Source organism: Synchiropus splendidus, chromosome 1 (genome assembly GCF_027744825.2).
Source record: "Synchiropus splendidus isolate RoL2022-P1 chromosome 1, RoL_Sspl_1.0, whole genome shotgun sequence".
NCBI classification, from domain to species: Eukaryota; Metazoa; Chordata; class Actinopteri; order Syngnathiformes; family Callionymidae; genus Synchiropus; species Synchiropus splendidus.
The window spans coordinates 10,792,770-10,936,948 of NC_071334.1; the positions used below are offsets into that span (position 1 = coordinate 10,792,770).

The 144,179-nt window shown below is 42.1% G+C and overlaps 6 protein-coding genes across 16 annotated transcripts; 1 reads left to right on the plus strand and 5 right to left on the minus strand.

Moving 5' to 3' along the window:
• Positions 1-3,309: 3,309 nt before the first annotated feature.
• xxylt1 (xyloside xylosyltransferase 1) lies at positions 3,310-26,445 on the minus strand. 3 transcript variants are annotated; one of them, XR_008413715.1, is made up of 10 exons: positions 26,275-26,445; positions 26,046-26,103; positions 24,938-25,539; positions 23,111-23,258; positions 19,245-19,377; positions 14,668-16,080; positions 14,295-14,367; positions 11,598-11,752; positions 6,421-6,529; positions 3,310-4,891 (listed from the first exon to the last, which is right to left on the minus strand). XR_008413715.1 is itself a non-coding variant. In XM_053854569.1 (6 exons), the coding sequence occupies exons 3-6, from the start codon at positions 25,451-25,453 to the stop codon at positions 15,684-15,686; spliced, it is 1,194 nt and encodes a 397-aa protein (XP_053710544.1). In that variant the 5' UTR covers positions 25,454-25,539; positions 26,046-26,103; positions 26,275-26,445; the 3' UTR covers positions 14,475-15,683. The 3 variants fall into 3 exon arrangements, 2 of the variants coding, with proteins under 2 accessions (XP_053710544.1, XP_053710545.1); XM_053854569.1 differs by lacking the exons at positions 3,310-4,891; positions 6,421-6,529; positions 11,598-11,752; positions 14,295-14,367 and having other exon boundaries at positions 14,475-16,080; XM_053854570.1 differs by lacking the exons at positions 3,310-4,891; positions 6,421-6,529; positions 11,598-11,752; positions 14,295-14,367 and having other exon boundaries at positions 14,475-16,080; positions 26,268-26,445.
• Positions 26,446-26,599: 154 nt separating this feature from the next.
• Positions 26,600-32,657, minus strand: srsf11 (serine and arginine rich splicing factor 11). Of its 7 annotated transcripts, none has more exons than XM_053853539.1 (13): positions 32,330-32,657; positions 31,492-31,625; positions 29,584-29,693; positions 29,395-29,484; positions 29,266-29,312; positions 29,060-29,193; positions 28,513-28,588; positions 28,326-28,442; positions 28,139-28,228; positions 27,477-27,548; positions 27,232-27,400; positions 27,133-27,164; positions 26,600-27,061 (listed from the first exon to the last, which is right to left on the minus strand). In XM_053853539.1, exons 1-13 carry the CDS (start codon positions 32,449-32,451, stop codon positions 27,055-27,057), a joined length of 1,200 nt encoding a protein of 399 aa, XP_053709514.1. In that variant the 5' UTR covers positions 32,452-32,657; the 3' UTR covers positions 26,600-27,054. The 7 variants fall into 7 exon arrangements, with proteins under 7 accessions (XP_053709514.1, XP_053709517.1, XP_053709513.1 ...); XM_053853542.1 differs by adding an exon at positions 29,936-30,056 and having other exon boundaries at positions 26,600-27,164; positions 30,177-31,625; positions 32,330-32,353; XM_053853538.1 differs by having other exon boundaries at positions 26,600-27,164; positions 28,326-28,430.
• Positions 32,658-33,056: 399 nt separating this feature from the next.
• LOC128747817 (ankyrin repeat domain-containing protein 13C-like) lies at positions 33,057-54,245 on the minus strand. Its single transcript, XM_053846009.1, has 13 exons — positions 53,562-54,245; positions 52,615-52,656; positions 46,836-46,940; positions 43,644-43,729; positions 42,979-43,024; positions 42,770-42,836; positions 41,639-41,783; positions 41,253-41,384; positions 40,246-40,407; positions 35,125-35,204; positions 34,873-34,971; positions 34,535-34,635; positions 33,057-34,466 (listed from the first exon to the last, which is right to left on the minus strand). Exons 1-13 carry the CDS (start codon positions 53,929-53,931, stop codon positions 34,336-34,338), a joined length of 1,566 nt encoding a protein of 521 aa, XP_053701984.1. The 5' UTR covers positions 53,932-54,245; the 3' UTR covers positions 33,057-34,335.
• A 1,327-nt stretch (positions 54,246-55,572) lies between these two features.
• cth (cystathionase (cystathionine gamma-lyase)) lies at positions 55,573-64,720 on the plus strand. The gene is made up of 12 exons (XM_053873331.1): positions 55,573-55,850; positions 57,014-57,095; positions 57,169-57,264; positions 57,442-57,551; positions 59,205-59,339; positions 59,437-59,494; positions 59,737-59,814; positions 61,585-61,737; positions 62,433-62,554; positions 62,791-62,843; positions 62,964-63,102; positions 64,273-64,720. Exons 1-12 carry the CDS (start codon positions 55,665-55,667, stop codon positions 64,285-64,287), a joined length of 1,227 nt encoding a protein of 408 aa, XP_053729306.1. The 5' UTR covers positions 55,573-55,664; the 3' UTR covers positions 64,288-64,720.
• Positions 64,721-113,225: 48,505 nt separating this feature from the next.
• ptger3 (prostaglandin E receptor 3 (subtype EP3)) lies at positions 113,226-121,414 on the minus strand. The gene is made up of 2 exons (XM_053879473.1): positions 120,512-121,414; positions 113,226-115,565 (listed from the first exon to the last, which is right to left on the minus strand). Exons 1-2 carry the CDS (start codon positions 121,361-121,363, stop codon positions 115,239-115,241), a joined length of 1,179 nt encoding a protein of 392 aa, XP_053735448.1. The 5' UTR covers positions 121,364-121,414; the 3' UTR covers positions 113,226-115,238.
• A 1,829-nt stretch (positions 121,415-123,243) lies between these two features.
• On the minus strand, positions 123,244-129,112 carry zranb2 (zinc finger, RAN-binding domain containing 2). 3 transcript variants are annotated; one of them, XM_053875619.1, is made up of 10 exons: positions 128,990-129,112; positions 128,430-128,482; positions 126,076-126,184; positions 125,480-125,562; positions 125,330-125,406; positions 125,110-125,262; positions 124,859-125,028; positions 124,535-124,594; positions 123,944-124,093; positions 123,244-123,764 (listed from the first exon to the last, which is right to left on the minus strand). In XM_053875619.1, exons 1-10 carry the CDS (start codon positions 129,043-129,045, stop codon positions 123,707-123,709), a joined length of 969 nt encoding a protein of 322 aa, XP_053731594.1. In that variant the 5' UTR covers positions 129,046-129,112; the 3' UTR covers positions 123,244-123,706. The 3 variants fall into 3 exon arrangements, with proteins under 3 accessions (XP_053731594.1, XP_053731577.1, XP_053731586.1); XM_053875602.1 differs by having other exon boundaries at positions 123,244-124,093; XM_053875611.1 differs by lacking the exon at positions 128,430-128,482 and having other exon boundaries at positions 123,244-124,093; positions 128,990-129,103.
• Positions 129,113-144,179: the final 15,067 nt, after the last annotated feature.

Sequence of the window (144,179 nt, forward strand, 5' to 3'; positions counted from 1 at the left end):
TCCTGGCGGAGGTCACGTATTAGCTCTCCGTCCGGCCATTTGTGAGCATAATAAGTGTTAAAGCTAAAAACCTTCAGGGTTGGTTGTAAAGGAGAAGGGATTTCATTGCAGCTTCTCGCTTCTCTTTGCTCCTGGTCAACACCACATACTGCTACATACTGTTCTGAAATGAAATGACGGTTGAAGATCCTATATGCTCGTACATCGACCGATACAAAGTTTACAATTCACAAGTTCACAATTCTGAATCTTCTTCTTTTCTCTTGCCTTCTGACACAACTATACGGGAGATGGGGGTGAACACTGTGGCCTGTCGGGAGCATATCACAGGAGAACACCTTGAAACAGAGCAAAATGTACTCATACTTTGTTGCATTCCTTTACTGGATTCTATTTCCCTTCCAGCACTTCAGCCAAATCCTGAACTGTCGCGTCACAGGTCTGATCACACTGCAGTCTTTCTTCATGATAGGAACTTGATCTTTACCCCACATCTATCTGGACTTCCTTCCAAGAAGCTCAAGGTTCTTAACTTTAATGCAGCTTTGCCCACTGAAACTGATACTGAAACACCCTGTGAGAAAGTACAGGAAGCTCAATACTCAACTTAACTTTGCTGGAAGGACTTGTCACAAGTTTTTTGACCAACTTTGGTAAAGTTTTTGAAACGTTGCCATTCATTTTCATTTGAACAACAGTGACAAATAACTAAATAAATAAAATTATATATTTATATATATATATACAGTATACAGAAATAAAACTGTATTTATTTATATTATTTTTGTGAGAGCCTGAAGAAATCCAAAAATTTTCTTTCAGTTCCTTCTCAGTCAACCTTGATGACCCTTGACCTCACTTCCCTCAACCTGAATAGCAGTCTTGCCGTCATCCTTCGATAGAAAACGAATGACTCACACAAGATGAAAAAGGTTCAGAGACATTTGTTCCGCGGCGTCGACCAACAATGTTTGTCAGCACGTGCCGCGTGAGCTGGAAATGTTCAGTGCGGCGGACTTCTACAGTCCGGCGCCTGTGCCTTTGTCCAGACTTGAAAATAACAAAGTGATGAGAGGGAAAAGAAGGAGTCCTGAAGTGGACAGTTGTGCACACAAGACAATCTGGATGGGAAATTCTGCTCCGTTGTCAGGGCAAACATGTACAATACAGCTATGGTGAATTCATACATTTCTAATGAATATACTTTCACAACAAACACTTTCTGTTTCCATAAGTTTCATAAGTAATTTAACTGAAGAAATGCAACAAGCCAAGTATCTTTTGCTAAAGTCGAAAAAAACAACACAGCAGAACCTCAACTGCCGGAGGCCAGAGGAGCAACACCTTTATCTTCATTTACATAGACTTGCACTGTCGTGCCCACTTCATAACACTGTATCTTCCAAAACCTTCAGATTTCACCAACTATACGGTTTTTAGATTGAGAGCGCCACCTTCTGAGCTCTACAAATATTGTCTCATGAAGCCTCATCAGGCCATCACGAGCACAGCCAGACTACGACTAGTGATGGGCTCGTGAGGCTTCGTGAAACAGTGTCTTCAAGTTCAGAGCTCAGCAGGAGGCGCTCCAGTTTTAAAAAAAGATGAAAGGTTTTATTGAAATTGTTCAGCAGAGAGTGCCATCTAGTGGGCCTCTGAAAATGAGGACACTGTTTCATGAAGCCTCGCCAGCCCATCACTGAGACCCACCAGTCAAATATGTCAAATATGGTGCCGTGAACATCTAAAGCTGGAGCACAGGAGAGTTGCAGCTGGCCTGTAGTCGAGACGATGGAGAGAGAAGAAAGCATTTCAAGAATTTAAGCGACTGCTCAGACCAAGAGGCTCTTGAGTTAGTTTGTTTACAGCCCCTTATCTCCCATTTCAGGATAAATGCGCGTCTTCATCTTCCCACACAATTAGACGTGATCCCACAATGACCAGAACAGACTATCTTTATCTTCGCAATGCTGCTTATTTACCTCCGACGCTGTTGACAAGTCACGTTTCATCTGCGACGCACTGATTTAAGAAGTCAATTTCCGACGGCTCTGGACCACACTGCCTCCATCATTACGTCCAGTTTGTTTTGTCCTCACAGTTGTTGCTTCTCTGATGCGGGAGGACGGTAATAACTCCAAGGTTAGAAGTCAGCACGTGAATAAACATTTATCAGACTTGCGCCGGCCTGAGAGGTGACACGTGCAGCCGTGACAAGTCTGTTTCTGCTTTCAGACGTTTGCTTCTGGAGATCTTGGCTTCGTGCCTCACTGGAACATGAATTACAATGAAACAATTAGCTTTGGTCTGAACAGCCTTGAAAAACCTTTGAGTCGATGATTTCGGGAAACCTTTACCGATTTGTTTTTCCTAAAAAAGCACTAGTATTGAATGCAATGTTATGTCCTAAATGGCACATCGGTATTGTACTAGAAGTCAGGACTTTTTGTGATGCTGGGACGTCTGTTGTGATTCATGTGCATTCATCCCTTGGCTTCCAATGACGCACTAGAAGAGAAAGAGGCCATCAGACGGGTGGCCATGAGACATGGATGACGCCAGAGGCTGCATGTTCATGTGACATCTCCGCACTGGTTCATTGTCTACAAACAAACGACACAGACGACGAATGAATTGCTGAATGAACTGAATTGAAAGGACAACATGGGAACCTGGGAATGCCTCGGGATCCCCCGGGAAGAGCTGGAGGAGGTTTGTGCGGATTGGGAAGTTTGGGCTTCCTTGCTCCAAATGCTGCCTCTGAGACCTGACCACGGATAAGCGACAGAAGAAGGTGTATATAATATAAAAACAGGCTTCATATAGCCAGTTAGTCGTCCATTTTTCATATATATATATATATATATATACCAACAATGAATGAGTTGCTGAATGAACTGAATTGAAAGGACATTTATATATATATATATATATATATATATATATATATATATATATATATATATATATATATATATATATATATATATATATATATATATATATATATATATATATATATATATTTATATATATATATATATATATATATATATATATATATATTTATATATATATATATTGGCTTCATATATTCGTCCTTTTTTCTTATTTCACGGGTTAAAATCAATGCTGATATTCACAAAAGAGCAAGGGATGTGGCTGTTCTCTCTGCAACTTACAATTTTCACTTTGTAATTCACTTGCCGTGGATCAGGATTTAGGCACCATCGACCAATTGCCAGCCAGTCTGTCTCTAAATTCAATAGCGTGAAAGGCCTTAACTGATTTGACTCATTAACATGAAAGCAGTCGAAGGACGGGTCAGAGGAAAAGAGGTTGCACGTGGAACTCCATTCACATCGCGTTAGGGTAGTGAAGCACAAACAAGGGACAGCTGCGGAGGCCTTCACAGAGTTTTTAGGGGAACCTGAATGGTGGGAATTACTCCTTACATCCTGATGGTCTCAACATGTTTTATGACATATGAATTGAGAAATATAGACCAAGACACAATACATTCATGTCATGTCAATCCCTGCTAGAATGGGAAGAAGGCCAAGAATATATGAACAGGAAACCACCGAATCAGTGGTCCATTTAATAGCTTCTCTTTGCCAGGTCTCATCCATCAAGTGCTGCATCCAAAATCATCTGGACCAATACATTTAATTTTACATGTATCAGCAGAGAAGTAAACTGTAATATAAGTATCAGAAAGTACTACAGATCAAATAGATCTGACTGATTCCCCTGGTGATATTTCAGTCAAGACATTCATGGTGCCATTGTCCCACTATATGGATTTGTGCTCTTTGGTTTGGAAGGTTCACTTTGTAAGTGCAAATTTGAAGTGAAATCTGTATTCAATTTTTTATATTTATACAATTTTTTCTTCAAAATAAAGAGAAAAAGTAGCTGACACAAATGTAATTCTCACTTGACTACAGGGATAATTGAATCAACACAGTTTAAGGAACAATCAGAATGCTAAACACAAGCTGAACTGTAGCTTGTAGTTGATATGCCTGGGCCTGTGAGAGTAGTTTTTCCCCTCCAGCTTCTTTTCTAATAAATCTCAGTGTTCAGAGGAAGACCATTTTGATTCTGCTATTCAGGCTATTTTTCTGAGGTAAAGCTGTTGTGCAAATAGCACAGCATGCACTGATGTCAGAAGAGAAGTATTTCTCAGCTTGGTGAGTAATAAATCATGCTCAAGATGTTTGCATGAGCCTTTTCAGACTGCGATGGGAACACAGTCATCTCTGGAGACTGCCAGGCCTGATGAAGTGGTGCAAAGTTTAGCAGAGGTTTTTATCTATACATATATTTAAATCTAATAAAAGGTTAATGTACCGTCAGGTCCAAAATATTATTCGTGATTTTCAGCACACGCATGAATAATAAGATCAGATATTGGTTTACCATGGAGATGGAGCTAAGTTGGAAAGGAGTAAATGAAAAATAATTGGCAAAAGTGGTTAATATTCCTCCCTAGGAGTCTGGAGAAAAACCCAAATAAACTCTTCAAAGTTTTCAAACCAGAACTCTTTGAGATGGGCAACAGGCTGCGGCTTCTTCTCCCTCTTCCTCTCTCGCTCAGCATGCTTTGGAATATTCATGCACTTGTATTTGTTTACCAAAGTTAAAAAAGACTCTCCTTCAACATACACTGAGCGTGTGAACACGGTCAAAATCCCACACTCAGATCAGCGTCAGGAGTTTGACCTACATTGTATAACAGTCGCAGCACTAATGCTGATCAAGAGAACAAGACAGATCCTCTTCAGTCGCTTGATTTGAGTATAAGTGATATAATATCTCATATAAGTATGAGATGAGATGATTTAATTCCTTCACACACACTGCCAGCGTGGTGTGGATGGAGGGTCTGGAATGACAAGAGACAGAGGGACTGGTTGGCCAGGTGACACGTTGTAACAAGCAAAACATTATTCAAGAACATATCCTTTTCTGTTGAACTGATTTTTTTTTTCACATCATTATCTGCTGCAGATTTATTCTGCTGTACGACATCTGTTAAAAGTGAGCTTTGAGAAGTGAACCTTCTGGTTCATTCCAGATTGCATTTCTGAGGTGGTTATTACACCCAATTTAGTATTTAAATAATAAAAAAAAAAGTGTGACAACTTTTCTAACTTGTTCTGAGACAACCCAAATCCTTGACTTGTGAAGAACATGGTGTGGTGAGGCAAGTTCCAAGTCGAGTCAGTTCCAAATGTTCCCACAAAAATGCAAGACAGAAGGAGCTATTTCTTTAAAAAGTCAGTAGTTGATATGTCAATGTTTTTGACAAACTTAGTGCAGCTTCATCCATCAAACACAAGCCATCGCAGTGACACCATCAGCCGACGGGGAGGTCGAATCTGTCCACTGACTGACACAGATTCCCTGAAGAAACTACTGCTGTAACAAAACCAGAAGCATCTGAGCAAACATTCCAGTCAAGATAGCATCTTCCAGTGCTTTCCCCATTCCACCTGAGCTCTGGTTTGCAAAGTCAGCATAAAAGTAAACTTCCTGTTGCAGCTTGCAGTCAGGAGCGTGTAGCTGTGACCGCAGCAAACTAAACCTGTCGAAGTGGTTCAGATACACGTATGTGAACCACATGGTAGTGAGAAGATCTCAAACAGTATGTGCAAATCAAGTGTCCCTTATTGAACTTTTACGGGACAAAATTGATCCATGGAGTCCAAAACACACCACAGCGCTGTCAAAGTCCTCCAGTGTAGCTCCCTGGCTATGCAGTTGTCAGGAGGAACCGCAGCTTCTAAAAGCCATGTTCACTCTGACCCAGCCTGATATAGAGATGAGTTCACAGTCTGTCAGTAAAAACAAGGAGTGGAACTGTTTTCTGAAGATTGTATGTACATTTCCTTCATTTACAATGAGAATCACATGATAAGTGGTCACATTCCTGCTGAAAACAGTCATCACTCCGACTTCATAATGGCGTCATATGACTTCACTACCAACCCTGCTCATTTGTGTTGGGACATGAGGTCAGTGTCACCAAAGATGTGTTAATGATCGGCTTTTGACCTAGCAGTTTGACTCTCTTTTTCTATTTCTTTGACCAGGTGCCCCTGGAAAGTGACATTTAATGGTTTATTTTTCCAAATTCTCTCCCTCCAGCATCATCACACAAGAAATCCTTTTTAACCCCAGCAAGTGAATCACTTCCTCCCTGGCTGAGCTCTGGATACGAACCCGAACCCCTCCTTTTTATTGTCATCGCCTCTTCTTTTTCTCTCCGTTAGAGGAAAGTGGAGGGTCGAAATGTTTCCAAACACGTATTTGGATGTGCTGGACCCAGTCTAATCGGGCAGGCTTTTATAGGACCGGAACAAAGATGACCAGCAGGCGAAACAGTCTAGATGTGTCTGATCATCAACCCACCTACTCGTGTCATGGCTGCTTCTGTGGCCTCCTGGTGGGACGATATGATATGGTCGGATGGATCACCTGCTGCACAAAGACACATCAATCCACCTCCGCGCAGCAGCCACTGTGAAAAAGAGAAGCAAAAATAAAAGTGAGGAAATGGTGGCAGATATGACAAAAAGAGACCCATTTAGATGAATCTATGTCGAGGCTGCAGCTCAAACAGATCTGGGGAGAAAAAAAAAAAACGTCTGAATGGACCACAGACTTTTTAGGTCTTAGCAACAATTAGATGAATTTCATTTCAAGCTTATTTTCTTTATTGTAGCGCCGCTTTCCCGTGCTGCGACTGAGACGTCATGAAGCTGTACACGTGCAACGGTACCATGCCTTATCAAGGTCACGGAAGATAATGTGGAGCATATGCGGGAGTCATTATCCACATCAACAGTAGCTTTCCTTTCACAGATCTACGAGCTGGAGACTCATTATGGAGGAGGAGGATGAGGAGGAGAGGAGGAAGAGGAAACGCTCAACATACTGGTCATACACAGCGAACGCCTGGTTCGCAGTGGATCAGCACCACCATGAGTCATCTGACAAATGTGAAGGAGAGAATGTGTTTCTTCTACTGACATTAAGGAGAACGTCTAATTTGAAAGTCACAAGAAGTTCTGAAAAAAAGAAAAAAAGGTGCTGAGGATAAAAAGGGAACACCAAGCCGCAGCGAGACAGCGGGGGACGTAAGACTGATGGAAGTGAGTAATGAAGGCGTGAGAATATAGGTCACTAATTTAGAGAATGTGTGTCAGTATAACGGATGCAAAATATACTTTTGCCTAACATGACACATGTTTAGCGCCATGTTTAAAGGTGCAGTTTATATAAGAAAATACATATATGAAAAATGGACCTGTGCCCTGATGAAAAGCATTCCAGGTGTGGAAACTGTGAGCCAATCACAAGCCTGCTCAGTGAGGGGGACGTGGCTTAGAGGCGTCCCAGAAGCACATTGGCATCACATCAACTGTGCATGTTGTTGAAAAATAAAAAAAATAAACCAGGGATTTCTGGGCCATTGTTCCAATGACAGCCATTGAGGGTGAGAATTGTTTTTCCAAAAAGCATTAGAGACACGTTTGGTGCAGTGTTTGTCAGAGATGTTTCTGAATGAGCCCTTCCTTCAATCGAGGATTGTTAATCTACAGTTTTGATTTGGAAGCATTAAAATAGATGAAGGACACAATGATTACTGTCGCCTTTACGGTTTCTTTTTATTTTGAGTGAACGTCAAAGAATTCATTATTACCTTGCAAGTGTGCGAACTTCATTGTTCATTCAGTTAGAATTAATCTCAAGCATGAATGTTGCAAATAATAATAATAAGACCATTGTACCCAAATATATCCATTAAAATTAAAAACTAATCTAATAAACCAAAAATCTATCCATATGTTTCTTACTTATTTATAATTCAATTGTTGTCTCTTTCCAAAGTCACTCCATTCTCCATACATTATGATTGGTTCTGCTAACTGCTCGACAAAGAGCACTGTCATCGGCAAACACAATGACTTCATTTACAGCCTGTTTGCTAACACTTTCATCCAAGAGCAGCAGATTTCTAGAGCATATAGAAGGAGGTATCATGAGTAAAATAGACACTCTGACTCGGACGACACTCCTCTCACGCATCAGTGGACAATGTTGCTTTGAAGGAAACCCCCATAAGGATTGTGAGAACTTATAGACAGTTATGAAGAGATGGATTCTCCTGAAACTGCGGCACATCCTGAACAACATCACCCACCCCCTCCATCAGCTCCTGGTCCAACACAGAAGCACACAGATCAATAGACTGAGGCTAACCATCTCAAAGACTGAGCACCACAGGAGGTCCTTTCTTCCTGTGGCAATAAAACTGTACAATTCATCCCTGTAAAATTGTGAAAGATTTTTTGCCATGTTTTTATTTTTTGCACATTAAACAGCCCGCTTCCATGTCCGTCTTTATGTTCTTTTCCTCTTTGCTTCACCGCCTGTTAAAAAGAGTATTTTGTATTCTGCATTTTATATTTTACATTTTATACTTATATTTTTGTTGTTTACGGAGCATGTTAAGTTACAGACAAAATTTCCTCCGGGATTAATAAAGTTTTTCTGATTAAACACCTCACAGAAACACTCCACGTTTCCACACACTGGGACTGAACTTGTGACCTTGCTGTCAGAGCACCCCACATATATGAGCATTCTTTGTTTTTGTCTAATAGACATCCAATGGTCCATAGACCTCTAGGCTAAAATCGGTCTACCACTGGTGTAAAAATGAAAGTTTTCTTTTTACCTGTCTCATTTTGAACTGTCCGTATTTTAAACTGTTCATTGATCATTGGCTGCTAAAAATGTTTTATTGCAACATTTGGCCATCATTTATACAACTTAAAGTTGTTTTTATTCAATATTTAATAATGAATGGATTAGGTTCTATACTCCAGATATAGGCAAAACCAGTGAAAACTACATGTGAATTTTGTCTAATGTTGTCTAAGGCTCAGGGGCGACATTTGTACCAGATGAATCTAAAACAATCCCTTAAGTCGATGTAAAAAAAATGAGAAGATTTTAAGGTGTCGAGGCAAACGTCTTGTCTTACATGTGATCTGGCGCATCTTTGGGACACAGGTGTGAGCCTTGGCTCTAAAATCCAATATCAGTCTTGAAGGTGCAGCAGCAGCTGCAGGTACAAAGAAACTCTTGAGAGTCAAACGTGAAAACTGGCACATGACAGGCTGACACCAAATTAGCCTGACATGAGCACAGACGTCATCACTCTCATCAAAATTCAGCTGGCAAACGTGAGCAGCTTTTCATTAGTCGCACAAGGGCAGCGTCTGTTGTCAAAATGTGAAAGTGGTCAGGGACTGGTCTGAGTCACTCCAGTCCTACTGACCCACTTAAATCATCTGTGTGAGGAAGCTGCTGCTGCGGCTGCAACATCACACTGACTGATCAGTTTGGCAAAACAACATTCCTGCGCCACCAGCGCCACCAGGCCCAGGCACATTTGGGTTCATTCCAATGTACTGCCACAGGTACTGGATGTACCGCTGTTGAAATGGCAGAACTTTTAAAGCCATTAAATTCGTGTTGCTGTCACACTGTTCTCCAAAGTGCTTTGCTGTAATTTTCATTAACCTCCCTCTTTTCACGTCGCAGGCCGCTTGAAAGAGAATGAACTGGAAGCGAGAGGGAGAAGAGAGATTGGAACAGTGGGGGCACTGGCACATTGCTTGGGAACGTATGTGGGTCAAAAAATAATTCTCCTTTTTTTGCTGCCCAAAAAAATGAAAAAAACCACCTTTTCCACGTGAGGATGAGGTTTATTTTGAGGTTTTTCCATTAGTGTGAGTGCACTGGGCTGATGGAGACAATTTGTGTTTCCAACCAAGAACAATTCATGAAGCAGCTTTTGGTGATTATGAAATTGTCGTACCTCATGTATAAGCACTAAATTTGTGACTGAGATTAGTGTTCATTTTAGAGGCTGCAAAAAATAGTGTGAGAGTCAAGGTGGAAGAAGTGTTGACCATCTACCCGTGGACCAGTCAAGATCAAAGAGGGCAGAGACCAAGTCCTCGACCAAAGTGAGATAGGCAGACAGACGGACGGACAGACAGAGAGACAGACAGGCAGACAGATAGACAGACAGATAGATAGACAGACAGAGAGACAGACAGACAGACAGACAGATAGATAGATAGATAGATAGACAGACAGGCAGACAGACAGACAGAGAGATAGATAGATAGATAGATAGATAGATAGATAGATAGATAGACAGACAGACAGACAGGTAGATAGATAGACAGATAGACAGACAGATAGATAGATAGATAGATAGATAGACAGACAGACAGACATAGTGAGAGAGACAGACAGACAGACAGACAGACAGATAGATAGATAGATAGATAGATAGATAGATAGATAGATAGATCGACGAAGGTGACGGTGATCATGGTACATACACTCATATGACAACAACATGCACAATAATAAATGAGCATGATACCGTCATGATAACGTAACCTCCAGCACAACAGCCCATGAAACATTCAGACACACCATGGGTAGGCAAACTACTGTACAGAGCAGGAGATAGACTCCAACAGACCGGACCATAAAATGACTCACACACACGCCTGAATCTCAGTCCTCGTGGAGACCTTTCATTGCTGTGACGCTTCCCACAGCCTCTCACCATAACCATCCAAAATAAATATCTAACATTGACCGGGGCTCTATACCATTTATAATGGCTGTGTTATATTGACGTTTTCATCCTCAAATTGAGACCTGTGAGAACCCACAATGAAATTGTCCTTACAAGTAGGTGTGTTTCCAAGAATTAGTCCCCACAAGGATAGCTATACAAGCACATACACACATATTCAACAATTTTCTGTCCCTAACAACATGAACAGCAACTTGGGTTCAACTGTCCAAAACAATCGACAGAGATCTCGGGAGGTGAAGAAGAGAGTGCAGACAAGGTGGAACAGAATGTGGGAAGTGGAGACTTTCTGGGACAGTTGTGAGACCTGCCATGATGCATGGTTTAGACTAGACACAAGACAAGATGCAGAGTTAGAAGTGGCGTAGAAGATCCTCCGAATTTCAAAAGATGTCACTAGGAAGGGTAAGATGAGTCATTTCTGAATCAGAGAGGTCGTGCGGAGAAGTTTGGTGATGAGCAGGATAAGTTAAAATAAACCCATCTGACGGACTAGTAGGATTGAACAGTTTAAAATGGACTTCATACTTGGCAGACACCAGTACCAGTGTACCAGTCGTACAGGTTCTTTGTGTTCTGGGCCGCAGCACACGGCTGTGAATAAATGCAGGTGAAATCCAGCAGCACAGCAGCTGCTGTCAGCCATGACGTTGGAAAAGGTCTCCACTTGCACCACTCTGCAGCCTCCAGTGAATAATTCGTTGATTTTAAATGAGGGAATGGTTCCGCTTTCATCTGTCAGTAAACGTATGCTTCTGTGGAAGATCCCCGAGAAGCGCCCATGGAGGGGTCTCCAGCATGTGACCTCTGAGCTTCAGGTCATGAAGTGTGTCAGCGTTTTAGTGACACAGCTGCCGCGTCAGCTCTGCTATCCTGTTGCATGTAGCACACTGACCTACTTGTGCGCTCCGCTGTCTGTCAGGATGGTCTGATATAACGGCTCATCCTCACTTCAGCCCTTCATCACACGCCGGGATATTTCCGTCTCTTGTCTTGAGCGCGCTCAGATCTGATCATGCTGAGTCCGTCTGTGTTCTGAGGGGAGTTTAGCTGAGTAAGAAAAAAATAGGGAGACATTTATATTTAGAGCAGACCGGCTGGTAACTCCACACAATAATGAAGTACGATCTCAGAAACAAGCAGCCAGGGTTCAGCCTTCAGTCAGCACTTGTGAATACAGACCCCAGGTGTTTGAAGGGAACCCAAGGCACCTAGATGTAGTTCTCCTCCACCACCAGTTAAGCTCACAACCAGGCAATGCATTCTATCAGATGGAAAATGAAATAAACTCTTGTCAAGTGGCTTATTTCAGTACGAGTATGAATGATAGCAGATCGAGAGAAATGTGAATTGCCAGACAATCACTTGGAATATTTCCATTGAAATGTTAACGTTAATGACTCAGAGCTATGGCTATGCATCTACGCATAAATATGCAGTATGAAATTACCATATGCTGTCTGAGAAGCTGAGGACTAGATAAGTGTGAAATTGAATTCAAATGAATTGGAGACATGCCTCGATGGCGTCACAAGAGAAAGCTCCTGTAGATACAGCTCAAGATCTTCAGCATCAATTTCAGAGAAGAAGGTAAAGCATCCACCACAATGAGTGGCTGGCGTGTTACTTTCAGATGCACAACTCGATTAAAAAAAAAAAAAAAACTACTTTTTTTCTGCACCTCCTCTTTGGTCCACATTTTCCAAAAAAATGGCTTCAAAAAGGCTACTGTTGGACTCATATTGTCACTCCTTATAAGGGTAACTACCAGAGACAGACCAGTGGAAACACACCAATTCCCCAGGAGGGTATTGGGGAGACAAAGCCTGGGCCTCCTTACTGAGGTTGTACGGAGGTGGATGAAAACAGAAGCCAGGAGGGAACCACTTATTTTGTCTGGATAAGTAGGTTAAACATTTTCTGGTGTCAAATAACCTACCAACAGTTCAGAGTAGGTGCCACAACACAGTTGAAGGAAGTTCACTGTCTGACATGTAAACATTGAATTTATGTCACATCTTGGCAGATACATTTCTCCCTGTCGACTTTGAAATAGGATCTCACAGAGACCCAAATCCACTGAGAGGGTACTTTAGATAATGTGGGTCAGCTTGTCTCTATGAAGGTTTTGTTATTACATATCCCGCATATGAATGACAGCAATATGCTCTTGAGACAGTCAATCTCGTCTGGTCATATATCTGGCTGCCTGCTCTCTGTTGGGCGACGCCACCCCTGCGGTTCATGACGCATCCGCTGTACCCAGCTGATCTCATACTTACTTTGTACCACTCCAAAGTGACAGCAGCAACATGGTATCAGTGCTCACTGTAGATGTTATATAAAAGCTAGCATTTTGTGTGAACTGTAGTGAAAAATCGATTGTCTACTCCAATTATTTTCTTTTCATTTTCTTTCGTAATCTGAATGGGCAGTTACAGAATAATAAGGTCAAAGTGAACACAAAAATCTGACAAGATGTGAACTGTGAACGGTCATGGGCAATTATAGGGTTGAACAGGGAAATATTTGACAAAAAAAATTATTACTTACTAAGAGGTCTTTATGACTACTGACTCATGCCGGTCCAGATTAGATATGCAGTGATTCAGCTACCTTCAGTGCTAAGTTGCACTGAAAATAAGAACATTGCTTCTTGTGAAGGACAAACATTTCAGAAGGAACTGCCATGTTGACACTATGATGGTGTATTTTTGCTTCTCTCAAGTGAAGGGGAAACAGTTCATGGCATGTTAGTTGTTCTCTCAGCATCATTACAACTAAAAAGATGAATCATTTTAGTATTCAAGATGTGCTCTCCCTCAAAATTGAATTATCTTGCAACAATTGGTATCACTGAGCTTGAAGAGACAAGGGGCCTCTTGGGTAAAAAAATGGGTATGAATCAAAAGGAGTATCCCAAGAAGAGCGATTTGTTGAAACAACCTGAGCCTACCACGACAGAGACAACTCACTTCCACTGGAAGGATTCCATCTCTCATCAGCTTGGACAACAGCTTTACATTTATGTTGGTGTGTTTCATGGACTCTTCACATGGTGACGTATGCACACTGTGATGGAAGATTAATATTTTTTGCAAATATAATTTTCTTTTCTCATTTTAGATTCACTTCATCAAGCTGGCCAACACGACTGAATGACATAATCATAAATCATATTTTTTTATTTTATTTATTTATTTTTTTGTTTTATCTATAACTACATGTGACAACATTTATTCTGCATCTATTTATCCGATTACAAGCCAGACTAATATTCATGAGTCCAACTGGAGACACATTTGCATACAGTGGGACTTTGAAGAGGGAGTGGGACGTCAATTTTGACTTGGCAAAAACAAATAATACACCAACACCACAGCACATTTGTCATCATAGCCAGAGACTAAAGCAGCTCAGCTACAAATCAATTAGAGTCCCGGTGAACTTCATCTCCCTGCAGATCATGCATCTTTGAATGTCAAGACATTTAGGTTTGAAAGCAGAGTGATGCTCCATTCTTCCCAGCGAGGTGTGTTTGCGTGTTTGAGAGGCAGATCTGGGTTACATCAGCAAAATATTCTGTCACTACCTGATAAATCCATCAGATCACTGAAGTAGACAGTTTCTGGGAAAAAAACCTCTTTCCTTCTCTTCCAGTTCACCTAAAAACAGATTTTTACAGAAAACCACAAGTGTTAAAATGAAGAAAAAAAACACAGATGTTAAGAAAGCATTTATTAAACTCATTTTGATGAATCCACTCTTCACAGAAAGTGACAGTAACATGAAGAATGTTTGCTCTGCAGTGGTTTAAATACAGCCGTAAAAAGTTAAAAAGCACATGACATCCATAGTGGTTTAAAAAAAAACAAATCAGTCTGTGAAGATCATAGTTAAATTCATCAGAAATAAGATCCTTCGATATTTCAAATGTAATCTAGACACAAGTGCACAGAACCCACCTTTCCTAACCTCAGATCAAGCCTTTCAAGTTTCCGTCAGAACTGCATCCTCGACAGCATGGATGTCCCTCTGCTTTGGAAACAAACTCATCATTCATGTGATGCCTCTCTACTGACAAATAAACACAGATGAAAAACAAAGGTCCATATTTGGTTTAAATAAAGTGCCACCGTGGTTTTTAAACAGACATTCTGGAGCGAACCCCGTCACTGACATGGCTCATCAAAATTGTTTTGTATTTTATCCGCACTTCCACTCGAGCAGCATTGTTATGACTGCATGGATTGTTCTGGCCCTTGGGTTGCTGCTTTGGCGCTTCCTGGCTGATAAATATTGAGTGTTGATTTTTCTCTGCGTCTGTCAGTCCACAGAGCCAGAGAGAGCAAAAGTAGGTCAGTTGGTCAACGTCACGCTAATGGAAAGTCATCGCTTCAAAAAAGGCTGCTTGACATCAGACGATCGACGGACAGAGGGAAAGCAACAAGTGGCAAATAGGTTGATCTAATCTGGGAGAAAATGGAAATGTGGATTTAATTTTAGGAAGCAGGAACCAAAATATCGGCAGTTTGATAAGCAGTGTGTGGGATGATGACAGACAAAAACAGCCTTAAACCATTCCGAGTGTGTCACACTACTGACTCAAGCACCTGACGGCACACGTTTTTGTAAACAGTATATAAACGTATACAAACTTCTTCCCTTCTAGTAGCAATAAACACTGAAAGAATGGTAACTTAAATCTTCTTAGTCCATCATCATAAAGCCCTCCTGAACATCAGGCGGAGCCACAACACAAGAATATCCTTCCGCTTCTTTTTGAGTAGCAGCCATGGAAAAGCATCATCCAGCAAAACTCTAAACGCACTACAAAGTGCAAAACATGATCCGCAAATCAAACAATTTGATCAATCCAAAGCTTGGTTCTCTCTTTTGGAAATGTGAAATACAATTATTCACTTTTTAGGCCACTGGAAGATGCAAAAGTAGCCATTATTAATTTATTTGGTTGTGTCCATCAATCGTCCGGTATCTGGCTGTTACAGTTCCCGTGGTAGACGTAAACAGGTCCGTCACACCTGTAATACAACTGGAAAACGTCCCCGTAGCCGTGGTCCCTCCACCAGGTGCAAAGCTGTCGGTTCCACCCGCACGCAAGAGAGTAAAACAACTCGGGGTGCTCCATGCCAATCATGGTGAAGAAGTCCTGGTCCCCAAGGTGGCCCCGGAAGCGGTACTGGTCGGCCAGTTTGGCCACGTTGCTCGGCTTGAGAAGCTCATTGTAGAGAGCCGATGCCCTCATTGCACCCAAGTCCAGCAACATAACCCCACTGTTGAAGCCGGGCTGGCCCTCAGGAGGAGGGTCCCCCACTTTGCTCTGAGGGTTTTCCTTACGGTACTGCCAGAATGTGTGTCTGTGTGTGAGGAAGAGAATACATTAACAAACAAAGTTGAACGAATTTGTAAACTTCTCCTTCCTTGTCTTTCGGTCATGCAAGTCAGTCTCCTCCACCATTATCTGTTATTTGCATCCTACTGCTACTTACTCGCCCTGTATTTCCACTCCTAACATCTCCTCCCCTCGTGTCTAAACCATCTCAGTCTGGCCTCCCTAAGTGTGTCTCCAAACCTTTCTAAACTGTTTCCAACGTGTTTTAAACCACCATCGAGCTTCCCTTTCACCCTCGCAGCCACTCTCCAGTCACAGATCACACCTGACAGTCGTCTCCATCCGTCTCCTCCCCGCCTCTTTTAATCATTATCCATCCCTCTGTATGACCCCAAATACAACCTCTACTCCCTGCAACTTCACAATTGGTAAAACAGAGCTAGCAAGTGCTAAACTGCAGTGCTTCAGGGACAGGTTTGGTGCAAAATATAATTAAAAGTCCCAGGCCTGTGTGGCCCCACAGCCCTGACGTTGCCTCTTGGGCTGCGTTACACAAACACTTGAATTTAAGAAAACAACTCCATCATCAGCCCTCCTACTTAGAGGGAATGTCAAACACTGGATGCAGTTGGTCTGTTGCATGTTTTGAATACAAAGCAGAACCTCTTGTCTAACTGAAAATAAGTGAAAACAGTGGCTGACAGGAAAATAGTGGACCATTTGTTTTAAGAAAGAAGCTTTGCCAGAGGTTAGCGCCAACTCAGCAGGCTGTTGGTGAATCTTGGTGAAAGACAGAGAAAGCAGCCATCAGATTGTATTAGAGTGTTTTAAGGCTGAACAAAAAGGGGAAAAAATGGTGGAAAGTAAATGCTGCAAATTTAAAGACACCTATGAAAATGAAGCATCTTTATCAAAGTAAATATGAATAAGTAAAAAATATAGTAATGTTTTGCTCGATTTATTCAAATGACTATTTTGAAACAGTGAGGGACTGGAAATGTACTTGTTGTTTTTTCAGTGGAAATGAAACAAATCCACCGGGAGCATGTTTGTTTCTCATGGAAGCTTTGATATCACGTTCAGCACTCAGCAGCTGGAGCTCATCCGGAACCATTTCAATCCGCTGGCTTGGGATTTGGAAAACCGCAGGAGCAGCGGAGCACTTGTCGATTTTAAAAGACTCTGGGTCTTCGTGCTCTGAGTCACGTTGGCAAAGATCAGGGCCATTGAAAGAACACGGAAAATAAATAGGAGCCTGAGTGGAGCAAACTGCCCTAATCACGACAATGGACATGAAGACATCTGAAAAAGGACAACGTTGCAGGTGAAGGAGCCCCTGCCCATTTGAAAGGATAAAAAAAAAAAATCAACAGGTGACCAGAACATTTTGAACCAAGAGATCAAACAACAGTGTCCTGGTTTTATTGGCTGCATAACACAGCAGCACAGGGCAGTCTGGAGTCACGGAACACTGAGAATAGTGTGAAAGCTCTGGTTCATTACCACCAGGGCGACAAAAACAAGTAAACACACCCTTGAGAATACGATGATGACGGCTCGACAAATTCTCCCAACTTTAATTACAGCTTATTAGCCATTATTCTAACATGGTTGTCGCATGATTAAAAATATTATTCAATCCATCACCCCTTGTTTCAATCCATTATTCAATTATCCTCATTCCATCACCAGCCATGGTTTGCCTCTCACTGCCGAGAGTAACAACCCAACTATGTAACTATGAATCACACAGTTGTACAATCATTTTTAAAGCGTTCAAGTTGGGTCACACAACTGTGACACTCTGACTAAGGACAGCCTTTTATCGATGTAAATATGCAGGACCTTCCTCTTTTCTTCCAGATCAGTCACTTGCAGGAATGTAAAAATTCATTGGATTTGGAAGAGTGAATTACGGGCATTTTGTAAATCCAAACTTTGGAATGGTTTTTCAAGAACAAAGATTTTAGGGCAGAGGGCTTCTCTCTTACGCCGTAGAGCATCAAGGGATCCGAGACCTTAGAGACCACCATCCAAAAGCTCCAACACTGGATGCTTGAGATGGTTGTCGTAGTTGTAAAAATTCACCTGCTGAGATCCAGTTTGAAGCAAATATCAATGTCGATATTCTTAAATAACAGCAGGAGAACAGGAGAAACCCTCTCGACTCTGCCTGATCACAAGTTGGAGTGACGCAAAAAAAAACGCTGTCAGCACTTTCAAATTTCCTTTATAGAGCAAAGGGGAAAACAAATCTGTTTCAGGAATGTGGCTAAAACTCCTGGGCTGATGAAGTAAAATAAGTACCCAAGAACAAGAGACAATACTTTTACTCTAACAATTTCGACCAACAGGTTTATTTCACTGCGCTGATGGTTCCGATTACAAAGGGACTGTTTTTGAGATCTCTTCCTGTCCAGTGCTGACCAGAGAAACACTGAGAATCGGTGACGACAGATTTGATTCGACACACCGGTGCCAGCAGTGAAAACCAAGTGTCAGGAAGCCAGAACAACAACAAGCACCAGAGTGGCCAGCAGCATTACAATGACACAGAGGAGACATTACACAGTATTTTTAAAACAAATGCAGCCCTCCTCCTTCAAAACACAACAAGGAATACCAAGTCCTTGCAATTTAACAAGACAGGCACAGTTGGCTTTCCGTTTCTGACTGAAATAAACGTGAATCTATGACAAAATTATTGAAAGAATATCACATTTGGTGCCGCTGAAAGAAACCACCTGACTACGTGCTCACTCCAGAATAGCCAGCAGGGGACATTTTAGCACTATAATGATACTACTTTTCTTCAATACTCTTTGCAGACTTGCCAGCATAGATTTTCTGCATGTGACCTGAATCTTTGACAAATAACAGTGGAGATGCATCATAATTATGTTGGGAACACGATGCACTCTGGTGAGAGAAATGCGCTGCTACCGCCAGGAGGTCAAGAGAGCTGTCTGCCTTCAACAAGTGTGACTGTTTTAAATGTCAACATTTAACAGAAAGAATAGATCAAACTAGTCTGTTCATTCATTTCCAATGTATATCAAAGAAGTTTATTTTTACCCCTTCATCTTTTCTCCCCTCCAATCTGTTCTCTGAAGCGCTTAAAAGTTATTTTATGACATATTTCTATCATCCTCAAATAACAACTAGAGACAATGCTACAACTCAGCTCACCTGTAAACAGGCTGCATCTCTCTGGCAATGCCGATGACAGCGCCTGGAGTGAAGTGGTCAAATTCTTGGAAGAGGTGTTTGATGTTGGTCCTGTATTTCAGGTCTAAATCCACCTGCACGATCCGAGTTATACCTGAGAGGAAACACAAGACAATGAAATTTGAATACAAGTCAGAACAGGGATTTTTCAAAACCCTAAAAGCGACAATTAAGAGGAATTAATTCATCCACTCAAAAAGGTTCAATGAGTTCCTGAGAAACATTTCTGACAGCAACAGAGCGATCAGGCCGATTCTCAGAATATTTCTAATTCATATCTGACAGCATAATGACTTTTGAGTCCTTAAAGACTATGTGTCCAACAAGACCTGCAGAGCACATGCACAAAAATAGCGAATCAAAATGGGAATCAATCAGAAACAAGCAAAAGAAAAACCACACGCCTTTAGGGATATTGGGAAACAGATTTAATTCATCCGCTAAGATTAAAAACCTCAATGTGGATTTGCAACTATCTATGTAGTTGTCCAACTTCCATGCTCTGCAGGGGATTCAATGCAAAACAAGCTTGTTGAAATGTGGAATGGGAGAGAACATTGATCTGAAGAGCAACAACCTGTTTCTGTGCCGCTTCAACAAGCGGACTTCCTGCAACAATTCACAAGCTCTCCAGCAAAGAGGGGCTCAGTAGCACAATTGAAGTGGACTGTTGGGTATGTTCTGAGCCAACAGGGAGAGGATGAGTCACAGGAAGAGAAGCTCTAATTGTTACACCAAAGTGTACCCACAAGTGAAAAGATGTTCTGAGCACCAAAAACATGAATGAACCAAGCAGAAGTTCAACCATAAAAAATCAAGACTGTCAATAATCATGATGAAGGAATGAAGATTACTCCCGTATTTGCCTCGTACTGTTAAGTCATTTAGTTGGCTCAAAATTACAATGAAATACATCAATAAGTTCAGTCAGTTGAAAATCCCGACCTCAGACGTGTGGATGTGACGCGATTAAGGGTTTTCTCAGAGCAAAGAACACAATAGCAGCCATGAAACAGTCAGAGTATAGAATGTTTAGGGGAAAATAATATCATTACACCGGCAGGGAGCTCCCCCAGGAGGACAGGGTCACCTTGACTGCACATATATATATTGTGAGGAAGAAACAGAATACATGCTTTTTTTTCTGGAGGAAAGTAGGTCAATCTTATTACGACCCTCATATATGCCCTGATGGGATCACTTATAACCAATTTGTTTGTGCCGTAGCTGCCGGCTCACACATGAGGGGCTCATTTTTTTAGGTGAAGAGATGCGCAACAAGCCGATTTCACGTCTGCTACTTGTAAACAACCACTAGCACAAGAAATAGAATATTAAAGCTCTACAACTCTCACTGAAAAACAAAAAACAAAATCACATTCTACATCTGTTTATAAAGTCTGGGGAATTTTATGACTATTTTGTAATAGATCTCAAAGCTGAAGTATCAAAGTTTCATTACATAATACTAGGCAATGTCAGGCTTGAAATAAAGTCTGCCTTTACAGCTGTAGCATCATTTGTTTTAAGAATGTTTGCTTTGCCTCAGCGAGCAGATTTTGGCATGACTCCATTATAACCTACTGGGACGCAATCCACCTCTAATTTTGTTTTAAAAAAAATAAAGCTCTTGAAAAGCTGAAGCTTGTCCCACCATTTCAAGTGTCACGTTGTCCATCAATATACTAAGGGACCGGAGGGAAAATAAATAAATAAGTAAACCAGCTGTGCCAAACATGAGTAATCTCAGAAGGATACAATGAGTTTGTGTGGAAAATTAAAGTGCAGCCTGCATAACAGAAACTCTAGCCTCATCATGTTTAATCCTCAGCGGACGACGGAAACATGGAACAACTTGTGTTCAAGGACAGCGACGACGACAACATCATCATCATGAATTGGGTACTTTTGTATTCCCATCAGTGCAAAAATGTATTATCTAATAATAATAAGTGACCAAACCCACATAGCTCCTACCAGAACGCCGATATAGGAAGTCAGAAACGGGGGGACAAAATAGACTGAGAAGAAAACAGTCGGTAGAACTGTGAAAGAAAGAGTCTTCCATCTCAATTATGCAACATCAGCAACACAACCGTTGTGAGGAACAAAAATGGGGGCGTTGCCAAGTAAATGAATACAAATTCTGAACGTGGCCATCACTTTTAGGAAGAACGGTGGAAATGTGAATGGATGAAGGTGTTGCTATGGCACTCCCCCCCTTCGCATTGATGACAGTGCAGTGCCCTTTGTAAATAAATGCCATCTTTATATAGAAATGTGTCATCCCTTGCACCCCGGCAGACCGTTGGCACATGTGAGTGATCGATGAGCATTTCATGTGCACAACATGACACACACCGGAGATAGACACACATGCTCAGATAAGAAGCTGTGGTGAGAATTTCTTTATAAAAATATTAAAAACTATTCAAAATATAAAACCACAACACCATACACTTAGCTTTCTTTTTTTTAGCCTTTTAATTTGGGAGGGATGGGCTGAGATCTTTAGTTTCTTTTAAGCCATGAGGATTTGTACTTTAACGGGAGCTAGTTCAAGCATGACACTTCATGAAGTACGTCCACCCAACTGGACTGAATCAACACCAACACATAGAATACTGACGTGGGCAAAAGAGCTTCCTTCCTTTTCTAAATCCGGGACCTCACGTGTCGGTACCTGCTGCTGATTCCAGCTGTGCACTGGCTTTGCAAAGAGGTGGATCTGAATAACTTATAATAGAGCTTGACCACGGGTTTGTACAGAAACACAGAATATCTGTGTCAAGTTTGAATGAGTTAAATCAGGAGACTATAACGTACACTAAGTATAAAATATAGAGGGAGTTTATTGAAGTCTCCATTTGCTTAAGCAAAACCAATTCTAAATATTCAAGTGAGGTACACTTTTGGGATTCGAAAAATAGGTTACACTTTATGAATAGTTCTCATATACAATGGATTATTACTACATTCCAAAGATGTCATAGCATGTATAAGAAGATGTCATGAATGCATGACAACTGATAACAAGGTTTACCCATTATAAGGTGCAAAATTTTAAAGAACAGTGTTGTCTTATTTCTCATAATATTATACTGGTTGATTAGATTCAGGTTTAGGGTTAAGGGCTCTTGAGTCTTTATGACTATATTAAGTTAAATCCACTACTTATGATATTTCAGAAGCCTTGTCATAAGTGACCAGACATGACTATGAACATTCATAACAAACTCCATAAAACCATGTAAATGCATTACAGTGTCTTATGAACGTACTGATAATGCATGACAGATGAGACCTCTAAGTAAATATTCGTTTTTAAAAAGACCATAATATAATGCTTTTAATGTATGCAATTTCAGTGTTTCTTATTCCTGGACTAAATCAACCTGATGTAGTGTTCAATACTAAGTCCGTTTCTGGTCTTCACTAGTTACAAATCATGATCACTTTGAGTCCATTTGGGCAGTTTCTCAACTGAAATACACACAAGACAAAATGGAAATGAATTCATTACCTTGCTTTCATATCAACGGGTGGGAGTCATTTCTAATCTGCATCAGATCAGTTGAACATGGTTTTCTTCAGTTCTTATCAAAACTTATTACTTAGGCAGAAGCCTGTTGTTGATAACTGGTTGCGCAACAACCTTAAATAAAATAGTGAGGTGGCAACGCAGCTGCTCTAAAATGGCTGTTTAAGCATTCACCCTTAAATGTGATTAAATCTGACGCTCCCGACAGTCGAAGCGATTTTAAACCGGCCTCGATCATTATTTAAATAAGCCTCAGACAAATGTGCAAAAAGCAAGCTGTTCTCACTTTTCGGCATGATGTGATGCATGGCCACCGACAGGAAGAAGATGGAGTCGCTGTAATAAGCTCCGGATCCAGCACTGAAGTGTTTCTGCATAGCCTCCACGATGGGGAAGAGCTTCTGCGTCAGCGTGGCCACATCATGGAACAAGACCTGCACGGAGATGACGATGAGGAGAATGGTCAGAGGGACATGTTGCACAACCTCTCTTGTGGCTGCAAGAGCATCCTTGGCTACGTGCTACGCCTTGCTTTCATCCTCGGGTAACCTTTAAGTTAGCTAGCTCAACCACAAAGATCACTGCATGTGTGAAGAGGCTGTTCTCATTCGGACTTCATGTGTAGCTGTGCCACTCCATCCTCTTTATGTGCTCAACACTTAATGGAAGGAGAGTGCCAGGGGGGGAAAGGCAATGGAGTCAACAAGATAATAGTGTGCATGACGAGCCCCGCTCCATTTGGGAGTCAAGGCAGTAGAGTCTTTGGGCCAAACTGAAAAAAACAGAACACTAATTCAGTGGGGCTGAGAATAATAGCACATTAAATGACATGTTCCGTAAACAACCTTTCAATGTCTTCTGCACAGGGGTGTTTTCAATGAAATCTTAACACGTGGTGCCTCGAAAATATGCTTTTGCTGATCGCACATTTCAAACCACAATTAAAGCAAATAAAATGTTAAATTTCAATACAACATTCAACAGTATTCTAGTGTTTACACTGTAAATTACTGTTCACAAGACAACGATCAGACATGTCGCCGTGTTGGTCAACCCATTGGTTAACTAACCGTTATGGATGACCATTCGACTATGTAAAGTTGAATGACTAAATCACCTGTGGACGTGTTAATGGTCATGTTAACTGTTTATCAATGACAATAAACTTGGAATGTGTTTATCGAATGTGCCTCAAGTCCAGAATTCACAGACTGGTTGTATGAATGTAACCCAAAGACTCATCTCTGCAACTACAGCTCGACATCACATGAAACTCAGCTGTATATTTCTATATGCATTCAAACATTCAGGGCATCAGAAGTCTTGATGCCAAGAACCAAAAATATACGTTTGTTATGTGGTTCTGTTGACTTGATCTTCCTGTTTGATTTATACATCATTGGATGACTTCAGACCACCATATGGAGCTTCTCTCATGTGTGCTGGTTTGGTGCTGGAATTGTTTTGGTCAGTCAAAGAAAGAAAGTCATTGATGCTTGTGAAGACAAGCGTCATTTATCAGGAACCAAACCAGCAAGAACTCTGACACCTGACAGCCCTTTAGCAACATGGCAGATAACCAAAAACTGCCCCAAAACAAAACCCAGAAACGCACACGCAAACGTATGAACTCACTCACCAAAATACAGATATGACAAGCCACGAGCAAAGTTGCTGATGAATCAAATAAAACTGCCCACCAATGGAATCAGGATAAGAAAAATGATGAGTGATGTTTTTGGGTAATGCAGCACCAGGACATTTAGCCATAACAGCCTTCAAAAACAAGTTAACATTTATGCATCGGGACCATTTGGATCTTAACATTTAGTTCAATATAAATACATCTTCATTGACTGTCAGTTAAAGTGACCGGAACTAACTTGAGAGCACAGAACTATGCGTATGAAATACCACCACTGCCCCCTTGTGGTGTAATGGTATTACCTAACAAATTTATAACAGACTGAATGCCTCCTCTTTTGCCTTAAATCCAAGTTCTATTGTGACCTCCGAGTTGAAGACCTACAGGGGTCTTCAACTCGGAGGTCACATCAAACGTCTACAGCTTGATAATAGTTGTGTTCATGATTGAAACGGTGACCTCTCATACCTCATACTTGAAAGTTGCATCTACCAGCAATTCCTGCAGCATCTTCTCTCCCATTTCTTTGCTGGCAGGGTCACTCACAAAATGAAGGGCCAGGACTTCTCCATGCAGAAAGCGTCCGTGCTTCACCAAGGACAACATGGCCACCCTGAACTTGTCCTGCAGACTCCGATTTTTGTCGACTTTGGTGAACATCATAAGTAGATGATATCGTTGGTCAACTGCCTCATCATTTTGTTTTCTAGTCACCAATCCGTCCTGTTCTCCAGCACCACCTCTCTCTTCCTCCAGGTGGGAAAACACTGTGTCTATAGTCAAATCAGCATCATTTCTGTTGGTGTTGTGGTTCGCTTGTGTCTGCTTGATCCTCTTTGTGGTACTGGAGAAGTTATGCTTTTCCGATCCAAAGTAGTAAAACGCTACAACGGCAAGCGCCGCTGCGAGGAGGAGAACAAACTGATAGGATCGGAAAGTACTGATCCGGCCCATCATTCTATAGACCAGCCTCAGGACATCCATGTCTGCATTTTCATGTCAAAAAAGTGGAGGCGCCATCAGATTCTGGGGTCACTTCATCCTGCAGCTCACTGGATACCAAAGTAGATCTGTAGAAAAGAAGAACCCATCAGCCATTACTCATTTCTATTTCTGAATTTATTTATAATTCATAATTCACTAAAACATATTTTTGTTTTTCAATAAATTTGTTGGAAGGAATAGTTTCATATGGAAAATAAAAGTTTATTTTTCAAATGTCTGTCAAGCTTCTTTTTTTTCGTAACTTGAAAATACAGTACTCACATTTAACTTTATAAACAAAATGTCTGCTCACTTATGACAAAAAGAAAAAAATCGAATAAATATTATATTTACAAAGATGAGGTTCCTAATGTGTCTTTTCCTATATATTACACAGCCATTACAAAAAAATATAAAGTCAAAATATAACAATGCTACATTGATTCTTACGCCACCGATGTTAATTTATAATTCATAGCTCCGACAATTACAGTGAATGTTGAAAAATATCAGGACCAATTCAAGTGGTAAGTCCAGATTAAAACGCCACTATGAAAGTACTTTAAGATCTTTGGACAGACAGCAGACTCACGTGATTGATTTCAGGTTGCATCCCCCTGCGGCTTCATCCGAACAAACTGGTTCTGCAGCTGCAAAGTCGAAACATGCGCCGTTAAAGCAGAGACGGCTTCAACAGTTGCAACACGTTGTATTGCATTCGAAAAAAGGGCAATAGTAGATGGAATATTCTTTATAAAACCCGTTAAAGCCAACGAGCTGCCAACAGGATGCTATTAGGTTAGCATTAAATCACCTCTCACCTCCTCCATGACGGGTATAAGTCCATACACGACGCAGTTAAATTATGAAGTGATTACAGTCGGTTGTGTTCACGTGTATCTAATTGAAGTTCCATTAAGTGTGAAGTTATTATACTTGGTTGACAAGAAAAATGAGAAAGTCGAAGCTAGCGACCGAGCTACAGAAAGGCCACGCCCTCTCCACTGCCACGTCAGGGTGCGTTTAAGGTCTGTTGGAAATCCGATTACCAACGAAAGGACACATCTATCTAACTATACATAAAAACGTATATGTATACGTGTGTGTGTAAAAAAAATATAAATTAATTCACTCAGAGTGAGAGTTTGGCCCAATTTTATTTGAAACTTGGGAAAACCAACAACCATTTCAATGCATTACAAACAAGGCATCAGTCTACAGTGTCACATACAGGAGTCTACGCAGGACGGCGGCCGCTCAAACAAATGAGGCTGGAAGTTGAGCTTCATGTGATGCGGTTAAATATTTACACATCATTGGAAACTATGAATCTACAGTTCAGAAGGCAGGGTCATTTAAAAAGTACAGCGATGAACATTTGAAACCTCATTTGAGGTTCGTTTGAACAAATACAAATGTGTTTTCTTCTCCCAAGAGTATACAGCTAAGACAAGTTGTTTTCTGTCAGGCACAGACACGTGGTCAGAAAAGAGAGTTGACACGAGCGGATCGTCGATGTCTCTCAATCGCTCATCTCCATGTCTTCCTGATGGTGGTCATCTCCGTTCAGCTTGGACTTTTTGGGGACTTTCTCCGTGACCTCACAACCTTTGGAGGAAGAGACGGAGTCAGAGTCGCTTTTTCTCTCGTCCTCTTCCTCACCCTTCTCACTGTCATACCCTTGTTCTTCCTCGTCGTAATCCCTGGTCACCTGCCGGCGAGAGATTTTGGGGGATCAGCGACTTTCACCAGAAAAGTTCATGCTTAAAACTGCAAACCTTCACATCTCCTTTCTCGCTGTCAGATTTTCTGTCCCGCTCTTTGTCTCTGACCTTCTTCTTACTCGTAGATCGCTCTCTTTCTTCTCTGTTCCGGTCCCTTTCTTCCCTCCGCTCTCTGTCTCGCTCCTTCTCACGCTCCTTATCCTTCTTTTTCTCTTTCTTGTGGCTGCAGATGGAGAAAACATTTGACCAAATCGTAAAACAACATGATGACCTGCTACTCGCTGACCATGGAGACTCACCGCCTGGCAGATGGAGACCTGGAGAGCCGTCTTTTTGGAGATCGAGACGCGCTCCGGCTGCGCCTGTGCCTCCTGTGCCACAAAGAAAAAAAAATAAATTTATATATATACATATATATAAATATCAATGTTATCAATGTGAAAAAGGAAGATACATTGGCCGATGCTTAACTAAAAAATTAAGACATAACAGAAATCAGAGGGTTTTTTTTTTAATATCCTGGTGCATCTTTACACTGTAGACAAATCTGACTCTAAAATAAATTGTTGGTGCAACTTCCTGTCTCTGAAAAATCCCAGAGCTCAGCTTCTCTCTGAAGCAAACAAAGCTAACTTCAGTCAGTTGTAGTCTTAATATTGAGCTTCCAGTTATATATAGTCATAGTTGTAAGGAGAAATGAAATGAATACAGCTTGGAAGATTGAAGTTATACTCAGTCATACAAAAACCATGAGCACCTGAAGGTCCCCATATGTCTTTGTCTCAACAAGATCAACTGTTGTCTCTTTTCACTTCAACTAATTTTTCAACAGGAAAGCTTCAACTTCCAAATCTGGACTATGAAAGGACTTGCTGCATGTTTGCATGGTTCATTTGGTGATGGCATCACACCATCTTCAGCACTCAATATGGCTCCCCTTTTTTTTTTTAAGTAAAATTACCTGGCAGGACTGCGAGACCTTCTAGTACTGCTGTAGCTTTTTGGGGGTGTCTTTGACCTTTTTTTAGATTTCTCCTCCTTCTTTCGGTCCCTGTAAGAACATAAGCCACACAAATGAGTCGGCAGAAGCACAACACATAGCAGCACAACTGCAACAACATCCTGATACCAGTGGAAAATGTACCAACCTTGACCTGCTGCGGCGACGGCTTCTATCGTGAGAGTGGGACCTTCGCCTGCGTGGGCTTTTGGACCTCCTCCTGGGCCTCGAGTGAGACCTCCTTCTAGACCGGCTTTTCGATCGCCTGCAAACATGAAGGGTCATTGCTCCCATTTAGAAATACTGTCTTGGAGAAGAGGAAACCAGCTGCTTACCTGTGTCGTGACCGAGATCTGGTTCGCCTGCGCCTGGAGCGTGACCGCGAGCGTTTTCGCTTGTCATCTTTCTTACCTGAAAACACAAATTGACACATTGCTGAAAATGAACTCGATGATGCATTGACATAAACAAAGATGGGAGCAACAGCATAATTAACAACTTTTTAAAAAATAAATAAACTGACCTACAAAGCATCATGTTTGAAAAATATCAATTTGTCTGCTCTTAAGCAGCAACTCCTGTATAAGAAATGTTATAAATGGTTTTGAGACTTGTGGAACTTCTTAAAAGTTGGTGAAAAACTGCCTCCTTACATAATGCAGAAATACGAGGCGCTTTTGGTCCTCAAAAAAAAAAAGATCAGTGAGCGTCTCTTGACAAAAGGACCACCTCTTATATTCAGCAGGGTTTGGTCGCTTTTTGCCAATATAAATAACAGATTTTTCCCCCTACTTTTTCCTCCTCTCCACTTGAACTTTTGTGTCGTCTATTGAACAGTATAACAGAAAATACAGGCTTGAAAACCAAGCAGAGCAGACTTACTTCCTGGTTCGATGGCTGCAGATATGAGGGACTGCGCCTCTCTGACCCGCTTCATGGCTTCTTCAATTTCTTTGTTGGACGAGTCATTCTTCAGCGCCGGGTTTAAGCCCAGGCCTGCTGCTAACGGATTCAATCTGCAAATTGCATTAATAATTCAGATTATTCAGCAACCAGTCAGAGTCCATCGCTTCCGTTGGAAATCTTACTTGGGGTCTATAGACTGCATGAGCTTCAGGAAGTCTGCAGAAAGTGCCTGAAGGACAGGCAGAGCAGAGCAGAGAAATCATGAGAAAGATTGACTTATAAAGAGGGCTTTTGTGAGATGGAGTCCTTACTTGTGGGTTCATGTTCGGTCCTGGCATTCCCAAAGCAGCCATCTGCTCCAGGTTGGGAGCCCCGAGTCCTCCAAATGGGGCTCCTCCAATCTGCATGTTAAAAAGCGGAAGAGAAAAACAAAGCAGTGATTCACACACTTTGATCAACCTCTTTTTACGTGCATGTTTGAGGAGCCTGGCACAACTCACCGAAGCCAATGGGTTGGGTGTTGGAAGGAGTCCGCCCCCTGGCATCATTCCTGCCACGGCATTGGCTGGAGCCAGCAGCGACATGGCTTTAGATTCATCAGGAATGACTCCTGGAGGAAAACGATATTTCAGAACCGGAATGGCAAGATGACACGGACAACATTCAGACAAGACCTGAAGACAAGTCTTCTCTGGCTAACTACTCTAGCAACAACCAAAATAATCCACTTTCCTTGTCTATAAATCTTAATCCCTGAATTTCATCTGTGAATGTCATGAATTTAGGATTAGCAGCTATGAGTTTGAAAAGTCACAATACACACTGTGTTCAACACTGCCAAGATTTTATCACCTGTACTTGATTTTTAAGTCATGAACCAAACGTAAGCAAGCACAGCCATGTTGTCCCGTGGGATGTGCTCTCAACTTTCATTAGACGTTTTATGAACAAGCGACTCGCGCCGGCTGCTTCGCTATAAAGCACACAAGAACATCGAGATACAGAAAACAAGTTCATGATTTGGGTGTGACAGAAAGGAACATTACAACAAGGCTAACCATCACCATTAACAGAAAAGGCTCAGTCATATTACCTTTTCTGGGCTTTTTGATGGGGAGTACACTACCACCACATGAAAATAAATCAAACTTACTTTGCAAGCAAATAAATGCTGCTACAGTTTAGCAAACAATTAGTCAACATGTAAAAGTTAAAAACAGTAAAATATATGTCCAGCAAAAGCATTTATAACATGAAAAATGCCCAGTGCTGAAGAAAAACACAGCAAACACATTTGAGGAAGAGCATCCATGGTAGAGCAATCTGAAAACAGGCTATTTTTAAATATGACATTTGTATACATAGAGAGAGGGAGAGAGAGAGAGAGACACTCGCGCACACACACATCCACACAAAACAGAAAAGACACTTGAGAAACAGGATAAGGCTGCAGAAGACAAAACTGTTGGTGGCATTTTCAGCAGGGCCTGGTTTATAGGGGGCTGGCTGAACCAGGAAAAAGAACTGTAAAACACAACAACAAAAGAAAACACCACTGTTAAATGCGAGATTCACTCAACTCTTTCGTGGATTTGAGAGTCAATCAGAAAAATCACGGCAACATCTTCTACCTCGTATGCGTGTGTTGTTGTTGCTGAAATATTGTGTTTTGGAAATACACATTATAATAGCGAGTGAAGATAAATGTTCACCAAAATAAACAAATTAGAAATTGAGATTTGGGCACAAGACAATCTGATCATGCAAAGCTGAGAACATAAGCGATGCTGCATGCTTGAGTTAAATGCAGGGATCATCAGGGTGGGTTGGTAGAATCAACCCTTGGTCTGATCCAACGCCCAACTTTAGAGCAGATCTTCATGACAGATTGGTCAGATTACGATATGATTTATTAAATTATTTATGGTCGACTACGTCAGACATCCCAATTGTAAAAGTCATTATCATCAATAGATATCAAATACACAGTCGCATCAAAACACACACAATTTCTGCTTACATATGTGCACAACTGTATTTACACCCCTTCACCTTTAGTTGTTTGTGCGATAAAAGAGTTGCCTTGAATAGAGTCAAATATCGAGTTAATGTTTTACTGAAGATTGAGAGAAGGGGCTTGCGATTCTGGTGCCATTTTATTTTCTAATCTCCTGTTGGCAGCAGAGGACCTCTTTCAGCCAGCAAGGAAGGGGCTCTCTGCAAATGACTTGTTCACTATGAAAACCACAACACAAATAACAGAGAGAGAAGTTTACAGCTGAATTGTCAGACATGGACACAAATGCAAATATTCCCTTTAACTTAAAGCAATGCTCGGATTAGCTACATCTTATATAGCAATCACTAATCTGAAAGTCCAATGAAATGAGAACAAAAAAGGCACCCACCCTCAGCAAAAGGGACCACAATCAAGGCTCGATCCACAAAGACGGTGTTGGTCAGGTGTTGGGAAACTCCCACTGATTCAGACTCATGGAACTTTACAAAACAGACACGTGAGGTCACAGGCAAGGGAGAGTCACTGGAAGGAAACACAAACATGTTGTGCAAAGAAAAAAAAGAACGGTGCACTAGTACATAAGGGCAGCATCATCAAGTCACACTGTGGTCACAGCTTCTCCATACAGTCAGGAAAATGATGCGTGAAAGTCATATTGGAAACAAAATAGTTTATTTCATCCTCATTTTGTGGAGTGGAGGAAGAAACTACAGACCTCTGACGATATACTTGAACTTCTGGAAAATCTAGAGCACTGTATCTCAAACAAACAAAGACAAAGTTCTCAAGTTCTCGCCCACCATTTGTTATTGGCGTTAAGTATTTTGAAACTATTAACTGCTAACGATTAATGATGGCATATTACTGACATTGCTGAGGAATATTAGAATGGGAATTTTAACCTTCTGTTGTTTAGGGCCACCTTTTGATTTTGTAGTGGGTGGTGAACACAATGACAAAAAAGCGAAGTTGCATCTCAATTGCAACGCAATGCGCAGACTTGCTCCTTCATTGAAGGGGTTTTGCGAGACATTCCCGCACTTTATTTTATCGCGTTTACACAGTTCGATAACAGAATTGCAGAGCCGCCATTTAAACTGATCGCCTATGGTTCGGCTTGAATGGACTACCCGGCTAAGTGTTAGCATTAGCGCTCACCGAGGCCCGCGCCACAGGCCTCAGCTGAATACCACCAAAACTATCACATCGTTGGATGATGTACTCACTCGGGTGGAAACAGTTTCAGCTCCTGAATGTTTCCGAGGAACCCAAACAGAGTCCGCATCTGCTCGGATGTTGTGCTCGGGGAGACGTTCGTCACCTGGATGACGTGCGTTCCGGAGCTCATTCTGCCGAGTCCAGTTAGCTAGCAAAGCCTGCGAATGCCTAGATTACAAACGATAAAAAAAGACAGCCTATGTAATGTTTAAGGAGAAATGAAATCAGGTGAACACAACAGCCAGCATTGTGAGACGGATCTGGTGAATCAGGACGAACTGCTGCAGAGCAACAACAACAACGCTGAAAATCGAATAAGTGGAGGTCAGGCTGCTTCTCAGACCGTTACTGCCACCTACTGGATTGGATGTTATCCGTGGACGACAAAGACTTCTTTTACAGGGAAAATGGGGTCGAGTATTTTGAGTTTCTTCTGAGGATCAGCTGATCATCTTCTCCTTGCGTTTTTTGTGTCGAACGACATTAATGTTCTCGCTTTCAGAGCTCAGTAGGCGGCTCTCTCAGTGTAAAAGAGGTTTCAATAAAATAGTCGCAGCAGCAAATTGAGCTCAATCCACATATCTTCGTTGATTGCAATATTTAAAAAGTTTTGAGTCAAGTTCAAGTGCACCACCATAATGTTATGACCACCATTTTTCCTCACATGTCACTATGGATGCCATAAACAGGTTGAATAAATGGAAAGACAAGAAACTTTTCTTCTTCAATCATTCATTTCAGAACAACACACTTATGTACAAAAATAGCAACAACCGACGTCATCCAACAGACCGACAAACCTCCGCCACATAAAAAATGAGCTGTTGTTTGAAACAGAAAGTTAAAAAAGCAGAAGCGAGCGGTAAAAGACAAGGATTATAAAACAGGTTTGTGCAGAGAAGTCCCTCATTGCATGGATTTGTTTCCCTTTTCACTGGAGTCTTGACCCAACACCATGAGATCAGGACTGTACCTTTCAATAGGACATTGGTACCACCACCTCTGTGTGTGTGTGTGTGGGTGTGTGTGTGTGTGTGTGTGTCAGCCAGAGACTGACCTACTGTATATTAGCATTGCACATATCACCGTTCATGCATCCATGGATCATGTTTGTGTTTCATCTTGGAGGTCTGGTGTGTATGAATTTGAAGGGTGTGATGTTTATTACTTTTTTGTGCATCTCTTGTATGGGTGGATGGATTTGTGTTCAACATATTGTGAGATAAATCTGTGTAACTGCACATTTCCACTAGACTGTCATGTCTTCTGCATTTATTTTTCATCACTTGTGAAGTGTGAACTTTTGTAATGCATTTTGCCTTGTTTATTGTGTTGTCACTTGTACATACTTGTATGTCGAGGGTTATGTGTCTTGAGTTTTGTGTGAATGTGACTTGGCCAGGGCCTGTTGTACCCCAACGTTTTAGTGTGAATAAGTTGAGTTGGTGAGTCTCTGTGCATGTGTATAGTTTTCTACATGTCCACTGTGGCACCTTAGATACCTGCCTCACACTGTTTACAAGTTTGTTGTAGTGTTTCGCCATCAAGTCTGAAAGTTAAGTGACACAAATAAATTAAAGTATAAAAAACAGTCAAAAGGTTAATTAGTTCATCGAACGATTGTCAGTTAATGTCCTTTTTTAAAAACATGTTTAACGATAAAAGTGATGATAAACTGAACAAAAGATAAAAGGAACTCACTAAGGAATGGTGTTTGTTCGGTGGGGATAAATTAGAGATGAAAGTTCCACATCTACACACGTCAGTGCTTCACTACATGTCAGTTACACAACGTCCCTTTATAAACATTAATTACAAAGCAGCCAAACAGGTTTTTGATTCTCTGAAGGACAATCTGATCACGGGTGGGACCTTCAGTGGTCTCCAGTACAAAAGGATTTGATTGACCGACAGAGATATTTCTGGCCTCTCGTCCTCGGTTCGAATAAAAAAAGTTCATTTGTCACAGGAGTATTTCTTGTTCCCACTCTGGTGAGAGTGTCAGTAGTCGGGGTTAAAGGTCAGGGAATCGGCTGGGATCCTCTTTGTAGTCGCTGGGAATGGTAAAAATGGCGGCATCAAACTGGTCGTAGCGGAACTCCTGAAACGTGACGGTGGCTGTGATGGTGGGGAAGACAGGGATGTCTGTGGGAGAAACAGAGCGTTGAACAGAGGTCTGCGATGACGGCAGACGGAAGAGTTCGGAATCTCACCCAGCTTCACAGGAAAGCCAGGCGGCAGCTTCATCTGCACAAACTCCCTGAGCTTGTTAAAGTGCTTGAAGGGGGCGATCACCTCCAGAACGTTCAACAACCTGAGGCCAGAACAAAACCGGCTTTATACATGACATGACATGAAACATGAGCTGCACTTCTACATTCATTTGCAGAAAAACTCAAACCATCCAATGATTCCAACCTTGTTATTATGCAGTGCAAACTACAAAGCAGCATTATCAGCGACTAACTGGGTAACAGCATTAACAATCTCAATATTTTGTGTCAATGATCACACACATTCACTCTCATGAAGAAGACAAGTTTTTACATACGATTCAATTCCAAGAGGGAATTCTTGACTCATCGCTATTGTCGCTTTGAAATTCTTCTTGCTCTCTTTGCAGACCAAGTCTCTCCCAAGATGAGGAGCTCTGAAGCAAGAGACACACAAGTCAGCGTGATTATAGAGTCAACTGGAGCACAGTGCAGCAGACAAACTGGAACACATTTAAGATAACATACCAGATGCATGAATTATCATCTGGATGCTACACATTGTGTTGAAGCAAAAGACGGGCACTCACTTTCCACTGTCAGCGTTGATATAGTCCTCCCAGGAGACATTATTGGGTGAAGGCGGTGCGAGGGATTGTCGGCGTACTGGCTGAAGAGCACAAAGAGGGAAACAGACTTTGAGCTGAATGTCAAAAAAGCTGCAAAACAAACATAAACCCACTCATCAATAATACATGCAAGAAATATGAGTGCAACTCACTCCACCAGCCACTGGAGGGATGTAATGTGTCACTATTTTACACGACTCGCCGACGTGCAAGACCTTTTACTTCACCACAGGGCCAATGGCTTTTCAAAATATCTTTTTAATATACAAGTTATTACTCTGCATGGACGTTAAATATCAAAATAAAATAACCATAGACAACATACAAACATCGAGTTTTTGTATCACCCCTCACCATTTTTAACCAAACACGAAAAACAATGTAAAAATAAATTCACAAATGGTTGTGACTTAAAAACATTTTAAGTCGTCAGAACAGGGCAGCAACAAACAACTATTTTTATAGTGGACAAGTCACTGTCTAACTTTACAACTAGTCAACTGGTCAGCAATTGACAGGTAAAAGAACAGTTCAGCAGGGGAGGCCACAGACTGTGACATTGTCACTGTAAAGGCAAACTTTAGACCATTTGCTCGGGTGGTCAGCCATCACTGATCCTCAGGACCATCGTCAGACTACATGCGGTGGGTTCTGGGTTCCTTCAATGCACAGCCTCATGCGGCTGGAGTGTGTCTGCAGTTCCACCATGATGAAGGTATCGATGGACTGGCCCATCCTTTTTTTCCCCAATCCAGCATATGTGGCATACATATTTCAGTTAGGACATGAATCTAAACCACTTTGCAGGTGTGTTATTCCGGATCACAAGATACTACATGATTTAAATAAATATAAACTCTGTATGACTCTGATGAGAAAAAGACAGGCCACATATGGATCTCATACATAAAACATCTGTTTTACATGTTCTCTCGCACAGCTTCAGCGATTTCCCAAACCATATGATTCACTCACATTTATTACCCAACACAAAACAGGACAGTCAGCATTCTGCAGGTGGTTCCACCCGTGCCCTTATAGTGACGGACTACAGAAGTGCTGCCACAGCCCCAGTGACTCAGCAAATACTGTACATGACGCGACATACCACTTGCTTTCTCTCAGTCAGAGTGACAACTATACTTTTCCACAAATCATTGAAATGGGTGGGTAGAAGAGCTAAGATCCAAATCGTGTGTGTGTGTGTTTGATTGGTGTGATAGTGAACATGCTGCATGGTAGTGAGACATTTCTCTGCTACTCCAGTCAGAAAACTGCCAATAATTATAGTAGTAGTATTAGCAGCTTATTTCAATCCCACAACAAGGAGCAGAGAGAAGTTTGTGACTGTGTATCTTCAGAAGGCCTCTCATCTCAACTCTCAGTTGTTACTCCTCACTCTTGCACTCACAAGCTGCTTCTGGGTTTTGGCATTTCCACTTTACTATCTTTGAGCTCAAGTCTCAGCGTCATTTCCAGGAAGTCCTGGAGATGGGTAGACGAGGTATCATGAAACAGTATTGCAGAGCTGATGAAACAAGGTCCTGATTTTCAGGGGCGACTAGCTGGCGCTCTTGGTTTAGAAATGATGTGAGGTTCCGTTGAATTAGTTGTTCAAGTCCCAACATTTTACAGCAGACAGCGCCATCTGCTAGCCTCTGAAAATCAGGACACTGTTTCATGAAACCTCATCTACCCATCACTAGATACAGGCCCAGCCTATGAGCCAAGCACTATTACATTATATGCATTTTAATAAAAAAAAAATCAGAATATCTTTTATTTTTTAAGTGGTGGATGCAAAACTATGGATAAAACGCCTAAGTAAGATAAAAAAAGGTGTTTATCTCAATAAAATTTCATTGTCGGGAGGACAAGAATTACTTCAAAACTGGGCATCAGTCATAAAATAATCTATAAAGACATGAAAAATACTAATGAGATAGTTCAAATGGTAATGAATGCATATAAAAAGTTACATTTTACAGCATTGCTCCGACTTTCAGAAGCAAAAGAGCCATACGTCTGGTTTATTGCCATGAATCATGTGACCAACTGCGTCTGACTCTGGAAATGTTTAGGAGGATCCAAACTCCAGTCTCAAATGAAAGACGATTCAAGATGAAGTACGACGGACAGATGAATTCCAAACCCGGTGTCCTGCTGCGAGTACCTGCCAGAGGCCTCAGTCCCCTGCCTCCAGAGGCTGCGTCAGCCGCCAACCCAGCGTGATAGCGGGGATGTTCCTGACTCAGACTGATGGTTTAAAGCGCAGTTTGCGAGTCCACACGCTGCCCTGGCTGTGCTAAACACAGCCTTGTCCCAGCCACAATTTATTTTTGTCCTTTCCACGTGTCATTATCAAACAGGGTGTGAATTAAATCCAAAATAGCTTTTCATCAACCGTGAGCTGGTGTCTGCTCCAATTGAAAGCACATAGGGACACTAAAACAGTGCATAGGGGCAGGGAGAGTGGAAAAAACAACAGGCGTGATCATTGGGAAATTGTTTTAAACAAACAGCAGGGGAGACGGTTGAACACACATTGATGGTTGATTTTTATTATTATTAATATTAATTTTATCTTTACTGTTACTGGGTTAGAGCCTCTCACTGAACGCTCTGGGATATCTACTATTCCTCTACCAGTCACACCCAACGTTTTGACTTCAGTTAAGCTCTGCAACACACTAAGTACACAAACGCAATGTGCCACTAATAGCTGCATAACTGGTTGTGTGACTCATTTAATACAGGTTTAAGTATTTTCAGCTGGAAGGCGTGATAAGCTTAAATTTCCGTTGGGGAGACAATATTTGCTTCTGATCTGAGAACTGTTCTATACTGCCATGCTGCCTAAACAGCAGGCCTGGGGGCAAAGCGTGGCCCTTTCATTGTTTGTATGGACCCCTAGAGGTCACAATAAAACTAGACAATAAAACACCTAACAATTTGATATTGTACTACTCATAAAAACCTAAACTCTTAATATAATTCTCTTTTCTTTTTTTATATATATTTTTAGAAGTACATGGCAAAATGGAACTTTTGGATATCCTCAAATACAATGCTCAATCTTTTAGTTTGAAGTTTTCCAATCAGGTTTAGGCTTTTTGTCAGTCCTCTCTCCCTTTTGGCTCGATGGCCACAATTCTACGGATATTGACCTCTTCAATGATGAGGTTCCCATATGTTTTGGCACCTAGTATTGCGGAGTACAGTTGTTAGTCAAGCTACGTGAGGGGGTCACCTACAAAGGATCACAAAATTTTTCTGCAAACTCACAATGATGGATGAAAAAAAACAAAAGACAGACATCAGTGAGTGACCCCATGGGATTCAGTGTGAACTTTAGTCTATGGTTCTGACCACGAGACATATTTAGCACTGAAAAATTGTATTTATACGAATGAATGAACGTTACTTACATGTCAATGTCTGCTGAACGAAACTATAAAGTTGTACACTGGTACGTCGGTTGTCGAACGTCCCGGAATTCAAACAAATCGGAGTTCGAACAAAAATATAATAATTTCAAGATTTTTTTGCTTTGGATTTCAAACGAAAATACAGAACTCGAACGCCCCTGAAAATAATGTGCACAATCAGCTGACCCACGACGCACTTTGTTATTGTGTATAACGCAGCCTCTGTATGCAGACATGTCCCATTAGCTACATTTACTGACTGTTTTTTCTTCATATTGAGGTGTAAAACCTTTCCTGTCTCCGCACTGGACCGTGGTAGAGTGTCACAGGGGAGGTGCTCGCTCTCCACACCTCCGAGGCTGGAGCGCTCACTCCAGGGTTTGATCGGACAGGGATGAGGCGAGTCTGGGACAGAGCGTGACTTGGTTTATGACTTTGACACAGCCAAACTGCACAGAAGCGCACATTCAGAGCTGGACACGCACCGGGCACCTCTTCACTTCTGGAGAGACGTCACTCACTCGGCAACCCCTCCCACATGCAGCGGCCACACACATAGAGGAACAGCGCACCTGCAGCAGACACTCTACATTCTCTCGTACAAAAGCCTATTTTAAGGCTTGGAACGCATCATTTCTTTTTCCATTCATTGCAATGGGAAAAATCGATTCAGATTTCGAACAAATCGCTTCTGGAACGGCCGTCTGGGACGGATTGTGGTTGAGAACCGAGGTACCACTGTATTTCTCTCTTTGTTTCACGTTTAGCCCAGGGAGATTATTATTTACCAGACACTTTTTATGGACCAAGTCTTTTTAGAAAGTTTTGTCTTGGTCCTCTGAGATCGCAATTCGCCATTATTTTGAGTAAATCTGAAGGTCAACTACGCCCATGTCTTCCGAACCCCAAGCAGTTGGACCATGTTGTGACCACTCCTTATACTGGGGACAATAACAAGCTGTTGCATAAGCGTGCATTTGTCCAGCCAACACACCACTAACAGAGTCTCTTTTGCACATGTTACACAGTGTATTGTTTGCATTTTACCCATGTTTCATTTAGACTTGGGATCAGTGCATTTGGAACTAAGTGGCACTTTTGTAGCCAAAATGCACCCACATATTTTTATGATGTTGACAGCAAATGGGTTTATAATCATGCATCACAGGATACCTGCTTTAATAAACATTAAACATGAGATAGGTTAATGGTATAGATTAGTTTGTCAGAAATTAAACATTGCTGTGGGAGGGTTCGGGTCTCTTTTTACTTGAGGTGCATTTGACTAGTTTTTCCACTGCAGCTTGGAGGAGTGTTTGTCACACGAGTGTTGCCTAGCAACCTGAGAAGGACGTCTTGGCAGTGTGCATGGGCAGATCGATACAGCTCAGGTGTTAGCACGCAGCCCAATGTCATCTTCAAAAGACTGAAAAGGAGGAATTGTTCGGCAAAGTGAAGGTGAGTTGGTTTTCCATCAAGAGTACGAGTCAAGGAATCAAAAATCTAAACTGTTCACAGCTGGCAATAAAACTGATGAGCAAAATGAAAGAAATTTGTGGGAGAGGTTTGGTCAAAGAATGTGTGCGTCATCTTTCAGACAGGGCTGCAGCTTCTGGAAAAGAGTGGAGGAGATTTATCACGAGCTAACACTCACCTCGAAGTTTTGCTCGATGAGGTTCCCTCCTTTACTCAGACTCTCCATGATGGCCTTGTTCCTCAATATATCCTCCTCACTCAGGTGCTCTCTTCTCTTTCTGGACTCGAGCACCAGTCCGTTTACTGAGTAGAAGTCGGCAACAAAGTTTCCAACACGCTCCTGTCGATTAAAAAAAACATATTTTACCACCTCATCCAACAAATGTCCATAATAGGAGCGACTCTGAATCAGTCTGCATGTTTCAGGCAGCTCACAATCTGTATAAATACTACGTCAACACCGACGTGCAAATCGCTTACTCACTCACTGGAAATACATTAAAATGAATGTTCCATCCAGAAATGATTTCATATCCATTGATTAATATTTATAAGGGGCATAATTGAGTGATGCGCCTTGTAGAAGGAATAAATCAGTCACCACAGGAGATTGGAAATGGCAGCAAGAATTGTGACACATAATACTTCAAAAGTTCATTTTAATAATGAAAACTTCGTAATGAAAAAAAAAGATCATAGTCAATCAAAAAAAGTGACATATTTGTGTTGATTTACTGGAATTTCATTTACACTTGATACATTTATGTTCAGTACAACTCCCAGAGTTAGATAACTAAACTTAATGGTACCTCTGGGACATTTAAACATAATCTCAGTTGGGTTAATGGTACTACGATTTTTGATTTGAAATACAAAAGTTAGTGATTGGAAACTGCTGTCACTACTGATCCACATCAATCTGTTGATGAGCCGTTTCTGCAAAACAAAGGTAAAATGTAAATCCTGACGCGATACTTGATTACTTTGAGAAGTTCTTCAGGAACTTGTGACATTCAAGAGTTTTTATATTCAGTGTTTTCATTCATTCATTCAGACAAGAACCAATTACCAGTACACAGTGTTTAAAATATCAAAACTTGCTGAACCAGTTTACTCCCACACCCGCACCATAACGTAATTGGAAACTCTACAGGAGCGGAACAACAGGGAAACATCAACACCAACCGTTTTGTCTTCTCGGAACAACCAGCCTGTCTGTGCCCGAGAGAATGTGATGGACTTGGTGGAGAGCGTGGCGGAGTAAACGTCGCTGCTCATCAGAATGTCCACTTCCTCTTCTGTCTCCATCTCTGACTCCTACAAACATGTCACAGGGCAGAAGTCAGAGCAGTGGGCAGAACTCGGATGGTTTGCTGATGTTTTCTGATATGGCTATATTATATGATTAGCATACATATCAAAGGACCATATCAAAATACTAGTGTCCAAACAGACTCATCAGGAATGAACAGTCTCCAAGCACATAACGATACCATAAGTGCATCCCAAGTCACTTCAACACTCTTGCAAAACAACTTCTCAGGCTTTGTGCTGTGTATGGTCACGTATACCTCATGGTGGATCCGCTGGTACACTTTCTGTTCATTGTCCAGAACAACAAATGACTCGGAGGGAACTGCGTTTCCGTTGAAGATAAAACTGAGGTCGCCGCGCTGACACTTCATATCCGAGAAATCGATCAAGGTCGTGTCCAATCTGAGGACGAAGACACACATACACACACACACACACAGACGCAAATGGTTCATTCCAAATGTCCAACAGACAGATGTTTAAAGTTGTAAAATTGATGTGGAAAAAATTACCAAATGCCAAGTCCACCAAAGAGGTGTGTCTCAAGACAATAAACAAGATGTGGTGACTCTAAAAACTGGAGTATTTTCACTGCAACTTAGAGATAACAGGATGTTTTGAATACCAAATGAGATAGCCAGGAGCTGTGTCAGAGCGAATTGTCTAGCAAAGCTGAGCTAGAGTGAAACAAGCCAGGCCACAGATGAACTCTCAGAACCAAAGAATTGTTGTCCTTAATGGGGTAAACTTGTCTGGAATTGATTGGAATAAAAAAAAAAACAAGTGTTTCCTCGTCTTGCCATGTATAGCGCCAAATGGAAGTCTGCAAAGCTGTGAAGCTCAGCAAAGTGAATTCCAGATGTAGATTGACTGCCTGTCAACGTGTGCCAGAGTGACGCTCATTTCTGCTGACGACGGCAGTAAGTGAGCTCTGCTTGACTTTGGAATCCAAAGTGGCAGCCAGAGTCACGGCGTGCATTCCTTCTTGCTTTAACATTTTACTGAACGAAGCATTGCATACATGTGGCTCTCACATTAACAGCAGCTTTCATTTCAGTCACATTTTAATGTCAGCTCAACTTTTGTTGAAACAAACTCATTATGTAGATGATAACCTGCTGTATCTTGTCCATGTTTTCACTCCCTCTTGTGACGTAAGATAGAATACGCAGCAGATATTTCTTTCACCAGCATTTAGGTTTTAACTTAAGCTCTTGCTCATCCACAATAAGCCTGTTTCTGTCAGCACTTTTTAATTAGTGCCAATAAAGCATTACACAGAGCTCTTCTACAAACTCACCCATATCTGAAAAAATAATTATCACTTTGCAATGAGTCACACAGAATTCCAAATACAATAATGGCAGTTCAGCTGCTAATGCGCTCACCTGATGTTGAGGCCTTGCTTGTAGATCTTACAAGCATCTGAAGGTAGGATTCGGGACAGCAGCGGCACTGGAGCATGTCAAAGAAATAAAACATTTAGAGATCAAACTTATCAAGACAAGACCACCAAGAAGCCAAAACAAATCATTGCATCTTGAGTATATTTGACACTAGGGAACAGTCTCATATATTCTGTGACAGAGTTACTCACCCCAGCTTTGAAAGTCCCAATGAAGCTCCAGGTAAAAGTCTCCGAGCTTTGATGGAGCAAAACAATGGAAAGAAAAATAACATGATTTGTTCCATGTTCAGTTGTAGCACTGTGTATGTTTGAGAGAACAAGACGTCACCGAACAAACCTCCTCCAGATCATCATTTACCGATGTCTATTTAGATAAAGCATCGTAAATAAAGGGCAAGTTCAAACAATGTCCAGGTTGCACCAGACAGTTGACAGAGTCGAGTTAAAGAGAGACACAAAGGTCTAGCTTTGGCCCTGTGTTTGCACATCTACACCCTTTGTTGTGTGTCCGGAAAGGGCTTGTTCACAACAGCTCTGGGAACAGCAGTCTATCAAGCATAAATAACAGCAGGGCCGGGAGTGGATATCAAGTTCGTCCATCCTGATGAAACTCAAGCCCCACCAAAGATTTGGAAACAATCCAACGGATCCTATGAAATGTTGACCTAGAATGTATATGTAGGACTTTTAATAAACAACTCTTTTTCAAGTGTCACCACTGAGATGGTTCCAAAGGTTCCTTCAGCTCTGGTTCACAACACTGCTCAAAACACTCAGTTCTCTATAAGATGTTCTCTTATTCGTGATAGACATGTTGATCATAGACAGACGTTCTGGCCAAGAAACTTACTCACCTCTTTCAGGGCGTTCAGCAGCTTCGGCCGTTTGTCCTCAACACTCTCTCTGGACTGGACCTTCAGATTCCTCAGCAGCACTGTGACTGAGAAATACAGAAAAAAATCCATTAATAACTCTCAGTGGGAAAACGCTGATTGATCTGACACCACAAACACACAGAGTTGCATTACATTTTCAGGTTTAGTAACTTTGCCCTGTTTTTATAACCATCAGGATGAGATGAATGACGATGCCCCGCAGTGAGTTTGGACCAGCCACAGCATGCTGCATGGAAGCATCAAACAGAATCAAAGCAGTTGCTCATTTTGAGCAGAATCTTGAAGCCCTCCAATGGGTAAAACACATTCTTGATTAGAGCACTCCGAATTACAGGCCAGCAAAGAGTGCGACCTGCGTGGAGTTTCTTCTACGTGCTGTAGCACATATTACATACAATCCGTCCGGATTAGGATTTGAAATATATGGCATGGATACATTTTTCTCATTATACACATTTGTTTTTCAAGAATTTGGCAATTTCCTGTCGTTTTCTATGAAAAGCGTTTTTGCGATTTTCATTTATTGTATTACATTCTTTGGACAATCCCACTTAGTGTATTGTCGATTTACAGAATTTCATTTTTCAATTCGTGACTTTAAAGGATGTTTTTAATGATTTTCAACATGGAATTCTGAAATGAATTCATTAGTGTCTTAAATATTCTAACTTTATCCTGGAATTTAAACAATTATTTTACAGGAAGTTAAAGACAATGTAAACAAACTGGAAAATGAAGGAGGAATGTACTACACACCAAATTCAGAAAAATATTTTTGCTGGCTGCAAGGAAACAACTTCCCGTAATTCTGTTTTATAACAGAAGACAGTGTAACGGAGCCAACAAGCATGCTGTTGATTTAGTTTTTTTTTACATACTTCAGTCAAGAAGCACAATGAGGTTCCAAACCATTTAGGCCAGTTGAGAGCAAGACTGAGCACATGACACACGACAGTATAATTAAACCCCACACTACAGCAAGACTAATGAGTGTGTACAATCTCAGGACGATGTTTGTTCTGATCTTCATTGCCGCTCAGTGGTGAGTGGGACATGAAAAGAACTTCAAACTGACCATCTGCTCATGGACCACCCAGCCATCACAGACAGACAGGACACTGACCGTTCTCATTCTGACTGGCTCTCACTCGGCTATAGGCCTAATGGCCATTATATGAGCAACTCTGGTAATGTCATCCCTTTAACTGATGACATAATTACTTCCCAACTCCCCAGATGCACAGCACACAGTGGTCTTTACGGACTGGGAAGCTTTATAGGACAGTAGTGAGTCCTGCCATGATGCACAGTTTAGAGGAAGTAGCACTGACACAAAGATAAGAAGCAGAGTTCGAAGTGGTAGTGCTGCAGATAGTCAGCCTTTTCACTGGAGTGACAAGAATGGAGATTAGACGTGAGAACATCAGAGGGACATGTAGATAAGTGTGGAGAAAGTTAGGGAGGCCAGACAGTTTTCACATGTTAGAACAAAGATTGTTGAAAATGGAAGTACCCATGCCAGGAAAATCAAAAGGAGGAGAGCAAACAGTGAGGTTCATGGATGTGATAAAGGACTCCATGAACAGGACCGAAGTAGGGCAGTGTACTTAGCACACTTAAAATATTGATACAGTGTTGCACCATCAAGAATTACAATATTTTCTCACACCTCTTGCTATGTGTCATTTGAGAGCATGACTTGCCAGCACATTCTCACTTCTAAGGCCATCTGTGTTGCACTGCTGATGCATTAGGCTTTCAGCTGAATCATGCTTCCCCTGCTGTATAGTTTGATGCTGAAGGCAGCATCACGTGAAAATAATAAAGAAATTTGATTTCCTGTCACTTGGTACCTCATTTAACCGGTTGTTAGCACTATGCATTACTTTCTCCTGGTTAATATCTAAACAACCTCAGTGTTGACGCTAACATTTTCGTTAACACGACCGCTGTCGTCAAGGCAGAGACCATTCTAACAATGATCCAATGAAGTCTTACTCTTACATAAGCACATTTGTGATCCTGCTCATGAGATCAAATTACCTTTTACAGATGGGAATTTAACGGTCAAAGCACGGGCTGAAAAAGTGTCTTTAGAACCACAGTGCAAAGAAATAGTTTAAATGAGCGGCAGGTAGCAGTAGATGGTCTAGACATTTCAGATTTTAATTTTGAATGTAATGTCTTCTTCTTGATACGTATCGCCAAACAACCCTATGACCATAGAAATCCTTTACACAGGATAAATATGACACCAGTGTCACAACAATGCCAGAAGGGAACCATAAAAAACACAGCTCTCTAGTTTCTAAATCGGCACAACACGCTCCTGGGAAATGGCCAGCAAAACAAACAGACCTCTGTTTTCTGCTTCTCTCACCGACTCCTGAGAAATGCAGACTCAGCTCAAGCAGAAAAATGTTAACCCTGTAAATAGACTTCACGTTTATTGCGGCGTACAGATCCCAACTGTCAGCTTTCAGGTGACTGTGGACGTCCGTAAACAAAAAGCGTGATTGTGACACAGCTGCAAATATTGTCTGGAAAGCAATAGCTAAACACACAGACAAGCAATGAGTCCTTGTGTTGGAAATATATAATGTAATCTTTGACAAATGTACATAATTTCCCCACTGTGGGACAACGGAAGGACATCTAACCTAATTAAAGTATCGTTTTTTGCTGTGGAATGCTATCAAATTTCATTAAGTAGCCTTCTTCATACATTAAATTTCAGCTACTTTTTTCACAAAAGTGGCAAACAAATCCGATTAGATGTCAATGCAGCGAATATTTAGTTCGCTTTCCTCTTTAATTGTAAAGTAAATGAAAGCACACCCTTTCAAAATGTCTGTTTCAATTCCAGAGGTTGCAGCTTTGAACCACCCTTTAGGGCTTCAAAGAGGCCTCAACATATAAGTGAGAAAAAAACCCAATTGTTGCTTTTATTAGGGAACAAAAGGAAGAGGGTCCTGAGGAATGTCCCCTCTGAAAGGGTGGAGCAGTGTTTAAACATGGAAACAGCTGTGTGGAATAGAAGCTTGAGAGAGTTGCTGATTTTCATTTTTCACTCTGTTGTCACCCAGATAGCAGAGCATGCTGTTTTTAAAAGCATTGTGTCGGTGGATTTCAAAATAGCCTTGCACTTACTCATCTGTCTGTCGCCATAGCTGATCGCTTCAGCGAGGGGGCTCCATCCTTGAGCGTTCTTCACTTTCACTGGAGCGTTGTGGGCCAGCAGCAAATGGGCACACTCTGTGAGAAGAACAAATACACAAGTCGTCTGATGGTGGAAAACGCATGGAAGAATTCGAGAGCATTTATTTATGAGGGTTTTAGGGCAAAGTAGTCAGTGAAAAGAATTTACTCAAAATATTACATTACAATGGTTCCAAATGAAATTCAAAACAGAAATGTAAAATAAAAACACTTCTGTTGACCCTTTGATCATCCTATCCTACACCAGAAGCTGCAACATTCATAGTTAACCGTACTGAGATAAAATGGGAAGGCAAAAACAGGAGTGTATTTAAAAAAATAATAATAATCTGCCAGCCTTAATCATGATGTTGAATATAAAGAATATAAAGCAACAGTCAAGCTTTCAAGTGCGCAAATGGATATGAATATTGTCTTTGATTGACACGATTACAGCAAAACTCATGCTCTTTTGTAGCTAGTTGTAGCAGGAATATCTATACACACAAGTTCAAATGATGTCAGTTGGAATGCTGCTTTCCTTCTTTTAACAAAGTCTATAGAAATGTCACGCAAAAACAAAACTGAGCAAGTTAAGAGAATTACATTCACGTCTGAATAGACTGCAACCAACATGGTGCTGTACAGACAGTCACACTGTGGCTGCAGCTTGAAATATGGAACAGTTTTTATCCGCTGTTATCTGCTGTATCGCCAATGAAAGATTTGAAACTAATCCAGACCAAAGGACAGATTGTGTAGGAATGTGATGACAGCTGAGCCATTAACCAAAGAGCCATATGGGGCCTTCGGTTACGCAACATTTTACATCCATACAGCCATCACATAGAAACGGATTAACAAGGCTCAAACACTGAAAGAGGAAATCCTCCAGGTAATGTGTCATAGCCTTCTGAATGCTGAACAAGTAGGGACAGTACAGTGGCATAAGCGTCCTCTCCCAGGGCAGCGTGTCAACACGGCTAGGTGCCAAAAGTGAAGCCTGTTGTTCTGGCTCGGCTGCTCGTTCATTATAACGTTGGCAGCTGTGTGTATCAGTCTTGGTCACAGACCAACAGGGAGGAATCAACCCAAACACCACATATTAGTTCAGACGGAAGTCAAACTCCTGACGGTGAGAGAAGTGAGAGGCTTACATTAACGTTTCTTCAATCGATAATTGTTGTCAAAATAATCCTCAGTGCAATTCTTGTGTTGCTTTCTCTGCTCAAAGGTAGTTGCTGTGAAAAAACTGGGAAATAGGTTCATTTGCAACAGTGTCTCACTGGGTGTCTAGCTCGACTTCTGTTATTCTGAGCTCCGTTTGCTCTCAAGTTTTCGATCAAGATGATTTCTTCAGGCGCAATAGAACAAGCAGATTTTAGATTACCCAATATCCAGACTGCAGTATTTGATACGATCAATCAAAAATTGAATAGGTTGACAGAGACTGCCACACAAAAAGGCTTGCACCAACAGACAAACCAGCAGACCTCTTAGTCGGTACATTAGTCAAACCGCTGCTTCTGCTGCAGGATGTGGATGGTGACTGCTACAGTCAGAGGATAGAAAAAATCACAACGGCCAGCAGCGGGGTGTTCAATGATGCAGTGTTGGGCTCTGTGTTTTAGAGAGCTTTAATCTTAAGCTTCTGAAGACCATACCAAGAATAGATAACTGCAGATAATTGCAGAAGCAAAGGTTCAATGTAAGACCTATTCCAGGGTCATTGAATTAACTTGTTTAAATAGTTTACAACACACTTTGTCTCACGACAAAAATCCGCAGTGTGAAAAGCCCAGAGGAGACACCACAGTCCTTTGCTATAAAGTGAAAAGGTGAGTGAAACAACAGTTATAGTTGTTCAAGTCCTGCGCAAGAGCAAGGTTGTTCAGAGTGTGGGGTGCACGTGGCCGGTAGTTTGTCATGACCTTGAGCCCTCTCCACACTGCAGCCGAATCATTGGCCGAGAACTGCTGCCTAAGTTGATCTGAATATGCGGCCTTAGCTTTCTTCAGGGCCCATCAAAACGATACTTCAGCTCTTTGTAACAGTTCCTGCCTCCACTCTTGTGAGCCGCCTCTTTTCCGCGTCTAAAATGGCTGAGTTTCACCGAGAACCAAGGTCTGTCATTTGCATAACTCACCTTTGTGTGCATTGGAACAATGTCAACATCCCATTCTTCACGATTAATGAAGACAGTATTCTTGTTTTAGATTAGACTGTATTTGAGAACATATCTCTCTATCCACAACAAACAGGAAATGACTCAAAGAATCAATAGATAACACTGACTACAGAACCGAAGATAGTGGACTGGAGCGTTGAGTATCCGAGTCGGGGGATTATAACCTGGATGAGGTTTTCTGTAAAACCACCGCCCAGAACATCAACAGTCTACACAGAGCTAGAACTTGGTTGATCTGCTATACAGTCCAACAGAACCACTGTGGTGTTGGTATATATGAAGACCCAGTGCAACCATGCTGTTTTCCTTCTTTTTGCAAGACAACAGTGATTGTTGCATTTCTTAAAACTGACAAATGGATGGATGGATGGATGGATGGATGGATGGATAGATAGATAGATAGATGGACGGACAGACGGACGGACGGACCCATGAGAACAGCCACAACATCAGGTCCAGCTGCCAAGCAGTACATCCCATTGCTCCATTTACTTCACACATTCAATGGTTAGCAATCAAACCACTGAGATAAAAATCACAACAGCAACAGAAAAAAAGTCCCAGTAAATTAACATCTATTATATAACTCATTAAGCCAACTCGTGTTCGACCCAATGTGCTGTGGGGAAAGTATTGATGAAAGGAAGTCCGTCCATGGGGCCCAGGGCGACGGCAGTAGCACAAAGCTTTCATTAAAGTCAAGAGCAATTCTGGTGGATTAAAGCTGACATTTAAATTCCTGATCTGGCTCACTCTTGCCCTTGTTGAAGGCCTCTGAACAGTGAAGGCTCTGCTCTACTCACCAACTCTCACTTCTTTTACACGCAGCAGCAAAACTCAATAATTAAAAATAAAAAATGAACAGCGAACGATAGTCTACTCACCCTGAAAATAATAGTCTTGACCAACTACATAGAGCAGAAATAGTATAGTGTAAGGATGTCACAGTTAAGTGCCAGTATAACCAGCATAAGTGCTAAACCGTGGTGACTGTTATTATTACAGCCTCCTTTTAAAAAAAAAGTTGAACCCTGTTTATCATGGAAATACTTCTCAATGCCTTAAAAAATGTGGATATGTTATATTTTGTGAATAAATATTGACACGTTTCAGCCTTGAGATTCTATTGGAAAAGTGAATTTTCAAAGATCGCTGTTTTGTACATGAGTTTTGCCAGGACAGTTTTAAATATTTAAATTGTTGGAAAAAAGTTGCACTACTTGTTTAACAGGAAAGTTGTTCTCCCCGAAAAGGACGCAATGTAGCTCAGTGCTCCAATTATTTGTCCTTTAGTGGCGGCTGATCTTCCAGGAGTGGATAACAAAGGCAGTCCTGGCTTGAATTTCTCCTAAATTGCTGTGGTTTTCAGACTGTGTGTACATAGGACAATTAAACTGAACCTTTAATCATTTCAGTAACACGGTTTCAAAAATCCTGGCAGAAACCCTGAGTGACCTGGTCTCCCCCATCAACCCACCCATGACAAAAAGCAAAGACAAAAGCCAGGCTGTATTCCACAACCCCCGCCACCACAAAAAGCAAGGGATTTGATTTTTTCTGGGGGAAGAGTTTCCCCAGATGCAAACACAAAAAATTAAATGTGCAACTGTACTATATTACACAACTTTTTTATAGCCAACTAGAAAAAAAATGTTTGGAAGAAAAGGAGAACATATGCATCATGTGCATATGTCCATCATATTGTTTCGAAACCAGACAAATAGAATTATGGTCAGATAAGTGCAATGATACTCTAACTGTAGCTAAAGCAAAACAGTTTGGCAAATAAATCCAGTAATATAAATCGCATGATATTGTCCAGGTTTTTGTAGCTATAGTACAGTTGGACATTCTTTATTTCACATCACAAACATAGGTTCAACATGGTAAATCTGCAGCTCCAACAGATGCAAAAAAATGTTTACACCCACCTCTCATTGTTATAACAGTGGCTATTTGACTGAGAACTGTATAGCCATTCGCCTTCAAAACAGTGACCATGAGGTGTTATGAAAATAGTTTTGAAACACATCAATCAAAATAAGATTTAAATATTATGCCACGGACCAGTGCTACTCCTTTTTCCTATCCCGACAATGTGTCTATGGAACAAAGAGCAACAGAAATTGCATGGTGTCTTCCTTAGCATTACTAACAACAGGGATTTGTGACAACTGAGACATTTGGTTTCCACCTTACAGAGCACTAACATGAGTCACCACCAGCTCCATCAATCATAAACAAGTGCACAAGGCTAAACAGGGAAACAAAGCCTCTGGTCATTTCCAGTGGCACAGCCACACCCAGACTATGATCTCATCCTGAAGCCTTCGGTCTGTCTAGTAGCTGCATCCCTGGAGGACAGGAAGCAGATCAGGCCACAGATAAGTCAACCTCATTAGCACAGTCGATGTCCCACCTAAGCACCTCACTCCAACTCTGTATCCTGTCTAAACACAACAGGCTAGTCCTCACGTAACAACAGTAACCAGACCAGTCACTCAATGCCTGCATTGTCTACGCTGTACGCAAAAGGGGGTGATACATTTTTCAGTATCATCTTCATGGTACGTAGAGTCAGGAACGCCACCGAATAAATATTTGATGCACATGCTTTTAGCCCAGCCACTGTAACTCAACTGAAAACAAACATGGAACTAAATTCCCTTTTCATGAAAACATCAGAAATGAAAGTGTTAATTCAAAGGCGGCTGTGCTGTTCAGGGGTCACATCTCCATCCCCCACCTACCCAAGTTGTAAACATTTAACTAAGCCGAGATGGAATTGTTGCAACTGTTACAAAAAAAGCAATGTCACGTATTGCAGTTAAACATGTTGCCTCTTTTAAATTCTGAGCAAAGTGCCCTTACCGGGGACTGTTGTTTTAGTCTCTTAAAAAAAAACAAAGCCGCAGCACAGCTGTCTACGCAAAAAACTTACAGGCTCTGTGTGTCTGAGAAGCACAGCAGTGCGTGGCTGACTGCTCCCTGACACTCCCGTCTCCTCTCACAAAAACATACAGAGGTAAACTGGTGACTCCAAATTGTTCATAGGGGTGTGTGAATGAGTCTTCATTTACAACTGTTGCCTGCGACCACATAACTCCAGCAGGGAATAAGTAGGAGAGAAAGAGATGACACAACTTTTGCATCAAATATGTATGTTCTTTCTTTTATTATTTACTGTTCGGGTGTCTATTTCCAAGTCCATCAAAGAGACCAGTTACAGTGGACTCTCTGGCTGTTGGTCAGACCTCATGTTAAATATGACCCAATAATTACTGAGCTACAGTTTTCCTTTGGAACAGTGTGTAAATATAATGCTCTAAAGGACAGACCGTCATAGATACATCCACAAGAAACAGTTCTTCACCTGTAGACATCATTTAATTGTATTCTTAAACAGTTTTGTTTGTTTGTTTTTCCGAGCAGTAAGAAAAAAGGCAAGTATTTCACAGGAAACGAAACAATTATTTCGGTGAATTCTAACAAACAAGGATGCTGATACCACAGGAAGTAAACATTTCTTGAATGGTTACTCACCCTTGTGCCCCATCATGACAGCGAGATGCAGCGGAGTGTTTCCTGCCGAGGACAGACAAACACAAATTAAAGACATGGTTTTGTTGAACATGGTATGATTGGAAATGGCACGTGTGATTATCCCGTGCTCTTCAACAATAAAACGGGGAATAAATCAGCAAAACTGGACTCGTTTCCTCTCATTTTCAGGGTCTCTTTCTAGGAAAACAACTAGTGTAGGCAATTTTTTCCCCGAGATCTGAAATGTGTCTCATAAGCACTGGAGAATCATTCAAGAGGAAGCTGAACTGCCAGGTCAGCTACTGCCTTTTTTCCAAGTGAGGAGAGATGTGTTTCCAGAGTGGAGACTGGGCTCTGCTTTTCACAGTGTAGAGGTGAAAAAATATTCTACGGATGCTACTGTCCCCTGGATGTTATTATATACTGAAAACAAACAGAATGGAGGGCGACAATAAATTACGTCACTTCAAATTGAGTTTGAATTCATTGAACTATGCAACTTTTGACCATGTTTCCTAGGGAAAATAAACAAAAAAATTAATTTATATTGAAGTATTTCTTATCTTATCTGGTTTATTATGTTAGTAAAACAACATTTCTGACTACGATGCACAGTAAAACCAACACAACAATGCAGTTCTAAAAGTGCATTCAGGACATTTTCGACTGACAGGCTAAAATGTTTCACCGCTTCTGAATATTAAATAGCAGACAACATTCAAACAACAGTCCTGAGGTGTACAGTGTTTTTGTTTTAGCTCACGACCAATGTTCTGGGAAATAGTCTCCACGGTGTGAACTCGCAAATGAGATAAAATGAGTATTGTTGGGTATGTGGAGGAAATAAAAGGATATCTTGGATGGGAAGTAGATACAATGTTGGGATTTCGATATTCAGACAAAATGGAGTGGCGAAACCCACATTTCTCTTCCACTATTGTACTTACCATGGACATCCTTCTGCGCAATATTGTGAGTCCGTATGAGCGACGACAACCGCCGCACGTCTCCTTTAAAAACACATTCGTGTATAGGGAAGTCCAGCTCGGTTCGAATAACTGGGTTTTTGTTGTTGTCATCGATGACGTCCGATGCCGAGAGTGTGTTTGTGTTGGCATTTATCAGAGACTGCTGGTTCTGCGAGGACGGCGACTTGCTCAACTTGTGATTGCTAAAGATTTTACTCGCCCTGCTCTTGCTGTTGGTCTTGGAGGCTGCGAAGGTCCCGGTGGCGGCTTCTTCGTCCGGTTCCAGTAAATCCTCGTCCTTGCTCGTCCTGTGGTCCTTCCGCAGTGAGCGGATCTTCTCCCCGGTCATTTTCGACACGGCTAAAGCTCACGGAGCAGAGGGTGTCGTCGCCGACGAAGACCCTCCGGGCGAGCTGCTGCCTTTCGCCAGTTGAAAGAGTTCTCTCAACATGAACACAACGTCGGACCCCTTACAGCTCTGAGCAAACCGACCGCCAAGTTGAACACTTGCAATTCCAGTTGGGCGCGTTTGTTATGAACAAACAGTTCACTTTGGTTCAAAGTGTCGCTGGTTGCTGCACAACAAGAGAGCAGCTCTCGCGGACTGGAGGATTCCGCTGATAGCTTCCGCTTTGTGATATCGCGAGAGTTTCACAGAGGTTATTAACGCGCTCTCACTCGGGTCGTGTGCGAAATGGCATAGTGTGACATCCTTCATACAAATACTGACTGCGCTACCTCCGCAGTTGCGGCCAGAGTTCACTCAGTTCATTCGCAAAACTAGTCCCAATACTAGAAAAGTGATCACAAAGAATGACGTCACAAAAAGAAGGCCTAGGGCAGTAAAAAATTTAACTGCCGGTTAAGACACGCAAGGCTATTCACAAATTTGACTCAATAAAGACAAAAACCCTCTTTATAATGAGGATTTTAAGACCAGTAGAATACACGTTTTACATGGAGGTACAGTATATTGAACACTTTAAAGTGACTCAACATGCCGAATGCACCTGCCATGTTTATTTAGACAAGTGATCTGTCAATGAACCAACAATGTCTCTCTATCAAAGCTGAAACACAAAGAGTCAGTCTAGATGACAACTACACCTCTAATCCTCAGCAGCAACTTCGTTCATCCATCAATGAAGACAAATGAGACAATGGTGGTGACATTCAAAGGTGTCATCGGTGATACACCTGTGACACCCAGTGACCTCTGAGACATAAAAACATGATTGTTGGTGAGACTTTGGAATATATTTACAAGCAAAAATCTTTAAAAGCAAGATCTGAATTTGATAAAAGTGCACTTACAAAAAGATGGTCATTTGTAACATGTGTCCGTTGAACAGTGGGAACACAAGCCATTTTAATGTTGGCATCATAAATCTTAATATCATGTGAACAGATCTTAAATTAATAAAGAAATGTATAAACATAAGGATCTGTTTGTTTCATGTTGAAATTACTGTCAAAGAGTCCCATTCGGCCCACAGGCTTCATTTTGCCCACATTTTCCTCAAAGTAGGTGTTCCTCTTGTTTTTTTTTCAATGTAGATGTTTTTATGCTGTAATCCACTATGGAAGTTGTTGATTTACTGTTAGTTAATGATTTAATTTTGTTTTATTTTGCTTCAGCATCTTGTTCTTCCTCTGCACACTGTGGTGTGTATTGTGTCTTAAGAGTTGTATTCCTGAAATTGAAGAGCTTTTTTTGTATGACACAATGAGGAATAGAACGCAACATCTATTGTTCTTCCCCCTTTCGTTGAATGCTTTAGTTTAAGTGAGAACAAATTTTAGACTTAATTACACGACACTCATCTGAACATTTCCGGCCCCTAGTTTGGTCATGAGTTGCATCAGCGTTTACACAGGCACAAATGCACAACGTGTATGGTCACATGACTCGTACGCCCCCAGCCAAGACGCCAATCAGAGCGCTGGCTTCATTGTTGATGCGCTCTGATTGGCTTGCGTGTACGAGCGCAGCACCATCGCCATGAGCGGAACCAGAGTGCTATAATAAACGCTCACAGTCTTCTCCGCTTCTTGGGCCACACGTGCATCAACAGCATTGCGATGGAGCACAAACAAAGCAATGGCGAGGATTGCGATCTGTTTTCTGGCTTCTGCCAGAACTTCAAGTCTTTCGCCACGGATGCCATCCATGTGGGCCAGGAGCCGGAGCAATGGAAGTCGATGGCTGTAGTGCCACCGATCTCTCTCTCGACAACATTCAAACAACAAGCGCCCGGAAAACACGCGGTAGGTAATAGTGTGCCACACGATGGTAATGTCCTCCTTCACGCTTTACCTGAGCATGCGAGCCACGGATGCTGCTGCCGTCATTACACTGCTATTACCGCTATTATCTCGCGCTAACGGTGGAAGAAAGAACACTGTTGATACAACATTGCATTATGTAGTACATTGTGTTACCATGCAACCGTTTATTGATTCAAACATCTTGTGAAACACTGTACAGTTGAGTGGGATTGGTGAATATGTTGATCACTATTTGATCTGGTCGTGTGTTTACTGTGCTCTCTCTTAAAGTTCAGGCAAACAGATGTGTGAAATTGTGAGTCATTTTGTACAAGTGGGTGAGTGATGACTTTGGCTGTAGTGCTTCCTGTTATCATTTATCTAAACGCAGGGTTGTTAACTAAATCTATTGCAAAGTTCAGCCTCCTGCTCCAGTAATTCTGTGTTGGCTGCAGGTCAACAGAGTTTCAGTTTGCATTTGTCAATTTGTACTTAAACTGAGTGATCTCAAGGCTGATGGTGCAAAGGACGGCGAGACTGGTTCCTGCTTTCTAAGCACTGAAATCACATCTGGAACATTATGTTGACGTCTGTGGTAATCCATGGCTAAACTAGTCTCCAAAAGTAAATGATTTTAAAGCATCTGTCTCAACCAAATTTTTAAACCAAACGGACCAGTTACAATTAAAAAGGCCCATCCCCGCCAGGCTGATCGGGTGACCTTTGATCCTGGTGTGCGAGGCCTCCACGGGTGGGGCATTTTTCAGCTCAACCTCACATGACTCCTATTATTCTTTCACTATTTCTGCTGGCGTAAAAGGTAGAATCAGATGATGCAAGCTCGAGCATCAAAAGAAAATCTTCTTTCTATCTTATCTTTCTTTTGACAGATGTCCTTTTTCTCATGGTGGGATCCAAGAGCATTTTTTTCAAGGCTCTTTGAACCTTTTTTCCTCCGCCCCACATGCTCTGTCATGCCACTCAACATTTGTGGTGAAGCCGATTTCTTCTGAGAGTTAACTTGAGGGTTAATTCTTTGATCTGCCCACTGAGTTATTCTAGGCATGTGTCAGCTTAGTTTTCTATGGGCTACACACTTTTAATATTGTTCATTTTGTGTGAAGATTTAAGTTATATTCACCTTGTCTTATTTCGTCCTGCAGGGATTTGAATACAGCAGAAGTGGGAACCCCACTAGAAACTGCCTGGAGAAAGCAGTTGCAGCTCTGGATGGAGCTAAACATTGTAAGATAATCTATTAGCTGCCAACTGAATTCAATTTTGATTTTAAGATTCCTCTCTTCTGTGGCCTCCACAGGCTTGGCTGTGGCCTCCGGGCTGGCGGCGACGGTGACCATCACTCACATGCTGAAGTGCGGTGACGGAATTGTGTGCATGGATGACGTGTACGGAGGTGAGCATTTGTTTGGCCAAATAATGAATTTAACAACACCCAGAACAATTTTGAATCCTCAACCGGGTCTGCGAAGCACAGATATATCGGCAGCGGTGCTTGTCTAATTTTGCGTTTGAGACAATAAATAAATGCCATAGATGTCAAAAATATTTTTCTCTTTTCAAACTTGGCCAGGCACAAACCGCTACTTCCAGAAAATTGCCGTCACAATGGGTCTCGAGCTGGCGCTTGTTGATTGTACCAAACCAGAGTTGCTGAAGGCTGCGCTCAAAGACAACACCAAGGTAGGTTGTCGATATCCGTTCCTCAGAACAAATAATTTATCCACGAATAAATCTAGCTAGCAGACAGATAGATGTATTGAAGTGGAACTTTCTGGGCAGATTGCAACGGGTTAAGAAGTGGTGTGATCTCGGTGGTGGTATGTATGTTTGTTAGGATTTACAAATGTTAACAAAATTAAAGTTTCCCCCTTTGTTTAGCTGGGCTAGCATGTGACTAGCACTGACTAGCTAAACCTGGCAGAAATCACTAAAATAAATCAACTTTGAATGTGCCCAACCTTTGGAAGGGTTGCTCTTACACCTCCTGCTGCTGGCTTCTTCTTCACCGTTCCCATGTGCCCCATATAGGAGCGCCCTGACGCTACTGCCACCTGTTTCCATTTAAGCTCATTGTGTGTGTAATATTACTGGAATAGGTGTGATATGAGAGGCTATCAAACCAGAAGAAAGAAGATGCGAAATGTAGGGTAAAAAATTTAAAGGATATTAGAAAAAGTAAATAAGTCCATAGATAAATAAGATTTACAGAATGATACAGATTTCAAAACATCTTGTTACTCATTGGGTTATGTGACTATATATATAAATATACAGTCTCTCTCTCTCTCTCTCTCTCTCTATATATATATATATATATATATATATATATATATATATATATATATATATATATATACAATACAATGCAAGATTAGGTCAATAAATATGCGAACCTAAATAGGTATTTAGGTAGGTAATTCAAAGATTACCTATTTATGTAGCCAGAACCAGTTCAGAAGATATGAAAATATGATGGCAAGGCGCATAATTGCAAAATAATTGTATTTTTGTCATTTATTTTGAGGGCCAATATTTTATTTTTTTTTTTACAAAATGGCCATGATTTTTGGTCAAATGAATCTATTGTGATCAGGCAACATCAAGTAAAAAAGTGATAAGAAAAGTAAGTCCTGAAACCTCACCTAAAGTTTTTAGAATTAAGTGTGTAATAATGTCACTTACCAGGGCCACATAAAAACAGGCAAGGGCCTCCATGTGGACCCTTTGAAAAAGTGTTACACTATCAAAAATAATTTTAAGAGGGTCATTGTTTCACATGATCAAGGGTTGTATATGAGTAATCCACAGGTTCTACTAACTAAGAGCATGGAGGCTAAAGAGCGTTCAGAAGTGTTGAGAAGCATCGCGTTACTCTTCCACTTGAAAAGAAGAGCATTGATCAGCCAGTCAACAAGAGTGAAGTGAAAGGAAGTGAAAGTGTGACCACCAGGAGCTTAGCAGCGCACCAACCTGCCAATAACAACAGCACTTGCTGGGTAAAAACAAGGAATCGCATTTGGACTTTACCCAAGACAGTCTGGAGGACCTGAAGTGAATTATTCAATTCATCATGTGATCTTTGCGGCTTATTGCATAGGTTGTGACTGCAGAGGGGAATTTATCTTACTTCCTGGTGCGTTTATTAACAACAGTGAATGTTGGTTTCCTGCCACCCTTTGAGTTTCTCCAGCATGAGATTGTTGCGTAATACTGTCTGTATCATTTGGCTGACTGAGAACTTGGATGCTGCTTCCAAAGTCAATAATTTATAGTTGTAGCTGTTGGTGTTTTATGCAGCCACGATCTGAGACTTTTTGTTTGTTTGTGCTGCAGATGGTGTGGATAGAAACTCCTACCAACCCAACAATGAAAGTGGTGGACATCAAGGCCTGCTCCAAGTTGGTCCATGATCACAACAAGGACATTGTGGTTGTGGTCGACAACACCTTCATGTCGGCCTATTTCCAGGTGAGGAAACAGACGTCGGCTGTTGTACATTTGTTTCCTGTAGTTCCCAGAAACGCCTTATGTGAGTAACTAATGGACTCTTCTTTGGTTTCTCTAGCGCCCCCTGGCTCTGGGAGCAGATATCTGTATGTACTCTGCAACAAAGTACATGAACGGTAGGCAAGTTTTTAGAATCCTCTCTTGTTTAGGTCTGCTGTGCAAGTGTGCGCCGGAATACTATTGCTGAATTTGACTGAATTTGAAGATGTGGAACTGTGAACAAATAAACTGAATTGAAATTAGACTTCTATACAGTAGTATTGTATGAAAATGTGGGAGGAATTGAGCTGCTCGGCAGGTGCTCTTCTAGTTTCCTGTGCCAAGGATGCCCAGTTCACAGAGGATGTTTTTTGTGCAGGTCACAGTGATGTGGTGATGGGACTGATCTCAGTGAACAGAGAGGATCTCAACGAACGGCTGAGGTTTTTGCAGAATGGTGAGTAAAGCCCTAGTCTGAGTGGACGAGTTTCACCCAGGCTGGTCGGGTAAATGAACGAAATGACATTTTAGGCCACTTCTGATGGGCCATGTCAGTCGTCTTAACCCCACGATGTCTGTGAAGACTGTCTGGACTTTCGTCATTGGTAATACGGTAAATGACTATAGGGAACTCTAGGTGCAGGTGTCACCAGGTCAGTCACGACACAATACAATCACAACATTTTGACGATAATATCATGATAATGCAAATATCGTTATACTGCTAAAAATTGAATCCACGAAACATCATGTCACTGTGTCACCCAGCAGTAGCATCTGCAACACAGGCTAATCACATGTTTTAAGTGATAATATAATATTAAAATATAACTATAAAACTATAAAATATAAATATATTATTATATTATATATAATATTTTTGTCCACTTTGGATCGTAGATCAAGCCACTTGAGCTTGATCAGGCTAAACTAATGGTGCAGTTTTATTTTCGTTTCTTTCTCTCTCTCGGGTGAAAAGCTTAAATCATCTATCTCAGACGTGTGCGGATGGTGCGTTCGTGAGTGTCTGAATTTTTTGTACTACTGGAAATAACTGGGGTTATGAGGACTTACAGGATCAGGAATCGCTTTATTGTCATCGTATACCACAAGTAGTTACAATGAAATCTCATCACTTCAGTCCAGGTAGACGTACATGACATACAGGGGGGACGGAAGCCGCGTTCATAGATAAGATGAAAAGGAAAACATGAGGCAGGAGGAGGGGGAAAAAAGGCTACTCCCAAACTAGGCTCCTGTGAGGGGGACACAGTGTGGGATTTGGAAGAAACACCTCATCACATGAGCAACACCGAAGTTATAACAACATAACTCAAGGGCTGCGCATATGTGAGACGGGGAATGTTGTTGGGATGGGAGTGCTCCCAGTGCAGATATTGGTGGGGGAGCTGCTGCCACACTGGGCGCCTGCTATTCCGCCCTGAGAGGGAGGGAGGCACGATAGGGGCCAAAGAAGGCGTTGAAAACAAGGATGAAGAGTCAGTGATGGGAAGGGAGGAGGGGCCGAACGTCTTGTCTGCAAAACTTTCAGGAAAGTTACAGGATTTGTGTGTGGAGGGCACAAAATGACCCTTGGCATAAACTGACGCCAATGACCCCGGGATGATAATCCAATGTGAATAGACCAGCGTGTGTGTAGATTTCATGCATCTCTTACCCACAAACCAAAGACACAGCAGTTGTCCTCCCTGCGCACGGGGGAGTGAATAAAACGATGACTGTGGTTTGTGATACAGATGCAGACAGGGATGCGAAAGCACGACAAAGTGAGCTCTGCTTCCAGCGATCACTGACACTGAAGCTCTGTTTAAACATCCTGAGAGCTGAAGTTGAGCGGCTCCTTTTGGCAAACATATCTGTCTGTATCTGGAAAGGAGCGATGGCTCCAGGGACCTCGTGATGTATTTGGCCTGGCACGAAGCACAATGTTTAATCATCAAGGTTGCATCATACCTTCGCTGATACTTGCTTGGACAGGGTGAATCAAAAGTCAACATTTGGGGAAGAAACTGAAGTGAACTTTCTCAACAACTGGGCAGAAGCCGGAGCTGGTCCAAGGTCACTGCTGTAATCCGTCTGACTTTGTCTGGCTACACATTAGAGAAGTTCACAGTGTTCATGGCACCTTCACTGGGAAATGTTTGTCTCCATTTTAGGTCTTGTCATTGACTGCATCATGTCATTTGTGTGATCTGTTCCGGTTAAGCTCTCGGGGGTGTACCTTCGCCATTCGACTGCTTCCTCTGCAACAGAGGGCTCAAGACTCTGCACCTTCGAATGGAACAACACTTCAAGAATGCCATGGCAGCTGCCAAATTCCTGGAGGCGGATCCCAGAGTGGAGCGTGTCATTTACCCAGGTGCGACAGAAACACGTTGTCTTCGGTGGCAGATGTCATTTCAACATTTTTTTGACAGGAACAGCAACTGATCTGAGTTGGTCAAACCAGTTTCTGGACCCGATGAACCCCATGTTGATATTTGATTCGTGTCCCTGCAATGAGCAAAGAGCCTGGAGAGCAAAACTCTGCCAAGTCAAATGATCAAATATTTTTTTACAAGCTCATATTATGTAATCATGGTTGTGGGTGTTATCTTAGAGTAGGCTGCCTTTATTGCCTTCATTCTTCCCACAATGGGGAAAGGTGTTAATCAGTAATAAAGTTGATAATAACACACATCTATCTTTAGTTTATGGATCCACAAACCATGACGATTGAGGATCAACCTTAGGTCCTGCTGCCATCATGTGGTGGCTCTTGATGGCTGCCGCTTGGATTTATTTATTTTTCAAAGGGAATAAAAAGTAAAAGAGTTGTGAAGTGGTGATTTCCAACAGAAAGATGTTGCTAAATAAATAAATATTAATGTAAATTCTGGAAAATATAAAAGCATGAAACCATTTAATGCCTTTTAATTTTATATTTATTATATTTTTCCTCATTTAGATTTTATTCAAGAATAGCTTATGTCATTGTATGAGGTGTATTTCATTGTAATGTTGTAACAATCACCAAGTTACCATTGACTGAGCTACTGTGGGCCTCTGTTCCAGGCCTGCCCTCACACCCGCAGTACGACGTGGTGAAGAGACAAAGCACAGGGTGTCCTGGGATGATCACCTTCTACATCAAGGGGCAGCTGGAACACGCCTCCACCTTCCTCAGTAACCTCAAAGTATGTCTCTGGGTTCAATGTGTTGAAGTGATTATCAAAATGCAGTACTAGTCAGTCAGTCACCCATTATTCACTTCCACGTCGTATTACAGTAGGTGGTGCTAAATATGCATGAAAATTGATAGATAAATGTTGAAAGTTTATTTATCTCTTGCCGTCATCTTATCTTCATCCTTATTTATTTTCTGACTCACCATTAAAATTAAGCAAAATGTTTTGTTCCTTTCCTCGTCCAGCTGTTTGCCATTGCGGAAAGTCTTGGAGGATACGAAAGTTTAGCGGAACATCCGTAAGTGCACTATTTTCTCCCGTTTTGAACGTGCACTTCAGTTTCTAACCACTAGGAGGAGACAAATGATTAATATGCTCATTTTGCGAACTTGTAATCGACTTGCTCCCAATAATACAGGGCGATTATGACCCATGCATCGGTGCCTGAGAAAGAGAGAGCCGTCTTGGGGATCAGTGACACTCTGATCAGACTCTCCGTGGGACTGGAGGATGAAGAAGACATCATCCAGGACCTGAAACAGGCTTTGGATGCAGCTGTGGGTATCAAACTTTGAACATGAATTTTCACCTCATCTTATTTTCCACAATACATTTATTAGTCAGTGTACTGCTGTGTTCGATTCAACTGGAGAGAAAGTCCAAGGTCAGACGGTGCCCTGAAACAGGACGCATTTGAGAGGACAGGAATCGTTCCTTTGATGACTGTCCGCTCCTCAATAATGCAGCTTTGGATGAGACCGGCACCTGAAGTGAATCCGAGAGAAGTGCATCAAGGATTCTTGTGGCTCGTGCACTCGCAATATCATGTATAATTCACCAGGAAAATCCACAGGGGCAAATTAGTTCAAAGTTCTCTTGCCTTCAGGCTCACCACAGTGTTTCTACGTCTCCGTAAAAAGTGTTATTATGATGCAGACTGGCTTGAATTCAAGTTCTACCTCAGTAGCTCAAGAGTCTGGTCGATCACTCCTATGCAATAAATTATTGGTTTCACGTTTATATTTGACACCAGAATGGTCGAATTTAAGTTGGATTTGTGCACATAGGTGCTATCTCATTTAGTCTCCTTCATCAAGGATGTTTTGTTTAATAAGGTCTCATCTATTATGCATTGTCGTAAGTTACTGCACATGAACACTAACATTCAGAACATCTACTACAAACCACTATAAATGCATTGTGATGTCTGGCGAACCAACAAATAACGTGTTACAGATGGAAGTGATGTATTACCATGGAGTGACAGGCAGTCTATACAACATTGATCTGTTGTTTGGATCTATTGACTCAAAGTAATTTAAGCCCAAATATGCTCCCGAACCAAAGTCGGAATCTTGAGCCATATGAACCTGCCCACAGAAGGTTCTATGTTGAAACTATGGTTATATAAAGTTTAGACCAGTATTGAAGGTGACATTCTGCCATTCCCCCACTAGAGGGAGAACATTTTTTTCTCTGTCTGTGCTGCACTTTGAATAGCTGTTGGTTTGACCTTTGTGACCTAAGTTTAGTAAACATCTTCATGTTTCATCCCCTTGCAAATGTTTTGCATGTTAAAAAAATTGCATCCCGCTGGGTTGACCGCCCCCCTTCTTCATCTCTAACTTTCTTTATTCATATTTGTAAAGCAACCATCTGCTCTCTTATGATAGATTCTAGACAGTAAGGCATGAACTCATCATTTCCTTTGTGTCTTCCTCCACTAGCATCCAAAGAAGTGAGGAGCATCTCCAGTCCATCCTGAATCGGCTCAATACCCAAAGAGCAGGAGAGTAGAAGGTTTATGTCTGAAGATCAAGGACATGACCTCAAGCTTACTAACGCAGCAATGGTTGAAGGGACACGCTTTCTTTGATTTTGATTTATATTTTTTTTTCCATTTTTCTTTAAGCTGGACTTAATGTAATCAGTGAAAACCAGTATGCAAATGTACTCCTCTAGTTATGCGTTGACTAACATCTTGAATGTTTACAAAGTATGACCATCAAGTTGCGTCCACTACTGTCCAAAAATGTGATCAAAACGATTTTAATAATCCATGTCCAGGTGCTGACACGAGCAGGTAACGTGATGTGTTTCGGGGAAGATGGGATGGATCCCACCTGTGTGAAACCAATGGAAATATGTAACATAAACATTGAAAGTGTTTCACAACTGGTCTCTCTTTTTTTCTGCCTACTGCATCCAACTTCAGTTCATTTTGTTGACATTGTTTGTCTGTGCATGTTGGGGGCCAGTCGATTCGTTCAGTTTGGATCTGAGCCTCTGGACTTTGAATTGACAGAAACATCAATATCGTTTGCAAAAGAAACAGTTTCAGTTGCTTGTGATGGTGTAATGATGCCTTTTTAACTACTGCACAACGCAGCACTTCAGCCAGCCTTGGATCCTTTTGACTCAGACATTGAGGGAGTTTGAGATGGGGCTTTGTCATAACAAGGTCACTCTGACACGGTGAAAACAAGGTACGAGCTGCTCGCTAGTGACAGTTAATGGAGGCATTGGTCCAGTAGGTTTCTGCTCTCCATTGTACCTGGTCTGCCTGCCATCAGTGGGTGAGGAGAGATGACTCACTGCTATTACAGTCCTTAATACTACATGTACTTCCTAACACACTTGAACCAGGAGCTGCTGTTAGTCTACTGTGTGGTCTGGAGCTGCAAACAAACAGGAGAGAATCAGACAGCAGTGATGATGGGTTGGTGAGGCTTCATGAAACAGTTCAGAGATTCATGGTTCACCTGCATATATGTAGATATAATGTATAGGAACGTCAGCTTTTGTCCTAAAAAGTACAATACATTTCCCTGACATTTGACTAGTGAGACAACATCTGCTGCTCCACAGTTCCATACACCTGTGTTCTCACATGCCAAATCAGATTTTGGTTTAAAGAAATACTTATTACGTTTAATGTTCTAGTATTTTGAAATAAGTAATTTTTTAAACTTTTACAAGTTTAAAATGTTGCATAGTCATGTTTTTATCAGGGGAAAATTCAACATCACTTTTTGAATGCTATTCAAAGTTTACTGTATTTTTGAAAAACTTTTTTTTCAATATTAAAAAATATAGCAAAAATATCGCTTTGTCATGCCACTCTGGATTTTCACTATTTTGCTTGAATTTCATTCATTTGCTTAAACATGAACTTAAATTAACAGAAATAGTGTCCCCTTTTCACATTTCTGCATCACAAAATTATTTTCTATTACATTTTATATTTTCTTAGTCCTACTGTTTTATTTTTAAACGACATGCAGTATCTTTAAATACAGGTTCCAAAACATGATTTTTTCATTTATAATTTGGTATTAATTCTTTCATATAAAGTTTTCTAGTGACATTCTACTTTTGACGAAGAGCCTTTTGTATTTCCCCTATAGTCCTTCATTCCCACTGAATGTTTAAAACTTTCATTCAAAAATAGATTTAAAAAATAACTTTAATCTTGGTTTGCGCACCACTATTAGAATTCCAGTAGAAAGAAGAAATAAATTGCTTGATGGATTTTTCTTTTGTGTATTGAAACAGCTGAGTGAATTTTTGGTGGCTATAATTAATAAATAAATTAATGGTCATTTTTTGCATGTGTTACAAAACAATCTTGTATGTTCTCTCTGAAGGTTCTCAGGAGACTGTTTGACGTGTGTTTAATCTGCTACTTATCTGTCACTTCAAGATTATATTTTGTTATTATTAAGACTATTACAAATGCAGTCAGATAACACAATATTGTTTCACGTGCCTTCTTATCACTGAGGTCTCCCACAGCAACAAGGCCAAGTGTGTACATACATTTAGTTTGTGAGCAAAAGTCACCAGATGTGATCTGTTGGCGTGGCAACAGAACTGAGTACTCAATAGGTACTTTATTATACAATGCGTTTTGAGCTTAACCCATTGCTATGGCAACACCAGTTCACCAGGACTGGAGAGGAAGCCATGAGATATATATGAAATAGGAGCTCTTGAGCAGCTGTGGAGGTCCACTGAGAACGCTTCAGTAATATCTGCAATAATACCAGGATGGGAAGGATTGATTTTAGATGTTCAAGTATTGACAAGGAGCAGCCTCATCTGCTGCCCAATTAGAGAGGTGCCACAATAGCAGAAGCTCCAAGGACCTGTGAGCTGCGGCCATGGCCTTCACCTTGTGGTGCCCTGATGATCCCTCTCACAAAACCCTCTCGAGAATCAACCAACACCAGTGACCAAGGCATATTCTCGTACCTTCCCTCTGTGAAAATGTGTTGTCTTCGCACGCCAGCTTTAGTTATCCTTCATGAGAACACAACAAACTGGTGCTCAAAAGTAAAGTATTGGCTCAGTCAATTGAGAAATTCAAGACAAGCGGATGCCCTGTCTGCAAAGGGACCGTCACAGTTTGGGCACGACCATTGAGATGTGGCACTTAGAGTGATGCTCCCAAACAAGTGCCAATCACCAATGAAAAAAAACGTCAAAAAAAAAACATGTCACCTATTACATCCTTGACACATCAAAGGTGGATTTGTGGAACTCCAAACAAAGTCCGGGCACACTTCTCCTCAGGGGGAACACCGTTATGCTGCCAGAACAAAGGCGTTTACTCAGGAGAGGTTGGTACTTTGGGTGAGTCCCCAAAGCCCATGACCCCAGGTGAGGACTGCAGATCCACCATTAAGGAAGGAGAAGAGCAGGACTTTCAGATTGGCTCTGATTTTGGGCAGAGGTAAAGGCTTTGTTATTTTGTCGGGGACCCACTGTGGCCACGTTTCGTAGTGTTCAGTGTGTTGCTCCACCCTAACAAGGTTCCCAGTCTCCGTGAATGGGATGAAGAATGTGCAGAACAGGCATTTTGGTTGTCGATTCAATGGTCAGGGATGAAGGTGAAGCTCTTCAAACGCAGGGATGCTGCTTTCATTTGACGAAAGAAGGAGGAAGCTTTCAAGGCAAAGATGGTCGAGCACGGAAGGGGATTGTGTAGTTTTTAAGTGAGTAGGATCAGGACACTTCACACTCTGCTGCGAAATGACTTCGGATGTTGTACAAATACTGACCCCAGACATGCTGCTAAAATAATGAAGAAATGGTTTGAGGATTATACAGGCGAGGCTTTGATCTTAAGGCAAAGGTCAGGGAAAGAAAACCAATTTGAAAGACCAGCGATGAGGAGCGGGCCATAATCCCCAAGGGAAACATGCTGGAACCTACAATTTTCAATTGCAAATGAAGGCGATGCCACGTCATGATATAAGTGGGCTGTGAATACTTGTGAGCACTGTATTTATAATCATAAAAAAAATAAAAATTAGAAAAAGAAAACATCTGTCACATCAAGTCATTGACTTTTTCCTGCAAATTGGTTTGTATTTATCCAAACTGTTAGTTAGTTACAGAGGACACAGTGTTTCCTTCAGTAAATGAACTCCAGTCAATGTCCGGTCCAATGAAGAGTGAAAAACTCTGTGTGTGTGATTTTATTGTCTGTGTAAATTACAGTGTTTAAACAGAAGAGCACATAAACCCGACTGACGCTCCATCTGTGTCGAGAAGCAGCCATGCGTTTAAGTTAAAAACAACTACTGTCACGATGTGTTGCAGCCTCTTGGGTGTTTGCTCTCATCAGCGGATGGATGGAAACCTCTGGATGTGAGGAGATGACATGTGTCGTTCAATACAGACGTCATAATATTATGGCGTGACCAAATACTTTGTGCAAGCTCTGATGGTGAGGTGGTGTTGGACAGAGAGGAGGAAACATGGACCTGTCACTAACTCTTGGGTCGTTACGTGACTAAACCACGACTCGTCATTGCTATTTTTAGGCCATTCTGAGGTTCATTTGCCGATGCGAGGCAAACAGAAAACGATAATTACATCTGTGATAGGTTTGAATCACCATCCCTCTTCCAGCCACTTTGTGTTTTTCGGGGAAGGGAAAGAGCATAATTAGACCCGCATTGATTTTAAATAATGTCAATTTTGCAGCTCTTCTGGGGAAAGTACAGCAGCAGGCCACGTGGATGATGTAGCAACCGTTTGTTTAAACTGAGTCAACACAAAAAAAAAACAAAAAAAAAAAACAATTGGTCGGAAAAAGGTAACGGATGTAAAAGGGTAAATTGGTTCATAAAATGGACACCGGGCGACAATTTTAGCGAGTAAGTGCAGCTATTAAGTATAATTTAGCAGGAAGAAGCGACCCATTTGGATCCATCTGTACAGTACATTAGTGCTGTTTGAACAACAGTGACCAAATTTTGAGAAGAAAAAGAACAGATAAGTGGATTCCAGTTTCCAGACTATGGTTAGCTCGGCTCATGTCCTCGACGAACCCTCTTGCATTATTTATGAATTTATTTTATTATTATTTTTTTTTAATTGATCTCTTGGACTAGACCAGATAACTGTATTACTAACATTGAGATTTTTAACCCCTGAAATGCCAGTGAGATTGAGCTGCAGTCAGACTTTGTCCAAAATAGTGTCTGCAGTTTTTTACAATGTTTTTTTGGGCCAAATTTACTACGTACTATGTATAATTTACTACACAACTTAAAGATAATATGAGAGTTCAATGGCGAAAAGCCAGCTGTGAAAGTTAAGTTGTCATTTTATCTTGTCTCACCAATAATCTTCATGACATCATTTTCTGCAACAAAAACAAAACAAAACAAAACAAAAAACTTCCATTTCACCCAACTACGGTGGCCTCAGGAGGACATAAGGTGAATCTTGCATCACCTATAAATATCAATACACTGGTCTCTATCTCCTTTTCCCTCACCTATTTTTTTGTTCAACACATTCAATCTCCAAACGTTCTGGCCTCCCTTGCTTTATCTTCAAGCTTCTTCATATGTTGTTCTGATAAACTCTTTTATGATCTTGTCCTTTGTTGTCACTCACAATGAAAATGTGTCAGAGCTCTCTCAAGCCCCACTCTGAGAAACTCTGGTCGAAGGAGTTACTGCGCTGCTTTTCAGGTTGTGTCTAACCTCATTTAGGAGGTTGAAAGAGCGACATAATAAAAAGGCCACATGAACTTCTGACAAGCTGAGAAGCTACAGATGAGACTCAACCACTGCAAAGATTTCAGAGGATGATCCTGGCGTTTCTTACTGCACACTCTAGTAAGACTTAGAATCACTGTGTTTATTATTATTAATTCTATTTCTCCTCTCATCTCTTTCTAATGCTTCATCTATATCTAGTCCTTCACAACCATATGACTAGGTAAGAGACCCTTGAAATCCCACTTCAATGCGTCACTGCTTTATAAGAACTGAACCTCTCACCTATGTGTCTTACCTCATCGCCATAGCTACTTTGTCAAACACAATGCTCATTAGCCAAATTAACCTGCGTTAAAATGAATCGCACTTGAAGGAGAAATACATCTTTGCATGAGAACAAACCAACAATAAAGTAATTGAGGGTGTGTGCATTATTTATTATTCATGACTGCACATTCATTGCCAGGAACTCCTGATGGTGTGTTGGAAAAACAATCTGGCAGATGTAAGTTGGAGAAGACGTTAGTGATCTGACGGTACTTTACATGTCACTACTATTTTGGGCTGGAGTGGATCCAAGAACGTCATGTGATGGAGGGATACAGACCCTCCAACAGTCAATAAAATTGAAGGTTTCTCGCACTGGAGGCTGAAACCTTCAGTAACACAACATGACATGCTTCATCTGAAGCTAGTTGGGAGTAAATCATGCATCAAATTGCCTCTTGTTTCTCAGTATTAGGCCCCGGGTCATCAATATGTCTCATGCCACTACGATCGGACGACACCATCAGATTATGGAGCAGGATAAAGTGACTCCCCCACTTGGAAGTAAGTTGTCAGGATTAATACGGAGAAGATGGATACGGCGGTGGTTGGAGCTGGAGGGAATAGTTTGCCTGTTTGTGACCCTGTCGAGCTGAAGAATCGCATCAATTATTCACACGCCTGGGTGTCGAGCGTTGTCCGTCGGCCAGACACAGAGAACAGATTTCCCTCGCAGTCGGGAATCCGTCTCAGTGTGGTGTTTCATTTGTTTCCGCCACGTTCCTATGTCCTTGCAAAGTTCAGCTTGTCTGATTCAAAAGTGACTCCAAGATTTGCCAGCCAAAATAAAAGCAGGACGGAGTGAAAACAACATTAAAAGTTTGCATTTACCATGTTCACAAAATGGCTGTGCAGCGTTAGAAAAAGAAGTGAATAGAACTACAAAAATGGCCGATGGTCTGTTCCACCGGTTTCAACTGATCAAGAATACCCAGCACCAAAACATTAGCCGCTTAAATGAACCTTACTAATAAAACAAAAAGACTTCAGTGTCGTCTTGGTAAAACACATTGCTGCGTATCCTACGCCACGTCCAGACTGAGATGCTAATTTGAAAAGCATTGTGTTTGTCTAACTTAGTTTAAAAATGAAAAAAAAAAAAACAAGTTCAACATCATGCAAGGTCAGAATAACACGAGCAGTTGCCAAACTAATTATATTCCGGCATGAGAACGTTCCACTTGTTTCCATGCGGAGCACCTTCACTCTTCGCTGATGGGGAGAAAACAATGTGTTGCTGACGCACAGCGTCTCTGCCGAGGCTGCGAGAGGCGCCGCACGTGTCGCCCCGCTGATGGCTGACGGTGCGAAGAGGCACGAGGCCTGTGCGCTCGCAGAGTGCGCGGGACAAAACCACTTTTTGTGACTCAAGCTCATTACTGGTCGGGTTCCTGAGGGAGCCCATCAGCGTGAGGAATGATGCTCCGGATGAAAGCTTTTAGGAGATGAGTGTGTGTTTGTGTGTGCTCGTGAGCGTGCAGGGCGAAATGTTTGAAGCTGTTTTTCAGATACATCTACCTGCTAAGGAACTAATTACGACCGCATGTGGGCAACTGGCTCAGCGGCTGTTGAAGATGATATTCTACAAACTTAGAATAAAATCTCAGTTGTATGTCAATATATCCAGATTCAGAAGCCAAGTTGGGATGAGCGACTGAAAGAAGTGTGTGTTGTATTGAGAATATTTCAACTAAATGTGTACAATAGCAATATTCTAAAATGTGGATTCAATTAAATTAAAAAATTTCAAAAAATTGAAGATTCTCCATATAAACCATAAAGATCTATAGCAATGAAGTAATACAATGAAGTAATGAATGACAGAATTTTGTGAAAAAACATGATACAAAAGGTCATTTTATTTTCCCTTTGTAGAAATTGTTATAATATAAGCATCACTTTTGAAAGTCAACAGAATGAAAACAATGGAAAATCAAAATAAAGGCATAAAAACAAATCCCTAAATGTATTTACCATTGGTAAAGTTCTCCAGCTTTGGACCTTTCTGGGTGGAGTTTACATGTTCTCCCTGTGCCTGCGTGGGTTTTTCTCCGGGTACTCCGGTTTCCTCCCACAGTCCAATGAAATGCCCACAAGGTTATTCTCTGACATGGTCCCTAGGTGTAGGTGTGTGCGCCCTACAATGGAGTGGCAACCCGTATAGGGTGTATTCCTCACCCACTGATAGGCTCCAGCACTCCGTGATCAGTAGTGATCAATGAAGGAAAAGTGAAATTTCTTTAAGTAATTTCATTGTTTTGAACTCCAGAGGGCGTATGTCATCCTGGGCCTTTGAGTCACTTATCAACCTCAGTAGGTTTTGAACTGTGGGAGGAATCCAGAGTGTCGGGAAGAAACCAATGCATGCGGACTCCACACATAAAGGTCTCAAATTGGAACTGCAAACCTTTTAAAGCCATATTATTTTACCGAAAAGGTGCGAATTAGAAGAAATTGTACTGCTTTTTGATGATTCTGTGCATCTTCATGGGTTCTAAACAGGTGAAATGCTGACTGATCTACAACCTGGCAACAGATTTCTGAAGGAAATCTTCATGTGGCTCTGTAGTACATACTGTGCGGTGCTCACAGGTTGAAACCCACATTGGGTTGACAATGCAATATATTAGCGCGCCCTCACTGCTCAGCACGTCCTTGTGTTGGCATCAGTATTCTCTTGGCGGGTTACACACAGTTGTGCTCAGTGAGGGTGTTGTGATGGAGGTCTGGCCTTCAGTCCGGCGTACAGGGACATGCATCTGACACATCAAATCATCCAAGACAATAAATAGCTTTCTCCCACATATTGATGGGTATTTTTTGAGATGTTATGAATGGCTTTAGCATGGTGGTGATTCAGTGCGTGCCTCCTGCCGCAGACCAACTGTTGTACTATTCTGCAGGTGACAGTTTCTGATGGATTTTTCAGCCACTCGTGTTTTGAAAAGGCTGTGGAGATCAGCTTTTTAAAAGACTGTGCCAATCATGTTTGCTTCGCTGCCGACATTTTATTCCCTTCACAGTTCCTCCATGTTTTTAGCTTGTCATTTATTTCTGATAGAATTCTGACGGACGGTGATGGAATGTTTGTGTAAAAATGGATTGAAAAGCACTTGACCATGACATTAGCTGGGTGATGATGTCATAACCTGCAGTTACGATCACAATTTTGAAAGCTTTTTACTTCAAATGATGGATTTGATGGTACTTTCTGTCACACACAAAATATTTATTTCAAGAAATAGCAGGTTGTTTGTGTCTATTCTACTTCCTGGTATGATGATGAACACATCGTGATTGGTTGACATGTACAGTGTATGGTAAGACCAGGAAGTACTATGTACACATTCTGCAAAGGCGAAAAGCTTGTTCATTTGAGCATTTTTAGCCATAAATAAATAAACGTATCTTTTGTAAGGCATTAGTGTATAATATAAAGTAGATTCTGATTTTTGTGCGATAGCAAATCACTGCTATAACCCGCACATGTTAACCAATCACAACGCACTCGTTGTCAGAAAATCCAAATTAATATTTTGCAAATAAAAAGTGCCATCAGATCCTACATTTGAAGTTTCATTTAATCATTACAATTTTTTTCCAAAAGTCCATTTGCAACTGCCGGGTCTGATGTCATCACTCCGCGGCACATTCCGCAGGCGGAAACATTTGGTACCTGCACCGGATTTTGATCCAGGGAACAACTTTACTCATTGGAATCTTTGGAATCAATTTCAGAACAAAAGGTATCATCAGGGAGGTCAGTTTGTTACTGAATTATGGGGCAGGAATTTCCACAATATTATGAGAAAGAAGATTATTTCACAGCACATCGGCTGAAGGGGTAATATTTTTGAGGTTCAACTTCCAAAGTAACATGCTACAACATGAAGGATGGGATATATAGAAGGATACCACAGTTTTGAGAGCTTAGTGACACCAGTCCAGATCCAAGCCGAACACAATTCCTGTGACAGGCAATCCTACCTTCACTTTCATCCCTGTCAAATTAAATATCCTGGTGTTGGCCTCTGTTTTGAGGAGGTTCCCGGATTGACATTTACAATGTCCACACAGCATGAACATTATATTTGACAGACCTTTAAAATATTAAACAAGCCACCGACGCAGAAAGCTCTCTGGAGGCCACGTAAAGTGACTTGGCGCACCATATTCGCTCACCAAACCATGAGTTTGACTCGTGTGGTCTGAACAGTCACTTGCATACTTCATGGGATCAAATTCCTGGCACAAAATGGCTGGGACATCTGCGTGCAGCCACATTTCAATTAGGAGAGAGAATTCAGTCTGGTCTACATGGCCACCACATCAGGAAAGTGGTGTTCCTTAATGGAAGTGAACACTTGAAGCCGGATCATGTGTTGGGCTGATTGGCCAAAAATGATGCTGATGCTGTTGCCTTCACTTTCATATTTGAATCCATTTCATCCTCTTTGGAGTGGAGTGGCCACTCAAGCCTGTACTATTTTAAAAGTGACGTTGTAAAAGTGACACAAAGGGATATACAGTTTTTAATGACTGAAATAAGGACAGAGTCAATTCAAATAAACTGTTGAACATAATGAGAGTGTGAGTTACAGCGCAAAAAGAACCTCCTTTATCTTCAATATGCAGGGTGCTATCTGACACTGTTTGAACAAAACAGAGGCCGCTGGATGTTGAAACTAGATTGATTATGTTAATGGATCTGCGGTGAAACTCACTCGATCGATCCACACTAAATCGATCGGCAATGATCTGTTGAGCTGAGTCATGAAGAGCATCATAGTTCACGTGACCAACCCAGAAACAACTTCAAACTATGACACATATTGCTCAGTTCATTGCTCAGACATGAGGCACACGCCATTCAAAGGTTTGCTCACCAGCTGGTGTTTGTTGAGTGTTGGATGAAAAGAGGTGAAGGTGGAACGTTTCAATAAACAGCACTGGTTACAGGTGTCTTTTTGTTCAGGTGACTGAGCTTGAGCCTATACCTGCTCCACACGGTGTGAGGTGTTGGACCACCCACCCAAAGTTCATCCACACAAGCCTTCTGATGACAAGTACTCTTCCATGACTTTTCTTCACAAACTGACATCAAGCATCAACATCCCAACAACTTAAGTGGTAATTTCATCAACAGAATATTATTGCTTCACATTTTTGCTGAGCCAAGCATGAGTAGGAAAGACAACGACTTGGACCAGCAACTGGATCAGAGAGAAGATTCAGGGTTTCATATGAGCTTAAATTTAAGGAACAACAGTGACATAGTGAATTTAAATGCATAGGGATGGACTTGTTGGTGAATCGTTTTTATTTTCAGTGATCTATACATATAAAGACACTGGTAGGCCTGGTAGGGTTCAGGTTAAGTTATGGTTGATGAGGCTTTATGAAACAGTGTCCTCATTTCCGGAGCACAGTAGATGGCGCTCTCACTTGACGTAAGTCATGTGAGGCTCAATTGAAATGGTTGTTCAAATCCAAAGATTTCAGTGTAGAGAGTGCCATCTAGTGCAGTAATTCTTAACCATACGGCCAAGGCCCATGGTGGGGCCGCGAGCGCCCCCTAGAGGGCCGCTGGAGGTTTTTTGGTTTCACACCTCTGGGCTGTGAGGGCCGTGAGACACTCAGTTTTAGTACACTTGCCACACACGGTGGCAGTAGTGTGTCATTGAATTGACTTGACAGCTGCAAATTTGTAATAGTTATCAACTATGGAAAAGTTCTTGAAAAGAAAAAAATGATTAATAAAGGCAACGGCAACAGTAAAAACTGTTCACCTGTTGGAGTGTTTTTTTAAATTAATTAGAACATTTTATGGTGATATTTTCATTTGCACTTTACATATCTTCTTTAGAGTTCATTTATGAAAATATTTTATGTTATTTAGACGTTTTATAATATTTGTATTATTGAGTATTTTATTTATAACTTACATTTTTTCCAATTTTCTCAACAGTTTGCATCGAGGATATTTTTTTCTTCTTTTTTTCTTTAGTAAATTTGATGAATTTGACTTGCACCTGGTTCTGCTGCTGACTGGACTTTTCCATGACAATTATCTTTGCCATTTTGCCATTTGTCATTTCACAAGGTTTTGGTTTGTTTACATGTTTGGTTATTGAACACAAATGAAATCAGTAATTCTGATATCAGAAATCAGTGGTCACAGTAGTGAATCAGTTCTATTCCTTGAATGGGCCCTGGACCCATTTGTCCTGGAAAAGGTGAGTCCAGATATCATAAAAGGTGAAGAACCATTGATCTAGTGGGCACTGTTTCATGAAGCCTCATGAAACATGGAGGGGAATCCATTCATGCGGGACATAGAGTAGAACTACTGCTGCTACTCCATAGCAGGAGAAGCCAGTTGATATGACTGAGGAACAGTGTTTTTGTCTGACTTCTGGATGCCTTCCAGGTGAGGTTTTCGGCGCATGTCCAACTGGGACACAGCTATCCAACTTTGGATTAGAGGTGGAAGATGGATGGATGGATGTTAACTTTCTCAACAACACATTTGATAGACACATTACAACATGAAAATAAATATCAGCTTTCATTGCAAAACAGTCTTAAACTGACATCAAGCATGCAGGAGGCTAGTCTGTTTGAACTGCTGAATGATGAATGAATGAATCTCCCATTGATGTTTGAACGTTACTCAGTTTCAGAGCTGCGGCTGCTCATTAACCCGGCCTCTCTTTAATGACAAATTGGTTCTCCTCATTGACCTGCTGACTGTTTTAAGACCTCCATTGACTCCTGCAGCACAATATGCAATTCATCATGTGAGAATAAACAGAGACGTTTACAAAGATGGAAGACAAGGCCCATTGATGCTGACTTGCCTTCTTAATAGTTGACGCCACCGATTTACAACACCATTAAGAACGGCACTCTGTTGACACGACATTGGAGCAAAGAACCTTTCTGTAAGCTATGGAAGTGTATTAATACATAGTGTACATTCTCAGGACGCGGTGTGATACACTGGTGACTACTTTCTTGAAACGCTCTGCTGTGGGTCTTTATGTCGTCCTGGAACATAAAATTCCGGGTGCATTAAGTGAAAGTGTGTCGTAAATACTTGCTTTGCGAGAGGCCGAGCGATTTCTTTCTGCTGCGCAACTCAGTCGATCTCAATAAATCCTGGTTATATTTGGCCTCTGATCGGGGTCATTTGTTTTGTAGTTTCTTCGTGGTGACCTTTTACAGGTGGTGTAACTCCTTCGGGTCGGTTGACCTGAATTTTATTTGACCTATTGTGTAATTTAACTATGCAACTGAGCTGATATGAGATGATTTTTTTTCAAAGCAACATCGTGCTCATATGACACGCTCTTCAAGCAGAGCTCCATCAAAGCCACTGCCAGGTGACTGAGTTTCCAAGCATCATGTCTAAATGCAAAGACACACCTGCTCTGCCTTGTCATTTTATACAACACATACAAAACTATAAACCACGCTATGGATTTACATTTGTACACTCAAGGTATTTCCACATCAACAGTTTCCCAAGTCGCATACTTATTCGAAGATATGTTGCTACGTCTTTCACCAGAGAAAATCAATTTATTCATCGAGTGGTTTTAACTCCACCGCTGTCATGAACCTGCTTTCAATTCCGGAGACGCACCCTGTCATCATGCTGAACATACGAGAAACATGTTTGAGTGGAGCAGCGAATCCGAACGACCGCCAGACCTTCCATTATTTCAGCGTAATGACATTTTCACAGCGCTCAGATTTCATGTAAAACGGCAGCGTGGGTGAGCGTGCCATGCGTTTGATGATGCTCTGGTGGTTCTGCTGGTGGACTAAGTGAATCAGTGGTTTTCTATATTCAGATCCGTGAGGTTACAATGCAAAGCCTACGTCTTTCATGTAGAGATCAGGAGGAGGAGGACGTATAAGTCCCTCCAGAACGGTGTATTCCCTTTGAAAGACCCACTCGTGTTTGCTCCTTTACATCAAAGTGGAGTCAAGCATCTGTTTCAAAATGATCAACAGTAATTCTCATAAGCACCGGCTGGCATTTTTTATTTTCTTCTTCTCCATCTTCACCGAAAAAGCGTCGTAATTATCATAATCTGAAACTATTTTGCCTCTTGGAAAGCGCACTGGAAATGATGATTTAACACTGCATTCGCTGCACTGCAGTTTTCATGCTTACTTCATGACTAGTTTAATGATTTACCACTCAGAAATGTCAAGAGCTGTAATAAAAATGATGCAACCGCTGCAGATCCGGTTACTAACTTGATCAACATTCAACCTTCACGGTGTTATGTTATGTTATTCCGTCATGTTAAGCCTTTTTCGGCCTCAGGCCTCTGTGGAATATGACTCTTCTGTTGTTCAATCATTTCAGCTCATTTACCCAACAATGGCTTCCGGTAACACACGATCTGGCAAACACTTGTTCAGAATGGGCAGAGGTGCCATAAGGACAGCGGTTTGTTTCTGGGAAATGTTTTGGCCGCTTTGGGGTATCACAACAACTTAGCAGGAGTCTCTGCGTGTTGTCTTCTTCCAAAGTCTTTTGGGAAAAACTGCCGGGATGATGAAGAAAACATTTTTTTCAAATGTTTTTATTAAGGTAAATCAAATCATCTCAAACAAAAAACAAATTTCCAACTCTAAAAGAAGGGTGCATGGGTCACACTCATATGACAAGAGAAAAAAAATATTAACTTAAACCTGCTTCTCATCAAATTAAAGCGGCAAGAATGGGTAAAAATTATGTCTGTGTTCTGCTCTCGCTTGTGTTGGTTTCAATTCAAGTCAATTTTCCTGTAAATAAATTGGAGTTTCTGCCCTCTTATTGAAGACAAATCCTTTCTCTTGACTTGTAAAGGCTATGAGCAGCAAAGGTAAGGCCATGTCATGACCCCCGCTGGTGGTGGGAGAATTACAGCGGAACTGGATGAGCCAGCCAAAATGAGAGTGGACCTGGAGTCGCTTGTGAAGCGGTGTCAAGGCTCAGGTGTTAGTGGTACAACATATAAACAAAATTTTAAATGCCTTCCATTTTAACCAATGACAACTCTTTGGCAAGTGACATCTGTTTTAGTTGCCTGTTCTCCATTGCATATTTACATTACATAACAGTGAAGCTGAATTCACGTTATTGTCGTTCTGCTCTGTTGTAACTGGAAATTGTAAAACACACTATTAAAGATGTGAAGTCATTAAGTAAAGATTTACATTCATTATGACTAATGATGTTTATCTGGATGCACCTGGGTGGAGAAAGCAAACACTCAAATATCAGGCATTAATGTGCGGGAACATTAATGAAAATCGTTTGGAGGAAATGAATGGAGACTGTGGGTAGTGTGCTAACAGACGGGTGTTAAATCGTGATAAGGCCGTCTCTTTAGTGATAGCGGGTCCACAAGGAAGTAAAAATAACAGTGAAGTGAATCAGCAGTTAAATCTAACGGCTGCTCTTGAAGAACATAAAAGACCTTTCAACCACTTTCATGCTTGGAAAGTCACACTCCAACACCATGGCCTTCCTCTTCCACAGGTCTGTTGTGGGGACACAGTCAAATCTTCATCATACAATATGCAAAACAATTCTATCTTGTTTTAAGGTTCTGCTCAGTATCGGCCGGCCGATAGGGGTCACTGGGGTCTTGCCTTGTACTATTTTTAAAGTAATATTTTATTCATATTTTCTGTCAATAATCATTACTGTTTTGAGTAACCAAGTGTGCAAAGGACACCACAACCAACCCATTCTCACTCACTTTTTCAAGTGCACCTTCCTCATTGTACGTTGGAGTCAAAGGAGACACCCCCTTACTGACATGAATTCAGAGTAATGTGAAACTTTGAAGAAGAATGCTGCACTGTTCAGTGCCCAATTGCTACTCTGTAGTTAAAGTATATGTAAAGAGAATGTGAAACTGGCACAGTACCCTGTAGATTTTTTTCCCCCACCAGCTGCCAATGGCTCTGATTCTTCCAGCAACAATAGAACCAGTGAAATCTGCTTCTCTTGTGGGCTTCAGATCCGTGCAGATGCTTGGATGAGAGAGCAGCAAGCGGTGGAACATTCAGGTTTTTCCCGGCGGCTAATTTGTTTAAACAGAGGCCCTGTGCTACAGTCGCTCCATCTGTCGCGGGAGAAGGTGATGTTTGGCGGAGAAAACTAATCACCAGCACGGTTGTTAGAGGTAGGATTGATAATGGAGCGGCAGCACGTGCCGCAGGCCACTGTGGCCTAAACAGAGGAACAGGGGCAGAGGAAGAAACGGACTAAGAAACTGGCATCGACGTCCACGAGCACAAGGACGTTGAACTAAGGGTGCTGTTAAATGCTTAAGACAATGAGAACACAAGATGCTTCGCTCACTCTCTTAGAGCCACTGGCCTTTAATCTCCCACTATTTGCCCCATAAATCTTATTTGTCGAACTCCTCATTAGTCCACAGCCTTTGTTTAAACTGATTTAAGGCTTGTTCTTTAATGAGATCTGTCTTCAGTTAGTGAACTGAATCCTGCCTTCAGAACCTGGTCCTCCTCCCATTGGACACAACACATGATTTTTTTAGGACAGAAAATGAATGCCAATTTCTCTGCTGCTTCCTTTTAGTTGTTGGGATATATCACAGTTCAAAGTGTTGGGAAAGGTTGTACGTAGGGAAATCAACATTTGAACTACAGAATAATCGATGTAAACTGATACAATGTAATTCCATAAATTCATTTAAAAAAAACAAGCATTTACACTTCCCCCTGAGGTCCACTTCATCGGCGTACTGTAGGAGCAAGGATGATCTGTCGAGGGGAACAGAAGAGGGAAGAAACAAGGAAGTAACATAACAAAATAAATTAATAATCATAAAAGAGTTAAGAAGGTAATAATAATCAGAAAATCAGGCGTTGGCCTTATTGTTGCTCTGGAAGGGGCAATAAGGGGAGTAAGACCCCCTATTCAGTCTGTGACCGGTCATGTCTGCGGAAGCTCTGAGAGGCTTTTCATCCACACAAATCCCAGGCTCAGAGTAGACCAGCCTGAAAACACTGGTTCCACATCTCACTCTTTGCTGCTGAACTTTTTTGAAAACAGTGATGTCATCGCCCCTTCTCCCCACAAGATGTTACTTAACAGTGGAACTGTCTGGACACCTTAAACCATTTTCATTTCTGCAGATCACGTTTGAAAAACTGGCTGGGAGAAAGAATGGAATCAGGCCTGAAACTATAATTCCCAGGGTTTTCCGTGGCCAGAGTTTTGCCATGAGAACCTTGTATGACACAGACAAACACAAGCTCCGAAGAACAAAATGTTGGACGCTTCTTTGGATCATGACTTGCATCAGTGGAGGAAGTCGCCACTAACTAATGGCCGAAACAGAAGCGTTGCCTTCACCTCCAACACAGGTCACAGTCGTAACAGGTTCTCAGCAGGACACTCGCCAAGTCCACGCCTCTGGTGGAGCAGTGAGTTGATCATGTGCTCTCCATAAGCTCGGTGATTTGAGTCTTAATGACTTCACTCTCCTGCGACACACGAAGAAAGGACAGGGTTCAAGGATGTTTGTTCCAAACCTCAGCTTATGTAACAGCCTATGACTCATGACCAGAGAAAACAGGGTGCAAAAGAAGGGCTTCGGCTGATGTTTTTTAAAATAGCTATTCGAAGCACCTTCCATTAAAGCGGGCGTCGACTGGATGTTTCAAAAGGGAATATTTCGAGAATCTTCGGCCCGGAGAAGTGGAAATCCATTACCCATGAAAGTGATGATTCAATAAAGTTGTGGACAAAATCGGTCTTTTTGGTGCCCAGAGAGAAGAAAACCCTCAGTGACATCAAATTATCAATTTCTTCCGATGGGCTCAGGAGAGCTTGTGCTGCAGCGTCTAGTTATAGAAGATTTGATCCATACTGTCCAATCAAAGCTGCCTGTTATCATTCTCCGCTCCGTGAATCGGACTGGAACGGCACGAGCGCGCTGATGCAATTACCTTCCATTTGGTCCGGTATGGACTCATTGGAATTCAGTTCAGTCCGGGGTCAGGAGCATGAGCCCTCTTACTGAGTTACAGTAAGCGTGACGTCCGATGAATAGCAAGTGCTGTTTGCGCAGCAACTTCTGTTCTGAAACAATGGTGCCTTTCTCCATGTTGCCAAGTCGACGCTCCCCGAGCGCTAAATAAAAAATGAAAGAACAATCATTCTCATCTTCAGTTCCATGTTATATTTACAAGTTCAATATGGACTGCTGGGTAAAGCTACAGTAACTGACTTAGCGCTAATGGGATTTCTATAATAGAACAATAGCTGTAGCCTACGACCTTTAACTGCCCTACTGCCAGCACTGATGTAATGGGTCGATGATTGACTGAAATCCACCAACGTCAAAATGAGCTTGCGCCATCTCATAATAAAATCCCTGCACTTCAATCAGAAGGAGCGAGAACTTCACATGATTTCCCATCATTTAAAATGACCTGGAAAGTGGTGCAACTGTTGACTGTACGTCAGGACGCCTGAAAAAAAAAAAAAAAAAAAAAAAAAAAAATATATATATATATATATATATATATAGAGAGAGAGAGAGAGAGAGAGACATTGACGTTTGCACAATTTACGGTCGTTTTTTGGGTTTAAAAAAAAAAAAAAAAAAATTAAGTTTGGCACAAACGTATGGTTAAATGTATTATCAAGATGAGAAAAAAAAAATCATAAATGGGTAGCACTTGTGGGTACTTCATTCCCTCGAATTAGTATTTCGTGCGCACTATATTTTGTGGCCAATTATTGTTCATTATTATTATTATTTTTTTTTTTGGCATGACAGATCTGGGGCCGAGTATACTGGACTATAAGCCCCATTTTCAGGGGTCATTTATTTTACAAAATCTGTCGCATGATGCGCTAACACTGCACAGGTCCTCCCAGAAAGTAATTCTTTCTGACAAGAGAGATTTTATTGCATGGATGACAGCAAAAATACTAGCTTTTAATCATGAGTAGTAAATAAATGTCCCTCATCTGCAGCCACTCTCTACTGGACCAACTCTTCAGAAGTCCAGGCTTAGAGAGCAACATTCTCGATAGGTGGTGGAACAGCTTATTGAGGCGCATCACAAACATATATGTCGTGTTTTCTTAAATAAAATGTTGGTAATGTACAGCAAATCTTGACCACATAATTGCACTTCACAGTGTTCTATTTCATTCATAATGAAAACCAAAGCCAAAAAAAAAGTCTGGGAGCCCACACTCTCACATCTCAAGCTAATAACGTGTCACTTGTTCTCGGAGGTCAGAGTGTGGGCAAATGCTTTGACATATAATATCGTATATTTTTCCATTTACTTTGAAAGTTCAGTGTGAATATACCAGTGCGTTAATTGTATATTAAATTATTATATAAGCCTATACTTTAACATGTTTACCTCTCTGTTTACACTGAAACATTTTTCAATGTTAATTGTGATTTTGAGAAACGTCCCCTTACTTTAATAATTTTGTCCTGGATGACTCATTTCCTCCAAGCGCTAGTATCCAGGGCGAACAGTGACAGACTGGCAATGTCAACTTAGCACAGTCCATTACACCCAAACAAGTCGAGCCACGGAGAGGCGTGAATGATGGAACTGATAAAGTCGGGGAAAGTACATCGGTAATGATTTTACTGCAATAAATGGAACCCTGAAAGGCGGTTTATGGCAGGATTTCCAGGCCGAAACAGGATTTCCAGGTCTCCTCTCTATAGGAGTGCAGTTCTGTTTCCCGCACAACAGTCCTTTCAGTTGCAGAATGGAACATGACATCATGCAGGTATGGAAGCTGTGCCAAGCAGAAAATTGCCTGGAAGTATGAAGCCACAGCTGGAGGAGGGGGGATATGAGATATTGATGCAGGAATAGAAAGAATACTGTTCTGAGATGATTTGAACAACATGCAGTTATTGTTGCTGCTTTGCTTGACCTTCAGGCTTGACAGCTCAAAAGTCAAAGCCAAGCTTTTGCATCTATTTCTTTCTGACTTGGGAAAACTTGAAAGTACAAATATTATATACTGAAACATAAAGTATAATTTTTGTCTGTTTTATAAGGATGGATTTACTTCCCTCTATTTATTTATTCATGAATCCCACCGCAGTCATAGTAGCTATTGTTATTGGCTTTGTTCTGTTTATGGTATTGAGGTTGTGCATGTCTAATTTTGTTCACTTATTTTCATGATTTTGATCAGATATTCCATTTTTGTCATGTCTTTGCCGACTTCATAACTGTACCTGAGCATCTGGAGGGCTTAGTGGTGCCCATGTTTTGTGTGACTTTTAAAAAGTTTATAGAAACACACCACACTTTGACTATGGTTACAAGTTTTCTATAAAGTAAGTGAGTCACAGATTCTTTCTGTAAATGCTGGTGGACAAAACAGTCAATTTGGACAAGAAGCTCTTTGGATACACAGCCCTTTGCTCGACGGTGTCCTAGCCAAAATGAATGACTTTTATTATCCAAGGTTAATGAGTGGAACAGCAGCTCGCTTGTCTTTCTTTCTCCTTTATCTACAGTTAGTGTCAGTAACCCTGGAGAGGCTGGCGAGTGTTTACAGCAACATGAAAGCCTTGTGCTGCTCAACCTCCCAGTCAGATCAGATGATGTAATAAACAGTATTGTAGCATACATTCAGATGCTTTTGGTTAAATAACTCTCAGCTTGACACTTGTCGCAGTTGACACAAGTGAATGCATGAATGAAAAACAAAAGTTTTCAAATACCTCTGGCAGAAGTGACATTTCTAACTGCGGACTAATTTGATTTGATGGAACTCTCATTGATCCGGTCTGGAATGGTCTGTTCATCCATCAGTGTGAGTTCTTGCAGATAGCATTTGTCATGTTTTGTGGGGAGCCCTTTCATTTAGCTTGACAAACACATGCGCCTTATTCCCATTGTCAAAATGCACGAGCAATCTATTGATATTTCATCATTTATTCCAAACTCTGAATGGGTTTGTAAAAGCAATAACAACTGTCAGTGGTCCGATTCATCCCGAATGGAATAGAAGGTGTGTACTGCACAGATGGTGATCTCAGGACAACCCCACTGTCACACCATTTTAAGAATACATGATTTGGTCTTCCACTATCTTAGAAAGAAAAAGTCATCAGACAGGCAAGGTAAAGGGGACGAGATGGGCTTCTGAGGCTTCATGAAACAGTGCCCCCTTCAAGGTTCAGTAGGTGGCGCTCTCGGATTAAACATGATGAGGGGTTTCATTCAAAAGGTTTGTCAAATTGGAAGACTTTAGAGCAGAGAGTGCCATCTGGTGGGCTCAGAAGATGAGGAGAGTTTCATGAAGCCTCATGATCCCATCACTAGAAAGGGGCCGTGACCAGCAGTGGTAATCTTTTGCTTTGGGTTTGGAAATACCTGGGTATGAATGACTTGAAAACATCAGGTCAAAAGTTCAATCCTACAAAATGTAGCATCTCACCTTTGTGGACCCAAGAAAAACCCGTTTCGACCAAAAAACGATTTTCTCAAGCATAAATTAAAGATCATTCAAGTAAATAAATAAAAAATGTGATATAGAGACTTGATGTACAAAGAGCAGACTGGTGAGATATAGTGAATGCAAGGATAAAAACCAGAGTGTCAGGGAAGGGGAACAAGTCACTGTATCCATCGTGACTCCAAACTTTTAGCCTCCCAGAATAAACACATAAAAAAACAATCTGCCTTTTTTTGAGGGTGATTACTTGACTTTCCCTGCCAACCATACCATCAGAGAGTAAAAACACCACCTTCCAGACATCCACCTTGTTGTTGAAATATATTCAACACGATGCAAACAATGACGCATTTGGCATTCCCAGGATGTCCGGCGTCTTTGACTGCTGAGCACATGTGCAGAATCAGAGATGAGTTGCTCTTGTCATATTTACCCAGCTGTTCTCTCCAACTGCTTATTTTTTCTCCCGCCACCGATCAATTATCTCACCCCGCTATGCTGTTTTAAAATTGTCATCCTTTGTTTGCCTCCATCTGGCCCCGCAGTTAAGTGGCAATTAGTTCAAATTAGATATTTCTCCTTAATCTCTGTAATGTCTGTGTTCAAAGTGGACCAGATGAGCTGCGCTTTCTGATCCAGAGCCAAGAACACAACACAGCAGATGGAGAATGTTAAATGACAAACAACAGCCCACAAGAAATTGGAAGTTGTCATTGTTTATGTGTGACAGAAAATCATTGCGAGTACTTTGGGCTCTTAAAATACACTTGTGTGAAGTCAAACGTAGGACTGTCACGATAGCACATTTTGCTGGCCCATAAATTGTCCCACAAATTATTACATTATTATTGCCAACATTATTTTCAGACCATTAATCATATGTATAAAAAAATAAATAAACAGTACACCATTTAAAATGTAATTGTTTTTAAATATCTGATCAGCATTTTACCATGGTAGAAGACAGGTTTTTTACGGAACTTTAACATATCTTAAATTAAAACAAAGATGCAGTATCTTGTCTTGCTCTTTATGGGTCTCACTAACTTGCTAAACTGAGCTTGTGTTTGCTACACCAGGGGTTCTACATCTTGGGGTCCACCCTTCCCAGAACAAATGACCCGGGGCCCATTCAATAGAACTGATTAATTACTCTGGATTTCTTTGATTCATCTTGATTTCAACAACCGTATTTAATCTACTTACACGTAAACAAACCAAAACCTTGTGAAATGACATGAAGCATGTGATCATCGCAATATTTATTTGTCATCGAAAGGTCCAACCAGCAGCAGAACCAGCTGCAAGTCATGTTCATCAAACTTACTAAAGAAAATAAAAAAAGAAAAACTGAATGAAATTCTGAATAAAATAAATGTAATAAAACCAATTGTAAATATCCTAAAATAAAAATAATATTTTTAATTTATATTCAAAGAAGTAAAGTATAAATGAAAGTATCACGTTTCTTTTCAAGAACTTCTCCATAGCTGTTAACTATCACAGATTTGCATCTGTCAAGTCAATTCAGTGACACACTACTGCCACCATACGTGGCTAATGTATTAAACACAGCCCAAAGGTGTAAAACAAAGACATGGAAGTGGCCCTCTAGGAGGCACTCACGGTCCAATCATGGGCCCCAGACCTATGGTTGAGAATCAAGAGGGATCGCCCTGTTCATTCCACTGTAGCGTAGAAGTGACTGGAGCGCTGGCTGATATTGTCGACAGGGTGATCTCTCCTGCCGAAGACGGACTGCGGTAGCTGGGAGAGAAGAGGAAGTCAAACAAGTGTACATACACCTCAAACATGTCGAACACTCACGTCTCGGTCATTTTGGGTTAGAAGCTCAATCCAGAAAAAAAGGACACCTGTTGCATTTCTGTTGCTATTGCTGCTGTTGTTGGATAAGTGTGTTTGGATTTCCAAATGTTCTAAAGAGTTCCTCATTCATTTCTTTTCTTTTTGGTCAAGTGACTGGATGTGGCTCAAGTTTTTCGTAAAACACCACATTCAGTGAAATTGCTAAAACAACCCTACACCTCTGATGCACAGTGGCAGGAGCTTGGCAGTATGGGACTTCAGATTGCTGGTTACATTCAGTGTCTTTTACTGTGAGATGTAATATAGTGATCAATCAAAAAATACATCCCGACACACAGACAAAAGCCGCGTCCGGTGCCACCAGTCACAGGAGTCATTTGTCTGTTGCTCTGTGAGTTATGAAGAGTCGAAGGGGCACTTGTGAGTGGTGCAGGTTCGGGAATGATTCTCACAATAACACAAATAAATGACCCAGCAGATGCCAAAATATATTTGACTTTGCTCCGACAGAAAAGGGGACGGTGCTCGAGCACCTCTATGTATCGCATGCCTGGTGTTGACTCACTCGGGAATCACATTTTTGGGTCGGAAGACGACTAACTTGATGTGCTAAAGAAAGTTCCAGGTGTTACTGCAGTGTCTCTATGTAACACTAGAACACTGCTCACAGCCATGCTGTAAACGTCCCATTCTGTCTCCAGCAGAAACACGCTGTTAAAGAAGCTCATGCTGCCTGGCAAATGGAGAGTCATGAGAAACCAGAAGGAAAGAGGAGAAACTGACCTTGGTGGAGCTCTGCTCTATGATGGATTAAGTACAACAAAAAATAATGTTAATTAACCACCGTAATTAATCAATTGAAGCAGTGAAATCAATCCATCCGGACTTTTGGTGAGAGAAGGAGCCGCTCCACCATTACCATGACAACAACAGTCTGTTGGTCTATTATTAGCTTGAGCACTTAATGTATTATTTAATCAGAGTGCAGGGTTAAGGTGTGGATTTATTAGATCAAAAATCTCTCTGGATATATATTCATCATTCCATCTGACTGATTAAATATGTGGGGGAAAAAAGCGTGGCCTTGGCAGGGATCCTTGAGAAGCCTCTCAGTGAATGACACGGCTGTCAGAAGGATCCATACGTGTGACCTTCTGTGGTCACCAGCCAGCCAGCTATTCTGCAGGCTGCGCCACAGGAAGACAGACAAAGCTGCCTGATGACAGATCTGCACTGAGATCCTCGTGTGTTGGAGAGTGTAGCCCTTCATCTTGAGCATCTCCATCCTAAATGTCTGGTGTAAATCCCACTTTAACTTTGAAAAAGGAGTTTGTTCTGTCAACTGAACTTAAAATCAATCGTTGGTCCAAAGTTCTGAGAAGTTCTCCACAACTTTTTACTTTAAAGAAATGTAATTAAGACGTTGATCTTTGCAGCAGCTCATTTATTTTAAATGGCAAAAGCACAGCCAAGGGATTCTGTGGCCGTACTTCACTTTTATCAGCTTCACGGCACCAAACGTGGCTCAGTAAGAATGAATATGAGGCCGACATTGAGACACTATTAAACGTGTTTTGGAGGATAAGTGGGGAGAGGTCCAATCACTGATGTGTGGCTACTGAGACGTTTACACTGGCATTTTATCATCTGTAATACACTGATGATTTTCCAAAGTCTACAGAAACACTTCAAGAACGAGGATGATAAAAGAGCAGGAGCACTATAGAAACTTAAAATGGCTGAGTGCCATTTGGATCCTTCCACCTGATGGTGATGGGGGTGACAGTCTCTAAAATGGATGGTTGTTCCTGAAAGAACAACTTGGAGAAAAGTTTCTTCAAATAAAACTTTATATACAGCATCCAAATAGAGTACATATATGATACATAGTTTAAGATTGTTCCCACAGCAGGTTCCTCCTGACACCGTTTACTTATTCGCTGGATGAGTTCACAATGAATTCACGGAGGAGGAAACTGGAGTGTTACGCCTACAATTACACTGCCTCTTTATGCATTTTCTGTATTGACCCAATGACTATAAACAATGGACTATTTAAGCATTTTTAGAAAACAGTTTGGCAAGTGAGAGTTTTATTTATTTATTCATTTATTTTCAATCTTCCAGCTCTGGCTGTGATTTTGACGTTGAAGCTGGATCTCTTCCAATAAGTAAGTTATCCAGCCAAGCTCTGAAAACATGACGTGAAGTTATTTAGCTTGCAGCCAGGCTTCTGCCCACAGTTTGGTGATGTAACCACATTCATGTTTATTTTTGCCAGTTTAGATTAACCAAAAGGTTTTTCACATCACACCCATAACCAAGCATGAATTCATATAGGTCTGTCACAATAAACAATAAATAAGCACAAACCATTTTTCCTGGTTGAATGTACATGATCCAGGCAGCGAGGTATCGTGCGGTCCGATCAGACTGTCATAACTGATGAGGCTCTTGGTTTAGGAATTATGTTGGGTTTCATTGAAATGCCAGAGCGGAGAGTGCCTTCTACTGAGCTCTGAAAATGAGGACACTGTTTCACGAAGCCTCATCAGCCCATCACTAACCAAAACTGTACGACATCCTAGATTATGGACTACCTGACGGGTAGACCACAGTACGTGTGCTTGAAGGGCTGTGTGTTGGACACAGTAGTTAGTAATGCCGGGGCACCACAGGGAACTATTCTCTGTCTGTTCCTCTTCACTATTTACACCATGGACTTGCCACCTTCAGAAGTTCTCTGACAACTCTGCCATAGTTGGATGTATCAGCAAGAGTGAGGAGACTGAGGCCTTGACTTTGGTGAAGGACTTGGTGTGAGCTGAACCATCTGCAGCTCAATGTGGCAAAGTCCAAATAACTGGTGGAGGACCAAGTCTCCTGTGACCCCCGGTGGTCGATGTGGATACGGTCAAGGACTATAAATATCTTGGGACAGAGTCGTCTCTACTTCTTTAGCAGGCTCAGGCCCTTCAATGTCTGCAGGACAATGCTGAGGATGTTTTATGAGTCAGTGGTGTCCAGCGCAATTCTGTTCGCTGTGGTTTGCTGGGGCAGCAAATTAATGGTGGCGGACACTAACAGACTCAACAGACTCATCCGCAAAGCTGGTGATGTGGTGGGGGTGAAACTGGACTCCTTGGAGACGGTTATGTAGAGGAGGACGCTCCTGAAACTAAGAAGCATCCTGGACAACATCACCCACCCCCTCCATCAGCCCCTGGTCCAATGCAGTAGCACACGGACCAAAAGACTGAGACCACCCATCTCAAAGACTGAGCACCACAGGAGGTCCATTCTTCCTGTGGCAATAAAACTGTACAATTCATCCCTTAAAATATTACAATGAAGGATTCCTTGGCACAATGTTCTGTTCATTCTGTTCTTGTATCTGCATTTTCTTGCACATTGTTGATAAGATCTTTTGTATAGCCTTTCGCACTTTATATTTCTATTTCTTTTTCATTTTATAGTTATATGTTGTGTATAGAGAATGTTAAGAACAGAATTTCCCTCAGGATTAATAAAGTTTTCTGATTCTGATTCAATACGTCTTTCACTATGCAACACATTCTCACTCCAATGGCAGGCAGTGTTTCCCCTGCTGTGGCGCAGTATGCCGAAAATGTGGCACCATGAGTCAAGCTCATGAAGCTCGGATTCCAATAGTGGCTTTCATGAAGGAAATGTCAGGGGAAGGGAAACATCTAATTGAAAGGTAAGAGTTAGGTTCACCTTATGTTGGATGTTTTTTGTGACATCGCGTCCAGATGTTTATTAACATCCCGCCACAGAAAACTGTCCCATCAGCCCTGCTACATATCCCACGATGTCGAGTTCAAGTCCCAAAAACTGCAAATATTGGTGGAACCAATAGAGTTTGACATGGCTTGTTGAAACTAATGGTAAAAACAGAAAATATGACCAGATTTGTGTCTGGCAGGTCATCACATAAAATATTAACAAAGGATATGAACAAAGGCGCCAATGTTTTACTATTCGACTCACAAGTCGTTCTTCCTTCTACAGCCTTCAGAAGGTGTTTTTTTTTGTTTTTTTTAAAACCTTGAGCTGCATACACCTTTTTTTTTTCAAGGACTGGATGAATGAATCAGTGTGAACTGGAAGCAGCTGGACGTCTGTGCTGGATTTTATAATCCAATGAGTGATGAGGTGCACGACTGTTAAAACCAGCTTCTGTAGTTTCTTGACACTTTGCTTCACATAAAAACGGCCATAGAAAATGTGGAATGAGAAGTGGCGGCCAAATGTTTTAGTGGGCTGTAAAAAGCTGTCCAGTTTCTCCTCTTATATTATGACTATGGTGAAAAATATTAAATCTGAGATTGATTCTTTTTAAATTGAATTTGCTCCAATGCTGGTCCTGCTTCCTCTTATCACCTTAAAATCTTTTTTGCTCTGAGTGTTAGAACCCTGGCTCTGACATTGTGGGGTTACAATTCAAATCTGTGCGGAAATGTGTGAAGAAAAGGTCACTATGGGAGAAGAAATATGAAATTGACGCATGAAGAATGATAGTGACAATTCAAAACACATCTGGCAGCGTAGACAACATGAAAAAAAAAACAAAAAAAAAACAGTTTGAGATTAGATAAGCGTGGGAAGGTTTTTCATTCTTCACGTAAAACCGCGTCCTGTCGTTTAAGTCACAGTGACTGACACAGTCAGTGAAGAGAGTTTGTGAATGTCATTATTAACTGAAATGTGAAAGACCTCTCACACAGACTTACATTCCTTACATGTTATATCATTTTCAGAGCTCAGTAGGTGGCACTCTCAATTTTAAAATGATGCAAAGTGTCACTGAAATGGCTGTTGAATCCAAAGATATTAGAGCAGAGAGTGCCCTCTAGAGGGCTCTGAAAATGAGGACACTGTTTCATGACGCCTCTTCAGCCTGTCACTGATGCTGAGAGCTCCATTCTCTTCACTTTATTCTCCATGCTCACCTGGAGACAACCATTGAGGTGTGTGCGAGTTACGAAGCGCTGAGAACCCAGTTAAAATGCAAGGCTTCAGTACGGAGACATGATAGAGAGTCATATTTCAATTTACCAGAAAGAAATAACTGGAGAGGTGAATTAATTTGAAACATTTATTTCCAATGTACGGAACAAACTATACATGAAGAAGTTGGTGTGGACCCTCGACTTCACTTCCATCGCCCTCACTTCCATCGCCCTCATTTCCTTCGCCCTCACTTCCATCGCCCTCACTTCCATCGCCCTCATTTCCTTCGCCCTCACTTCCATCGCCCTCATTTCCATCGCCTTCACTTCCATCGCCCTCATTTCCTTCGTCCTCACTTCCATCGCCCTCACTTCCATCGCCCTCACTTCCATCGCCCTCACTTCCATCGCCCTCATTTCCTTCGCCCTCACTTCCATCGCCCTCACTTCCATCGCCCTCACTTCCATCGCCCTCACTTCCATCGCCCTCACTTCCATCGCCCTCACTTCCATCGCCCTCATTTCCTTCGCCCTCACTTCCATCGCCCTCACTTCCATCGCCCTCACTTCCATCGCCCTCATTTCCTTCGCCCTCACTTCCATCGCCCTCAATTCCTTCGCCCTCACTTCCATCGCCCTCACTTCCATCGCCCTCATTTCCTTCGCCCTCACTTCCATCGCCCTCACTTCCATCGCCCTCACTTCCATCGCCCTCATTTCCTTCGCCCTCACTTCCATCGCCCTCACTTCCATCGCCCTCATTTCCTTCGCCCTCACTTCCATCGCCCTCACTTCCATCGCCCTCACTTCCATCGCCCTCATTTCCTTCGTCCTCACTTCCATCACCCTCACTTCCATCGCCCTCACTTCCATCGCCCTCATTTCCTTCGCCCTCACTTCCATCGCCCTCATTTCCTTCGCCCTCACTTCCATCGCCCTCACTTTCATCGCCCTCATTTCCTTCACCCTCACTTCCATCGCCCTCACTTCCATCGCCCTCACTTCCATCGCCCTCATTTCCTTCGCCCTCACTTCCATCGCCCTCATTTCCATCGCCCTCACTTCCATCGCCCTCATTTCCTTTGCCCTCACTTCCATCTCCCTCACTTCCATCTACCTCACTTCCATCGCCCTCACTTCCATCGCCCTCATTTCCTTTGCCCTCACTTCCATCTCCCTCACTTCCATCGCCCTCACTTCCATCGCCCTCACTTCCATCGCCCTCATTTCCTTCGCCCTCACTTCCATCGCCCTCACTTCCATCGCCCTCATTTCCTTCGCCCTCACTTCCATCTCCCTCACTTCCATCGCCCTCATTTCCTTCGCCCTCACTTCCATCGCCCTCACTTCCATCGCTGAGTGGATTTTGAAGACAGAAAATGTCCTGCAGGCGAAGCTTGTTCGATTAGTGCTGAGTCGGGCGTTTCCCTCAATAATCCTGCCAGCTCAACTGATATATTTGCGCATGATGCAATAAAATTGTATCCTGTGAATGCACCTTTGATATAAGCTGATTTTACGAGCGCGATGCTCTGATGAGAGGTTGAACACGTCTGTCTCGGAATTGATTCAAAGGGCTCTGAGTCATCCCACTTCACTGAGCCGTCAAATGTCAGTTGGCATCCTGTTCTCCATGTGATTGGGAGAGAGTTCGACCCAAAACTTTCTTTGACATTTCCCTGTGTTTGAACCAACGTCAGTGGCTTACAGAGCCAACAGGTCTGATGTAACCTGAACTACCAACTTAATGTCTGTAATGTAGTTTTCCCTGAAATGAGCCAGCCAGCTGTAGAAGTCCGTCTTTAATAAAAGCACAGGTCATTTCAGTCGTAAATACTCCAGGTAGCTGTTAGGGCCTCTTGGCAGGAGTAAATGCAATAACACAAGATGCTTCAAGATGCTTGAAGTTTGTAGTAGACAGGCAGATGCAAAGTTTAAAAGCTAAAAAGGGTTGAGGTCAGACTTCTTTCGACGATGAAGACTGAACTGAGAGACTGATTTGCATTTGTTGGGAGAGCTTCCCCTTCTGCCTCCACTCATCTTTCTCATCATTTTACGTGACTGAAATATTTGTGTCTTGCATCTTCATGTATCTCATAGTCTCTTCTTATGTCATTTTTCATCCCCCAATAGATGAGCCGGTTCTTTATTTAAGGAAATGATTGAAGCATCTTGATCTATTGGTTTTTAAAACTGCTCCAGCTGTGTTCAGCTCTTTCCAGAATTTTGAACAAGATTAATGTCTCAAAGCTCATTCCATCAAACGGAAGCTTAAGCAGCTCCATCATAGCTGCAAGACCAAACAGACAGAACGAAGCATGCTCATTTTTTACTCAGAAAGATTTATGGATATAAATTGGTGGATATTTAGAAATATTTTGGGGATGTATGCTGTCTTTTTGACAGATAGTGGCTGACAAAGGAACATTGAAATACCCTAAATCTTTAACCCTGACTGCTTCACATTATCCTTCTTTGGACAGTGACTTATGTAACGTAAAAATAAAAGTTGCCTGTTGACTTTTGAAAGTGAAAGAAATACATTTGGTCATTCAGGTGGATGAGAGAATTGAATTGATTGTTGTGTAGCTAGTGAACACACAGCAAACACTGAAATGGAGAATATTGCATGGGTCGGTCCAACCCAACCCATCGTCACTCCTGTGGCGTAATATTTTGACGTTGGGAAAGTTGCCTTTTGCGTCTTATACTGACGAAAAAGGCAGCCTTCAGTGTTGTGTGTTGATGCATTGGCATGGTGCTTCATTCAATCTACGTTTAGAGACGGATGTTAGTGTTACAACCTCGGGCAAATAGTGGTCCAAACAAAAATCTGAATCACAACTGTAAAAAAGGAATCACAATGGTAATAACAGACTTGTTTTTTCACCTGCCTTGGTTTGTTTGCTACAGTAGTGGTAGTTTCATACTACTCTGGACCACATTAGGTCTCCAGTAGCATCTTTATTACGTGTTAAATTCCTGATTTATTAAGTCTGTTTCTGGCAAACCTTGCTCCCATCAAATAAGCTTATTATGAATGAATGAATATTTATTTCAAGCTCACATCAAACACACACACAACAACTCTATCATCATGAGTGCCAGGCAAACTCAACATTAATGTCACCAATAATAATATTTCAATAATATTTCTGAATAGAACAGAATAAGTCTGTGTTTTGGATTCATTTGGGTCTCGATCCTGGTCTCACCCCCTTGAAGACTCTGGAAGCTCTCATCTGGGTCTTGACTCTTTACTCTTTTGTGACCGTCATTTGCTCTTCTGGGCTTCACATTAGAAAATAATTTCCCTGGCACAGCGTCGATACGGGAGCAGCTTGCAGGCCTGCAACAATAAAGTGAGCTTGGAGCAGAAAATCTCATTTCACTTGAGCGTTACACCAAGTGTGCGTGGGTCAGTTCATCTTGTGAGACTGTATTACATTGATAAGAGCTACTAGACTCGGGGTGCTTCAGTTGAAGGTGGAGATGAAGCCACACTTGCCTATAAGTCATTGTTTGCTATACTTCCTTGTGCTTGTTTTTATGGCTCTGGGTGGAAAAATACATGCAGCAGTTATGTGGAGCTTGTTTCAGTCCTTTGCTTGGTTCCATCAGCCACATTGTTGCAGTGATAACAAGACTGCACAGCCATTTTTCTTGCATGGATCCTATACATTCAATATTAAAAATGTTATTGCAGTCGTTTCTCTTGGACAGGAGGATGACATGTGACATCATTCATCATGTGGCACTGTAAAACGACATACTGGAGTGTTGAGTATAGAATACAATATTGCACTATATCACACTAAAAAGTTTTTTTCAAACGTTAATTCAAGTCAAGTTAATAACTAAGGCCATTTTTCAGTGTTTGAAACAACTGTCAGGCGGGAAACTGGAGATGTCAGACGCCACTTTCACGCCAGAGCAGATGAGAGCGGGTTGAGTGATGACATTTTGTGAAGGATGAAGGAAGAGTTCATGGTGTGATGGATGGATCAGACGGAAATGTGACATGATTTCCTCCAGAAAGACAAATCGCTTTTATCGACTGATGAGAGGAAATAAGCTCGGAGGGATTTAGAAAGCAAATTAGGCGAGGACTTGTTTTTCATCTCGGTTCAGTACAGTGTCCAGAAGGTTTGAGAGGAAGCCAGTCTTGGAAACTCTATTAGCTTTTGGACGACTTCTGACATCTTCAGCATGAGATAGGAACACACTTCATGCCACCTTAGCTCATGTGTCCTCTGAAAGAGGAGAGACTGTGGGCCGCCTGCTGACAACTCAACATGAAACACCTTTTCATTTCTACTGTGGAACATCCACTGTGCACCAACACTTAGTGAAGGTGAATTATTTTTCTCAGCACGGAATGGAACACACATAATCTTTCTGAACCCTATATAAAGTTTAATAAACTGTGATGTCATCAATGTTTGCTGGAAGCTTTGTGTTTTTTAACAAAGGGTAAATCAAGTGAGACAAATGGTCCACGATAACTCAAAGTTTGTTGAGAAAATAAGCACTGAAATAGGAAAATCACTGAGCAGTAATGATGGACTGATCCTCATTTTCAGAGATCAGTAGGTGGCGCTCTCTGTTTATAAAATTCAGTGAGGTTTCAATGAAATGGTGCAGAGACGGGCCATCAAGTGAAAACAAGGACACTGTTTCATGAAGCCTCATAAGCTTGGCACTAGCTGCTGCCCTGCCGCCCACTTAAACATGATGTCCTTCTAAACCACGTGCCTTTTACCTGCCACCATTCTTTTAGTCCCTTAGAAATGTTGTAGCAGTTGTCTTAGTGAAAAAGCGTATGGGCTCTGTGTGTTCTGAGATCTGTGGGTGATGCCTCGCAAAGAGAGCCTGGGTACTTGTTGTGTTGCTGTGCTTGATCTTAGTTTTGCAATGCTGTCACACTGTTTGCGTGTTCTGTTTCCGGGCATTTAGTCAAGCCCGAAATGGCGCTGAACACTAGCCTTTTGTGAAGGAGCAGCTGGTAAAATTTCCTTCACTACCATGTTTTCCTGTGTGCGAGCGTCCAGAATGAGGAGCGAAGTGCCATCATGAGAAAATAAATAAATATAATAAAACAATTTTGGGACTTTCACATTTGCCATGTGGGTTTGGAACCTCAACCATGTGATAATAAAGTGCTCTTTTTTTCCTCTCATTAATGAGCGCTAGACCAGTTTGAACCAATTCAACTCTGATAGGAGTAAAGAGACTGCAGCCTCGGGTGACATGCTTGCCTGACATTTCCATGTCTCACAATATGCATATACCTGAATTTGCATGAAAGTAATTGTGTATACATCCCAGATAATGTGACGGTGTCTGGAGTGTGGACAGGGAACGGCAGCCCTTGCACCCTAACCACCAGAGGAAACATTCAATTCAGATTTGAACTACCATTGGAGAAGCATAATGCTGGCCAAGTGTGGCTTGTTATTATCCCGCCATTGTTCTGCACATCAACACATCCAGGAAAGTAATGAAACATTCACGCATGACGGGCAATGTTCCCTCTCAAATGAGCTGGCGCCTGGTAATAATACTAATGCGGTATATTTGCTATTCAATCTCATGCAGATCCAAGATGAATGACGGCGGACACACAGCCATCAATTCTTAACTTTACTTCAGCTTTGTTTTTTGTTCAGTTTATTGCTTCAGCCATGCAGCTTCAGGCTTATAGTCTTCCTGTTTGCGACCTTCCTTTTACACAAAACAAATGATCTCGCTTTTTTTGATGTCTAAACACACGCCAGGAGAAAGGAAGTGCATTTAGTGTTGAGAAAATGTAATTTAGCGGTATATTCAGCGACAACATCCCAGGGGAACAGAGAGTGGTCCAAGTGTGGCTCACCTGCTGGTGGGACCACATTAGCTACATTGGAAAAGACATTACAGCAAAACTAAATTACAGTCTAAAGAAGAACGGTCACTGCTGAAATAAAGAAACTGAAGCTCTTCAACAACTTACACCTGTGCTGCAGTGGAGCAGCTGCGTTTGAAAGAGTTTCATTAGATAGTTTGCCCTTCAGAAAACCTTGTCTTGGAAAAGCTCATGGCTGAGTGCCATGTGGGACGTGAGTTACTCGTCTTACCAAGGTGATATGCTTGAAGGATTATCTTTCCTTCTGCATTATGTGGATGTGCAAATGAGCGTGTGTTAGTTTCAGTATAGAAAGCAGGGCATCCCTGTCCTCAGTCTTTTCGGGCGCTTTCACCCTGCGCACTCTGTCTCGCGACAAAGCTCTTTCGCCTCAGAAGCCCGAGATATGTACACAAGCGAGTCGGGTTTTGGTCACGGACTTGATCCCAGCTGGAGACCTGCACTTTGTCTTGGGAAACTCTCCGCAGAGGGTGAGCTTCTCACCTTGGCGACTCGGCGCTAGGTGTGGGATGCTACGTGCACAGCTCCACACAAACACGATAAACGCCGGGCAGTAAAGGGTCTGATTGTCTGGCCGGACGACATCATTCAAAAACAACATCTCAAACTCCCAGAACACTCTGGCGTGCAGCTTCAGCTGTAGGAAAATGGTGCTGGTGAACGGGAGCGCAGTGTGGTGGTTCGGGACTCGCGATGTGCGTGCTGTGCTCTACAGTAACTGTATTCACTGCTGAACTCGCTGCAGCGCAGCTGTCTGCATGAGGAGGACTGCGAGGAGGAAAGATGCAGATTTTTCCCAAGTTACTAAAGATCACCAGACTATTCATTGATCATATCTGACGTCTGGATCTGTACCTAAATGATGAAATCCTTCTTGATCTCTAAACATGACAAGGCTCTTTCATGTTTAGTTTGGGCTGTGAAACGCCACATTCTGTTAAAGCCGTGGTGGAAGTGCGTCATCAGTTCATATCAAGTTGAGGACGCCTCGTAGTGAGAAGAAGTGACATGGAAATAAGGCGGTCAAGCCAATGGTGGTGAATAGGTTGTTGCCTGGCTAGCAAAACCCAGCGATTTTGCGCAGAGCGCGGCCAGCTCAGGAGAAAAAAAAGGACACCATCTGAGGCGCAGAGGTGTGAGGCTGCACAGCAGGGGCCGAATGGGACTCGGCCGAGACAGAACCCGCAGTGTGAAACCGCCCTAAGTTGAGTTCTGATCAAATAGTCTGCTGTGCTATTGCCTAAGTGGACTTTGAGCATCTGCCAGATGACTGAGCTCCTCACTTTATGAGGAGAAAGCTTGAAGCCACTGGTGAGAATAGAAACGTAAATCTCTTCACCGGTCTCCATGGCTGCAGACACAAATTTAGCTGTTCAGCTCACGTTCCATCTTTTCTTCTCTTGTGAGGAAATGATTCTTTTCAGATTCAAATCGACATCGCTATGCAACAGAATGTGATTTTCAAATTGCAAAGGCTCAGTGTGGAGCTGGAGCAAGTTGCACAAGGCTGTGGTAAAAAAAAAAAAAAAAAAAAAAAAAAAAATGGCAACCCAATCCACCAATCTCTGAGGTGCAGCACCATGACCTCAGCAGTGAAAGTACAGTCTGATGGGAGCCCTTGAACAGTTTTGACTGACTCCCTGCCTGAGAGATCCATTGTACTTTATATTGACATGCAATACAGTCGAGAGGCAGAAAGAAAAAGAAGCCTGAGTGTTGGAGTTTTGGGTGCGATGGTGCCCCTCAACACTGTGACCAACAAGGGTTGGGTTTAGATTTTTTTTTTTCCTCTACTGCAATGCTTTATTCCTGTTTCTGATTTTGTTTTAGTTAATCATACTACATGTTTACAAGGCTTGAAGTCAATAGTTGAGCTACCAGCTGCAGCGTTGGGGTAGCAGTTACTACATTCTCACTCCCAACATGTTGAGGATTGTCAAATGGAATCATAGGCTTCCTTTCACCCAGGAGGTTCAGGATTCGAATCCAGTTCTGGACCTTTCTGGGTGTAGTCTGCATTGGTCTCCCTGTACCTGTGTGGGTTTTCCGATTTCCTCCCAAAGAGATGCTCACTAGGTGACTTGGACACTGTGAATGGTGTGTGTATTCCTGCCTCTCGCCCAGTGACTACTGGGATCGGCTCCAGCAACCCAGTTGACGGTGGTTAACTGATGATATAAGTATGACTGCGTCAACATTGGAGGCGGACATCCACATGGCAATGGTCAATGTGTGACGCTTTAGGAGTGAAAATGCGTGGGGTAGTGCATTCACTTGCCCCTTTAGATACCCACTCACAGTTTTTAACTCTAAATACACAATATATATTTTTTATATTTTTCACCGGTGTTTCCCCATTTTTTGCCTCACTGTTTCACAAAAAATATCACAAAAAAGGCACTATAAGGAGCTTTGTCGGTAGTACAGACCTGAATGAATCAGAGGTAACAGGTGTATGACAACCTAATGCTTTCGGTCCCTAAGACCTAAACCTTGTGGAGCCAAAATGTTTCTCTGCACATCAAATTTGATATCTGTGGTCAGCAGTAGATTCATTCACTGTAGCTGCAGGGTGAAAGAGTAGGAGGAAAGTGAAGCAGACGACGCTAATAAAGATACACGTGGCAGACTTGGCCCGGGAGTGCACGGCCGGCGCCGATCAGACTGAAGGATGCGAAGGGAAATTTGCCGAATTGTGCCCAATCGGTTTGAAAAATGTCAACTTTATATGAGGTTAGAGAGCGCAGCTGCTGTGTGCCACAGATATAGATGGGTTATTGTCCCAGAGTTGGCTGGTTCGCAGCATCTCACACCACTGTGTGACTTTTGTGATACATGCGTTGTTTTGTTCCCACTGCCTCCCAGCAAACATTTATTGTAAATTTGCTCTCAATCGCTCCTCCGCTGTGTCGGAGAATATTAGCCCACTGGGCTCCTTCTTTACGGTGTTTCCATTTATTCCTTTTCATTTGCTCCCAGTGGAACTCCGACACTTGTTTTTGAATTAAGAAAACGCAGCCTCTGTGGAATGCAAATGTGGTTCAGTTAGGTCTATTGACAACAAACACATCGCTCAAGGATTGATGGTTTGTAGTGGTCGAAACTTGAAGTTGCCATCGTCACCATTCTGCACTGTGCATGCTGCTCCGAGCCAAAGAAAAAAATGGTTACACTCAAATGACCTTCATATTATAAATACATAATATAATAAATATAATATGTGAAAGTATAACTTCTGTGCATGAGCTGTGATGAGAAGTCTACTTTTGTTTTTTACTATGCAGCCTCTCCAAATCTTTTAAAATTCTACGATGCCGGAGCATCCTGCTCAGGTAAGTCAGTTATCCCACACCCATCAATTGACATGCATTTATTAGTATAGTATATATTTATTAGTATAGACGAGCCTTGTTGTGTTTTTTACCCCTCTCGCAGGAATCAAATCTCACCGACTCACAGAATTGTTTACATTTTTATTTTTAATGTTTCTGAAGTTATATTTAGTTAAAGTTTTGAAAATACTTTTACAGTTCACCATGTTTTGAGGTAACATCTTAGTTTATATAGTAATATTTATTTGTATAGTTATATATATTATATATATATATGTTAGAATTTGTGATTACTAAATGATGTACCCATACATACATTTAAATAACAAAATAATGTTTATTTTGCATCAGTTTGACAACAGCACAATATATCACGATGGTACGGCGGTAATAAAGCATGATGGTCACGATTTTCAAGTTTTTATATCACCTTATTTAAAATAAGGCTATTTTAAGTTCTTGAAAATATTTGTATGACAATTTCAATTTTATAAGAATTTCAAGTACATTCAGAGTAGTGGAAACTCTTGCCATTGTGTAGTGAAAAACCTCCCTGAACAAAAACAAACAGATGCTTTTGTTTGCTTTTGTTCAGGGATTCCTCCATGTTTGTTGTTGTTGTTCTCATCCTAGCTGCCACGTGTCTTGTGCATCAGTGGGATCAGTGGAGCAGGACTGACAAAGGTTCCCTGCTGTGTATATATATATATATATATATATATATATATATCCAACAGGAATACAGCCAAGGCAAGATTACATCACACGACCATGTTGGAACTATCAATACAATTTTTCATGTCTTTAATTCCAAACAAACAATAAACAGCTAATTAAAAATAAATGACAAGCAGCCAGGAGGCGCTAGCGATATCAGCCTTGCTGCCATGGCAACAGCTGGTGTTGTTTCCTGTGTGAGGCTCGGCAGCACTTTCTTAACCAATTCTGTTACGCTGTCAAGCAGCCCTGTGGAAGATCAAATCCCCTCTGAGATTCTGTCTACGTTTCTGTTTGATGCTGCAGTAATCTCACCGCCGGGTCTTCAGTGAGCGCCTCAGCTCACATGCGCAGGGATCTTGGTTAACTGCAGAGTGGGGGGTCTGGTTTGCATAATCTGGTGCTCAACTATGGTCCTGGTGGACATTACAATGTGACTGTGACCGTTCAAATGAAGGATAATTGGATTATTACACAGCACAAACAATGGCTCTTTTTCCATCATTGGTTTTTAAAAGTTCTCATTTCTGACTGGACATGACTGTTTTGTTTTTACAGTCCTGCTGTTTATTGTTTAGAGTGGACAAATAGGCAATAAAACACTATGCAGTATGTGATTTAAAGGCCCGCTGCGGTCGCTAACCTCTTCATGTTCCATTTGGAAACTGGCTCTGGGGTCGCACGAGAACACAGGAGAGGCAGTTCTGTGTCCACTGATACGGACCACTGAGTGTTTATGATGTCCAGCTGGGCTGTGTCCAGCAGCGGGTGATTATGGCCAGGAAAACAAAAACACATTTGAAAGCAGAAGCTGCTATACCTACCATATCACAGTTTTTTAAAGACCCATTTTTATTCTGACTCTATAAAAATATGCTTTGGTGAAGGTCTTCACTGTCTTGTTGCCACACTCTCCTCACCTGCATGTCCATTCTATAGTGTCAGCTGGCTGCATTCAAGTCGTAGTTCACATCTGGCCCCCATTGCTTCTATTATTATTGTTATTATCAATAGTATCAATAATAACATCATTACATACAAGCTTTCCTTCGCGGGGAACATTTTTCAGTGCACCTTGCTTCCAGCAACGCTGCCCCCGTTTTCCTCTTTTCTGCCATATGTACAATACATAATAAATTATACATACAATACATCTTCCACAGTCGCCATGTTTGTTTTGGCCGTTGTCATATACTTTTGACTCATGCGATCATTGAAGGTAACATCGGCTGAACCCGACGAGTACAATTTCGTACGTAAATAGAGCAGAGAGAGTGATGGGCCTCTGAGGCTTCATGAAACAGTGTCTTTATTTTGGCGCTCTCAGTTTAAAAGTGATGTGAGGTTTCATTGAAATGGTTGTTCAGACCTAAAGACTTTAGAGCTGAGAGTGCCATGTCGTCGACTCTGAGAATGAGGACACTGTTTCATGAAGCTTCGGGAGCTGAGCACTACTTTAAAGATATAAAAAACTTCAGGATGTAAACACAAAACATGTTCTGTGCACTTAATGCAGGAAGTAGTTTGCTCATCAAATATTAAAATGGTGTTGAATTAAAACTGTAAAACCTCTTGTTTATTAGATCAGAGTCTTTCGAGTCCCAGACGCCCAGATCTTTACAACAAAACAGTTTTCTCATACGTCCGTCTGCTCCGTCCTGGTGCCACAGTTTGAGCTACTCATGTGGCTCCACACTCCCCAGTATATTTTCCGCCTGCTCTCCGACCATCTCACCCATGATAATCAAAAACATGAATCCCGCTGACAGGAAATGTGTCAACATAACGGCGTTGGAATGAGCCTCCTATATGTCAGTGGAAGTAAGTGGGCGGCCATTTGTATGTAAATAAATACACAGCAGGACCCAGGAATGTCTGACCTCATTGGAAACCACATCTATACCAGCCGCTGTCTGGTGACCGACTACGTCGTCATTCAGGTTCCTCACGCTGAAGACGCTCAACTCCTGATCCCACTGAACCTTTATGGTCCGGGTTCTTTACCAACCTCAAGTTGAAACTGAAGCGCTATTGTCTCATCCTCCCCACTTTAAGTGTGTGGACCGCTTCAGTGTGACTGGCCCAGAAGAGCCGCAGTTCTATCATTAACACCAACATTCATCTCTCTCTGGGCCATTGTCAACGTGAGAGGCCGCTTAAGGATTGTGGGCTGGAAGGCTTCACAAAAAGAAAAAGTATGAGCGCGATTAACCCTTTCACCTCACGATAAATCAATTAGATCCTAAGAGAGGCTGAAGCTAATAAAAATGCAGAGTAGCTTCTCAAGTGCAGCACTTCATCTTGGCTCTCAATATGGCTGTCGGTGGTCCACCCACTACTTTCCACTAGACAGCTAACTCTTCGAGTTGTGGGCTGTAAATCATTTAACCTGACACAATTACAACATTGTCATTGTACGCACCTTGAGTGAGGGATGTCTGTGTGTGACCCAAACGTACACAACCGCAGATACGATTTATTATCTCCGCTCCGCAGGTTACATGAGGGCATTACATTAAAGACAATACAGACAAACATTAAACGTCAAAGCTACAATACAATCAACACTGTAGGAACAGAAAAATAACAGCAAAAAATGAAATAAACTTGAAAAAAATCTATAACATAAAATAAAAATACAGTACCAAAACACAAAGCAAAACACAGCAACGAACAGTGAGTCCAGTCAGGGCCCACCCACTGTGATACCTGACAGCAACGGGCAGGAAGGAACAATGAAATCGCTCCCTCATACAGCAAGGTCGGACAAGTCAGTCTCCTGAGGTACTGAGAAGAAAGCTGGAGCCCATCTAACACAATGGCTCTGTGAGTAGCATTGTGCTAGACTCTCACGCCAAAGTTAGCGAGCTGCAAGCTAGTCTATCACCCCGCTGTAGTTGTCGCTGAGATTGGTGAGGGGAGCTAAGTCCAAGTGCTAAAATAACATGTCCATATAACGTGAAGTGTGAAGGTCATTTGACATTGTTTACGCTTGCTAGACTAGTCGGGAAAGCATTTGGTCCAACATCACTAAAGTTTTCATGGTGCCTTCACTGCTGTGTCTCTGGTGCGAATCCTTGTCCAGGATTTTCCTTTTTTGTCAACAAAAATGGTCAACACAAGTGATGAAAGATGTTTTATTGATTGGTAGAGGTACATGCTCATGTACTGTCAGAGATACTCACTAGTCATTTTTTCCAAGTCCAAGTGAAGTCTCAAGTCTTTGGTCACGAGTCCAAGTAATGTCTGATGTCACAACTTCAAGTCAAGACTCACGTCTTTGTTCACGAGTTCAAGTCAAGTCTAAACTCTTTGTTCACGAGACCAAGTCAACCACTGGAGCCGGTGGTGGAGCCACTGCTGACCACTATTGCATGGACGGCTGTTGGTCGCAGGGTGCGTGGGAACAGGCTGGAGATCAGAATGGAAACATATGAAAATAAACACAAATCACAAATCATGATTCTTTGAGTCGAGCATGGAGTCTTTCGCCCTCAGGCCCAAGTCATGTATCTGGTCACCGAGTGATGCGAATTGAGTTAGACTCGTGTCCAAGTCGCCAACTCCAGACAGCTGACTGTACATAGACCAATTGCGATTGGTAGCAGTGGTTCAAGACAAGCGCATGGCAGCTTTCACCGTCCACCACTCCAGTGACAGGTTCTATTTTAATCCCATCTGATGGAGTAATTGAACAAGACCCTTCACCACAGTTCACAAATTACAGACCGAACTGAGGGGATGATGATTATTCAGCAGTGAAAACAGGAGCTGACTTCCAAGTGAAGAAGTCCCTGAACTGCTGATGAAGGGAGGCAGAATTACAACTAAAGGGTCGACGAAGAGGTGACAGCTAATGACAACTCTTCAGTGTGACTGACACTTGGGACGTTCCAGAGCTCTCGGATAACATGAGCAGTGTGGCCCGTGTGTTTGTTGTAAAGAGAGTAAAAAGCCTTCACAGCTATCATTACCAGCAGCCCAGCAATCATCGGTCTTGTTTCCTCCACCTGTCCTTTCTTCATTGTCCTCTGTAGACAGATCCGCTCCCTTTTTGTTGGTCTTCCTCTGCTGCATTTACTTAAGTGGTTCAGTGACCTTGTATTTCAGGTTCAAAAAGTAACTGAACATACACACCGTATTCAGTATTAGTGAGTTAGTAGCGGGTGCATGAGGCTCAGATGGCGATGTCTGCTCTGAAATCTTGGAGTTGAACACAGTTTCATGAAGCTTCATCAGCCCCGCGGCTCTTTCTTCCTCCAAATGAGCCGCCGAACTGGCTAGGAAGTTTTTGGTCAAGTTGCTATTGAGATGCTCAGTTATACAGAAAATAAGAAGAAAAAAAAAAGAGCTGTTCCTGCGAAATGTCAAAACATTGTTCAAAGTCTTTGACTTGCGTCTTGACTTTGAAACATAAACAAAATCCTGCCAGATTGACTCCTCTTGTTCCTGTGGCAAATTGACTCTCCTCGCTTGTTCTTGCTTTCTGCAAGCTTGTTTGCTTCTTGTGAGTACTCTGTCTGAAACCCTGGCGCCTGAGTTAGTGTTCCGTTTCCTGTTTTGCTCTTTCTGTTCACTGTGTTTTTGTCTCTGTTTACAGATTTAACTTTGTTTGATTCTTCCGGTTCAGTGACACTTTCTCTTGGACTCTTGTTCATGGACTTCACCCGTTTCGGTGACACTTTTATTTTGGAGATTCTGACTTCGCTTTGTTTCTCCAGGTTTGGTGACACTTTCTGTTCTGGTTTTATTGTTGAGAAATATTAAATATTGTTGCTCGCTCTGCACCTTTGCCTCCTGTAAGTTACTCATCACTGCACTTGGGTCCCGCTCCGCGTCTTGAACCACAACACCTAAAGCTTGGACCGTCATCAGATCCACGATTTACATGATTTATATATATCATGTAGGAGTGAATGTAGAGTGTCTGCTGCAGGTGCGCTGTTCGTCTATGTGTGTGGCCGCTGCATGTGGGAGGGGTTGCCGAGTGAGTGACGTCTCTCCAGAAGTGAAGAGGTGCCCGGTGCGTGTCCAGCTCTGAATGTGCGCTTCTGTGCAGTTTGGCTGTGACAAAGTCATAAACCAAGTCACGCTCTGTCCCAGACTCGCCTCATTCCTGTCCCAGCTCCAGCCCACAACAGGACATCAAACCCTGGAGTGGAGCCTCGGAGGTGTGGAGAGCGAGCACCTCCCCTGTGACACTCTAACACGGTCCAGTGTGGAGACAGGAAAGGTTTTACACCTCAATATGAAGAAAAAACAGTCAGTAAATGTAGCTAACTTGACACGTCTGCATACAGAGGCTGTGTTATACACAATAACAAAGCGGATCGTGGGTCAGCTGATCGGTCCGCGCATGTTATGTTTTACCGGCTTTTTTCGGGGGCGTTTGAGTTCTGGATTTTCGTTCGAAATCCGAAGCAAAAAATCTCAAAATTTTTGTTCAAACTCCGATTTGTTTGAATTCCGAGATGTTCGAAAACCGAGGTACCACTGTATATAAATAAAATAAATGGCGCACACATTTCTATCTACGCCGATTGATATTTCAAGGAGGGTCACAGTAAAATGTACGCTAAGTCATGTGACCAGCTGTTCAGGTGAGCCTTACACATTTGTAGGATGTGGTTCTTTTCAGCAACACAATAAAATTATGTGGCTCATAGCCTCTGACTGGTTGGCCTCCCCTGCACTAGTATTTTGGGATGTCTGACATCGTACCAATATTGAGAGACAGTGGAAAAGTATCCTTCTCTCAGGCCAATATTATCGATCGGACGTCGCTACTAGTATTCACAATATCAGCACCAGGTATAAACCTTTACAGCCATGAAGACATGTCGTGAGACTGCTTGACCTTTGCTATTGACTGGAAAGAGGTCATATCTGCCGGAAGATCTTCACATAATGAAATACAGGAGGTAATATGTAATGCATTTTATCAATCATTTCCCTTTTATGAGCAATTGCCATTCACCCACACATCAACACCGCACATGTGATCCTGTGTTTTTGCTTGTTTCTTCCTTCATTTCATCATGCATTCATCAGGTTGTTGGCTCCCATGCTGGACTGTTATGTTTGAAAGTGTCCCTCCCATAGCAGAGGTCAACTGTGAGGTAAAATGAAAATAACTACACAGAAATAATATCATTTCGATATCCATGTTCCCATCTGGAGGTTTGACTTGTTCGTTCCTTATTCCTTTTGTTTATTCCACACTGTATACAGAGAACAAGGGAGATCTGTGGCTGGTTTTAAGAAATAATAGACAATACTTAACAAAAGAAAACAAACCACCCGGTCATCCTTACTGTTATCTACTTTTTTTCTGTCTTAAAATGAAGTGCATTTCCTAGATTCCAATCTGAACTGTCGGTACTATCACTTAATTCAATACATCACTGAGGGATTTGCTTGAAAGTGCTTTCCTTGTTTGGTTTTTTTCCTGTCTAGTGAGAGCTGAATAATGGGTCGATCAAATCAGTTTTTTTTTCCTTCTATCAGATGCAGACTGAGCTTAAAAGCGACTACTACAAACCAATGCTCAATTATTGCAGAGGTGCTTCAGGTTTTTCCTCATGCTGCTCCTGGTTCTTCTTCTATTGCTTATTTATGAGGTTATTTTCAAGCACGATCATTCAAACGAGCAGCAGATTTGAAGAAATCTGTCGATATAAAATACATAACTATGATTTCATACAAGTGCTGATGACTTGATTTTGCAACAACAGAGTAGAACAAAATACAGTATATGACACTGAAAACAATGTTTTGTTGTCAGTGGCTGGAAAACCTGCCGGCCATGTTGACATGAATGGAGTCAATGGCTAGTCATGACTAGTGTGATGGATATGGGGGGGATACGCAAGTGCATCAGACCTGCCTCCCTCTTCTTCTTCTTCTTCTTCTTCTTATTATTATTATTATATGATTCTCAGAGGGATGGAGTCACATGCTCACATGACGCCAGGTGTCTTGCCCAGGGACTGCAGCAGTTGAGAAGTGGGATTTGAACCAATTGATGTATGACCTTTGGAGCCACTGCACCCAACTGTAATGTAAAGTAAGACTTTGTGAACAAAAACAAGCCACACAGGGCAGAGGCACTCACATCAAACAGAAAAAAAAGGAAGAAAAGCTGCTGGGTCCGGTCTACAAAATCTCCCATCTCCTGCCTCATTCGGTTGGAGGCAGCCAGATCCTATCACATTTGTTATTCAGGTACTTTCTGTTTAACAAAACCGACAAAAAAATGAGCACCTACAATTTCCGTGACATGAGAGAGAAGCAGTCAGTTGTGTCGCAGCTAACACTGTGACTGAGTCATTGAATTTGTGGGGAAACTCCACGGCTCCTGTGGCCCCAGAATAAGTATCTTTCTGCAGCTGAACATCATCTGTCATCATCCCGACTGTGAAGTCTCTGAAGACTGACTGCTGGATCGTTGTACCTAATGGGCCGCGCCACGGTTCTGACATCGTGTCGTCGAAGTGGCTCTTTTTTTTGGCAGCATGAGTTTGTTCCCGTCGTCATCAGAATGCAGCGCTGCCGGAGAGACGCCAGTCACTATCACCTACTCAACCTTTTGGAAACTTGACTGCTGAAGAGAGTCATGCTGTATAATACTGCCGATATGTAGCTTTTTTTATTTTTCTTGGCTGTTTCTGGTGACAGTCAATCTTTTGTCTCTTGGATTTCTATTGCTGACCATATGTGGATTCTTGGATTCTTTTTTTATCTGGCGCCTTTTGTTGTTTGGTGCGTTTGTTTTAACCTCCACTTGTTTTTGTTCGTCCTTTCAGAGTGTTCGTTTTTTGCACTGCTTTCTGGACTAAGGACGTACTTTGGACTTTGGTTGATTTTTTTCATTTGTAATTAATTTTTTGTCATGTTATTGTTTTGGTGATTAAACTTTAGGACTTTTTATTGTTGGTTCTTGACTTGCTTCAGCCGTCAACAAGGTTGAGTTCATGACAGGTACTAAGTCACATTCTCCCTAGTGTCAGTGTATCTGAAGAACTTTGGAGGTTTTCAAACTACAGTTGGCAGCTAGTGATGGCCTGATGAGGCTTCATGAAACAGTGTTCTCATTTTCAGAGCTCAGTTGGTGGCGCTCTCGGTTTAAAAATCATGTGAGTTTTTTTTTTTTTTTAATGGAGGTTAAATGGAGGTTAAATGAGAAATAAGAAATCCAATATATTTCACAGACTTAAGCTCAGCTGATCGACACATTGACCAACTATAAGAACCTTTCCTCTCTACATGGAGAAACACTAAGTTTAAGGCTGTGTCCCATTTCTCACCCTAACACTCGTTTTTGACCGTAACACTGGGTTTTGCGCGTTCATGTGTAAATGTAGTGTGTCCCAGTAATAATAGGACCCAAGACCGAGAGCACTCGCTGTTCACCACTTAAGATCAAACCGCTCTGGACCTGACTTGAAAACAGGTGGGAATATGAAGTGTGGATAGATTTCCAGGATACCAAAGTACTTTATTTAAAAACAATGTTGGATCGGACAACAGGGACATTTTGGTATCGAGCACTACACTTCCGTTTGTTGACTTTCTTTGGTATCACACTTTAGTGACCCAAATGGTCGACCGTGTCCGACAACATGAATTCTTCCCCTCGGCCGTCAGACTGTTGAATTCTTTGTTTATTTTATTTTATTTTATTTTATTTTATTTTATTCCAAGACACTTTCCTAGTTGGTGGGATCCCCACTGTCCATGGCAATAAAGTTGATTCTGATTCTGATTCTTCTGATTCAACAGTATGTTTTTATTTCTTCTTAACAAACAACAGTCAACTAGCATCTAGGCTAATGTTAACATCCTCATACCTCTAACAGATCTATCACCGCAACATAGGCTCCGCCCATTTCTTCTCCGTTGGTTCACCAAACCAAGTGAGATGATCAGCACCAATGCAAGAGGTTGCAAAAACTGTTGGAGCTGGCATTTCTCAACTGTCTCCAACACTCGATATGTAGGAAGAAACAAAACACAGCGCAGCAGCCAATGACACGATGTCTTTACGCGTGACGTCATGAAGTGTTGTCCCAATTCTTAGACAGGTGAATCTCTTCACTTTGTCGTCGGTGGCCACTTCATAGTGGAGGGCGCTCAAAATCAAGTGCTAGTGTTCAGTGCCAGTGTTGTGTGCAGTGCAATGTGACCACATGCTCATCTTCTCTTCTAGAGAAACAAAAATAACTTGAAGAACACTTTGATTGACAGGTACGTTTGACAACATTCTCCGCATTGTGCTCCAGCAGATGATCTGATAGTCTGATATCAACTCATCTCAGGAGGAAAACATAGCCGAGCATCAGGGTGAGAGAGCGACAGGTCACAAGCAGATATTTGTCGAGATGATGAGCGCATGTTTATGTTCACTTGACTTGGATCCAACCTGTTTTCCTTGGTGTGAGAAACACTCTGTCCTCTCCACCTAAAGCAAATACCTGCTCTTCTTACATGACAGAGAACAAGGCAAGCATGAGAACGCGTTTTCCCACTCTCTCGGAACATAATCTGTTTCATCCCGTGCCATTTTTTGGACATTCAATCTTGATTCCTTTGTTTTTTGTCAGATCACTTACTGCTTCTGACAAACAGCAGTGAAACCATCCAGATGGTTAGAGCTTCATCAGGATCATGAAGTCATTTTCCAATCCCATTAAGGCTCCTGGATCACTGTCGCGTGCAATTTCCTGCAAAAACGCGTTGTTTCTAACACAATTTGGCAGCACTTAAGACGTGCAGATTTTATATGAGAATCCAAAAACATCCCGCAGCTTGTTATCACGCGTCGCCATTAAGGTCCACGGCAATTATCGTCGCCTGGTAGCGTTCAATGAAATTGAAAGGATCACAGCAAATGGATTCCTGACTTATGAAGTGAGGAATTCAGCGTCTGGATATATATCTTCATGATGCTTCAAAGCAGGGATCTGAGTCTGTATCGGCGGAGGTCATTCACTCTCAATCCTGACTGCATTTCATATTCCTTCACTGGCGCTCACACAAGGTCCATCTCAAACTTGGCACGAGGTTTGCTGAGTCAGCATTAAAAAAGTATTACACTTTTTTATTACATTTCTGTTTTCTTTTCTTTATGTTGTGGTCAGAGCAAATTTGTGAATTCGCCACATTAGCACCTCGGTGACTCACTTTTTAGTGACTTACTAGGAGTGACTACTAGTAACTTGAGCGTCAGAGTCATCCCTCCTTGTAAGGTCAACAGACCCTCCAATATAAACTCCGATATTTCAAAGATAACCAGTGGTGGACCTGCTTTTTTTTTATTAACCAAAAAAAAACTGTAAGGTTCTGCATTTGTTTTTATTAGAGTCACCTCAAGCCCCATACTCCACAGTCTTATGTAGCCAAAATGAGTCTCAAGCATCACTCTTACTGAGACCATGTTTTGTTCATTTTTATTGATTTATTTATTTTAACCTGGGAGCTGGGCTGGTCGCAAATATCGCTCAATATTTAAGCTATAGTGAGTTCTAATGAATGAATGGTGCTTAGAGAAAATAATGATAATTTTAATCATTTTAATAACATACAGACATTTTTTTTTTCAGAAATAATCTTATTTAAAAAAAAAAAAAACTTCAGGATAGAAGCCTCATGTTTAAATTTCTGTGTACAGATTTGACTTCATAATTCTAGTATCAAATATTACAAATTATTATTATTAAATTATTCACGAGTTATTAATCATTAACTGTCTAATTAAATTGGTTTATTAAAAAAAAAACTGTAATAAAATGCTTTATAGCCTGTAAGAAAGGTACATTGGATTGTGGCTTTTGTGAGTCACAGCCATCATCACATTACTAACCACTATGTGATAGTAACAGAGCTCAGTAGCTTCATGAATCCCCCTCCTCCCTGAGAGGAGCGAGGTGAGAGGTTCATACAGGAGGGATGGATTAATCTGGTGGTCCCTGATGAACAGCTTCATGGGAAAATAATATTCTCCTCCTTCCCAAGTTGGAAAAGGTCAGTTTGCACACATGAAGAAAAGGACAGAGGCAGGTCTGGACAGACTCGTGTATTGTGGGCTGAAGAGCTGAGAACGTGTCAGATGATTTCACACCACTGGACGGACAAATTGGTGAAGTGTCGATTACATGTTCAGTTATTTCAGCGTGAAAATGCATTTCAATGAACAGTGAGGTAGCACGCGGGCTTTACATTGGCGGTGCACATTCAACGTGTCAGGAGCCCTTGCCGGAAAATGAAACCTGCAGAATCAGCGAACAAAATAAAACTCAAGATGAAGCAACCATCAAATGAGGGTCCATGACCGAGAGACAGCATGAGGCACATACGGCGGGTTGTAAGTCACCTGACCATCAACATCTCTGAAGATGCCTCCTCATGTCTTGTAAGTGACCGTGGAACAATTCACCCGCGCAAGTGATGGTTTTGAGTTAGTAATGTTGAATTCAATTTTCGTAAAACCTGGACGTCGGATCTCTTCAGCTACGGAGGATAAAACTTGCAAAGACAAAATTCTACAATACAAGTAACATCCGACTTACGACCTGCTCGCTTATGTCTTACTTATTTTTTTATTCAATGTCTGGAACCGCAGCACGTAGCAGCCCGGCAACACGTACGACAATTATGGCTGCCAGTCGGCATCTCGTACGACAGTTGTGGCAGCACAGTATCCCAGCATCTCACTCTCACACAGGCACCTACCACTACAGTAGCACCTACAACCCTCGCGTCGGCTATTTTGAATGGCATTCGCCTTACGTCCAATCCGACTTGACTTAGAACCGATCCCGGTTGTAAGGCGGACGTTATTAATATTGCGTATGTCCCGATTACGAAAACTAAGCCAAGCTCTACAATGGTTTTAGCAGAATCTCGCTCCTCAGGCAGAACATATTGACAGGTGTCGACTTTTACATCCAATGTTGACGTGTCAGCCTTCCGCGGTGCATGTGGACACATGAGGTGTTTCACTTGGATCATGTTTCCCCTCCCATAGCGTTTCTTGACGTTCAAAATGAATGTGGTTAGGATGAGGATGTGCTGGACGTGAGGTGTCCATCGATATTTATATACAGTGAACGACTCATGGAGCGGAAAACATGGCACCATATGTCTGGCTCAAGATCCCATAAAGCACTATATCTACCAAAGTCTCAGCCCTTAACCCAACCATGGATTACATGAGTTGGTCAGGCCGCTACCCACAGTGTTGGGATTTGATTCAACTGAAGGCCTCATGCGTCAAGATGCAAGGCTGAAATCATTCTATGTTCCTGACCTCTCTGATGGTGGCAAGGTTCGGCAGTGACCAAAAGAGCAAGCTGCCAAAAAGAGCTTCCTCCGGAGATTCAAGGAGGAGCTCGGTCACCTGGGAGAGATTCATAGTAGAACACCTTCATGATCCACTGTGTGTGTAAAAAAAGAGCAATGCATGCAATTTCTCCGGGCCCAATCGTCATGGCGCATGCAGACATCCACCATCACATTCCTGCGGTTGGAACATCCTAAGCTGAGAGTTGAAGTTTAACTTCATTAAAACTCAATAGAAAAACACATGAAGCAACACTCACTGCAACACTGCAGCAAAAAGTACATTCCACACTCCAAACCGGACACTTTGTATTAAAAGATGAAAAAAAAAGCTTCACATTTCATGGTCACAGATGGAGTATGCACAGCAGCTGACGACTATAGTGTTGTAGGTAGCATTTGGCAATAATATTACAATGATGCGAATAAATATTCAATCAAGAGTTTCTACATTCACAAATATTTACACATTTAATGATGTTATTTATTGAAGTTCCTCGAAAATAGATCATTTTTAGTTGAGTATTCACAACTGAAACCAGGGGAGTTTGTGGTCACGGTGCTGCGACCGAATGTGATGTAACTGGTCCTCGTGCTGGTTTGGTGACAGAGCGGAATGTGGCCGACGCCCAACAACCGATTCACGATAGATAACTTCCCTCAGCTCCGCTTCATGTTGAAGAATAATAATGTCTCCAGCTCCATTAGTTTGGTGGTATCATCTGTTCGACGCTTCCTTGAACATCGGCTTAAGCACTTTGTGATTTACTGAGCGCTTTGCTCTCCTGGTCCTGCTTGTTCAGAGCATCCAGCGCGGCCTGCGTCTCCTTCTGATCCTCTATCGAGCAGTTGGACACGGCGTTGGCCACCAGGCAGAATTTGCGGAGCAGGATTTCTCTGAGGAGCAGATACACCCAGGGGTCCAGGATCTGGTTGAGGGAGGCCAGGCGGATGGCTGTGAGGAAGAAGTTGCAGTCCAGCTGGACGTCTCGGACCGAGCTGCGAGCGGCGGTTAGGGATGTCGGGCTGCACTCGTGGGAGGACACCTGGGTGGAGATCATCCTCAGCATCAGCACCTGAAAATATAAGACAGCAGACGTTGAGAACAGACATCAGAGCGGCAGAGAAGAAAGCGAGGCACGTCAGAGAGTCACAGGTTTACACTCTCCTGACTCATATTTCAGCATCAGGGGTTACCACAGCAAGTCTATTCTTCTCCAGGTTTATTACCAACATGTCCAACATGTCCCCCGTGTCTCCTATATAAGGCCCCCGAATCAACCTCCCTGACTGTTTTCCAAAGTTCTCCACGTCGGCTGTCGAAACACATCAATAAAACTGATGCAGCTCCAGTTCTCCGATGAATTCTCTCTCGCATTTTCAGCAGATTGTCTTCTTTGTCAGCCCTGTTGGAACGGCATGTCTGTTCGGAAGACAGTCCAAGAGCAATCAGCTGAACTGAAATGTGTTTTGGGAGGAAAAATGGCTGCCAACCTCTCTTCGTCTCCAAGTGCGATATCATAAATCAGCATAAATCACTGCGTGCAGCTCCAAACAGTTTGGAATCTTACGATAAAGAGCAAAGTCTTCATTAAACTTTAGTCCTGGAGCAGATATACTGAATTAAAATCATCATACTTCACAGTATTTCCAAAAAAAAAAAGGTTGTCCTCCTGGACGCACAAAGTGTCTCATGTCTAGCCCACGTTTGCAGCACCGCGCCAAAAATAATGAAATAAAAAAAAGCTCAGAGCTTATGAAAAAGACTCCTGTTCATAAGCTCTGAGCTCTATGTAGAAGTAAATGATAGATACATGGTGTAACTATTAACTACTTATTTAACAGTTAAATAAAACAGGAAAACTGTTATTTGTTTTGTCTTAAGCGCTTTCATTCTCTTGTCCATTGCTGTAGGTGAGTAAGAGTCTAACACTGAGGGTCTCTTGTGTTTACAAACAGAAAGAAACAACTTCTACTACGTTTTTTCCTCACCTTGAGGACTAACCCAGGAGAGGTCGATAAAATAATAAGTCAGTCTTTAGTCAGTTCCACCAGGAAATTGATATGTTGAGATCTTTGATTTTCACTGCACGCTGCCATTTGGCATCTACATTGATTTGTTTTGTTTGTGTGTGTGTGTGTGTGTCTATGCACTTGAAATACTAATTCTACTCACTTTTTCCAAATAAAGCACATTTTGTTTTTTTGTGAGCTTTTTTCAGGATAAAAACTAACACTATATTTTTCTACAAACTGATTTGCACATCTTTATTTCCTGTCATGTTGTTCCAGAACCATAAATGATCACCACTTTTGCTGCATTAAAAAAGAATCTGCAACAAAATCAGGCATTTTTGGCCACAATAGTTAAAAAAACAAAAAAAGTCTGAAGCCCTGTGTCATTACACAAATGAAAGCAGCAAAGCTTTAGGTGGGTTTCTTGATCAAGTATGTATCAAAAAGCATTTGACAACTCACTCATCCAAGGCATCGCCACCTCCTGAACATGATTCTGTCACTTCAGTCTCCATGGGAGTTGTAAAACTCCAGGTCCAGAGCATTGTTATTCAGCACACACAATATTCACAGCTCATGCAGCGGGAGGATGCACAAGCAAAGGTGTATTTGTGCTGCGGTGGAGATAAAATGCTGAGGATCAGCTGGTTTTGCTTCCAGGGATAAACAACTGATCAGGAGACCGAGGCAGACGGATGCTGGTCGCTGACCTGCAGAAAGTCAGTAAGTGGACGGAGGACACCAGCGAGTGGCCAAATCTACAGTGGAAGAGCTTCAGCCCACGGAATACTGGTCCAGACAACAAGACCAGGCTACAAGCAGAGATATTGAGCACTGAAAACTTCAGTCTTTGATGTCTACTTACTATATGGAGATAGCACTAAGAGTCACTTCCGTTAAGCCAAAAACCATGAGTATATTTTTGATGTCAGATATGGGTTCATTCATCAAACCTGCTCAAGTGACGACATGTTGGACTACATCTAGTCTTCAGCAGACACAAATGTTTCCAATGAAGTCCCTCAACAGCCAAGCTTCTACTTCTGTGACTAACATGTTCCACAGACACTGACCTTCTCACACCAACATGGAGTTGGTGTCTGGTTCTGGAACATAGTTCTCCTCTCTTTTGTCAGCTAATTTGGAATTTTCTTTCTGTTCCAGGAAACACAAATGTTTCAAAAGGATTTTAACCCTCGAGTCACATGCTGTCTGAGGTGAACCATAGCGTTTCTATAACGTTCCAAAAGTTCAAAACAGTAATCACGGGATTTTCTTTGTCAGATGTCTGGAGTTGACCTCGAACACGGTAATGAAAAGCACAGTCCCAGCTCAGACCCACTGACCTCATTGCTGCCTGCCAAAAGCGACTTCAACATCTATTGCCCTCTCATACATCACTGAGCGATTATGGCCCAAGTTATTCATGAGTTTTCCTGTCGTGGGCTCAACCTTGGACACTGCTCGGCTTTGCCTCTGCTCCAAGGGAGAAAACAGAAAATAAAATAGTCTCTCCAGGTGCAAGTCACCTCTGAGCCAGCAGTAAACAATGATCACAGTCCGGCGAGTGTTTCATTAATGTCCTTGGTGGGACTATTAAATGACACAAGACACGGAGCAGACCCTGAAACAGGACTGAGCTAAGTGGATTGTTTCCTAATGGTACGAGGCAGCAGTTTGTCACAGAGATCACACGTCTCATGACAGGAGCAAGAACCCTCAGTGAGGAATCCAACCCTCTGCTGTACTGCCAGCGAGTCTAACATGATAGAAATCTAGCATCATCGAAGATCAAGAAAATAAATATCACAGTCAATATTTCAATGCCACAATGGTTTGGAGGCGCTGACAGGGGTGTTATGAGAAACCTGTTTGTGATCATCAGTGTCTTTTGCCAGGACTGGCTGCTCACAGGTTTGAGTGGAGTCACTCATCCCTTCAGTTCAGTTCAGACAATGGCTGTAGAACAAGACGGGAAACAAGGTCTGCAAGTTAACAAATTAAAACATTGCAAACTGGCTTGTAAAAAAAATAAAATAAATAAAAATCAGTTACAAAAAAAAACCAAAACAGTTCAACGACCATGCCGCCACAAAAAAAATAAAATTAAAAAAATAAATGCAAATATGTGCATGTGCAGAAACACTGTGGAGAGATGGGTCTTGCAGTCAGCCATGTTTGTCTAGGTCCACCCCACATAGTGTTCTGGTGAAAGCATCTAACCCATGGATTCATTTCTTTAAATACTCTGTGTCAAAGTTAAGGCCCCTGGGGGCCAAATCCAGCCCACCGGAAATCTACTGAAACTACAAGTTTCTGATGCATATATTTGACCGTAAATGAAATACAATTTCAAAATAGAGCGTGGTAGATCACCACCAATGCTAGTTGATGTTGACACAAGAAGACTGCAAGCTTTGCTGTGAGCAGGGAGCTTATATGGAAAACCAAGCAATAGATGCCAATGGATGGGAATTGACAGATGGGAAAGATGAGTGTTTGTGCTCCAAGGAGAAAGACAGGGTCTGTTGTGTTGCGAGGTTGGGTCCAATTATGTATTTCATTTTCATTTTAGGCTAAAAAAAAGAATTAAAATAAGACTCTATAACTCTTATTAATGGAGGTAAAAATAAATGTCTGATTTTTGGAAGCCTGGCTTGGACAGTGCGTGACATTTTGGACAGAAAGTGACTCTGCTACTGTGCAGTTTCTCTCCCACTCCAAGCATTTGTGGAACTCATGCTCAGTTGACCTGAGGCATTTGACCTTCCACAGCTTTATCCAACCACAGCAGAAACCAAGCTACACAGCCATGTAACCAAATGAAAGAGGGGGAACCAGTGAGCAGCACATGGTCGCCTGTAACTGACTATTAAATCAGACACCGACAGGTTCATGAGTCGACTCGTCGTGACGTCATGGATCTGTTTTCCATGTACACACGGCTCAGTAGAGGAGAAGAGGCTGAGGCTCCAGGACAATGGACACATTCATGATAAAAGTTAGCACGTTTTGAGCCATAAAAATTCAAATATTAGATACTACACAAGTGTTTACTACACATTTTTACTCTTTTTCATTTTACTATCTACAGCAGCACAATCAGACTTTTGTGTTTGTCACCCTGCACCCACCATTTGCAGAGCATTCGCAACAACCCAACGGAATTCCAACCAATTCCCTGTAGTTCTGTGAGCTGCTGCAGTTTTGTCCAGTCAGTCACAGTGACTTTCCCGCCAATTCCATAAGTCGCTTCACTCTCCTTTCACCCACCCCACTATGCTCCCACCTTGTTGAGGTGAAGTCATGTTCAACGTCAAACGCTCACATTTGCCCACAAATCTTTCCGCCAATTTTGTGATTTGGACGTAAACTATGAACGTGAATTATGAAGTGGTTTATAAATGTCTAAATTCCAAATGTTAATGTTTACTAGACAGAGCTAAAAAGCGCAACTTGTGCGCCGTCACCTGAACACGAAGGGGCGGACGTAAACAAACAGGGCTGACCGGTGTCGCTGCCTGTAACCGGAGGTTCGGGCAGGTGGACCAGATCAGGCAGCGACATACACTCTTTCTATATATACTATTGGTCAAAAGTTTTAGAACACCCCAATTTTTCCAGTGTTTTGACTGAAAATTATGCCGTTCAATGTCTCATTGCACTCAGACCGGGGAGCAACATGCCAGGAAAAGGTGAGAGAGAACAACCTCCTGACTGCTGAAGGTCAACTGTGATTCAAGGTCAGAGCAGCAGTACAAGATATTTCTGTCTTACGAAGGAGCAAGCAATGGATGGGTGTAACACACAGTCAGTGTGTGAGGCTCCATTTAAATGATAGTGTGTGGTCCCACTGGTGAGTGCAGGCGCTGCAGTTCCCCCTGACACGTTGATCATCATAATATTCATGAGCGACACACTGCATTCTAAACGGATGACCCGCAGATAAGAGTTGTCTCCACCTCGACCCACTGCCAGTGTGTGCATCTGTAGAGGTGAGCCATACCAGCAGCGGAGACCAGCATATAAGCAGGACGCACATGATGCCCAGCAGCTGGATGACCGTCTCCGTGGTCAGTCGTTCCCACTGTTTTGAAGCCAGGGAAGTGCCGGACTTTGTTTTGCATCTCAGGATCAAACCTCGAATGGTCACCACGTTGCATGAGACGGTCACCAGCAGGGAGAATATCCCGAGCGCAGCAAAAGTGATGGAGAAGAACATGTTCCCAGGGGTGTCCCAGTCCCCGGTGCTGATGAAGCACCAGGTGCCCGGCCACTGGCGCGTGTACTTGCCCACTCCAGCCACGGGCAGCAGCGCGAAGAGCAGCACCAGGCACCAGATCACGGCGAGCGTCTGCTTGGTCACGCTGGTCTTCATGTTGCTGGAGAACCAGTGCGGGTTGGTGATGGCCGTGGCTCTCTCCACAGCCATGGCGCTGGCCATGAACAGCGCGCACAAGCCGAAGGTTGTCATGCAGACGCCGAAAAAGGCGCACAGAAAGCCGGACGAGTCGATGCTCTCCCAGCGCAGGTCGGCTCGGTAGACCGAGATGACGATCGGACTGGTCAGCAGTTGCCCGAACAGGTCAGTCAGCGCCAGGGAGCCGATGCACAGCAGGAAAGATTTCTTCCGCTTGTTCTCCTTCTTCCTGTAGGAGATGTAGACCAGGATGAGGGCGAGCGAGTTGCCCACCATCCCGGTGACCATCATGGTGATGGGGAAACCGACCGAGACAGAGCGGCAGCTGGAGTTCTTGGTCCCGTTGCTCTCTCGCACCAGCGGGCCGGACACGTTGGAGTCGAGCATCTCTGCAAAACTGCTGGGGTAGTTCCGGAGAGGTTCGCATGAAGTAGTCATCCTGCAGAACGGAACACGAGTCTGTGTATCGCACCGGACCCGTGCGCGCGCGGCATCCTTCAGCGCCCCGGCTCGGCTCCGAATGAGCGCGACGCGTAAAAGCGCAGCCAGGTTTTACGCGCAGGTGGGAGGGACTACACGCGCAAAACGCGGCTTGTTTCTCGCCCGGACCTCACACCCTCGCTCGCTAAGGTCCCTGTCACAGCTTTAAAACGCCAGTCCGAGTCAGATACGTGGGCTGCTTAACGATGGGAAGCAGAGACTGATCGGAAATGTCGCTCTTTAAATACCGAGGTCAAACAAGTCTTGTGGAAAGTCGAAAACGTTCACCAAAACACCTCAGATTTAGGTGACAGTTCCGTATAACTTTTACTTAACTTACTTAAGTGCCATCTGTCGGCCAACACCAGAAAAGGACCGGCATCAAGCGGAACGGGGAATTTTTATTTTTTCTTTATTTCTTCTTTTTTTGGTTCATCACGGAAGCAAGAGAATGTTCGAGGCAATGTACCGTCTTTTTAAGAGTTTTACTTTATTTGAAACATCACATCCAGATGCCATTAACAGGTTTTAATGTTTGGATTGGCGTCTATATTTCACTTCTGAGGTTATGTGTCTAGGGTCCATTTGCTAAAATAGAGGTGGCCCCCGAGATCAGAAAGGTTCAGAACCCCTGCCTTAAAACATCAGTGTTACCAACAAGTGACAGCTCTATTTGTAGCGCAAGCTGGGTGTTTTCACGGTTCGCAAAACGTCTGTGTAGGTTTATAGTTTACATTAGACTCTGTGGTTCATACTGATTTACATTCACAAATACATATACCTTATTTGAAATATCACATCCGGATCACATTAACAGGTTTTAATGTTTGGATTGGCGTCTTTCACTTCTGAGGCTATGTGCCATGACGGATAGTTGGACTCATCATTGTTGAACCTGCACGCCTTAACATGGATCAGGAAAATAATGCTTCCCCTAAAACAGGGATTCTTAACCATAGGGCCGGGGCATGGTGAGCACCTCCTAGAGGGCCGATAAAGGTTCTTTTGTTTTACACCTTTGGGCTGTGAGACGCTCAGTTTTAATACATAAGCCACGTATAGTGGCAGTAGTGTGTCACTAATCCATTTAATACAAATGGACGCACAATGAAAAATCTCATGAAATTAATTTAGTTTCTATTCTATAATTTCTAGAGTTCAGTTTACGACTGAAGGCTTCCAGAGGCGCTGTCCTGATCTCCAGCACCAACAAGATGGCACTATGGCTCCAAAAGACTTGCGCAACCTTTCAACAAATCCTCCCATTATTTAAGCAAGAGCGCCACCTATTGAGCTCAGAAAATGGGGACACCATTTCATGCAGCCTCAAAAGCCCATCATCTCTTGGCCCCCCAACACTTCTCCTGAAAGAAATGGAGCATCCAACCAACCCGGTGCTAACATTAAAGAATACAAATTCAAAATATAAAATATTTGTCCTTAGACACTTTCAGTTGTGATGGGCTTAAGAGGTGTCATGAAACAGCTTCCACATTTTCAGAGGCTACACGATGGCACTTCGCTGCCCTGATCAGCTGTTTCAGTGAAAACCTCATATATATATATATATATATATTTTTTTTTTTTTTATCAAGAGCACCACCTGTTGATCTCTGAAAGATCAGATACTTCATGAAGCCTCATGACTCCTAGGTCTCATGGCTTTTTATTGCCAGTAATATCACTCCATAGCGGTCCCTGTTAGACACTGACAAATTTTTATATATAGGCACATTTAAAAATGCCGAATCAAAGAGTTGTAAATGATCATTTAGCACTTTTTAATTCGATCTAAAGCCACACAACATGAAAAGGAGAGGGAAAAAAAAAAGACTTCACCGTGGACAGAAATTTATTTACACGTGTACAATTAAGTTCATTCATCAACAAAAAATATTTCTGCCACTCTTGTACCTTAAATCGGATGGTGTTTTTAGATGCTGAATGTCATCAATGACCTGATCGGTGAGACTGGCTTAAGTGTTAAAATGATTTCCAACTAAACTTCGACTTCTATGGTCATAAAAAAAAAAGAAAAATACTTACCTTAAAAACAAAAGCTGAAAAGACCTGTGCTACACTCTGTACTCTAACCTTCCCAAAACTACAGATTCATTACTGACACCGATACGAAGACACTGGTACGGATTGGGGGTGAGATTTTTCTTTTGCCTGGAAGTTATGATGGTGGAAGTAAGACTTATCTGGGGGGACGTCTCTGAACATAAGACTGTCGGGGTGTGGTCATTGAGCTCTCAACAGAACATGCACTTGATCTGCGATCATACTGGGACTTCCAAGTCATTTCTTTTTTGAGCTGGAAGCAGAGCCGGAGGATCTGGAGGACTGGTTGCTGCGCCTGAAATCACACACAAGACCGAAGGCAGAGGAAGCGAGTTAGTCTTCGGGAGGCAGCTCAGTTCATGTATGATTGATATAAGCCGTGAGAATAAGAGGCGTCCAGAGAGAGGCCCGGGAGAGAGGTGTGTAACAACAAAAGAAGTCAGTGGCATTGTGGTATTCCACAGAAACCCAAACCTTTCGGACGAATGTGATCTAGAGCGCCTCCGCTTTCTCCCTCCAGATGAAGACCTGGAGCGGCTGCGCTTCTGCGTCCTCTCGGGCGAAGAGGACGGGGAGCGGGACCTCTTCTGCGGAGAGGAGCCCTTTCCAGACCTGGAGCTGGATCTTTTGGAGGAATAAACCAAGTAGGCAAGTCAGTGGGGTTTGGTCGGGTGCACTGCAGGAAGGGTGCTCATCAAACTTCCCGAATGAAACATGCCAACAATGATCAGAAATCCCACCCCCCACATCTTCAACATTATCACAGCCAGATGTGCTTGAGTTGGTTGAAGCCAATCTTCACACATGAGCCAGACTTAAAACCCAGCAGTCAAATACTTGCAATATTCCCAGTAGTAGTGTAAAAGAAGCGTGATGAACACCCAGGGTTTGTGAACAAAACACTAGGGCCAAAATGAATCATTGGAGACTAAGATGATCGTAACAGTTGATGGAAGTCGGGGTGGATATTTAACATTAAGTTGTAGCGATTAAGTACTTTTCTTGGAGCCATACACTCCATACATACACTCTCCATAAAGTGAGAGTGCATGTGACCTCATTCACCTGGAGCGAGACCTCGAGCGAGACGCAGACCGGGAACCAGATGAGCTCCTAGAATGGGACCTGGAAGACAAAACAAAACTTTCCAATATTTTTCCAGCGACGCGACCCGGAGGTCAACAAAAGACAACAGGAAACACAGCACTACGATGAGCTCAGTACTGAAGTACTGTTTTTAAATCACCTAGCAAGCGTCTGCAAATTAGCGAAGATCATTGGAAAAAGAAAAAACAACAGACAGCACAATATGTTGATACTGCACAAGAAGGAAGATTGAACTGATACTGACATTTTGCCCGGAGTTACCCTGGACCTGTACCCGTTTACCTGGACCTGGACCGAGAACTGGAGCTGGAGGACCGGGACGAGGAGCGAGAGCGGGAGGAGCCCGAGCGACTGTCTTTTTTCTTTGCCACTTTGCCATCGTTGGCGTCCTCGTCGCTGGCATCCAGGTCGTACTTGGATAAATCTCCATCTTCGTCGTCATCATCATCATCCTGGAGGGCAGTTATGGGAAATCGGGCTGTAAAATCTGAATGAAGTATTGAAGGATTTCCACCATTTGCTAATCATCTTACATCCAGCTTGTACTTGGAAAGGTCGCCATCTTCTTCATCATCCTCATCTTCCTCTTCCTCTACCACTTCTTTGCGTGCCGGTTTCTTTTCAGTCTCCTTTGAAGAGGAAGTGCTGCTGCTTTTACCGCGGAACTTCTTCTTTTTCCTGCCAAACTAAAGAGAGAGCGTGGAATGAGCACCAAGAGAAGACTCACCTCTTATCTTATAAAAAGGTTCCCACCTCATCATATTCACCATCAGACTCCTCACGGTCGACATATTCCACATCTTCTCTTTCATTAAATCCTCCTCCATAACCTGAAGGAATGATGAAATCCATTAACAACAAAAACCTGTTTACAGAAGAGAGTGTAAAGCAACTTCCACTGACCAGTTCGTTCCTCAAGCTTGGCATATTTCGGTGTATTACACATGTTGCACTCTGACCTCCGAGCCCAATTGACATTGCCACACCTGAACAGAAAAATAAAAAAATAATAATTTACATAAATATGAATAGAAAGAGCATCATGAGAGCAAAACAGCAGCAACCATGCCTATAGATATAAGAGCTTATTTATTTATTTACTTATATTGCATTGCGATATTGCATCACATTCATCCACCATAATAAGTCTCATCTTCCTGCCTGGTTGTACTGTGATTCTGGTGGCGGCAACAGGGCAGCAGGCAGTGAATAAACAGTAAAGCAAAAAGGCGGAAAGAACAGTATATAAAGATTTTCATAGACCCCACAAATAAAGATTTGGGGGAAAAAAGGAAATAAAAAACGAAGCTTTATGTCTGTGGTGTAGCTCGATAATATTTTTCAAAAAATCTTGGAGGAAAGGCAAAGATTATCAAAGACAGTGCGAGTCATGTTTGCTGCTGTACATCAAAGTGAAACATTTTTAAATCATGAGGCAGAGAGAGGAACCACGAGCAGGATCAGGAAGAGCAGCAAACATCCAACACCATGCAACTTACGTTTTACACTGCCAGTCATTTGCACTGAAAAGGCCTCTGCTCTTCTCTGCCAAGGTTTTCCCAATCTCTGTTCCTCCAGCTTTCATCAGCTTTGCTTCTGTGGTTTTATCTGAAAGAAAGAGAAAAACATGATTGTCGAGTGATGAATTACGTTTTTACCTCATTTAAAAAACAAAAAAAAACAAAACAAAGATCGTTTAAAAAGCTCAACTCACAGAGCGGAGGAAAACAAATTCCACCACAGTTCTGAACCTCAGGATGAACCTCAAGCACTGTGCTGCTGTTGATCCAGCCACTACAGGTGACCTGGGTCTCTTAAGGCAGCCAATCAAAAACAAGTAGAATACTTGCAGCAAACCAATGTCTGCCATCAACTCATACAAGAACCTACGTAGCTGATGCTTGTCACAACAAACTGAGTCGGGGCTGCTCAGTATCGCTCCTCTCAGAGTGTAAATCGACACCACCAGTAAGATCCAGGGTTGCCCTGGGGTGTTGTACTTCGGGTTGGATGTTGGTTTAATCCAGGTGGGTTTTCTTGCGCTGCGTCAGTGAGCAGAGGTCTCTTTATGATGCAGGATCGCTAGACATGGACCTTAATGTCCATGCACATTGCAATTCTACCTCCACGGTTTACTGCCAGGTGTTCTTGCACCTTGGTATAGCACATACATTGCTTATAATAATAAAGCTAAAACAGAACATTTTATGAGAAGTACTCGATTTCACTAAAGTCATATGGGAATGTCACATTTTTCATGTCAATAAAGACATCTGGGATGAAATATCAAGGTAAGACGTGTCCATATCGTTCAGACAGGTTGGTATTAGGGATGCACCGATCCGACTTTTATGGTCCCGATACCTGGGCGTCGACTATCGACCAATACCAGTGTTTCAGTGTTATCCTTCACTCTGTGCTGTGGGAAAACACTGGTCATGCTTTAAGGCAAAAATGACTTTATTTTATTTTGTGTGTTTTTCAGTGTCAAATGATGCCTGCGTTACTACACCGAATCAAATTGGCGAGGATTCCGTTTCTTGCGGAGCTGCGTGCAGGACCACTTCAAGTTGGAGTGGACAGAAACAGACAGACAAGAAATCAACCTCTGAAAAGTGATGGGAAAATTCCATGATAAAACTGTGCTTTGACATTATTTGCACTTAACTGTGAGAGTGAAAGTGAAACCACAGTACGGGCTGCAGCCCTGCGCTGTATGAAACCAAAGCATGGCACCTGGCCATTCCAGTGCTGATGACTGTAGTTCATGATGATGTAGTTTTAATAGTACTTTTGACACAAAAAATGCTCAGTTATTTGATTAGCTCCACCCGTGTGTCTGTGAAGCAACCGCAGATGGTCTGATCAGCTGACGTATGACCTGCTCCTCCTCTGCAGGGAGAGAAACACAGACCTAAACAAAGCAGCATGAAGAGATTCAGGAGGATTTTAAGTTTATAACCGTAGTTTCAAGCGCATGTTTGAGTCAAGAAAACGTTTAATAAAGCTTGCTGACACTGGCATGATTTTATTTGGTGATACTAGGATCTGAGTTGGATAGCGTAGTGACACGTGATCCAAGTTCGTTTGTTTCTCGACTATATTAACTAAACTCGTATTTTTTATTATTCATTATCGCTCGCTCAACAAAGTACTTCAAGCAAAGTGAAAACTACTGCAGCAACGCAATACCTGCAGTTAGCCTCTACCATGATATCACTATGACAGGCGGCGCATGTAACGTCAACACAAGCACTGAACACAGAAATATAATGCCACGATCGGCTCCCGGATCGGACCGACCCCACTTCAAGAGACTGGATCCAGTCATGCCAGGATCGTACCAGTACACGTCACATGCTGACAAGTCAACAAGGTTGCTGGTGAATGAGCACGTCATTTTATTTATTGTAATGCATGACATCAACTATCGGCTATAAAGAGCAACAAACAGCTTGGGCAGGGACAGAAATACAAGAGGGGGAAACTAAACTACATGACACTGCAGTTCTACAGCAGTTAGAGGTTCTGAATATCAGTTTCATTGCCCAACACTAAGTTTTCCTTGACTAAGGGTAGGTCAAGCGTCCCTTCAATACTGATATGAGGGCAAGCTGAATAATGTCATAGTTTTATGAGAACATGCAAGTGCAAAGTCTAATTTCAAGCCCACAAAGAAGCTTTGAGGAGCACATGTAAAAAGAAAGCTGAGCACGTACACACCACAGCTCCATGAATCTGAACTCAAATAACTGGTTTGACACAGTCTTTTGGACAATAGGTCAACACACGCCATGCCAAATGAAAGGCCTGTCCATTTGGAGCTTTCCAACTTCACCACTGGGATACACACCTCTTCCACACCTGTTACAGCTAGTTCTTCGTGCGAAGTTGACATTTCCACACCTGAGGAAAACAAAAAGAGTGAGCTGCATGAACTCACGACAGACTTCCGGAAAGCGTTCATTGTGCATGCAGAACACGACCACGAAGTCTTTTATTGCTTTCGGACGCAGCCCGATTTGGACACTCAGTGACCACAGGGCACCGGACCTAATTTAAACCCGGCACCAAGTCTGCGGGGTAAACTGACACCGCTGGCCGCCTGTTAACAAGTCACGGTCTGGAAACAACACATGGGTGTACACTGGAGAGCAGAGGCTAGTGGTGGCTAACATTAGCACGCGGGGCAGTGGAGAGAAAACACTGGAAAAAACACTCGCATTCACACGCCCTGACCTTCATATTGCGTGTAGCATTAGATTTATGTCGCAAGGTGGACTTAAATGAATTTATTTATAGACGAGGCGGAGATATACGAGTAGGCCACGCATGCTAACTAGCCGCGGGGTAAAACACGCTACTCCCCCAGACTTCTTGATCGATGCACGTTCGTTTAAGGGGTGCACTTACTTTTTATCAGGACAAACCCAGTCCCCATCGCTCACTCGAAAAGTCTTGCCCGACATCTTGGAGTCAGCGCGCGCGGTGGACTGCTGCCCGGTTAGCAGAGAGCTCGCTGCGCACGCGTGAACACAGCTGGCCCTGCGCTGGTGCCTTCAGGTGCTGTCGTTCATGATCGTTGCGCTCAGTTGTCTCGGCTATTACGAGACGAGTGACGCACGAATTATGTCGTTAAGCGGCATTATTATTTAGTCGCCAAAAATGATACCTCACCGTATTGAGTAGTCTTTAACGCGTAATTTATTGGCATGTGTATTTATTATTTTTAAAGCGTGCCATGACACTTGAATGCAACGTTGCAGAGGGTAAACGTGTTCGTGTTTTATTACTTTCATAAAAAAACAATTCCCCAACATATCTGCAAATAATAAATAAAAATAACTATTATGTTGGGAGTAAATATTAGATATTGCATCGACGTCATCTTATTTCTTATTTGGTTGCAATCTCACATCTGACCACTTGAGGGCAGTTGATGCACATATTGAATCCATCCCAAAGTCATGACTTAAAGGTTGGAGGAGAATATATCTTATATTGTCCGTCATTTAAATCGAAAACGGCGCATTTTAGGGTTTTCTTTTCTGTTTTTAATGGGGATTGAAGCTCAACTTAGCTTTAAAACAAAGACTAACATCATTGATTTGTCTGCTGCTCAAAAGAACCTGAAGTTTTAATAAGTTTTTGTGTGGTTCAGTCAACTGAACAATCATTCTGGAAGATCAGAAAATGGATTGGATTTACATAAAAGATAGGGACAAACCAAACAAAATTACTTCTATTGTCATAGTCAACCAGTATTTGATCATGTGATGAGTCACATGAAAAGGCTTGCCATCTACATATTTCCAGACTCATCGAATTATCATGTGGTTTCAGTAGTTGAAACTCGGCAGCATATTTCAGAGTTTATCGTTAATGCATTTGAAAAAAAAAACATCTCAGTAAAACTCTTCATGGAGCTACGTCAAGGAGTAGAAAAGAGTACAAAAAGCATGCCCTTGTCCAGCGAATATATCTTAAGATAAAGTCACCCTGCAGACACAGCTGGTTCAGGACCTCAACTTCACACTGGAGGCAAATTCTGTGTTTTATCTGAGGTCCCTTTTTTTTGCCCTGTTTTTCTTCGAGGTCAACTCTCGCTGCCATGACACGTCCTCCATGTCTTGGAAACACAAGATCATAATGTTTTAATCATGTCACTGTTGGGGGGTGCCACTGGCTTGATTTATGACTCGTGCATACCATTATTAGGACCAAGTGGCTGCTGGAAGACTTTAGGCACATCTGGAGAGGCGGAGCAGTTTCCAGCAACTTTGGCTGCCCGGACATTGTGTCCTATATACTGTCCACATATGTGTTGCTGAGGGAGGATTAAACAGGTACATTACACTTAAATGTCGGGATTCATTTGAGCAGTGTACAAAGATATGGAGGCAAAAGAAACAATGGTTTTAACAGGGAAAAGTTATTACAAATCAAAAAATGTCTCTAAAATACATTTATTTAAGGTTGTTCAGCCTCATTATAATGAGTTTGGGGCAGTACTGTATCTTAAAGTGAATTAAGTACCATCTTTAAAATTTGCATTGATATATTTTGACATAATTCCAATATTGAAGCAAGGCACTTTGTGGAAAAAAAATGTCTGCCAGATTATAAGATTTTGCTTTGTCTTACTTCATGCTTCCTTGCAAAACAATTCTTGAGATGAAATACTTAATACTTAAGCTCTGAAAATTTCTTCCCTCAAGTACAACAGCTAAGTAGTGGAAATAGTTGTCACTCACTGACACCCATAGAAAGAGAGGCGGACATGTTATATATTTAAATTATAAAATAAAATCCCAGGGTTGTACCTTTGCATTTTTCACAGCTAAAAGCAGACTGTTCTCTTCACACAACAGCATCATGTCAGACACGATCTTTACTCCAGAGAGCCTGAACAACATCCACACTTTCCATTCTTTTGATGTAATTGTGTGTTAGTAACAGTTATGAAAAAAAAATTGTAAATGTATCTACATAATTTGTTCCTATTTTCACAACAGACAATATTGGTTATTACAGCTTGATGTATTGAACTCAACCACATACAATTCTATAAACAAACAAGCAACCTCCTGTCAAATTATACTCATACATTCACTATTGATCAACTGTGTTGCTGTGTTGGAACTCCTGCTGTGAGGTAGTGTTGGGATGATGGGGCTTCATGAAACAGTGCCCTCTTTTTCTGAGCTCCGTGGATGAAGCTCTCTATTTAAAAGCACCCTGAGCTTCCACCGAAATGCTCACTTTTTCAGCAGAGAGCGCCCTCTAGTGAGCTCTCAAAATGAAGACACTGTTTCACGAAGCCTCATCGGCCCATCAATACTGTAAGGTGAACAGGTCTCAACCAACCCAAAAATTCATTGAGCTTTAATTACAGATCTGACAGTTTTCTCACTGCTTAAAAGTACTTTTGCTTAGCACTTTTTAGCATAAGCCAAAGTATTTGCTTACAGAATCCACACTTGAATACAAATTCTCCCCATAACAAGATAAATGAGCCGTTTCCGGGCAGATAGTGGTTTGCAAGTCTCGCCTAGATTGTTTATTCCTTCTGTATACGTTTAATCTACCAGGGCTCAGAGAGGAAATCATTTACAATGTTGCCTTTGACAGGAAAGAGTTTATTAAAAAAAGGACCCGGCTGCATACATGCATAATTAAAAGGACGAACACACATAAAAGAGTAGCATCAGTGATACTCTCATCAAGTTCAATTCAATGCATTATACGGCGAATTGTTTTGGTGCCTTTTCATCTTATCTGCGCCCCCTCCCTCTCTGATTTATGGCTCTTTATTCACATCCAGTTTCACTTCACAAGCGCAGTGTTGAGAGTTACTAATGGCTTGTTTGGAGTCCTATACGATGACAGTTTGCTCATGCAGCCAAATGGGGGAGCAGCCTGGACGATATGTCATGCGGCGCAGCTCTTGGCTCTGACACAGTCCTGGCAGCGCGGTGATGAATGTGATGGGTGGAATTTGTCTGGTCGCTAATAAATGCCTTGTAAACAGCCAGCCGCAGCTGTTAATGCATCATCATAATCCAGGATTAGGAAGGTTCCACCAATGGCCAATAAATGCAATTAGACACTGACAGAATGAATTCGGCTGTGACTGCGATTCTCCCGCAGTTTGTCTGTTCAGCTGGAACGTCTTCTCAGGGATAATTATGTTGGAATCGTCCACGCTGCCTTGAAGACTCCTACTTTATTTGAGTTCAAATCAATGTGTCAATGTTGCGCTGAAGCTTTCAGGATTATGTCCCATTTGGTCCAGTGGTCTTTATTTACTTTGAGCAGACTTGGAATTTTGTCGAAACGTTTATCTACCAGATTTATTTACCAGCCAAACTTACTTAACCGCTCACCGATAAATAAATAAATGTTGTTTCTCAATGTGGAAATTATTGAAAACCACAAACAGCAAAGTTTTAAGAGGCAAATCATTATAAGAACTGGTGGAGAACATTTTTTCAGCCTAATCCACTCTCTACCAAGCAGATGTCGGTGTCACCACGAGGTGAGGTGGGCACCTGTATGAAGACTGGGTCAGAACTACATAGATGTTGAGACCCAACCACGACCAACAGGGGGCGAGACAGAGGACACCTGGACGAAGGAGTAGTCATTGGCTGGTGAGACCTTATGAAACAGGTGGCGTGTTGAAAACATTACAACGAATAGTACCATCTAGTGGGCTCAGATAAAGATGGCACTCTCTGCTCTAAAATCTCTGAACGTTTTAACTAAATCTCACATTTAAACGGAGAGAACCACCTATGCTCCAACAATGAGGACACTGCTTCATGATGCCACATTAGTTTATCACTACAGGTAGCACTTTTTTAGAAGAAGCAACATGCATGAAACCATGCATAAATGTGGTCAGTTCTGAGAGAAGACCAAGATCTTGAAAATGAGGTCTTACGACAGAGTGCTTTTTGGAGTGTTCTTATTTTCAGAACCCTGTAGGTGGAACTCTCTGCTGATTTGAACAACCCTTTCTCTGAAACCTCACATCATTTTTAAACTGTGAGCGCCACCTACTGAGCTCATGTTTCCATCACTAACTGCTGTCATTCCTCAAACCATAATAAATGGAGCTTTTTTTCATAAAAAAAACCCCAAAACATATATGTTAATGTCAAACTGGATGAAGTAAGACTGAAAAATAAACTTCATGGAGGCTGAAATTATATCTTATATTCCTTTCAAATATATAAATAAGTTAATGGTGAAAACATTAAGACCAAACCAAGAGTCCTCTCATGTCGAAGCTGACTCTAAATTGTAAACTCTTGTATCTACACGGACAATCAGGAAGATGGTTTTGAAAGCAGAGTACGTGTCACTAGTGATGGCCTTATGAGGCTTCATGAAACATCAGTAGGTGTCACCCTCAGTTTAAAAAGTGAAGGAGGTTTCATCGAAATGGTTGTTCAAATCCAAAGATTTTGGGGCAGAGAGCGCCATCTAAAGGAATCTAAAGCCTTGTAGCCCAACTTCATAGAGCCTCCATTTGTCTAACCTTGTCAAAAAGTGCTGATCTGATGTTAAAATAAGATGATTAAAAATCGCTTAATGTGTCTTATACATGGTCTGGTTGACAGAAGCTGCGGTCCAGGTGACTTCTGATCAAGGGCCAGAAATGTGCCCTGTGCCAGGCTTAGATTTTGGGCGAGCAATAAGATAAAGCCATTAAAATTCATGCTCCAACTTTGTTTTAGGAACATCCCTTGGCACCGTATCTCAGAGCACTCACAACTGTCCCAGTTGATCTATAGGGATTCCTTCCTATGCAAATATTGAAATGAAACTCTGACACACTGGAGTGTAATGTTATTAATGATTTGCAGAAAAAGCCGGCTCTGTTTCAGACATCTCCGAATGCTATGAGACCTTCCAAGGTCTGAGTGCGCTTGAATAATTCAGCCGTGAATTTAGCAGCAAATCAAATGCCAAACTCACATTCTGCGGAAAATCGGCGCCCAAATATGTCCGTACAGTGGAACTCATTATGTAAATGCGCTCACTTTCACCTCTGGGCTGAAAAACAAGACAGGTGACTTTTAAATGTGATTGGATGGAGCAGACGTCACCCAGACAGCCATTAACTTCCCGTCATCTGTCTCTGCTGCGGCTCATTGGCGGTCGCTGCCGTGGAGTTTCTGTTTTGTTTAACATGTTTATTTTTAGCACCCAGAAGTTCTCTAAATATTTCAAAGCCTCTCGGTAGCCAACCAGCCCATTCTTTTGCTCGAGAGAACCGGTCAATTGGAATGAAGCATTTGCATAATAGAGCATCAGATTGGGCCCGTCACTGCCACCTCTGTGCGGCCGGCTCCTGTGGAGGGATCACTCACGCCACCAATCGCTCTTTGAGGGCTGACATCTATCCTCAGGGCTGGAGCTTCCTTTCACAGAGTCTGTTGAGGCTTTTGGCCTGCGAATATATCGTTAATCACTAAATAATGCAGGCACTTATGCATAACTCATGGGTAAGTTGTTTTAAAAGGAAATTCAGGGACCAAGAATTAGACAGAATCTTAAAGTAATGTGATGAAAAAAGCTGCACTAGTGTAGTAGGGGCTTTGAATTTTTTATTTTTGCTTTAAACATTGTTATTGATTGAATGTGGTCTCATTCTTCTCTTTTACTAGAAGCTTTTGAAAAGCAACAAGAAACATTCTCGACCAGTTCCTGCTCTGGTCATGTGCCTTGAATCTATCGCAGCAGCAGGTGAAACTAACAGATTGGCAACAAGGGAAAATACTTAATGTAAAATTAACCACTCAACAGTAAAGACAACCACCTTGGCAAAGGTAACATTTAAAGTAACACTAGAACTCTGGTATGAGGAACCCAAGTGCATGTGGTTGTTGGAAAACAAGAGTCTGAGATAAAGACAATATAATTTAATATTTAATAACGGCATGAAAAAATACACATAGATAGATTGAATGGAAATGAGTGAATAAAACCTGACAACAGAAAAGACTAGTGATCTGCTAAACTGGTAAAAAAAAAAAAAAGCAAAAATATCCAGAGCCGCTATTGTTGTACCTGCTACTGTGTTTTCCACCCCACAACCACTGTGTTAGTGATGGGCTCCAGAGGCTTCATGAAACAGTGTCCTCATTTTCAGAGCCCACTGGATGGCACTCTCAGCACTAAAATCTTCAGCTTTGAACAACCATTTGGATGAAACCTCACATCATTTTAAAATTGAGAGCGCCACGTACTGGGCACTGAAAATAGAGACAGTGTTTCATGAAGCCTCAGAAGCCCATCACTACCACAGAGATAGTGTGGTGAAAAACACAGTAGCAGGTACAACCACAGACTTGATTGTCCACACACTCTCCTGCGCCCAATGTTGAGGCAGAAGTCAGACTTCCGTGTTGCAACTGACACAGTAAGCTTTCAACTGCCCTCTGTCAGCATTTCTTGATGTTCATAAAGGATGGTTAGGATGCAGGCGCCCGGGCGTGGTCAACATGGACCATTCTAATTAGAATAAATGCCTGACCAGAATATAAAACACTTCATGTAAACCCATCTTTTGGAATGACTTTGAGCTCTTTCCAAAAGTTATTGAGCCGGTTGGTGCCCATTTACACACACCGATCGTCTCTTTGTGTGTGGGCTGATTCTAGTGTCTCTGTGGATATGAACCTCATGGGACATGACCAGTACAGTGAATCTTAACTAACAGTCCCCCAGGAACTCCTGTCTGAAGCAGTGTGTGCTCTACATCGACAGTGCCACAAACAAATCCGCTCACAGCGCAGGGTGATAATAGTTAATATATTTTAGAAAATAAAACAAAATGAAAGTAAATACAGACACAAACAACTGGAATAATGTCGCCATGTTACTGTTATGGATGCCAGTTTGTTTACAAATGGATCGAGGACCGTTTGTTCGGTACTGCACATTAGTCATTCAGTTCGGAAAGAAATGCTTGCTGCATGAGTAGGCATATCTCCATAGCAAAGGAAAGTGTGTCTTTGTGTCCTTTTTGTTGCATGTATCCTGCTGTCTGTGATCTTTATGTGGTGTCTGTGATCTTTATGTTCGTCTGTGATTGTATGTCGTGTCCAGGTCTGTGAAAACAGATTTTTCATCCATGCTATATGTCTCGTACTGTAGCATATTTGACAATAAAGTTACCTTACCTTACCTTACCTTACCTTAACTGGAGAAGATTTCATCTCTGATTCCCTGAGTCAGGAAATGCAGTGGGAGAACATGAACATGCAAAGTTGAGGGCTGACTTCAATGGTCGGCTTGACACCCGTCAAAGTCTGTGTCGTCTGTTTAGTGGGACTGTGTTGACAGGGTGCAAGGGGGGAGACATTCTGGTGAGGAGGGTTCATCTTCCACTGACTGAGCCGGTAGTTAGGTTAGCGCTATCACTACAGGTGGCACTTTTTTAGAAGAAGCGATATGACTGCAGCTGCTTGACTGAAACCATGCATCAATGTGGTCGATTCTGAGACAAGACCAAGGTCTTGAAAATGAAAATGAGGTCTTACGACAGAGTGCATTTTGGAGTGTTCTTATTTTCAGAACCCTGTAGGTGGCACTCTCTGCTGATTTGAACAACCCTTTCTCTAAAACCTCACATCATTTTTAAACTGTGAGCGCCACCTACTGAGCTCATCACTAACATCCGTCATTCCTCAAACCACAATAAATGGAGCTTTTTTCATATTAAAAAACAAAAAAACAAAAACATATATATCTTAAGGACAAAGTGGATGTAGTAAAACTGAAAAATAAACTTCATGGATGCTGAATTTATGTCTTATATTCCTTTCAAACACATAAATAAGTTAATGGTGAAAAACATTAAGACCAAACCAAGAGTCCTCTCATGTTGAAGCTGACTCTAAATTGTAAACTCTTGTATCTACACGGACAATCAGGAAGATGGTTTTGAAAGCAGAGTACGTGTCACTGGTGATGGCCTTCATGAAACATCCGTACTTTCATGGTTCAGTAGGTGTCACCCTCAGTTTAAAAAGTAAAGGAGGTTTCAATGAAATGGTTGTTCAAATCCAAAGATGTTGAGAGCGCCATCTAGAGGAATCTAAAGCTATATAGTTAGCTTAGCGCTATCTGCCTTTGGATCATTTTAAAGTCATGTGACCTTGACATCTCTGCTATTTGTCAAAGTGAACACATTTTTCTTGTAGCAGAGATCAAAGCTGTATTGGAAAGCTGGTCATATTTCAGAGTCTTAATGAAAAATGGTTCTCATTATTTTCAACTAACAAATGTTTTCTGCGTTGTTAGCAAAGCGCGGAAATGGCCCTCAAAGAAGATAAAAGATTGTTTCATGATGTTTACTCAGGGAAAAAATTCACTACATTATTCTCCGTCTTCAAAACGCCTTCTCTCAAGATCAACAAAGGCAAATGAAGGCACTTGAGTGAAAGTCTTTGGAATCATGACAGTGGCTTTCGGTCTTGTGACAAACTGCATCCAAAGAAGTGTTGGGGTGTGAAGCAGGGCCGTGATTGATCGGCGCACCTTGTGAGTGGCAGGGAGGGATGAGATAGAGCCGTCATGGCCTTCCTCTCCTCCATGTTGCTATTGTTTGAGGGGTTTCCACTTGGGAAATCGCTGCCCTGAGAACAGTGTGTCAGGAGCTCATTGGTGTGCACGTTTTGTCAAGCCTCCATTTGTAAGAGCCCATTTAGCATCATGGGATACTCGAGGTTGGCTGCTGAAGCAGGGCTTTTGAAAACCACTGTGCCTCCAACTATTAAAAAAAGACTTATGTTTATTCAGCTTTCTTTCATCCACTTTTATTGTTCAGTGGAAAAACATGTTCTTCACTTCCCACAGTCATTCTTTAAAGGCCACCGGTGATTTGTCCGTGTCACAACTGCTAACTGAGAGAAATTCCATGATTGAGTGCTAAAGTTTTGCTGCCACGGGCAACCTGCAAGGCCACTGCCGCCTTGACATTTATTGCCATTAAAAATAAGGAAAGGCTCTGGCCAGCGGGAAGAAGACTGATGATTTGAAAGAGGGCATGTGTCAACCGATTTGCTGATCTCTAAAGCTGTTTTTAAGGCAAGATTTTGTTGAATTTTCCTCATGATGATACTATTTCCGTTTATTATTTTATTGAACACTAGCGTCTGTGTGGTTCATTTTGCAGAGTTTCACAGGTCTCAACACATGGCTCCCCAGTACTCATTAACCCCAAACACACAGGTCTCTCTCTGTGAAAACCAGTGAAAAAAGACAGTGCTGGAGGTCACAATGCTTTCCCATTTGGGGTCTGAGCTGCCCACATGATTATGACAGGCCAGCAACATCACCTTATGAATACAGTTTACGGCCATAAGTTTATTTTTCAGTTTTACTTCATCCATTTTGTCCTTAAGATTTTTTTTGTTGTTTTTTTTTTTCTATGAAAAAAGCTCTATTTATTATGGTTTGAGGAATGACGGATGTTAGTGATGAGCTCAGTAGGTGGCGCTCACAGTTTAAAAATGATGTGAGGTTTTAGAGAAAGGGTTGTTCAAATCAGCAGAGAGCGCCACCTACAGGGTTCTGAAAATAAGAACACTCCAAAATGCACTCTGTCGTAAGACCTCATTTTCATTTTCAAGACCTTGGTCTTGTCTCAGAATTGACCACATTGATGCATGGTTTCAGTCAAGCAGCTGCAGTCATATCGCTTCTTCTAAAAAATTGCCACCTGTAGTAAAAGCGCTAACCTAACTACCGGCTCAGTCAGTGGAAGATGAATCCTCCTCACCAGAATGTCTCCCCCCTTGCACCCTGTCAACACAGTCCCACTAAACAGACGACACAGACTTTGACGGGTGTCAAGCCGACCGTTGAAGTCAGCCCTCAACTTTGCATGTTCATGTTCTTCCACACATTTTAGCATCTATTCCTGATGAGGCTTCATGTATTTAAGTCGCAGCTGTCTTTTATGAATTCTGAAGGTTTGTCTTATTGCAAGAATGAAGAACCTGTTTTGAAAAAGCGACATTATCTTTCATCGATGGCAAGTCTCCTTATATGTAAATCATCACAAGAGAAACGCACACATACACCTTCAAAATGTGTATATTAAAGTACATTTCTAAGTGAAAAAGCTCGATGAATCAGAGGTTTTCATGTACTTTTGTGTTTTCTCCCCACAAAACATACTTTATTTAACTGCATATTACACCAACCTGTGCTGCGTCTACAAATACGCAATTTACACATTTTAATATGCACAAACTGACAAAGTTATAAAGCATGAGAAAGAACGGTAAGGATTTTACTATCTAAAGTGAAAGCTAACTTGGTTCTGCCACCCTCAGAAAACACGTCTGGAGGTTTGAATCGCCGGTGAGGTCTTCAATGTTCCAACTGTTCATGCATGAGTGGAATCCAATTTACCACCATCAGCTGATACACAATTATAAAGGTTCCTAAACACCGGGTGATTAAATCGATGTCAAGGTCTTGTTTCTGTTCGGTGTCTGCTCTGGTTAGAGCGAATACAACATAGTGCCTGTACTCAGGGCTATGAAAACAAAAGAAAAAAAGGCTTCTCACAGTACAATTGAAATGTCACGCCCTGAAGACAGCACGGCCAAACGTTTACTCTTTGCTCTCCAGGTCCACGCACAGAACAACTGGTTCCTTCGGGGCTGAATACGATTATGATTTAGAGCCGAGGACGATTTATCATTGCATTCCTAACTTCGGCGACAATTCTGTGGTCGGCATGAAGCTGGACTCTCTGGTGACCGTGGCAGAGTTGTTGTCCCTGGACAAACTGCTGGATCTTATGAACAACCCCAGCCACCCTCTGCACACCGTCGCCAGCCACCAGAGGAGCTTGTTCAGTGAAAGGCTGCTGCTCCCCAAGAGTCGGACCAACAGACTCAAGAACTCTTTTGTACACTATGCCACCGCACGCTACAACTCCTCACTTGGGGGGAGGAAGTAGCAGGGTACGCTACACTACAAAGTAATGGACACCTGTTCAATGTGCAATGACCGCCTCTCTGGTGCAATAACCCATTTTAATCTAGTCTAATTTTCATTTTTTGTTTTTATTATTATTATTATTATTTGAATTCTCTGTGTGATGCTCTTCCTGACTGCATGCCCTTTCTTGCCACTATTGCTGCTGGAAATTTCCTGGAGGGAGTCATCCAAAAGGGATCAATAAACTCTAAGTCTCTCTAAGTCTAATTCAGAAAAAGAATCGTTCTTTCATTATGTAAAGAGCTTCTGGGTGATTGACCTCTGCTGCGCCTCCATTTTGAGTTCAACACATTTATTAAACCGCCCGCTCAAAGGCCCTTTAGTCGCACAAACAAATTCATATAGATTTTGTGAGTTTATCTAGAAGTGTGACTCACCACAAAATTGGTGTCTGAACCTTCTCAGCTACTCTTGCAGTGAAAGCTGTTTGAGACTTGATCCTTGCTTATGGGTCGGACCCGAACGCTCAATCTCTCTATTGAAATGTTTAGGTTTTGCCTCCGCCGACGCTGCTGGCTTGACTGTTTGTTTGTGTGCATCATCGCTTCAAAAGTGTTTAAGTGATGATGCACACAGATTTTGCTGAAATTCCTGGGTCATGTCAGAAATGGTAGAATAATAGATTCGGATCACCGTCTGGAACCTGCTGCCTTATACAACTCGCTGCATCATGTCATATTGCGGGGTGTTTCAAGCATTTTAAAGGGCCCCTGAAGTGCACTTTGTAATGTGAGTGATGCAGTTTCGCGTTAAATTACATAAACGGCCGTCGAACCCATGACTCAGATAAAGAAGTCCCCTCCATGAGGTCAGTCGGTGTTGTGTTTACTTTGGTTTAACTTTGTTCTTTCACACTTCGGTCCTTGTGCTCCCAGTTTTATTCAGGATTTCAAATGACGCCGCCCCCTGCTGTGCGCTGTCCCCTAACACGCTAAAATTCTCAGTGATATTATATTCCGTCAAGTAACGTTGCAAAGACTTCATACAATGGGAAATTGACAAAAATCTGGGGCGTCAGCTGCGTTAAGACTTTGCTTCCGGCACTTTCTTTGAGGCAAAGGACCTGATTTGCCATCTTTTGGGTAAAGAAGACTTCAGACGTGTTTGAGAGTGGCTGTTTGATACGACTGTCACAGTAGATTTTTTTTGAGCGAGCCCTACAGTAGTTTGGTGCCGCTTTGAATTATCCCACTGCATCGACGGCCTGCAGACTGGGATTAGCTGTTTGTATCAAGAGAAGGTGAGGAAAATGAATGCACAGCAATCAGTCCTCCAATCACTCAAACTGGAACCACGCTGTTTCGGTGAAAAGACCTGGATCGGCAGGAGTTGTCCTGGGAGTTAAAAAAAAAAAACATGGCAGCTGAGTCGTGACAGGCTAATTTGGGCAAATGTGAATCGTAAGACGTAACAAATGGTTGGAGCCAGTGGCTCGTCGTTGAAAGGCACCGCTCGCCCGGTTGTTGTGATAATGTTCATGATATTAGTGGAGCAAAGCAGCATGCGTCTATGCATCATTTGTAGCGGAAACATCAGCATGAGAACAGACTCCACTTCATCATTTCCACCCGGCCGTCCCACTGCTTCGCTTCCGAGAGCCACACTGCAAAGAGTACGGAAGGTCATTCGTTCTGACTGTTGAAGAAGCACATGAAAAAACCAGGTGGTGAGAAAGATTGACAGCTTGGTAAAACACAGCACTTGATGGACGCCTCTTCTGCATCTTTAAAATCGGGCTGTTGCTTTGTGGGCTTAAATAAAGAGTGGCTTCTAAAATGTTTTCTGCAGGGCATCCTTCACCATGATATTCTTGCAAAACATGCCACATTGCTGCCACCTTTTCCAAGCGGTTGGGCACTATTGTGTCTGGCAGATGTCAAGGCATCCTGGCAAAGCAGCACAAATCTGGGACACTTGGACTCAGGCGGAGAGAGCGCCGGAGTCGATGCCACCACCAGAGGACACTGTTGATATATGGTCTGAGTAATGCATCTACTTTTATACATCTAAATGACTCAAGTTTAACAATCCGTGTTTCAGATGAAATGCTAAGTATGAATGTATCATCATCAGCAAAGTGGAATTTTAAACAGATGTGGGCTCTTTTATGTCCAACTGTGTGAAATGAGAGCTGCCGTGTGTGTGTGTGTGTGTGTGTGTGTGTGTGGAATACAGTGAGGGGCAGCGTGGCCAGCTATTTAACTCTCTAATAACCTCTGTGCAAATGAGAGTTTGGGGATTGTGATAACAGCCGATTATCGCTCTGTGCTGTTGTGATAAGCTTGCAAAGAAAATTACGCAGAGACACTGGAAAAAAACAGAAAAAAAACATTCATTGTGTCAAGTCATATTCTTTTCACATTGTTACTGGCTGACACAACAGATAGTCTGTGCTGAGTCCCTAATGACTTGTCATATTGTTACAGATACACATATTGTCCAGAGCAATTGGCTTGACAGACCATAAATAGAAGTGTCAAAGAAAACACTGAGTCCAAACTCATTATGAGTTTTATCGCTCGCTACTGTCAGCATTGCATTTTCAGAAGTAAGTGCGCCACGATAAAAGCTCAGTGATCCGGGTTAGATGAAATGGTTTTTGATATCTTTTGCTTGTTTGAATCTCAGCTTAACTCGTGGTGTCGCGATGCGACGAGATCTTGTGCCGCCTATTAGACCTAGTTATCCATTTGTGACCAGCGGGGGGCGCTAATGTGCATGCAGTGGAAGCTGAAAGAATGCAGCACCCAACTGAGGGCTATCAGAATGACGTTCGAGAATCTCATTGTGGTAGATGCCCCTGCCAGTTGTGTATTGTTTGTGTGGCAGGATATGGGCACCCAGAGGGAAGAACGAATGGCCGCTCAGTGACAAATAGTGCCATGCACTGGGGCGGACACAAGTCCCTCACTAGGACAGTGACAAAAATCCACAGCACCTGCGATGAAAACGACTAAATACCAGACAGCAGTCTCCTTTGGACCTTCCACAGTCAAGAGCAATGTCTATGACGAGAGACAGTTTTCATTGCAGCTGATGGGTGGCTTTTTTCAAGAAAAAAATATTTGTCTGTTTGTGAGGAGAAGTTTAAACAGCTAAAAGGTCATGAATGGATGCAAGAAACGGCAGCAGCTGGAAGCTAAGGAAGGGAGGAGGAGTGGTACTGTGTGAGAAAATTTGAAGGAGGCACACCAGCCAAGAGGGAGTTGTGATAGTCAGGACGCAGATGACATGAGACTGGAGCGGAGCTTCTGCTGCCCTCTGGGTTTAGAGGGGGACGTGTCGTTCTGATGTGCAACGTGAAGCCAGAAGATCTAGCTGCAGCAATATATGCGGTCAGGAAAAGTTGGTCATAGCCATTTTTTTCAACCTGCACGGAGGAGTCCTCTAGTGATGGAGCATCATGAAACAGTGCTCTTCTTCTTCTGATCCAACCTGCATGTCTCTGGGTCCTGGAGACATACTGGTCCTGAAGAGGTGGCAGAGTGGAACCGATCACCTTCTCAGCAGAACGCAGAATGCTCTATAGCCCGCTCTTGTCCCTGGAGGTGGCGCTGTTGTACCAGACGGTGATAGAGGAGGTGAGGATGGACTGGATGATGGCCGTGTAGAACTCCACCAGCATCTTCGTCTGCAGTTGTAGTATCCTTAGCTGCCGCAAGAAGAACATTCTCTGCTGGGTCTTCCTGATGAGGGACCTGATGGTCGGCTCCCACTTGAGGTCCTTGGTGATGGTGGTTACCAGGATCATCACCATGATCATCTCTTCTGGGCGTTCAGCTCTGGATGGAAGAGAAACTCTGTCTTGTCTTGGTTTGGATTAAGATGTCCACAGACATTCTCTGTCCAACAGACCACCCTGCACTTGTGCTGCCACTCCGACTTTGGACAAGGGAAATGAGAAAATGAGTTGAGCAACGGCTTCACAACCACACGGGAAAATTCCAGCAGATTAGTGTGCTGCGACAAGAGCAAAGGACCTAGCATGGACCCTTGTGGGTTGAGACATGGTTCAGACATAGATCCTCTACAGGCTGAACACTCACATCTGACAATTAATCATCAATTC

Coding starts and splice junctions, on each gene's coding strand:
- zranb2 (XM_053875602.1), bottom strand. CDS start 129,045: ATGTCGGGCAAGACTTTTCGAGTGAGCGATGGGGACTGGGTTTGTCCT. Junction 126,185..128,429: donor CTGTAACAGGTGTGGAAGAG/GTGTGTATCCCA, acceptor TCTTTCTTTCAG/ATAAAACCACAGAAGCAAAG. Junction 125,563..126,075: donor AATGACTGGCAGTGTAAAAC/GTAAGTTGCATG, acceptor TTTTCTGTTCAG/GTGTGGCAATGTCAATTGGG.
- cth (XM_053873331.1), top strand. CDS start 55,665: ATGGAGCACAAACAAAGCAATGGCGAGGATTGCGATCTGTTTTCTGGC. Junction 59,495..59,736: donor TGCAACAAAGTACATGAACG/GTAGGCAAGTTT, acceptor TTTTTTGTGCAG/GTCACAGTGATGTGGTGATG. Junction 59,815..61,584: donor GCTGAGGTTTTTGCAGAATG/GTGAGTAAAGCC, acceptor GTTCCGGTTAAG/CTCTCGGGGGTGTACCTTCG.
- xxylt1 (XM_053854569.1), bottom strand. CDS start 25,453: ATGGATGTCCTGAGGCTGGTCTATAGAATGATGGGCCGGATCAGTACT. Junction 19,378..23,110: donor GCATCACATCATGCCGAAAA/GTGAGAACAGCT, acceptor GTTTCCTCTCAG/GTATAACTCGGATCGTGCAG. Junction 16,081..19,244: donor GAGATGCAGCCTGTTTACAG/GTGAGCTGAGTT, acceptor CCTCACACACAG/ACACACATTCTGGCAGTACC.
- srsf11 (XM_053853537.1), bottom strand. CDS start 32,451: ATGAGCTCCGGAACGCACGTCATCCAGGTGACGAACGTCTCCCCGAGC. Junction 29,485..29,583: donor CACCCAACCCATTGGCTTCG/GTGAGTTGTGCC, acceptor TTTAACATGCAG/ATTGGAGGAGCCCCATTTGG. Junction 28,589..29,059: donor TGCAGCCATCGAACCAGGAA/GTAAGTCTGCTC, acceptor TTGTGTTTTCAG/GTAAGAAAGATGACAAGCGA.
- ptger3 (XM_053879473.1), bottom strand. CDS start 121,363: ATGACTACTTCATGCGAACCTCTCCGGAACTACCCCAGCAGTTTTGCA. Junction 115,566..120,511: donor TATGCTGGTCTCCGCTGCTG/GTATGGCTCACC, acceptor TTATATTTTCAG/GTGCTGATGCTGAGGATGAT.
- LOC128747817 (XM_053846009.1), bottom strand. CDS start 53,931: ATGACCGGGGAGAAGATCCGCTCACTGCGGAAGGACCACAGGACGAGC. Junction 43,730..46,835: donor CTATGGCGACAGACAGATGA/GTAAGTGCAAGG, acceptor TGTATTTCTCAG/TCACAGTGCTGCTGAGGAAT. Junction 41,784..42,769: donor AAGCAAGGCCTCAACATCAG/GTGAGCGCATTA, acceptor CTTCGTCCTCAG/ATTGGACACGACCTTGATCG.